The sequence below is a fragment of the Thalia democratica genome, chromosome 2 (assembly GCF_965202585.1).
Source record: "Thalia democratica chromosome 2, ktThaDemo2.hap1.1, whole genome shotgun sequence".
NCBI lineage: Eukaryota > Metazoa > Chordata > Thaliacea > Salpida > Salpidae > Thalia > Thalia democratica.
This window is the reverse complement of record NC_139166.1, coordinates 67809383-67945754: the sequence shown is the minus strand read 5'-3', so window position 1 is coordinate 67945754 and position 136372 is coordinate 67809383. Positions and strand designations below refer to the sequence as shown.

At 25.3% G+C, this 136372-nt stretch overlaps 3 protein-coding genes across 4 annotated transcripts; 2 read left to right on the top strand and 1 right to left on the bottom strand.

The window, feature by feature from the left end:
* Window positions 1-25763: 25763 nt before the first annotated feature.
* LOC145829181 (uncharacterized) lies at window positions 25764-45222 on the top strand. Of its 2 annotated transcripts, none has more exons than XM_082936907.1 (10): window positions 25764-25878; window positions 29742-30104; window positions 31070-31948; window positions 32365-32458; window positions 32689-32798; window positions 34276-34402; window positions 37302-37684; window positions 39917-40068; window positions 40912-40993; window positions 43131-45222. In XM_082936907.1, the coding sequence occupies exons 2-10, from the start codon at window positions 29802-29804 to the stop codon at window positions 43191-43193; spliced, it is 2193 nt and encodes a 730-aa protein (XP_082793033.1). In that variant the 5' UTR covers window positions 25764-25878; window positions 29742-29801; the 3' UTR covers window positions 43194-45222. The 2 variants fall into 2 exon arrangements, with proteins under 2 accessions (XP_082793033.1, XP_082793032.1); XM_082936906.1 differs by lacking the exon at window positions 25764-25878 and adding an exon at window positions 27671-27754.
* Window positions 45223-77318: 32096 nt separating this feature from the next.
* Window positions 77319-80557, top strand: LOC145829839 (DNA-directed RNA polymerase I subunit RPA12-like). Its single transcript, XM_082937708.1, has 3 exons — window positions 77319-77468; window positions 79075-79182; window positions 80059-80557. Exons 1-3 carry the CDS (start codon window positions 77326-77328, stop codon window positions 80183-80185), a joined length of 378 nt encoding a protein of 125 aa, XP_082793834.1. The 5' UTR covers window positions 77319-77325; the 3' UTR covers window positions 80186-80557.
* Window positions 80558-91550: 10993 nt separating this feature from the next.
* Window positions 91551-134163, bottom strand: LOC145849987 (splicing factor 45-like). The gene is made up of 12 exons (XM_082955115.1): window positions 134032-134163; window positions 132530-132628; window positions 129790-129947; window positions 97699-97780; window positions 97354-97423; window positions 96905-96973; window positions 96436-96493; window positions 95873-95966; window positions 93717-93899; window positions 92956-93048; window positions 92338-92438; window positions 91551-91986 (listed from the first exon to the last, which is right to left on the bottom strand). Exons 1-12 carry the CDS (start codon window positions 134122-134124, stop codon window positions 91905-91907), a joined length of 1182 nt encoding a protein of 393 aa, XP_082811241.1. The 5' UTR covers window positions 134125-134163; the 3' UTR covers window positions 91551-91904.
* Between the last annotated feature and the right edge of the window lie 2209 nt (window positions 134164-136372).

The following is a 136372-nucleotide window of genomic DNA, read 5'->3' as shown; positions in this document are numbered from 1 at the left end:
AAATGTCTAAGTGTAAAATAACTTTTGAAAGAAAAGAATAATAAGGAATTAGAGCGGGTTTATCATGCTTGAAAAAAAAAATGTTCAAATTTATAACTTTAATCTTTCTAAAAAAAAAAATGGTACATTATCAAGTTGTCGGAGGGTTGAGATGATAAATGCAAATAAATTTAAAGTACCAATAACAATTTTAACAATGTTTTTTATTTTTCTATTTTGTTTAGTTAAGAAATATTAATATTTAATGGAAAAATGTATTATTAGAAAATCAAAGATTTACTGTAGAAACAAAACAGGTTTACAATGAAAAATTTTAAACAACGAAGGAGAGAAGAAAATTGAGTTTAACTTATAACTGATTCAAATGATGTACTTGTTCAAACATTCAAAAAAAAAATTAATTCGATAAGTATACAACGTTGTCATATTAAAATTTTGTATTTCAAAAGAATTACTCAGATAGATTTCGGTAATAAAATGTGTAAAGGTAACAACTCAAATAAACGTGTTGATAATAGATTTGAATTCTAGATTGCTTAAGGTTAAAAGTGAATAGATAGAAGCAAATCAATGTTAATATTATTTAATTACCTGGAGTTATTGTAGTTTATTAGGTCAAAGGTACACACAAAAAAAATCAGAAAAACAAATAATAATAATAAAAAATAAACACACATATATAGATAAATAAGTTGTTAACAAGTTGTTTTTTTATTTTTTTATTTTTTTTTATTTTTTATATATTTTTGTTTATAAATTTTTATTTTATAATTTTTTTTTTTTTTTAATTGATTTTTATTTTATTTATTTTTTTTTTATTATTTTTTTTTATTTTTTTTTTATCGAAACAAAAATACTTGGGAAGAAACAACAAAAAAAAACATGTTAATTTTTTTATGACTATTATAATTTAAAAAAAAAATCTTTTATTTAGCATTAATGTTCACATACCTTTCCTTTAAAAGTCGCCCTCATACACTTCTTCAAAAACGTTATCTCCCAGTCTTTCGGCCTCTAACATGATGTCGATTAGGATTGTTAGAAGCTCGGGATCCAACATCCTTTCGTCATCCCTCAAACGATGCCAATTCTGTTCAATGATTGGCACTGGTGGAGCTATCAGTGGAGCTTCTCTCTCTTCGGTGTACTTATTTTCGTCGTCGCTTTCATAACCTAGGTCGCTATCCTTTTCAAACTCTTCTTCTTGTTGGATTGGCCGGAAGAAGTTTTCAACCATTTCATGATCTAATTCAGGTAGTTCTTCGTCCAACAGAAAGTCAAGGTCTTCTACTTGTAAAAGATTCATCTCTTTTTTTTTTATTTTTTAATGACTGTTGACAATTCAAATGTTTTTTTATAGTTACAGTAACAAAAAGAAAGCAAAAATAAATTATCAACGATTCATAAATGTAGTAAGGATTGGTACTAAACTTGTTTTATTGTAAAAAGAAAACAAAAGAATTTTTGGCTATCTTTTTCTTTATATCTAGACTTATGCAGAAAAATGAGAAAGAGGTCCTTCAAGTCAAGGATGGCAAAGATAGTGTTTAGAATAGAAAGATTTTTTTGTATAATTTTTTCTTTTTTTATTGATATACCAAATAAAGACAAGAAAATAGAATAAAAGTAGCGAGCTTTTACATTAATCAAAAGAATTTGAAGAAGGAGAAGAAGAGAAAGAAATTGAGTATGAGCTACAAATTATAATGTCATTAACTCTGGTTTTCATTTTTATTATTTTTGTTTTTGTTCTGGTACTCTTAATAATAGCTTTAAGTGTAAATCCACAAAAGATATACGTTATTAAGAGCGTAGTTAGAAAGGTGATTGTTAAAGATCCGAATAGAGCGATTTTTTTTATAATGTTAGAAACTTTGGGGCGGAAGAATTGTTTAATTTCTTTAATGAAGGACAGATGTTCATTTTTATTCATAGGGACAGTCAAATATTTATTTAACAGCTCCTTGTTTACCCCATTAGCTATAAGATGCTCAGAAGTGATTCCCAGTATGCTTTGCAGCATGTGGTTCATTGAACCCAAATTATTTGGGTCTGACGCAGTCGATAATTCATTTAAAAGTATTCCTTCATCATAGTCTATAGAATCAGGAATAACAGAAGTAGGATGAAGCCCTAATTTATTTATCTCAGGCAGTTCATTTAAGAGAGACCCATTTTTAAACGCTATGGCGATTCCTTCTATTACAAATATGGTTACTTGTTCAGTTAAATGAGAGGTTAAGCCTTTGAGACCCCATCTTAAATAGCCCTCCGAAGTGTATTGTGCTATTTTTGACTCGTTTGCGAAATGAATCCTAAATAGAGGCTTTGGAGACATTTCATCGCCGATACGTAGAGTTGGTACTAAGGTTGCGTTTACTTTGGTGCACGAAATTTGTGCAAGTAACTCACCTATCATGGTTGCCTTAACTTTCCTGCCCAGCATGAGACTCAAAGTCTCACTGGGTTTGCGATATTGGGTGTTGCGCAAGTTGGTTATTGAGATTTCACCCAATTTGCACAGCACACTTGAGAACTCTTGGGCGAGCTTTTCTATGGCTGAATTTGTTTTAATGGCTAAAGATTGAATAGCTTGACTTAATATATTGTCTCGTGCACTTATATTATTATATTGGTTTAGTTTTATTTTTAAGTTATCATCTACTAGCGTCGAAATATTTGAAAAACTAAGAGCAAAATTTGTGGGTGTACACCTTATTTGTTTATTTTCATCGACTTCTCTAATGCATTTGTGTACATATTCAGGGCAAGGTATTAACCTATGAAACGCAAGGTCTAGTTCAGGAACCTGATAAAGGTTTCCATTTTTCATGTTGTATTTAAGTAAAGATAACCCTTTATATGGTTTCTAAGTTTTACATTTATTCTCAAAAGGAGTGAATAAGAATGTGTCAGTCTTGGAAATACATACCCCCTTTAAAACATTACATTCTAAGTCTGACGTGGTAAAATGGCTACCTGTTAGGGTTTGTCTATTAAAGATTAGGGTTGTTTCTAAAGTTTGTGCGTTTCTAACATTCTCAGTCACTCCCTGAAGATAATAAAAAATATTTTGTTTTTTGTTCAGTGTAACATAAGTATGAGGAGTTATTGAATGTTTAAATAGATCCCCAAGAATTGGGTCAGTTCTTTGCTTAACCCACCTTACACAGCGATCGCTTGCGACTGAAAAAGACCTTTTATTTATTAATGTAGACGTTTTTGTGAAAGTCCACCACATTATGTTTTTATACGTGGACACGACCTCTCTGCACGCTATTGCGTTTATGTGTATTATCGTATCTGCAGGCGGGTATATATTAATATCTTTAATTATTTGGTAAGTTGTGTCCGGTTCAGCGCAACCTCCGATTGAAGGAGTTATAAAGTAAGTTTTTACAATATGCTTATCGAAGCATATGTCTACATTTTGAAATCTTAGGTCTAAGATTGTTTTATTAGATTGACAAAAAACGTTGTCTCCAAGAAAGAAAAGACAGGCAAACAGACTTATATTGAGAAAGAATAACTTCATAATTATTAAAAGCTAAATCTGGAAAATATTAGTTTGTTATTAGCTTTGTTAATAATGTTTTTATGCGATATGTGGCAAGGCAATTATCTGATAGTGTATTTGTATAAATGCATGTATAATCAACAAAATGTACGGCATAACGCCGAATATTAGTTCTTTTTAGTGTTTATTTAATAGTGATGATGACTGAAGATTGCTAAACTGAATTAAGCGGATAGATTACACATGCATTTTGAATGTTGTTCTGAAATGTATTGGTCAGGAATTACATAAACAAATTATTATACTTATGGTTATTTGAGTTTGGTTTGATTAACTTGGTAGTCATTTTGAGATATCGTCTGATATTACGCGTATTTTGTTTGGTTATTGTTCAAAATATTTACTACAAGGTTTTATAATTATTATTGTATATTTATAGATCTCTTTATTTTTGATAATTAATTATGTATTACTAATTTGATAATTTTTTTTTTATTTACTTAATTCCACAATTATTACTATTAAGTTTCTTTTTTAGGGTGTATAAATATATATAATTCATGTTTTAAGTCTTGTTTTTTTTTTATGAAGATGGGACAATTGATTGGTGGAAAGCGGAAAGAAAGAAAAAAAAAAAGTTGTAGAGTAAATTAAAATTCAAATAGTCAGTGGATATATTTAATGTCAATTATAATCTGTGTTTGATAAACAAAGTGAAAAGAAAAAACGAAGACAAAAAGTAATAATGCATACTTCTAATAACGAAAATTAAAATAACATACATCTGGCAACTAATTTGATTATGATTAACACAATTATTAATTCAATTTCGAAAAAAGAATAAACACAGAATTATTTTTACAAAAATAAACTTTTGTTTATTTTAAAAAAATTAACAAACTAAGAAGCAAAAACACATAATCTAAACTTACAATTTTAAGATTGAGTTACATATTCTAATGAAAGCTGTTCTAAATGAATACAAATCTGAAATAAATCTTGTTTCAGTGAATGAAAGTTATAACTCGAAAGAAAAAAAGATAAGAAACGTTTACCAATTTGTTCACAAGTGCTATTAAGTTTTAATTTTAGAATTAACGATAGTAACAAAGCGTTAAAGGGAGTCTTTAAGCCCTTCTGATTTTATTGACACGTGCATCAATGTAACGAAGCACGTGTAGCGATTCAAATTGGGAAACGTTTAATAAAATTTAAAGCGAGTTCATTCGAAAGAATTTAACCCTAATAGTTAAGTTTGTTTTGCAGGTGTGTCGTAAACATGATTCCCTTGTTTAGCTACTAAATTTATCTATAATAACACAAAAATGTCAATTTAAAATTAATTACAGGTGCACGGGAAAGATAAAAATAACAGAAGTGAAGCTAAATAGAGAAAAATAGAAAAACGATTTTTCTTACATTTAGTATGTACACACTAAGTTTACTACATTTAGTCATTCGCATTAGATGGAGTAGTACCAATATGCATTGAGAAAAAGTAAAAGCGTGTTTGTACATAAATTTTGGTGTTAGTTTAAGAATTCAGATATATTTTATATATAATAATATATTTATATTTAGATATATATATTTTTTTTTTTGTTTATTTTTGTTGTTTATTATTTTTTTATTTTTAATACTTTTTATTTAAATTATTTAGTTTTATGTTTATATATTTTTTTTAAACATAGTTTTATACATAAAGTTTTTGATTGTTAAAAAAAAATGCTATTAGTTAATTTATCGATATAATTTTAATTGTACGAAGCAAAGTGTAAATGATCGTTATGACTGTTAAGTGTGATGTTTTGGATTCCTTTATTTATTAGTTTCCAACCCGTATTGTTATATCAAGCCTTTGTTTTATCATGTCTTTCAATTAAGTTAAAAAAAACAAAAACAAAAAAAAACGAATTAATTGGTTAATAAATAATTATTATCAATTAAATAAAAGCTAATTAAAAGAATCTATTTGAATTTTAAAACGTTGATACTAGCTATTTATTATAGTTTTTTTTTTTTTTTTTTAAAACTTTTTTACGTTTGTTGTGAAAACCAACCATGATTTGCTTAATATTTCGCTGTAAAATATTGGTGAAGCGGTCCTGTTCTAGTTGAGTTCTGAGTTGAATATGGTTCCAAAAAGTTTTGCAACATGTTTTTTTTCTTATGTATTAAATCGTTGTTATTATATTTTTGGTCTCTTGGGTTAAATTTCTTTCGAACTTTCTTTGTCAAGAGGTTTTTAAGACCTTCTTGCTTACTTTGATATTTTTCCATTCTTGTAACTTCAACTGTTTCCTTTATTGATTTTTTCATTTTTGGTATTGTTATTTTGCTATCATTTTTAGAGCGATCTGTCCTAAGATCTAATGGTTTTTCTTGCATTTTTTCAATATGGTTTCTTTCTATTTCTATTCTGATTGGCGAATCGTTGCCATTGACATGAAAAATCGCGTTTGCAGCTATAGCAATAACGATATTCCATTGATTTATGAAATCTAGTCCCAGAATTGCAAAATTGTGCCCATTGGGAAAAACTGAAAATTCGTAGGAGTACAGTTTGGGAATACCGATGTTAATGTTAGCTTGAGTTATCCCTAGTGCTCTTTCAGTTTGACCAGAGAAACTCTTTATTTCATCAGTTTTGGCGCAATTTATGTAATTAGTTAGATGTGCAGGCATGATGGAAACATCTGAGCCTGAATCAATTAAATATAGTAGCCCATTAGATTTGTCTCTGATTAATGGACGTTGAATATATTTTAGTTTGTTTTCGCTCATCATGCTGAATTTTGTATTAATTTTGAGTTTGTTTCTCGCTCTCAAATTATAGTTAGTATTTTCAGATCTGTCCCTACTTGCAGTTGGATATCTAGGAAAATATGCTTTCAAATTTCCAATAGCAATGTTTTTAAATTCTGACCCTTGGTCAATTATGAAAGAATGCGGACCTCGTTCTATTACATTAAAAGGGCCTTTGTACAAATGATCTAGTGAATGTCTTGTGTGATTTTTTACTAGAACTTGTTTTGCTTCATGTAAATGTTTTTCGATATATGTTGTAGCTTCGTCTGGGTTTCTCCACTCTCTAGTAAATTCTTTCATATTTTTTATAAATATCTCTGTTTCAAATAATGAAGGAGGTTCGAATGTGTTTGTGTTCGGAAAGAATAACTTTCCAGGAATATTTAAGGGTGTTCCAAAAGTATATTGAGCAGGGCTAAATCCTTTACGACCAATGCTCTGATTGTTTAGAGCTAGAGTGATAATAGGAAGATGTTGCACCCAGTTAAGTTTATTCTTCAATGTCCTTAAGGCCGTTTTTAACTCTCTATGTTGTCTTTCTACCATTCCGTTGGTTTCAGGGTGGTATGGCGCGGTGAGATTATGTTTGATAGATAGATCCGAACACATAGTTTCGAAATGATGGTTAAAGAATTCTTTGCCATTATCTGTAACTATTGTACATGGTATTCCATAATGACCAATCCAATTTTGGAGAAATGCGTTCTTTACGGTCTCTGCCATTTTGTTGGGTAAGGGACATGATGCAAAAAGATCAGTATACCGTTCTTTAATGGTAAGTATATATTTCATGTTTTGAGATTCAACCAAAGGTCCTACCAAGTCTGCATGAACATAGTCAAATCTTCCAAGTGAATTTGGGTAACAACCTAATTTAGGTCTATTATATTTCCTTACCTTCACTTTTTGGCATGTTATACAAGTTTTTACAAAGAGTTCGACATCTTTTTTCATTTTTGGCCACCAGAAATTAGATCCTACTGCTGTTAAAGTTTTATCAATTCCTTGGTGTAAGATGTTATGATTTTGATTTAGGATATTAGATCTTAATTTGGGCGGAACCCATATACGAAAACTATGGGTTTTTGTTTCAATGATACCTTGTACTACACAATTATCTATCAATCTAGACTCAAAAATGATCTGGTTTTGTTGCTTTTGAGAGTTTGCTATGACGGTAGGTAAATGTACATTGGCTTGAATTTGCGTTTCTGAAATTATCTGAATATTTAAGGGAATAAATTGATTAGATTCTGATTCATCTTGTGTGATTTCCTGGTCTAAATCATAATTTGTGTAAGAATTTATTGTTTTATCGTTAACATCAATTTCTCCACTGTTTTCTTCCTCTTCTTCTGAGTTTTTATCGTTGTATGCAACGAGTACCGGACGGCTTAATAAGTCAGCTGTTGTATTTTGATCGCCCGGAATAAATTCCATCAAGGGGGCATATTCTTTTATTATAGCAATATATTTTTCTTCTTTTGGTGAATGATTTCCCGTAGCATTGTTAATAGCATCTACCAAGGCTCTATGGTCTGTTCTTACCCGAAGCTGTCTTCCTATGATTCTGACCTTAAAATGTTTAATACTCAGGTAAAGACCTGTGAGTTCTCTGAAAAATACGGATCTTACTGATTTAAGGACTGGTAGTTTTTTTGAAAAAAATGCCAAGGGTTTATAAATTCCTGGTTCATGCTTTTGTTCTAGGACGGCTCCAATATGAGTAGAGGATGTGTCTGTAGAAAGAACTAGTTCTTTTTTTGGGTCTTCATAAGAGAGATGAGTGGCCGAAACTAGTGTTTGTATAGCTTTTTCAAATGCTGCTTGGTGTTCAGTTTCCCAGATTAACTTTTTTCTAGAAATTTTTGGCTCTCCTGTTGTTAATTTATATAATGGTTGTAGTATTTCTGCCAGTTTCGGAGCGAATTTGTTGTAGTAGTTTAGACAGCCAAGAAAGGACCGCAAATGTTTGATGGTTTGTGGGGTTTGGAAGTTTTTGATAGCTTCAACTTTATTTTGTTGCATATAAAAACCTTTGCTACTCAGTATGTGTCCAAGGTATTGAACTTCTTCAGCGGCGAATTTACATTTTTCCCTATTGATATGCAATCCAAATTTGTTAAGATGAAACAATACTTCAAACAGATGTTGCATGTGTTCTTCCATTGATTTCGAATAAATTATAATGTCATCTATGTATGTAAAGCTGAAATTATGGCATGGAGCCATTATGTCATCCATAAGCCTTTGGAATGCCATTGGGGCATTCTTAAGGCCGAAGGTTGTTCTTAACGGCAAAAATGTGCCATATTGAGAAATCATGGCTGCTACTTTTTGTGCTCGGTAAGTTAAGGGAAGATTCAAATATGCTTCTCTCAGGTCAAGTGTTGAAAAAACTCTAGAGTTGACTGGTATAATAGAAGAAAGATCGTCAATATTTGGTAAAGGGTAGCTCATTATTTTAGTGTATTGGTTAATATATTGGTAATCCACACATACCCTTGGCTTTCCGTTCTTTTTTCTGACTACAGTTAAAGGTGAGACTATTTCAGAAATGCCTCTTATTACCGCCCCTTGTTTGAGTAATTTATCAAAATTATCTTCTATTTCCTTTGAAACAGTTTTGTTAGTTTTCCTTGCTCTTTGGTGTCGGGGTGAAAATTCTTTTTCAAGTTTTATATCTAAGACATGGTTGTGCTTGGGCTTTTCTTTGTAGTTTGGTTCTTTGTCGATTTCAGGAAAAAGATTTAGGAGATTTTCTACTTCTATTTTCGTTTTTGTTTCAGGAGTAGTTAGCTGTTTTAATTTCAGTTTAACTCCTGAATCACCTTGTACGATAGTTTTTTCTTGTGGTATTATTGTTAATTTATGTTTAATTATGAAATCTAAACCTAGAATTGCAAAAGGAATATCTGTGTCTATTACGTAGAAAGGATGTGGCAGGTCCGGTTTCAGGCCAATTTTAACGTACTTCATTGAATAACCTAATGCTTTAGATGTTTTGCCATTTATGTCGCATATATTAGGCGCTGACTTGTCCTTTTCATATGTTTCAACCATGGATTTGGGTATAATCGAAACTTCTGCACCAGTATCGAAAAGATATTGTACAGAGGTTTCATTGTCGGCAATTATTAATAGTTCAGTATTGTTTTTTAGTTTTGTTTCATAAGGCAATTTCCTTGTAATGAATTTATCATCTATTTTGTTTGTTTCTTGTTTAATTTCCTCATTATTTCTGTCGTTAGTAATGCATTCATCTACTTTATTACTGTTTGTTGGTTCGTCTTGAGTTGAATTTTCACTTTGTTCAGCATTCGAAATATCTTGTATTATTGACATGTTAACTGCTGCAGGTTTATTTTTGAGAAAGCTCAATTTTTTCTCTAAAAATTTTTGGTACATATCGCATTGTTGGCCTTCACAATTATTGGATTTTTCACCGAACCTAACGTGATAACTACACCTGTTATTATTTTTATTATCAAACTGGTTTAGATTTGGTCTATAGTTTTGTGCTTGATTGTATCTGTTCTGGTTATAATTTGAAAAGTTTTGGTTTTGTTGTTGATTGAATGCGTTGTGAAATTTGTCATTAAAATTATACTGGTTGTTTGATTTCCGATTATTGTAATTTGTTTTCAAATCAATTGGGCCTTGTTCAAGAGTCCACATAACCCGACCTTTGAATTTATCAATTTGTAATTCAAGGTCTTTTTTTAGAATGTTACTAGCCCATTTCGGGCAATAAATCAGTGCCAAATGTTTGTAAAGGTCATCTTGAGAGCATGTAAGACCTTTTGATATTAGTTGATGGATATCTTTAAAGGTTGGAGTGCTGCTCCAGATTGGTGGAGGTTTAAGTATGTCTGGCAAACATGGGGTCATACTTAAGATTTCTTGTTTAAAACAGATATAACTAGATGGTTTGCCAGCTTTTACATAAGAAAGTACGTCATTAATTGGCCAGATTCCGATAATAATCTCAAATTGTGTTTGATCATCAAAAATTCCTTGGCTTTTACATTGAACCTCGAAGAGGCTCAACTCCTCTCTTGGTCTTTCCCCTGAAATTTTTCTGAATGCTTTATCAGAAATGCTATTTGATAGCCTCGAATTAACTGTTTGCTGGAAGTGTTGATTTCTGGGTATCGGATCGTGGTTGCCAAAAATGTGGTTGGTGTTAGGTTGGGTTGTTATACGTTCGTGGACAGGATTTTGGTTTATTGTCTTTTGGAGGTTGTCAATTTGCCTTTGTAACTGTGCAATCGACTGGTTATTATCTTGTGGTTGACTTCCATTTCTTTCGTTTGACTGGTCAACGTTTAAAATTGAATTGTAATTGCTTGGTATTGTGCAAGATTTGGAAGCATGGCTTGATAATGGAATTGGTGTCTGGATTTTGTTGGTAGGTAATGTTGATACCGCCTCTGTTGTCATTGTTGGTTGTATTTTTTCAGGATCTGTTAAATTTATATGTGAGTTAAGATTATTTATTGTACTTACCTCGGTATTTGTAGGGATATTCGATGATTGAGAATTCTGTATAGAAATTGTTTTTAAAATAGTATTAAATTTATCTTCTATTAGTTTGTTACTATTTTCTACTAATTTAGTTAATTCGATAATTTTTTTAGTGTTGTCTTCTGTGGTCGGCGGATGTTCGCTTCGGAGGACGCCATTATTGTTACCCAGACTAGGAGCCTCACTGGTTTCCTTCGCAATTGCCTCGGTTTCAGTCTCAACAATCTCATCGGATTCCAGGTTAGCAGTAGTCTCGGAACAACTTATCTCGGTTCTGGACCGAGTTCTGGGTACCTTCAGGACTAATGCCTTTTTTAAGGGTTTTAAGGACATAATTATATAATTATTTGACTAAATATAATGAAACTAAATAATGTTGGTTTATTATGTACAAATACGCAATGACAGCTCACAATAAGTTTAGACACTTAATGTTAACAAATAGAAGGAAACGCGCTCCGGATTCCCCCTTTGGCGTGTCACTGGTCTCCGTTCGCTCAGCTTCTGGCACTCGACGTTGGTCCGTCTCGTTTGCAGAATCTGGCTAGACGTAGCGTGGTCTGTTTCCTTTCCTTTCCGTAAGCAGAGCGGCGATAAATACGATAATAAATAAGCACGATGATATCAATATGTATAATTATTACAATACAAATACAATAGTGAATAAATGCGGTGATATAAATATATATAAATATAACAATGCAAATACAATAGTGAGTATATATGATAATATGAATATATAAACAATACGATAGAGTCAAACAGTATGAAAACAACTTGTTCGTTGAAGTGTAGCTAAGGTTGGCGCCCAGTCTGTGTGGGTTTACTTGCTGAGATGAATGTATACTTTAACTTGATTGAACGCTGTGACTCGATCGTTGAGTCCAACTTAGAGTGTTTGATGAAGAGTACTACCAGTACTGAAATTCTCGATGCCACAGAATGTGTGGGCTTCTTCGATTAGATGGTTGTTGAAATCTTCTTGCTTGAAGATTGACGATGTTATTTCTTTTGCGGAGCAGAGTGTCGCTTCTTGCTTGTTTCGTGGTGGATTGCCCGCTTCATGCTCTGATCGGGCGTATTTATAGATTTTGAATTCTTTTTCTAGAATTTTCCATAAATCACGCGATCTCTCATTTGATTCTCTCATTTTCCTGGACTTTGGACTGTAGATCACTTGATCTCTCATTTTATTCTCTCATTTTCCCTTAGCCACACCCATGAACAGCAATTTCCAGTTTAATCAAGAAATCAAAGACAACAATCATTTTAACTAGCACTTATTTTGTTTGTGAAAAATAGTTTTTTTTTTTTTTGGAAAACAGTTTTACTATATTTATTCAATGTTTTCTTTTTTAAGGAAAAAAATATAATATCAAGTGAAAAACATTAATTCCTTTAAATTATAAAAATTTGGACACAAGGCAAAATAAGATTTTGCACAAGTGTCCTACAATATCCTCACCTTTTGTAATACTCATTTTCAATATACCCAAGTTCCTTCTAAGATCATTTAAAAAAACTCCAACATCAAACTTACTGAAATCTTGAACTGATTTTTGATAACATAATTCATTTTTATTCATTAAACATTTAATTTCACAAACCACAGGCATATGGTCAGATATATCATAATCTACAACATTAACATTTAGCTTCTCACGCCCAAAACTAGAATAAACATGGTCAATCAAAGAACTAGAGGAGCAATCAGAAGAAAGTCTAGTTGGGGAATCAACAAATTGTTTAGCACCAGCACTAGAAACACAATTCAAATAGTCACAAGTACGCTGATCTCTATTAAATAAGTTTATATTTACATCACCACCAATTATAAAATCTCTTTTCTTTTCATTTAATATATCTAAAACTTTAACAAAATTTTCTTTAAAAGTATTAAATGTAGAGCTTGGGTGTCTGTACACATTACCAAGTATAAGATGTTTATTGTTTTCAAGTTTAATAGAGATCCACAAATCATCTACATCACACTGTTTAAATGATATACCTTCTACAACCTCATAAGAGTGACAAGCTCTTACAAAAAATGCAACACCACCAGATTGATTACTATTAGACAGCTTATTTACAAAATCATACCCATGCAGTTTACCCATAAAAGGTCTCAGACTAGTCAACCAAGTTTCACAAACACAGATTATATCAGGTAGATTTTTCACTAAATTCAAAAATTCCTCAATTTTATGTAGATTTGCATTTATGCTTCTAATATTCATGTAAACAACACTAATAGTATTTTCTTTTCCAAAATTCACACAATTTAATTCTAAATATTGGTCGTCTCTTCTACTAATATTCATCTTAATAGGTTTATTAAAGCAATCATAGTCAAGATCATCAACATTCTGAAATGGAAAAACAGATTTTTCACATAGGTCACAATAAAGTCTAAAACTATTGCTTTTAAATTGGTACAGAACATTTTTACTAGTTGTACATTTAAAATGACATTTTCTATTACATAAAAAACAAGTTAAACAATTTTCTGAGTCTTTACAAGCTAAACTACATCTAAAACAAACAGACATGTTCAAATTACAATCTTTACATAAAAAAGGTAAATCATTTTTACATATCTTATTAAGACTCTTGTTTGGTATGCATTTGCAATGCACATTTGCAATGCATCTATTTAAAACAACCTTCACAATACACACATTTATCTTTAAAAGAAAATCTTTTAAAACAATTTTTACAAAAGTCTTCACTCCCAACAATGTCAACTTAAAATTATTTGTACAAATTTTACAATAAAATAAATCACTGTTATAAGAATAGAAGTTAAAATTAAGCTTAGATAGCCCGGAACAATTTAAATGTATCCATCTTTTACACCCATCACAATATAGTTAAAAGAAGACGTAATTTTTTGTGCAAGTTAACCTTTTAAGTTTAAAATTATTAGCGCAACTAGATTTGTTTTAAAAGAAGCTGTAACACAAGTTAATAACGTGAATAACTGCTTTTTTTTTTGTTTGTAACCTAGTTTATTTTTAAAATATATTGTAAATAATCTAGATATTATTCATTGTTTATTGAAAAAAAAGCGCTCAAATATTTGGTCCAAGGACCTGGTGTACGAAAAAACCTTTCGGTTATCGAGTCATACACCAGGATACAGTTTAAAGTCATGTCCAAGACAATACTTTTGCTTGTATGAAGGTTTGTTTTTACATAACTAAATTAAAACTTTTAAACATGTGTTAAAAAAATTAAACTTATTAGCTTGTTTTTCACTATTTGTTTTATGATAAATTGTTTTAAACTAATATAACAGTACAAAAATTTAGTTTCCATTTAAAAGATGTATACAACTTCTTGGTCTTTGAGAAATTGTTTACTTTAAAACAAACATCTGGAACTGTCACGGATTTTGAGTGTAATAAATATAAAACTGCTATAGGTTTTATAGGATGAAAGAAACTAAGTTTTCACTGCCAAGACATTACTGAAATAACTGCTAGTTGTAGTTAAAATGGGTAGGTGTCAGAAAAGCACAGCGTCATTTTAGCACGGGGTGACACTTTAGCACGGAGTGACACTTTAGCACGGAGTGACACTTTAGCACGGCGTCACTTTAGTACGGGGTGACACTTTAGCACGGAGTGAAACTTTAGCACGGGGTGACACTTTAGCACGGCGTGACACTTTAGCACGGGGTGACACTTTAGCACGGCGTGACACTTTAGCACGGGGTGACACTTTAGCACGGGGTGACACTTTAGCACGGCGTGACACTTTAGCACGGAGTGGCACTTTAGCACGGGGTGACACTTTAGCACGGCGTCACTTTAGCACGGAGTGTCACTTTAGCACGGGATGACACTTTAGCACGGCGTCACTTTAGCACAGGGTGACACTTTAGCACGGCGTCACTTTAGCACGGTGTGACACTTTAGCACAGGGTCACTTTAGCACGGAGTGACACTTTAGCACGCAGTGTCACTTTAGCACGGCGTCACTTTAGCACGGGGTGATACTTTAAGACGGAGTGTAACTTTATCACTGATTGAAACTTTTGCAAAAAATGATTCTTAAGCACGGAGTGACACTTAAGCGCCATCGATAGTTTTAAGTAATTTAATTAAATACGTGTAAAACTTGTATTTAATAAAACGTTTAAAATTGAATTTATATAACCAGCATGCTGTTGATTATGCAATTTCGGCACTTTAAAGTGTGATTTCAAGAAAGAGTGTGTCTTCTAAAATTATTTTTAATAAAAATATTATTTAAGTAAGGAGTAAATTGTAAGACAAAGTTTGGCAGTCTTTTCGAATAATATTTAGAAAAATCATTCGTAGGTAGCAAAACATTAGAAAAAATCTTTAGTGGCCTGTATTTTTTAAGAAAAACTATACTTAATAACAAAAATAAGTACTGAAAAACAAGAAGTTGGTAAATTAAATGGTAACTAGTTTTTAAAATCCGTAATTAATTAAATGTTCTTATACTGTATTCTTTTTTACTTCTGTTAATAAAATAATAATACTTTACTTACATTTTATTTAATTACTTTGCTTGGCTGACATGGTTAAAATAACTTTATTTATGTAAAACAATAATAAAAAATTTATGCATAGCACTAAATTTTATTATAAAAACGAACACAAACGAAATTTACAAATATATACATTTAATCTATATCAAAATTGTATTTAATACCGCGTAGGTATTTGAGTATTTTATTATTTACTTTTGTTGCAGTCTATAAATAAATCTTAAACATTAACACTTTTATTTAACGTATTTACTAATATACTAGTACTTATCAATATTTATACTTTACTTACTGAAGTTAAATTAAGCTATAATCTTATTAAATAACGTTATAAAAAACCTTGAGCTTGTATATGTTGCTAGGTATAAACAAGTAGTTTTACGTTTAAAATATGATAGTAAATATTTAAATACGTTAGTTAAAATATCATAATAAAATGATTTGATAGAATTCTTAAAATTAATTCTGTATTGTTATTATTAAGTTGAGGTTTGCAATAGAGTAACTAGTGTAATTTTATATTAAATTTGAAGTTTTAGTTGAAGCTTTAACTTGAAACATATTAAAAGCTTGTAGTATTATGTTGCATAGTTTATTTTTATATTTTTCAACATAACATATAAGCATAAACAAATGTGTCATTCCATGCCAAAATGACGCCGTGCTAAAGTGTCGCCCCGTGCTTATGTGACGCCGTGCTAAAGTGTCACCCCGTGCTTAAGTGACGCCGTGCTAAAGTGTCACTCCATGCTAAAGAGTCACCCCGTGCTAAAGTGTCACACCGTGCTAAAGTGTCACACCGTGCTAAAGTGTCATCCCGTGCTAAAGTGTCACACCGTGCTAAAGTGTCACCCGTGCTTTTCTGACCCGTTCCCAGTTAATATTGGTGTTTTATATTATTGTGATAATTACCAAGCGCTGCAGAAATTTTTTTAGATAAAAACTTTAAACTAAACTTCAAAAGTTTGTTCTCTTCAACAATAATAGGAAAACTTTTAGTTGAAAAAATATAAAACCAAGAGCGTAAAATGTGTAGTTTTACAAAGTTGTCAAAAAACTTGGAACTTTGTAAAATTTGAAAAAAGCTTGGAAATTTGAACAAATTTCACTAAAAATTCTGGAAACCCCTAAAATTTTAAACTATTTTAACATAAAAGTAATGAAATTTCGATTAGATAAAAATATCTGTCATCATTATAAAAATAATAAGTTTTTTATTTTATTTTTATTTTATAAGTTAAATTGAAATACATTTAAAGTAGCTTCTTGATATTTTAATACTTTAACTAAAGTTTGAATGTATGCAACGTAAACCAATAGAGGTGTGCAAATTAAATATTTGTTTCACCACCATGATTCGGTGACAAAAAATAGCGACTTCTGCAAGTAAAATAAACTGCAATTAACAATGTTGCTTATTAATAATGTTATTTAAAAACTTGTTCATGCGATAAAATCTAAACAAAAAACTAAAATGTTACACATTCGGAAATTCAAGCTTGTCAGTCTTTACTAAGGTGAAATAGTACTTGTTTTAAAACGAATTTATTTAATTAATTTAATTAGTCAAAAAAATAACTGAATTAAGAGGTTTTTTTAAATATTAAAGATATTTTTAAGACGTAAAAAGGTATCCGTGGTGTGCGACTCGATAACCGTAAAATTTTTTATGCACTAGGTCCTAAGACCAAAATTTTTGAGCTTTTTCTAATCGTTCAATAAACTATATATACCTTGAAATTTATCTAAATGGAATTAAAAACTATCTAAAACTGAAATTTTAAGTCAAGTATCAAAAAGACATTAAAAAATCCCAAAGTCACTGAAAATTTCAAAATATTATTTGTATTAAGTTATAGTAACAGTCAAAATTTAAACGGATTTAGGAACTATCTGAAAAAAATTATAAAAATTTATCTAAGTTGAACCAAGAACTATCTAAAAATTTTAAACTTAACTAAATATCAACAAAACTAAATGAAAAAATCAAAAAACTATTTTGTACTAGTATAATAATCTGATTTAAGTTTTGTCTGCTTTCCAATCAAATTTGTAAAATCGTGTTGACAGCATCATTCTTTTACCCGTAAATGCTTTTTTAGAAAAGGAGTTAACATAAAAAACATATTTTTCCCTTAAACAGAGATTTTTTTAAGCTAATGCTGCAAATTTAGAACCATCTTATGTGGTTAATGTGATTAAATTCTTTGTACAAGCAAAATAAGCATTTGCTATTATTGCGGTAAGAAGGTTTCACTTGTGAAATTAAAGTATTTGCTACTGTGACCAAAGAATTGTGTTGTGAGATATATATAAAGTTATAATTTAAAACTTCTTGTTAGAGTAAAATAATAAAGTTTTAGATGATGACATTTGTCTCTTAGATCACAGGATAGTTCTTTGTTTATTTAGAACATAAAGTTTTTAATAGAGTATCCTTTTTGGTATTCTTTATAAATTTAGTTGTAATAAAACAATAAAACTTTACTTTTAATCGTATGTAAGCAATAACAGAAAAATCTCATGTTTTATACCAGTGTTTCTTTAACACTTTTTTTAAACGGCTCTCTAAACAAAATTTGAAAAAGCTATGGGCCCTCCAACAAGATTACTCAAAAATTACCATTGAAACAACTCACCTATAATCTTTTTTTACTCTTCATCATCAACTCCGGAATGTCTGGTGTAAGTTTCAATTATGACTTCTAGTCCCCTCTGCGGCCTCTTTACAGCTCATGGCCCACTTTAGAAAGCCCTGGTTTTTACTTTAAGCTTTGTTAATTTTTGTGGAAAAAATGTTGGAGCACTTCTATACCCTTAAATAATTTTAAATAAAACTTTATTCAATAGCATAGCTTTTTAATTATGTTTTTTAGGGATTTCGCAGGAATCAGGAATCCAGTAAAAACATGTTTTTAGGCGAAAATGTGATATTTTTTATAAATAAAATACGTTAAATTTTTTTATTAAAATTAAAAATTAATTTTTAAAAAAGGCTAGCATATTTTTCTTCAAAATAATAATTGAAATGATAAAAAAAAAATGATATAAATCATGTAATAAGGGAAAGTAAAGTAGAAGCGCAGTGCGTTTCAGGTTAGGTAAAATTCCCTTTTTATATTGTTTACATAATTTTGATATTTATATCCATGTTTGCAAACTTATATTCAAATTGTATCTTTACCAGGGCCTAAATTTAAGATGAAAATTTAATAATGTAGTTTATCAAACGACAAAAAATAAAACGCACAAAATTTTCGGTCCTAAGACGTGTTTTACGATACAAAGAACCTTTCGATCATTGAGTCTTGCACGACAAATATTTTTTGTAATATATAATAATTATTATATAACTGTAATTATTTATTATTATATATTATAATAATATGCAAAATAAATCTAAAAAAAAAAATTGATATATTAAACATTTAATTGCATTAATATTTTTTTAAATATTGCATTGTAATGACTATAATATAACGAAAATTTAATATCTCAGTTTAATATATTTTATTTTAACTTTAGCGGCCTGCAACATTAAAACGTAAAATTAAATTAAAATATTACAATTTATATTATACAGTTTAAATTTAATTTGCTTATAATATATAATTGATATATATAAAAGAAATATACAAATTAAAGTATCTTTAAAAAATATTTAATTGACCTTTTTCTTTAATTATTAAATTTTTACCATTTTTATATAATGCGAATTAAATATATAGTTTTAGAGAAATATATTAAAACTTTAGCTACTTAATTCATTATTATATTAGATTGTATTAAAATATTTCACTTTAAATTTAATTTACTTATAATACATTACTAATATATGTAAAAGAAATATACAAACTAAAGTAGCTTTAAAATATATTTAATTGAATTTTTTTTTTAATTATTAAAATTTTACAATTTTTATATAATGCGATCTAAATTTATATTTTTAGTGAAATGTATTATAACTTTAGCGGCATAACACATTATATATTTGATTGAATTGAAATATTTCTGTTCAAATTTAATTTACTTATAATATAATATTAATATATATAAAAGAAATATACAAATTAAAGTATCTTTAAAAAAAATTTAATTGACCTTTTTTTTTAATTATTGACATTTTTATATAATGCGATTTAAATTTATAGTTTAAGAGAAATATATTAAAACTTTAGCTGCTTAATTCATTATTATATTAAATTAAATTAAAATACTTCACTTTGAATTTAATTTACTTATAATACATTACTAATATATGTAAAAGAAATATACAAACTAAAGTAGCTTTGAAATATATCTAATTGACTTTTTTTTTTTTTTTAATTATTAAAATTTTACAATTTCTATATAATGCGATTTAAATTTATCGTTTTAGAGAAATATATTAAAACTTTAGCTGCATAATACATTATATATTTCATTAAATTAAAATATTTCAGTTCAAATTTAATTTACTTATAATATAATTTTAATATATATAAAAGAAATATACAAATTAAAGTATCTATAAAAAATATTTTATTGACTATTTTTTTTAATTATTTAAATTTTACCATTTTTATATAATGCGATTTAAATTTAAAGTTTTAGACAAATATACTATAATTTTAACTGCATAATACATTATTATATAAGATAAAACTAAATTATTTAAGTTTAAATTTTATTTACTAATAATATAATATTAATAAGAGTATTATTTTTATATTTATATTTTTTATTTAAAAATACAAATAATATAAAGTAATATATCGCATATTATCATTTTATTTAAAACAAACAAAGTCAATTTCATTTAAACATATTAATAAACATAAATTTGATGTGCAACGTGAAGTTTAAACAAAACTTTGTAAGATAAACATACTTATCCATTATCATTGATCATGTATACTGTCAAGGTAAAAAATTTTAGGTTTGATTAATCATAATGTACCATTGATTAACCATTTATATTATATATGAATTCAGAGTAATTCTAAATACTTGATTACCGTAACATAAAGATTACATATTGTTTAATTAAACAATTATGTTACAAGTTTTTTTTTAAATTTTTGTGTTTCACACTATTTATATTGTGCACTTTTTACTGTGTAAATATATTGTAGTTTACACTGTGATGACCTCGTTTGATTTAGTTTATTATTATTATTATATTGTTTATTGTGCAATGTTGGACTCAGGTATCAAAACCTGAGCCATTTAAACAGGACACACAAAAAGAGAAAAAGAAAATAAACTTATATTCAAAACTTTAAGATAAATTATATATATATATATATATATATATATACAAACATAATTTAAATGAAAACACAAAGTTAAACACAATATGATAAACAAATGAACTAAATTATAAATTTAATTCAAAAAATTTAAACTTATATATTACTTAGTACACACAGTAAAGAAGTTTGTCTAAAATCATAGCTTATAAAACAAAATTCATAACTACAAAATATATAAGTAAACTAATAGTTTGTAAGGGGTAGGCGTAGGGAAACGAATATTTTTCTTTTGTTTACAATGGAAAATTAGTGAATTTTACTGGTATTTATCGTATTTAAATCAAATCTTTTTAGCTTTAAACGAAATTGTTCTACCCTCTCACAAGATACTATATCCTGAGGTAGTCTGTTCCACATAGCTTTTGCTCTGTGAAAAAATGCGCCTTGCCACTGACTGTTTTGAAAATCATGTTTACACTTTATTTTCAAATTATTTCCTCTTAGTTGATATTTATTTTGGGAAAAATTAAAAAACTGGTTAAAAAAACTTTTATATTTGCCATTGATAATTTTGTAAACAGTTAATAGATCAAATTCCCATTTTCTATTCCATCGATTTCAAGCCAAATTTAATCATTCTATCATTATATGACGTGTAAGATATGTTGAAACGACTACAAATATGACGGGTAAAACCCCTTTGCACAGATTCAATTTTATTAATATCCTTTTTTAAATGGGCTGACCAAATTTGGGTACTAAACTCAAGTTTAGGGCGAACGTATGTTTTAAATAGTTTTGTCAGAATTGAAGCAGAATTAGTTTTAAAACTTTTTAATATTTGATAACATGTAGTTTTTGCAATCTTATATAAATAGTTGATATGTTCATTCTATTTCAAATCTTTGGAAATATAAATTCCTCTAAACGAGTTAAATTTTGTTTTGTTATAAAATTTAAAAATTGTATCAATTTTTTTATTTTATTGTAATATTCAATTTAAAAAAATATGCCCTATTGTAGACATAAATTGAATATAAATTTGAAAAATTGAATATCAATATCAAAATATAATATGTAACTAGAAATTCTCCTTTGAAAAAGTTTTGATATTGAAAAAGCGTTTTTCTCTTAAGATGGCCATTAGATAGGGGTGGGGAGAAGACTAATTTCAGCTTGATATTGGTCAAAATCATTAATAATTCAGGAAATAATACCAATATTTTATATTTAATGTAACAAAATTGTTTTTAATACGCTAAATAAATAGTTTACTTCCCACATGTGATGATGTGACAAAACAGAGTGCTTGTATTCAAAAAATATTTTACACAAAAAATAAGTTATGAACACAGTGCAGCCTGAATTATCATGTAATAGTGTAATGGTAATATAACTAAATATTCCTTAGGATTAATTTTATTTTTGACTTACAAAGTATAAATTTTTATACACTCTAATTATGATTAAAAATAAATCAAATATAATTTCAGCTTAATATTAGTTCAACATCATCCTAGGTAATTACTAATATTATAGTTTATAACCAATATAATTCATTCTGGTTATGGTTAACTTGAGGTGATCTCCAATACAAAATTGAAAATATAATACATTCAATGTCTCATTGAACCATAATTTTTGGTTAAAATAATGATACTTTGTTTCAAACAATTTATATAAATACATAGAAAGAAAACTAAAATAAAATATGATAGACTTAAATATTTGACTAATTTTATTTTACAATATCATAATCAATATAAATTATATAGTGATATAATCATTTTATTTGTAAAAAATAAGCAATTAAATATTTAAGTTTATCAGTTTATGATATATAAGTTTAATTTTATTCATGTATTTCTAAAAGATTAATTTTTAGCCTAAAATTGTGACTAAATAAGACATCAAATGTATTATAACTTCAGCTTGATATTGGTGCTCAACTAAAGTTAACCATAATCTTAATTCTTCCTATGTATTTATATAGCTTGTTTAAAACAAAGTACCTTTTAATATTAAACATCTAAGTCTAAAATCTTTAATTTTTAGCTTGAAATTATGGTAAAAAGATATTGATTATTATTGAATTTCAGTTTAATTTTGGTGCAACATAGTACTAGGCTAGGTAAATACTGGAAAATTTCCTAAAAAATTGATCTGTAACCAAACACTTTGAAAATAGTTACTCTGACCTGCAACAGTGTTACAAAAGTTTCTGTGAAAATTATTATTAATGTGTGGTCTGATGGTATAGGGGTCCTAATGACAACTTTAAAACTATCTGAGTTGAAGTGGAAAATTGAAACCTAGTGGTTGACACATATACAAAAAAAAAAATTGTAGTATCTAGTCTATTCAGAGAATTAAAGTGATCTCAACTAATATCAATAAAATATATATATATATAAAATATATATAACATTTGGTTATGCTGTTCAGGTCAGCACCAATATCAAACTGAAAATACAATCCATTTGATGTGTTATTTAACCATAGTTTTAGGCTTAAAAAACAATACTTTGTTTTAAACAAATTATATAAATAAATAGAAAGAACTAGACTAATACATTATAAACTAAAATATTCAATCAATTATATTTTGCAGTATCATAATCAATATAAATTATTGAATTGATATAAATTAATTGTAATAATTAATTAATTATAATAAATTGTAAAATAAAAGCAATTAAATACTTTAGTTTATGATATATATATAGATTAATTTTATTCATGTATTTACAAAAGATAAATTTTCATCCAAAAATTATGATTATATAAGACATCAAATGTATTATAATTTCAGCTTGATATTGATAGTCTACATAAATTCTTGTATTGAAATAATCATTTAATACTTTAAATTAAAAGCAATAAAACATTTAAGTTTTATTAGTTTAAGATGAATATGTTTCATTTTGTTTATTACTTTGCCTAAAATCATGCTTGAAAACACATTGAATATAATACAATTTCAGATTGATATTGGTAAAACATCATTCTTGGTAATTACCAAACTGCAAATTAAAACTTAGTGGTTGACACATATACAAAAAAATATTTAATTGTATCTTATTTCGAATTTGAAACAATTTTGTGTATGTAAGTGATAATTTAGAACACTTATATATGACTTATAGTATTATTACTTTAATATTAGTAATAGTAAACATCACCATAACAGATAAAAAATTATTAAAAACTAAACACAATATTTAAAACTCTTGTGTATAGTTATTTGTTTCTTATTTCTGTTTTTTTTTGTTAATTTCTAATTATTTGAATTTTGAGCACCTTTCTCAGCTTGCATTTTTTCAACTGAAAGCGCAGTGTATTACTGACTAAAACTAAAAACAGACTGCGGGTACCCTTTAGTAGCCTGTAATAAGATACTTTAAGCTTAAATAAAGCGGAAAAATATTTTTTATGACTTAAGAACACAAAAACTTAGATTTAGTTTAAACTTTGTTTTAAACTTTATTAGAGCTTAAATGAGGTTTGAATAGACTAATTTTTTGTTACGTAATATTTTTACTTTTATAAATTTGGCTGAACATGTTCATTTATTTTAAATCAAATAAAAAATAAATAAAAAATTCAATTAATTAAAAGCAATACATAATTGATTTTATTTAGTTTTGTTGGTGTAGCTCAGTGTTGTAAGATTGGTCTTAAATGACGACATTGAAAAGTTTTACAGATAATTTTAAATACGTCTTAAATTATAAGCTTTCTAGTCAACAAATATAAAAAAATGGAATAAAAGTATTTTACAAGGAAAATATTAAATAAACAGTGTTTACTTTAGTGTACCAACTTTGTTTAATATACATTTTTTACTAGCACGACTTAATATGTGAAATGAAGGATTTTAAAAGAGAAATGTAGAAACGAAGACTTTTAGTTAATTTTTTTCAAACAAAATGTATTTATATAACTTACTTATTCGCAACAACAGTTTTTGATAGAAATAATGAAAAAAAATCTTTAAAACAAGAAGTTACAAATGAAACAAAGCAAAATATTTTTTTCAGTTTTCAAACAATCATTTAAATTTTAATCTCGATAGATTTTAATTTTTTCGTTTTTAATTTTATAATTTTGGATTAAAAATATAAATCTATAAGTCATGCTTTTGATTTCTACCAACTGAATAAAATTAGCTAATGTGGCTCAAAATGAATATAAATCTAAAGCTGCAGAATAAATCACAAAATAAATAAATCATCCTACCTGCCAAAAATGGTTTCTGAAACAATCTTATGAAACTTTTATTTGTTTAGGAATTGTAGAAAAGGTATTGTGGCCAAAGTTTTTTGTGCTATTTTACTAAAATTTTTTTTTTAAGTAGTCATTATGCTAGTTAAACACTAAGTCCCAAGGTATAACCATGAAAATTTTTTTTTTGGTTGTTTTGTTAAAATTTTGTTTTCAGTTCTTAATAGTTTCTTAGGAGTCTAATCAACAAGTAATGGTAAACAAAATCAACCCTTAAAATTTTCAATTGTTTAATTACTGGAATCCTGGAAAAACATATAATTTGACAATTTAGGCTAAAAAAAGGTGAAAAACTTGGAATTTGAGAAGTTTAAATAAAATACTGGAATAACCTGTAATTTTAAACTAATTTTTACATGTTGCAGGGTTGCCAAAAAACTTAGAAACCTAGAAAAATCTGAAGTTTGACAACTTAGGTTAAAAACATTAAAAAAAACTGGAAATTTAAGCAATTTTTATATTATAACTAGAAAAATTTTATTGGACACAAAATATCTATCATGTAGATAGCTGTTCTAAATTTAGGTTTAATTGTTTGCTAACAAAAGATCCTAGTGAAGTAACTTCACTGGATTATGAATAAAAACAAATTATACAGTAATCTTCCTTTATTCTACCAACATATGTTTCTGTGTGTCAACGTGTACAGAACCCAGTTGAAGTGTGTTGATTCCTTGACACACAGAAACATATGTTGGTAGAATAAAGGAAGATTACTGTATAATTTGTTTTTATCATGTAGATAGTAATTTTTTGTCACCATCAACATTTTTTACTAAAAAACAAATTTGAAGTAGCTTAACAGTATCTTATCAATGTTTTTATACTATTTAACACATTTTTTACCATAAACTTAACTCTAGACTAAAAATAAACCCAAAAATGTGTAATTTAAAAACCTGGAAAAAAATTGACAAAAGCACTTGGCAAACCTGATGTTAAGTAGCAAAATTTTGATTTGACACAAAAAATCTTTAAAATAAAAGGTAATAATTTTTGTCATCCTAATTTTTTTAAATAAAAATAAATTTAAAGTAGCTTTAGAGTATATTTTCAATTTGTTATACTATTCACAGTTTTTGGCCTTTAGCTTACCTTTAAACTAGAATTAGACCCAAAACTGTGTACTTTCAAAAACCTGGAAGAAATTTCTTAGAAATCAGTGGCAACCCTGTCAGTTATTAGAATAAGTTAGTCTGAAAAGAAGTAGAGTAATGCAATTAATGGATTTTATTAAATTAAGCTATTTTACTTGTAATTAAAACTATGATTGAAAATATTTTAATGAATTCAATTTACCATTTGTTTTTATTGATAAAAACCTTCTATCACCATACAATTATAAACATAGGTCATAAAAACAAAAAATGAGTATTATGAATGAAAAAACAAACCCTCCCACAAAACTTAAATAACATTTTAACTACAAAATCATCGATTTTTTTAAACTGTTTTTTAATAGTATTTTTATCCTTATTACTTACAGAGCTCTAACAACACACTTAAGCTACTTGTGATAAATCAGGCTTGTTTTAAATTAAAAAACTCAAGCCAACCCAATCTAGTTTAGATATTATTACAAAATGCTAATTTTACAAATTCAGAATACTAATTTTATATTTTCAATCAATGTTTTTAGTTATGATAAGGAGCCATAGTTCAAGATTTAATTAACTAGCTTGGTATTAGGTACAATATAGTAGAGAAATAAAAATTAAGGAGCTTACATTAGGAGTTGTAACTTACTTGTTGACTATATATGTATACTTTCTTAGTAGTTTTACTAATAAAAAATTTAGTCAAGATTTAAAGCAGCTAAACTTTAAAAGCCACAAAAAACTATGCAAAAGTAATGCAAAGTTATAACAACTGTCAGTCAATTGTTATAACAACAAATTCAGGGTTGCCACTTTACCTGGAAAAACCTAGAATTTGAGAAATTTGAAAAAATACTGGAATTTTGAACAAAAATCACTTAAAAACCCAGAACTTAAAAAAATGTTTACATGTTCAGTAGAAAAGTTTGGATTTGACACAAAAAAAACTACCATATAGATAAAAGTTTTTTGTCATCATCAAAATTTTTTTATTAAAAAACACATTTGAAGTAGCTCTTCAGTATTTTTTAATGTTTTTATACTATTTAACATAGTTATTTACCTTAAACTTAAGTTTATACTGAAAATAGACCCATAAACAAGTAATTTTAAAACCTGAAAGGAATTTTGAAGAAAATTTGCCAAAAGTCAGTGCCAACCCTGATTATCTAAAAGTAACCTTCTCAATATTTAATATTCATCATTTTTATAGCTAATAAGCTAGTATTATAATATGAATTGTGTTTTTTACTGAATCCTTCAATGCATTATTTTTTTTTATTACATAGTTTTGTCGTTTATTTATTATATTTTAGTATTGATAATTTCATTATTGTTGAATATTAAAAAAAACATGATACATATTATCTATTTTATATATCAAAGCTCACTTTCTTGTTGTAAAAGTTAAATTAAACTTCTTAAAATTCTGCCAAAAGTTTGTTTTATATAAATTTCTTTGATAAAATCACTTAAAATGCCTACATACAAAATTCTTTAAATTCCAAAGTTGTTATGGTAAAAGAGAGTTAAAAAAACTTTTTTTTGCTTCGAAATGTTTTGGTTTTATGAACCTTGATCATAGATTGTACAAGGTTGAAAATTATAACTAAATAGTTTCAACTTATACAGTTTAGAGTTGTTTATCAACTTTGGTACAAGCTACTTTGAAAAACTACTTTTCTATTAAATATTTAAATAATTTTCAAGTGTTTAATTAACAGTCATAATAATGCTAAAAGCTGAAAGTATCAATTGGATTAAGGTTAGAAGTTTTTAACTTTAGATTTTATATGTTAACAGCTTTATTATATTTTTTCAATAAGTATATTTTTTTAAAGTATACATTTTTATAAAGTATATTAAAATTTGTACTAGTCAGTTACGTTTTTGTATAAAGCTATGATGGAAAATATTTTTAATTAATTCAATTTACCATTTGATTTTATTAATAAAAACCTTGTATCACCATACAATTACAAAAATTAGTCAAAAAAATGAGTAATATGAATGAAAAAACAAACCCTCCCAAAAAAACTTTAATAATATTTTAACAACAAAAGAGATGTTTTTTTTTTAATAATTTTTTAATAGTATGTTTATCCTTATTACTTACAGAGCTCTAACAACACACTCAAGCTACTTGTGATAAATCAGGCTTGTTTTAAATTAAAAAACTCAAGCCAACTCAGTCTAGTTTTGACATTATTACTAAATGCTAATTTTACAAATTCAGAATACTAATTTTATATTTTCAGTCAATGTTTTTAGTTATGATAAGGGCCCATAGTACAAAATTTAATTAATTAGCTTTGTATTAGGTACAATACATTAGAGGTAATAAAAGTTAAGGAGCTTATATTAATAGTTGTAACTTACTTGTTAATTTTAAGTGTATACATTCTTAGTAGTTTTTTTAAACAAAAAAAACTTTGTAATGATTCAAAGTAGCTAATCTTTAAAGGCCACAAAAAACTATGCAAAAGTAAAGCAAATTTATAACAACTGTCAGTCAATTGTTATAACAACAAATTCAGGGTTGCCACTTTACCTGGAAAAACCTAGAGTTTGAGAAATTTGAAAAAAACTGGAATTTTGAACAAAAAATACTTAAAATCCTGGAATTTAAAACAATTTTACATGTTAATTAGAAAAGTTTGGATTTGACACAAAAAATCTACCATATAGATAAAAGTTTTTTGTCATCATTAAATTTTTTTATTGAAAAACACATTTGAAGTAGCTCTACAGTATCTTTTCAATGTTTTTATACTATTTAACACAGTTATTTACCTTAAACTTAACTTTATACTGAAAATAGACCCATAAACAAGTACTTTGAAAAACTTTAAAGGAATTTTGAAAACCTGGAAAAAATTTGTTAAAAGTCAGTGGCAACCCTGATTATCTAAAAGTAACCTTCTTAATATTTAATTTTCCTCATTTTAATAGCTAATAAGCTAGTATTATAATATGAATTAGGTTTTTTTACTGAATCCTTTAAATGTGCATTAAAAATTTATTATTGTTTTTTATTATATAGTTTTGTCATTTTATTTATTATATTTTAGTATTGATATTATCATTATTGTTAAATGTTAAAAAAACTTAATACATATTATCTATTTTATCTATCAAAGCTCACTTTCTTGTTGTAAAAGTTAAATTAAACTTCTTAAAGTTCTGCCAAAAGTTTGTTTATAAATTTCATTAATAAAATTAATCACAAACCTTACATACAAAATTCTTTAAATTCTAAAGTTGTTTTGGTAAAAGAGAGTTAAAAAAACTTTTTTTGACTTAAAAATTTTTTGGTTTTATAAACCTTGTACTAGTTAAAAAATTATAACTAAATACTTTCAACTTATACAGTTTAGAGTTGTTTATCACTTTGGTACAAGCTACTTTGAAAAAATACTTTTCTATTAAATATTAAATAAATTTTAAAGTGTTTAATTAACAGTCATAATAATGCTAAAAACCAAAAGTTTCGATTGGAGAAAGGTTGGAAGTTTATAACTTAAGATTTTATATGTTAACAACTTTATTATATTTTTACAATAAGTATACTTTTAAACTTAACATTTTTATAAAGTAGATTAAATTTATACTAGTTAGTTATGTTTTTGTATGAAGCAATTTCTTTAAATTATACAAAAGTTTAGCTCAAACATTAACTAGTAACTCTGTCGTATGTGATTTGTGAAATCAATTTGATTAACAAATTTTTTATCACAATTTGTTTTTACCAGACTTTGGGCTCTGATCCGTTGGATGTGGGTGACACGAGTCCAACTTCTCCGCAGAAACCAATGAAAAGACCTCTGGCAGCTTATGTCAAACAGACCACACTGAAACCTCCCGAATATTTCCTCCAAAACAGTGGTCCAGGTTTTGCCCACAGGCACCTTTACAATTCCAAAACAGTTTTGCCCACAAACAACTTGAGTTCTGCCGACCCCGTTTCAAACTATTCTAACAACAACAGTTGTCTTGTTAGTCCGAGCGGCAGCTTGAAGCGGCCCAGCAGCGTTATTACTTGCTCCAGCGGCTCCAGTGCCAGGATGTCCCCTTCAAGCAATGAAGAGTACTTTGAGAAAAATAGCGATACACAGGTAAAATTTGGTTTTTTATTTACAAAGTAAAGTTAAATAAAATTGTTAAGTAACAATTGATACACATATGCCAGTTATTTCTTTTTGTATTAGTATGCTAATTTATATACATGATATTTTGATTTTTTTAATCAATTGTTAAGTACAAGTTTGTAAAATCTTTAAATGACTAATCCACTTGAAGTTTATTTAAAAGACTGAGTTTTACAAGTAGTTTGTGTTGTACAAGTTTGTACAACTTTCCATACAATTTTTTAATGTTAAGTAACTAGAAATTTCTGGAACTGTTATTTAAACTTTTCAAAACATAAACTGTTATTATAAGCATTACTTATAGTATTCTACTAGTAAAAACTTTATTTTGAGTAAATTTTTTACATTATACAAAAATAATTTTGTCTAAAAAGACTAAAAGTTTTACAAACTTGCTCAACAACTTTACAAAAAGCTTAACTTCTTAACTGTTACATATATTTATATAAAACAGTGAAATGAAATCAGCTTATAAAGGTTTTACCATTCACAGTTTAACTTAAGTTTTTCTATGTGAATAAATCTAACTGTTAACTATTCAAGTAAATCTACTTGAATTTGAATACTTAAATAGTAAATTAATGTTATCTAAAAATTAATTTTAATAAGTAATTTAAGTTTTTTATAAAAGTTTAAATAAAACCATAATCTAATCAGTGTTCTTAAAGTTTCTAAATATACACATTAATAGCTAGAAAAACACTTGCTGCAAATCAAGAATTACTTTTATAGGCCACTAGATAAAAAAAAACTTATTTTACAAAAATTTTTTAGCATTAACTTGATTTTATGATTTTATTTGAAATATAGTACAGAACACCATTAATATACCTTTTTATACAAACCATTGTACATAAAAAAACAAAACTTTCAGTTTAGAGAAAAATAACTAACTGCACTTATAGCTTCTTTACTCTCAAATATTTTAACAGGCTTCTTCCTTACTCCCTTGCACAAGCAACCAATCCAGTTCTCAATCTCCAAGTAACAGTAATTCTCAATCTTCAAATAGCAGTAGTTCCCAATCTTCGAGCAACAATGACTCTCAATCTTCGAGCAACAGTTCTTCGAGCAACTCTCAATCTTCAAGTAACAGTAGTTCCAAATCTTCAAACAACAGTAGTTCCGAATCTTCAAGCAGTGAGGGCCTCCTGAGCCCTCACTCAAGAGGGCAAGAGTGCCAACAATTCAGCAGCACACCCAAGAAAACAAACAGAATAAAGACCTTGGACCAGTTTGAATTTTTCAACCACAGCAAGTCGCCAGAAAAAAAACAAGAAATCAAAAACCCTCAACAAATCAGCAACTGTTTCAACGAGTCTCTGTCCACCACAATAGTTTCAAAATCTGACGAAACAACAGTTGCGGAAGATGAAATTGTAGATTTGAATTCCTTTAACAAAATAAGCTTCACTGAAACGCTACAAAGTAACAATGAGTCTGTAAATGAATCAAAACAAGCCTACAGTAAACCAGATAACTTAACCAAAATTATTCCTGAATCTTGCTTTTTACCCATACCAAACAACAATGTTAGCAGCAGGGAGCTTTCTATTACAAGGCCAGTAAACAAAAGCTCTTCAAACCGTTCCGTTTTTGCTGATAGTCCACCCTGCCAGGAGGAAATCCAAGTGGTCGAGCTGTTTGACGACGAAGATGACTTGGAACGCAGGTCCAACAAGAACGAGCCGGTGGACTTGGCAGGCCAGCTCAAATGGACGCAGGACGAGCTTTTCAGGTGCCAGAGGGAGCTCAAGATAAAGAGCGACATCGTGCGGCACTGCAAGAAGATTGCGGACACTGTCAACTCGGTAAGCTTGATTTACATATGAAAAATCAATTAAACTAAAGTATTTGATTTAAAGTTGGTGTAGATTTGTACTAAAAAACCGTAGTTACCAATACTTTTTAAACTGTCTGTTACAATATGTACAATAAATTTAAAGTTTAAGTATTATTTGTTGAATTGTTATGTTATAGTTTATAAGAAAAAAACAGTTTAAAATCTAAAAATTAAAAGAGTATATGTTACTACAAAATAAAACATGTTATAAAGTTTTCATTAGAGTTTTCAAAATGTTTCGCTAAATTCTAAAATTTGTTTTTTATTTTGATACAATCATACCCTAAATCAAAAAACAATGTGCCACCAAGTAAACTTATCGGGAAAAACAAACTGTATTGTGACACATCAGCTGAAAACATGTATTGTAAAATACAATTTTAGATTGTGCACGTGTTCTGGGACTACGAAACCTGCCCCATGCAACCTCACCATAGCCCAACTAAAGTCATCAACAAAATAAAGCAAATTTACCAAAGTAAGTTGATGTTTTGTGCTTCAAACAAATTGCTTTTTACCACTTTGATAATTTAAAAACACGACTGGTTACCATCGAACCTCATGAAATGAATGTTACATTGAGTTTTTGCAGCTAAAATAAAAAAGTAGCCTTGTTTGTAGCAAACATTTGATAAGTGTGTTTTTTAAATGCTCTACTTAAGTGTCAAATTCGTTTTGCTCGCAAACAAGAAACTAAACTGTTTTCAGGCCAAGGAAAAACTGTTCGAAAGATTCTCGTTTTCTTTGATTACAAACATTCAGAGCCGAGAAGCCGACAGAATTTCACAGAAGTTGAGAGAGAACTCACTCAGGCTTCAGTTAGTAGATTGCTTATGTGTAAATGTAAAAATCGGTAGTTTTTATTTGATATTTTACTTGGTTTGTGTAACAAATAATACTTTATGAAGTTTAGCTGAGTAGTTTGGTGGCTAAGGGTTTTATTTCTAAAAAAAAGAGTGTGTTTATAGGTTTTTTTTTAATCTTTTTAAGCACTTACTTTCTGTTATGTACTTATTTGAACATTTGTATTTTTTTTAGCCTGTATCTTAGTGTACTTATTACTTTGTAATTTAAGTTAAGCGCTTTACACAATGCTTACTAAGCAAATATTAGTTTAGATTTTAAGTTAGTTTAAGGTACATATTTTAAACACCGATTTAAAATACCTAGGTTTTATACTAATGCCCTTAACCTTTTTATTCTAAATCGCCCCTATTTTGTGCTTATGTTTTTTTAGTTTAACGAAGTGGTTTATTAGGTAAGGAGTCATTTGCATTTAAATTATTCAGTAGTCATAAACATGTTTTATACTTCAGCCTATTTTTAATGCTCATAAATAATTATTTAAAATATCTGTCCATGTAAAGTATTTTACTAGTCATATAAAAGGCTGCAAACAAGTTTAACATAAAGCTGTGCTGTACTGTAAATTTCCAAATTAAAAAAAAAAGTTATTGTTTTTTAAGGCAAATTTATAAGAAAATTAAGGTATTTAAACTTACTCTTTTTAAACTTGATTATTACTATTAAACAGAAATTAATTAAATTCAGTTTATTATTGCTGGTAATTTGAATTACAATTTAAATTACCAACATATTGGAAGACATTAAAAAACCCAAAACACCATATTTAAATAAATAATCATATCTGTTTAGAGTTTAACAAATTCAAAAAAAAAGTCATTTTTCAACTATAGATATAAAAAATAGCTCTAGTAGTTTCCCATGTTTTACAAAATGTTTTAGAATGGTATGTCTAAAAGGTGTCTGAAGTCTTTAAGTTCGCAATAGAAGCACAGAAAACAAAATTTTTAAGTGTTTTCCCACTATAACCATTATAAAGATAAATAAAATGCTAGATGAAGGTTTTCAGTCAAACAGCAATATTTATTCTGCACGTTTAAGAGCTGTGCAGTTTTAGATTTTTGCAAATGCAGGAAGTTTAAGCATGTATGAATGCTGCTTTAAAAAAAGTTGGATTGGATTGCAAATAAATTGCGCAAACATTCTAGTAACCTTTTTTTTATTAGTCCTCTCAAACAACAAAAAGTCTTAAAAAATCTTAAAATAAAGCACAAAGATTGTTTGTATAATTTATTGTTTCCATTTATTAAAAAAAAGATAACTTGTTTTTTGAGAAAAAATAAATATACTCTAATTTTATTAGAGTTAGATTTCTAATTGTATTGTTGGATATAAATAGACTTGAAATTTCTTATATCTTTCAGGTTTGATGAAGTTAAAATTAATATGTTTTAGTTATTCATTAGATAATTTCCTTATTAAATTTTTTAGGTACGAGTAGTTCACAATTACAAGCAAAACAACCACGGTAAGATTTACTCGCATTCGACATTCAGAAAAGAAATGATGAAGTTCTATGAGGAGTACAGGCACACGGGAGAAATGTTTGTTTTGAGCGGTTAGTTTTGTTAATGGTAGTATATCACAAAGTAGTATGTTTATATATATTTTTTTTTATTTAGTGACGTAACGATCCTTAAAGTTTTTGCTTAAACTGATGTACACTTTGACATATGTTCTAAGATAACATTACAATAAACAAACTGAAGATCTGTTATGTTTAAGAGAATAGTAAAATGATTGCATTTGATTACTTAGTGTTTTATTAGTATATACAGATATATATTTATATAATTATAAATACAATAATAAAAAATACATAGAGATATATTTTTTAAGATGTTATTACAATAAACAGGGTTGCCACTTTACCTGGAATCCTGGAAAAACCTGGAATTTGACATTTTAGGCAAAAATAACTTGAAAAAACCTGAAAATTAAGAAATTTTGAAAAAAAACTTGAAAAACCTTGAATTTTGAACAAAAAACCTAGATAAACCTGGAATTTTTAAGAATTTTTAAGTTCGGTAGTAAAATTTCAGTTTGACTCAAAAAATTTATCATATAGATAAAAAAATTTTGTCATCACTAAAAATTTTTTTATAAAAAAACACGTTTTAAGTAGCTTTACAGTACCTTTTCAATCTTTTTATACTATTTAACACAGTTTCTTACCTTAAATTCAACTTTAAACTAAAAAAAGATCCAAAAATGTGTACCTTTAAGAACCTTGAAGAAATTTGAAAAACCTGGAAAACATTTTGAAAACACGAGTGGCAACCCTGAATAAACAAACTGAAGATCTGTTCTGTTTAACAAAACAGTGAAACAATTGCATTTAAAATTTTAGTGTTATGTTAATACAGGGGTCGGCAAACTGCGGCCCGCGGGCCACATTAAAATTTTTATTCATATAGTTTAATGTACTATTATTTTCGAAAACAATAAAATAAAATTTTAGTATTATATTTAAAGGATAATCTATCGCCTAAATTTTTTTTGTTCGAAAAAATTGTCTTAAAATATTTTTTTTAAAGCACATAAAAAAACGTTTATTTTTGACCTGCCGACCCCTGTGTTAATATATACATATATATTAGTAAAAGTTTGAAATATTATTCAGAACATAATAAATGGTAAGTTTGATGATATTTAGAAAGAAGTATGGTAAATATTCTATAGCTATTAATAAATGAAACTAAATTCAAGTAAACAGTACAAATGACAGGGAAAAATGTTTGTGTTAAGTGGCTAGTTTAATTATATGAAGAAAATTAATTGTATAAATAATTAAATTTTTCATGACTTTTAAACGTATTTAAAATAATTTTAAGGTTTAAAATTGTATGGTTTATAAAATAAAATGAAATGTAAAATGTATAGCTATTGTACAGTTAAATTGGTGGTATTGATATTGTTAGTATTAAAAAATACTATAATTAATATTAAATAAGGAGTCTAGGTTTGAAGTAAGTTTAAATCAGACTTAGTTGAGCTAAATTGGTTATGATGTTTATAAAATTATTTATATTTAAAAAAATTATTATTAATAATCAGTTTATTTTATGGTTTTTGTTTGTACAACTTGTGGAAATATTGAAAAAAAAAATTCTATTTAATAATACATTTTAATTTTAAGCATAGAGTTAAACTGGTGGTAATTATTAAAAATTAGTATTAAAAGTTGTTAGTAAAAATAAGCAATAATTAAGTAGTATTTGCTCAATCAGAAACTTTTAAATTAAACATTTTAAAATTGAATAAATTAATTTGGTTTGTAAGCTTATTTTTAAATTGATACTAATAAAAATTTTAGTTATTTGGGTAATTTAAATGTTATTAATTAAGTAGTTTATCGGATTCGAGAGAAATATTAAACATTGAAAAAGTTTTAAATTTAATTATGATTTGTTAACAAAATTGATATTAATTATAAAAAGTTAGTACTTAGTTGTATTTGGATTTGTAATTATAAATTTTTTATACCTTGTGAATGTTTTAAGTATTTTGTACATATAGTATAAAATGTAAAAGTTTGTGAAAATAATATTGTGCTCATTTTTGCAATAACTAAAACCAATAATGTTTACAGTAGATAATAATATAAAATAAGCAACAAGATAGTTTGTTAACATTTATTTATTTTAATGCTATTCTGTACATACAATACAAAAACTATTCATACGAGTCATTGTGAAGCTATTAAGTTCAATTATGAATCACTTGGATTATACTATAAAGTTAAAATGGCGTTTTAAAAAATAGTTTTTACGTTTATCTAAGTAATTAGTTGTAAAACTTGAGCTTTTAAAAAAAGGTGTACAAAACCTAAATTTTAGTTTTTAGGAGTATCCATGCGCAAAGATATTTTTAACTTTGTTTAATGGTACTGAAAAACAAAATTAATAAAATTATAAACATATAGTACAAGCATTTGTTATAATTTTTTTTTCAAACTAATTGTTACAAAACAATTAAGTTAAAATAAGATTTGCACAAGTTACTAAAATTGGCTGTAGCTTATTTTAAAGTAGCAAAGTTAGTTGTAAATATTGTTAAAGTTTTTTTTAGATAAAATTCTTAAGCAAAAAGCTTAAAAAGATAAGCTACCGCGTATTGCCCAATTAATTTAAAATTTCAACCACATGTTAAAAAAAGCTATTCACTGTGATTAAAACTTGAAGAAAAATTTTAAACTAAAAAATGCTGCTAGACTATAAAAATTTGATCAAAATTTAGACGGTACATTACTTATGTTTTTACACAACGAAAGCTTTCAAAATAATTTCAACAGGCCATTGAGTTCAGACCCAGGAAAATTAATTAACCTAAATTTGACCTAAAAAAAAAAAGTTGCAACTAAATTTTAATTATATTTAAAGAACTTAAACTGTGTAATATTTATGTTCTAACACAACAAAAACTAAAAAAATTATCAAAAAAAATTATTACCACAGGTCACCGAATTCAGACGCAGGACCTGCCGAAAGCCGAGTCGTTCAAATGCAAGGTGGCCCTGGTCTACCCGGAAAACAGCAAAATGGGCGAAATGACCAAAGTGCCGCACATGTGCACGTTCGAGCGCCTCTTCCATGACTGCACGAGACACAACAACGCCCTCCCCCCTCCTCCTAATAGCATGAGTAACAGTTTGGGGTATTTCCCTCCACAACTGCAAATTTGCCCTCCCGCACATCACGGTTCTAACTCGGGTGTTTACCCGCAAGCGCGACTGCCAGCCCTCAATCATACGCGAGCCAGTCTCATGATGAGTCATAACGTTTTTCCAACTTTGAACGCCAACCCTTTCGCCACCAATCCGCTGCTCTTTGCAAACCTTGTTAGTTTTTTGCTGTTTATTTTCTGTATTTCTGCTCTATTTTTTTTTTTTTTTTTTGCTGTTGAAAAAATCCGTTTGCAAGGGTTGTTGTAAGTGGTTCTGTAAGTCATTGAGTTTTATTCAAAATTTTACAGTTTTGATTAAGTTTTTGTACAAATAGGAAGCAATTAACTGAGTTATGAAGTTAAAATAACTGATTGTGTAATGATACTAAGAAAACGTTTATTGTGAAAACTGCTTTCTTAAAAAATATTCACTAAAAAAATAAAAGTTTAATTATTTTTATTGCTTATGGTTTAATTTTCTTCATGCTTAAGACATTAGCTGGTAATTTGTATCATATTCCTTGTAGTAAGTTTTAAGATAACCAATAAAAACTTTAAATTTTTTACACAAGACAAAAAGATTGAGTTGTTAAAATAAAATTTAAAATATTTTTTAAGTCATCAGAAAAAAAACATACTTTAAACTTTTTGAATTGTAATGCTTTCATAGAAATATAAAAAGTTTAAGACTGTGTATTGTATACTGTCAAAGAAAGTTTTCGTTTTTTACATTTTGGTTTTTAGAATAATATTATTACGTCGTCAGAATTTTTGACTTGTAAGTCATCGACTTGTAAGTGTTAAACGAAAATGACTGAACCTATTTCAGAGTATTTATTTATAATTATTTGTGTTGACTATACAACATTTCTCTACTTGTTACCAGATTTCAGCGGCACAAAATTCCGATGTTGTCAAATATTAATAATTTAATAAAATTATTATTTATTTAAAAAATGAGATTCAAAGAAATTGATTTCTTTCATTGAAAAAAAACAAGCAAATTAACATTATAAATTATGTTCAAATAGTTGTCCAGATTTTTGTAGTTAGAGCAGATTTTTAAATAAAAGTTATGAGAAAACATTAGCTTAAAAGTTAGTTAATGTATTAAGTATAGCGCTTGTTATGCATTCAATTTCAAATATTCACTTAAAATGAAGATAAGCAGTATTGGACTACATTTATCTGTATAATATGCATAATGGGTATTTTTGTTCTTGTTTTGGTTTGATTAAAAGTTTTAATATTAACATTAGTTTGTATATCATCTACATTGCTACAGTTGTTTCTAAAAAGCATAAAATAAATAGTTTTTGACTTTTCCAGGATTGCCATATAACCTGGAATCCTTTAAACACCTGTAATCTGACAATTTAGGAAAAAATAACTGGAGAACTGTTATTATATAAACTTTGTAGTAAAAAAACTGGAAAAAATTTTGAATTTAAAACAATTATTACATGTAAATAATTAAAATTTGATTGGGTACAAGTTGGTACAAACATAATAGTATGTGCATTTTTTGGTTTTTTAATTTAATTATATATAGTAGCTTTTTTTTAATTTACTCTTTTTCATTTTATAAAATAATATTATTTACATTTCTACAATTGTTAATAAAAAACATTGCTTGTTTTAAATAACTATGTCAGGTTTGTCATAAAACCTGGAATCCTTAAAACACCTGTAATCTGACAATAAACAATTTGGCAAAAAACTGGAACACCTGTTATCATAGAAGTTTTGTCAAAAACCAGGAGTTTCAAACAATTTTTAACATGTAGAACAATTTAATTTTGATCAGATATGAAAAATTTATCATGTAAACATTTTTTTTGTCGCTAAAAGCATTTAAAGTAGCATTACAGTACTTTTTTAACAAGAACCTTAAAAAGATTTCCAAAAACCTACACGGCATACTGCCATGCCTAATAAACCAAGCAAATGAGCCATGAGGAAGCACACGAAAAATGCAATAATTTTTCAGTGGTCTTAATAACTTTTTATTTTATATGGTTTAATGTTTGTTCATTTATTTTTTATATTGTTATTTTACAGATAACTCCTGATATAACAGATGAAGTCAAATACAAGTAAAATTTTAAACAAACCTGTGCTATAAAAAATAAAAATTAATTGTAGAACAATTCTTGTGAAATGATTTTTCATGACTTCACAGACAACTTCTGCTTTATCTTCTAGTAAACCTGCTATTGACTAATTTTGATACTAAGTATATGAAAATATAATATTTTTTTTTATATGAAACCATATCAAAAATGTAAAAAATCTATCAGTTGTAGAAAAGTTCTTAACAATTATTTCACTCAATATTAATTACTATTAAACACATTGTTTTAAACACATTGTTAAACACATTACTGTAAAATACGTTGTTTTACAGGCAAATTCCGCTTTGAATCTTCCAGCAAACCTGCTACTGACTAATTTCGACGATTTCAAGCTGTTCACTTGCACCAACGCCAAAATGATCTTCCATGACAAAGGGCGAAAAACCATCGTTGTGAGGTTTCCAGACTTCGCAACTGCCAGAAAGTTGGTTTCTTTGTTCGTTTAATTTTCAATAGTGGGAAATTTACTTGAAGGTCCGTCTGATTTGCATGTTTGCTAAATCAGCAAATTTTTAAAAACTTTTTTTGTTATTTTTTTTTATTTATACCTTTATCCCTAACCCAAATTATCTGAACATTTAAAATAAAAGTTAAAATTATTAAAGTTAAAAATAACATAAAAAAAAACTTAATTTTTGCTGACCAATCAAATATCCAAATCAGACTGACCTCTAAGTATACTAGCTGTATTTTTTATTTAGTTTACTTTTCAATATTGAAAAGTTTTTTTTTTTTTTTTAAATCACTCTACTAATTTAAAGTAAGTTTTTTTATTAATTTAAATTGAGACTTTCAATTGTATACTGAAGTAATGACTTGTTGCATTTTTGTTTTTGAAAGTAGTTTTCACCATTCTATGGACTTAAATTGATTTAGTTTTTCCCTTTTCTATGCTAAAATATTTAGATATGTAAGTAGGTAAATAAAACAAAAAATTTTGCTCACACTAAACAATAGCTTTGGTAAGAAATTTAAAAGATAAGAAAAAAAGTTTTTTTATAGTTATGTTTTTGCAAAACTTGTAAGTATTTGAATAACTGTCTAAATATATTTTTTGCTGACAAAGTTTTTTTGTTCGTTTTTAAATTTAAGTAATATGAAAGAGGTTAATTATAAGTGTTTATTGTTTTTTTTTTGTAACTCTTTGATACTTGTAACGAAAGGTACTAAAAATTACAAAATAATGGAAACACATACCTAGTGAGTCTTAAAATTGCTGATAGAATAAAAATTAAAATTGATTATTATAAATATTTTTTATTTACAGTTGGTTTGAGCTGTATCAAAATTACTTGCGTCGGAACAACATTGGACTTTTTAAAGTTTCTTTTGACTTGTCAAATATTACTGTTAGTTTGCTATATAAATTGTTTATTTACAAACTTAGTCTAAATTATCAAGAATTACAATTAGTTAAATTTGTTATATCTTGTTATTATAATACGTATTTGCATAATGATAATATTATTTAATTTATTTCCAAATTTCAAATGCCGCAGTGATTTATTTACTTGTTTTGTAAAATAAAAACTTTAACAACTTGTTTTTATTTTAAACACTCAAGTAGATTATAGTGTAAAAACACATTATGTTGTTTTAAATATTATAAAAGTGTTGTACAAAACTTAGTAGTTAAATTACTTGTTGTTATATCAAATACTTTATAGCTAATAGAAAATATCATTGCAGTGTAAACCGCCATAAAACTGTTTTTATTGGAGTATATAAGCAAATCTATTTAAATACTTAACTTAATAATAACCTAATGACAATTTTATATTAAATAAGTGTTGTGTTGTAATTTGATATTTTTTTTTGATACAGGACATTTGTATAGATTAAGCACTTAAACTTTAGTGCCCATATTTTTTTTCTTTTTCAACCAGTTAACTTGCAGTGTTCAAACGGGGGACGGGTCAAAAATGCACGAAGACACTTTTGCACAAAAAAAAAATAAAAAGAAAAGCAAGTAATTAAAAATTACCAAAGAAATAATAATAATGACAATAATAAAATAATGACTGATGGTAACGGTTGGGTTAACAGTTAGAGTAAAAAAATAAACAAGTTAATTAAAAAAATGTTTGAACCCGTGCAAAAGTTTTCCCTCCTGAATTTTTGACACCTATTCAGTCAAGCTGACCTAAAACATCACTAAAGCTAAAATCCTTTATATTTTGTTAGTTAGAAGATCTCACTTGTGTATTAGAATAAAATACTATAAAAACTTTAGAAATAAACAAGTATTAAAAGTTAAATTAAAAGTAGTTATTGGTATATAATGCCAATTAACTGTTTGATAAGGTATAATGTCCTAAAAGTACACAACTAGTATTACCTAATATGTAAATTTTGTGTTATACATTTCAATATTGACACAGCCAATATTATTGTTTGCTATGCTCATTTTTTCTGCGTTGTAAGCTCTAAAATATTTATTTTATAGTTTGGTATAAAAGTAGGTTTGGTAAAATTAAAAGCCACTCGCTAGTTTTAAAGTTTTGAAAAAACTCAAACACTTGAAATAGTTTGTAGCTTTTTTTTTTGCAAAACGCAGTCTAGTTTTAATTAGGTGGTTTATTTTCTGACTATTTAAGTTTATTTGTTGTTTTTATTGATTTTTTTTTCTAAAATTCACGTTAATTAAATCTCCCGCCTTGCTGTTTTACTAAACTAGTTAAGCTACTCATTTATTAATTATTTTAATTATTATTTTATTTATTATTAATATTTATTGATAATATCAGTATTAATTGTTTAATTCATTAACTCAAGGTAACGCAGGGTAGTTGCTTTGCTTTTATAAAAAGTAGCAGTCCTGTAATAAAAAAAAATTAATTAAAAACTAGTAATAGCAGCCTGCTGAAAACATTTTATTCTGTTAAACAGTTGTAGTTATTTTATCTATTTAGTAACAGGAATTAAAATATTAAACATGTGCAGTTCATTTATTTATTTTGCTCAATTTTTTGACTAAGCAGTGCTATTTTTTTCAAGCTGGTAAGTTTTTATATAACTTCATTTTCAAAATATTTTTAAGATCGTTCCAATAAGTTATAATATACTTAGTAGTAAAAAAAAGCCAAAATGATAGTATTTTTGTTAAGTATTCTCTAAATTAATTACTACAATTTCATTTTTGTTGATTGATTTTAAAAATTTAAGTTTAATTAAAAGAGTAATTCGAAACTAATTTTAATAGAATAAAAGCAATTTACCATAATAAGACTAGTTAATTAACAAAAAATATAAATACTAAATGACTTAGTGTGCACAAAAATGTTCCCAAAAAACACTTGTGCTAGTAATAGAGTATTATTAGGTTAAGTGGTATTAAAAAAATTCGTTACACCCTATGTACTTAGTGTTTGAATGTGCATTTAGGTTTCACCTGCATAGTTCTACCAATAATTTTTAACTTCGAGCTTTACAAAGCACACAATTTACTAGTATTTGATATTTTTACCAAATATTTTTTTTTTACAGGGCTCCATAGAAAACGTGAAAATCACAAGCTCGAATCTAGTCAACCCAACAACAAGGCTGTAAATTAACCAATCAAACTCTTCGTAATCACCTCCATTTACTAATACTGAAGTATATTCATTTCTCTTGCACTATATTTGGGAGTATATCGTATTTTGTTTATGATTAGATACTTTTGTTTTTTTTTTCGTTGCCTCCGTGTTTTCGTGCTTTTAAACATTCTAGGTTAGTCTTTTTTTTTTGTGCGCGCGTGCCTTGAAAATTTAGGATTTTTCAGGAAACTTTTGACGTAGGAGTAATGTTGTTCACTGTAACTATTAACAGATGAGTACTTTAGTGTAAGGTTTATATTGTTTAGTGTTTGAAATTGTTTTGAACAACTGATGTTTATTTTCATTAACTCTTTCGGAAGATGTGTTATTTTTTTGCGATCTTCAGAAACTAGAATGTCAGTTTCTATCATGAGTTAGTTGATTTTAAAGTTTATAAATTTTAACGTGTTCTATTATTAATGTGATTTCTAAGTATATTTGGTTTCTTTTTTTTTTTTTTGAAAGATATCTAATATGTGCTGTTTTTCTAAATTTATTAGGATTTTTTTTCAACCCAAACTTTTAAAAATTCGTAATAAAATGTTTATAAAACTGCAATTTTACATTCTTAAACTATCTGCTTAAATTTATGAATATTTTTTTTTACTTTTAGAGTTCATCATTTAACGAAAACCCTTTATAGATTTTAAACCAAGTCATCGAGCCATAAGCATGCAAGCTATATATAGCGTTCTTACTTTTTTTATTTTGATTGCTTTGTTTTGGATTAACTTGTCTTTAAGTTTTGCAAATATAAAATAAGGCGATTCAACATTTGATTATAATTTTAACGATATTTGCTTATGAATGTTAAAAAACCTTTCCCCATCCAAAGTTGATAAAATTTTAGAACTTATTATTTAAAGGAATCAAAATTTGTTAAGTTTAGACGACGATCTTTTTATTGTGCAGTAATAAAGTTAATTTTTTTCTTCGACTTAAAATTTTTGACTTCAAACAACATGTAATCAACCCGTTGAACGTCTTTTTGTGATTTTCATTACTTTCAATGCTTGCTTATTTTTTGTCCGTTTCAGTTGAAAAAAAAGTGAAATCATAAAACCTTAAAGTCGAAAATGCCAATGACGTTTTTTAAAATACACACACAAAAAACTGATAAAAATTTTCACTGTTTTCTGGGAAACATTGTGTTTTTCGTGGTTGCCACTTTCTACAGCGAATAGAAGTTTTGAAAACTCCAGATAAATTTGGGTATATACAGGAAACAAAGATCCATGCATTGGAATTTAGGAATGTTTTTAAGATGGATTATAAATGTATTTTTATCATTTTTCAACCCTTAAGTGAAAACATTTGACCCAACTTTATATGATACCAATTTTTATATTATTTATTAACCGGTTGTTTGATCCAAAAAGTGCATGTAACACCAGGCTTTTTGACGATACGCATTTTTTTATGCCAGCATTAATAAAATAATCAACTATTTCAACCGTGTTTTTTAAATGACAAAAATCTATGCTTTTAAGTTAAGACGCCAATAAAAGCTGGACCAAAAGTACTTATCAGTGAGTAATTGAAAACTTGAGCTAATTTATTTGCTTTGAAAAGTGGCAACCATGATTCTTGTATGCCATTAACCAACGTGAACTAAGACTTCTGCTATACAATGAAATGAAATAACTAAAATCTTTGTATTTCTATTGTCTTTTTTCATCATGTTTCTGATTGTTTATTAAAATTATATCGAATGAAAGTTGAAAGAAAAAAACTCTGACTAATTGCATTTTTCTTATTTATTTACTTGTTTGAAAACTTGAATAAAATATATAAATTCTTATTTGAACTCTATTGCTTATAGTACTTATGAATACATAATAATTTGTCTTGATTATTTTATAGGTTTTGCAATTATATAAAATTGGTATTACAATTATTCTGAATTTTGCCAAATTTTGTACTCCAGATAAAATAAATCTTGGTTCTCGTTTTTTATGTACGCTTAATTATTAATTTTTGAATTGTTTTTTAATGTAACATTATCATAATACGACTTGTTTTAAAACAATGTAAAATATTCGGTTCAATTAACAGTTTTGAGACGAATTGTATACCAATGTTTTACAAAGTTTTTTCCTTGAACTTTTAATATTAATGTTTTAGAACCTGAATTATTAATAAAATAGTAAAATAGTTTCTGTTTTTTCATTAAGTTTAAGATACAACAGTTTGAATTTTTACTTGAACATAAAATGTAGAATTTATGTAAAAGTGTCGTACATTTTTTTTACTTAGCCAAAACATTGACTATAGCCCTTAAAATTTTAAATCATACTTGTCCTCATTTAAAAGTACTCGTTCTGAAATAAAACTATTTCCTTTTAAAATATTAACAGTATTTTTCAATGTTTTTTTTTGTAAATGAAAAATTGCTCGCTTTGCTTTATATTTATGCAAATATTGTAAAAAGAAAAATTTGCACGAATATTAAGAGTTTGCTGTTTAAACGTTCCTTATTTTTTATTTTCTTTAAAAAGATTTTCCAACTAAACACAGTTGAACTTTGATTTAGAAGTTTGTATATATTTTATTTTTTAAGTTGGTTAAATTTATTTTGTTCCAAGTTTTCGTTTTTGTGTTTTGTTGGGTTTCAATAAAATTTACATCTAATTTTGTTTATTTTTTCAATTAACTAAATTTACGGTAAATATAATAACTTTACCCTTGTATTTATGTGTTTAACTAAAATATAAATGTATCAATTAAATTTTATGAAAGTTTTATTCAAAATTTTCATCTATTTTGATTTTTTATAATTTCTCTTGAAATTTAAAATTAGTAAAAATTAATGTTTAATGGAATTTTAGTAATAATCTAAAAGGTTTTTGTAGAATTTCAGCCCGTTTAAAAAAAGAGAGTTATAAAATAACTTCGACAATTGAAATAAAATTTACTTTCAACTCCCAAATGGTGAATTAATTTAAGGCTGGAGTTCCATTGTAAACTGTACTAAGTTTGCTTGTTAAAAACTTACCAGGCGTTTTTTTTTTTACCACCGAAAATCATAACTCCAAGTTGTAATGCTGATTTCTAAAAGTACAACTACTAGATGCGAGAATATCTAGGGTAGCTGTCTAAATTGCACGAGCGTACGAAACTGCACGAGGGGATAAAATTGCATGAAGACATTTTTGCACGGGTTGATTTTTTTTAAATTTAATTGTTATATAATTTTTTTTAATGGAGTTTTTTTTTACTATCACTGTTACCCCTAACCTTTACCCTCGGTCGGTAACTTTTTTTTTTTTTTTACTAACCCTTACCCTCGGTCAATAGCTTTTTTTTCAATTTATTTATATTTATTTTATTTTTTAATGATAGTTTTTTTATAATTTTTTATCACAGTTACCCCTTACCCTCGGTCAGTAACTTTTATTCATTATTTATTTTTTAGTTTTTTTATTCTGTTTTTTTTACTTTAGTGCAAAATTGACCCTTGGTGCAATTTTGACTCGTTCCCGAATAAAGAAGTTTCAAGGTTTTTACATGTACAACAGTCATGACAAGTTTTAAAATGTTATTTTGTTTCATGTTAAGCTTCACTCTTGAGTAAATACGTGGTCGTTTTCTGACAATCTGAGATAAACACTGTGTTAAATTTTTCATTAAAAAACCACCGCAAGTTTTTAGATGACTCAACAAAGAAGTAAAAATGTGTATTACAAACCAAATTCGTAAAAGCTATATTCTTACAATCATTAAAAAGAGTTTAATTTGAAGTTTATGAAAGTAACCCTGTTTGTATTTAATTTATTACTAAAATTGTTTGTAGTTTGTACTTTTCACACAGTTTGGTATGTAATATGACAGTTATCATGTTAATTGATTTATGTAAGTTTTTAATGAAAAAATATTTGTTTTACTGCTAAGTTACCTTCCAAAATATGGTGTGTTGCTTGATTTTTTAAATTATAAAATATAAGTAAACTAAACACACTTCGACATACTTTGAATTGATAAAATATACTTTTAAAAACTTTGATTTTTAAACTAGTTAGAATATTTTTTATTGAACGACAAAAATAGCACTCAAAAAGTCTGGTCTAAGGACCTGGTGTACAAAAAAACCTTTCGGTTAACGAGTCATACTTCAAGGGTAAAGTTTAATAGTTTTTCAAGTACTAAAGTTCTTTATTACAAGTAAAAGTTTTTAAAGTATTCTAGCTAATTTCATACCAAAACATGCCGTTTACTAAGTTTCAAAAGTAAACTAACATTTAAAGTAAATACATAGCTACTAACAACTATAACTTGCAGAACAGACATTGAAAAACTAAGAGTATTTAAAAATATTTGACTCATCAAAAAGAAAATTTTTATACAAAAAATATTAATCAATTAAAATCTATGTAATTTCAGTTCAAGTAAATCATAAAAAAGACTTAATTTAAAAGTTTTCAACATATAAAATAAAGTTATTGAGTTTGGAATTAGGTAAAAAAAATCTATTTGAAGTCGTTAAACTTATTTGTTTTAATATAGTTCAATTTTATTTTTAAGCTATTTCTAAGATTATTTTATAGAAACTTTTGAAAACTTCAAGCTAAAAAAACATCTATAGATAGACCCTTTTATGATTTCTTAGTTCTCGCAACATATTTTTATAAAAAGCATTCCATTTTATTTTCAAATGTGTAACAAAAATATCTTTATTGCCCAGTAAGATAAGAAAATTTTTTTTAAGTTTTTTTATGACAAAGTAGGAAGACCATAGTTAACCCGAAACTAAATAAAAAGCGTTTGCCCATATTTTAAAGGTATTAAGTTTACATGAAAAGCAAAAACACTGAGTAATTAAATTAATTCCCTGAAGAATAATTTAAATAAACACTAAAATAATACCAGTAATTTTTCAGACATGTTCCGAGGACTAAAATGTCTCATTTTTTCTATGAGACCATAAACCCAAACTAAAAAAAAATATTTAATTTAGCTCTATCATTTAGCTATTAAGCTCTGTAATAAAATACGTTAAAACTAGTGATGTACCGGACCCGGATCCGGACTTTTTTTCAAATTAGAATCCGGCCGGAACCGGACCCGGACTTTTTTTTCAAATTAGAATCCGGCCGGAACCGGATCCGGACTTTTTTTTCAAATTAGAATCCGGCCGGATCCGGATATCAGACAAAAATGGCAATATCCGGCCGGACCCGGACCCGGATAGTGAGTCCGCTACATCACTAGTATAAACTAGCCTGAGTCAGAAAGAGGTTTTTAAAAACTGAAAAAAAAGAACTTTAATCTAATGATAAGTAGAACAGCTAGCCACAAGGTTTCGAATTTAGCTCTTATTTACAATTAAAAATCTGAAATCAAGTTCTTGAACAAAATACACTAGAAAATTGCCAAATATTGAAAACTGGATCAGCTCAAACTCATTCAAAATTTAAAAGAAAACTAGCCTGAGTTTTTATAAAAAACTAAACTAGCCTGAGGTAGTCCAAGATTTTCTAAAATTCCCAAAAATTTTCAAACTAGCAGGGTTGCCACTGTTTAAGTCAATAAAACTAGCTAGAGTGAGTATAAACAAGCCTGAGTCAGAATGAGGTTTTTAAAAACTGAAAAAATTACTTTAATCTAATAATCAGTAGAACAGCTAGCAAAGGTTGACAATTTAGTAGTAAAGTTGTGGACTGATTGTGGTACACTTAACTTATTAGTACTACCCATCATAGACAGGATCCGACCTTAGACTCAAGGCCAAAACTAAGATCAATGAAAAGGGGATTTACCAAAGAAATTATAAATCTGTCTTCAAAATTCACATGACTTCAAATATTGAAATACAGAATCATATCAAAAAAACATTTTAACTTGAAAATAAGTATAGTTGAAATAAAAAAAAAACATGTAAGTTTTTACACTAATTAGTTTTTATAGCTTATATTGATGTATCATGTTTTAACAGTATAATTTTACTAAAACATGAGTTTAGAATAACATTTTTTTTCAATTTGATTATAAGAATTAAAAATATGTTTTAACCTTTTGTATATAAATGTTTTTTCTTAAGTTAAATTAGAATTGTTTTCAACTGACTAAAATTGTGTGTAAGAGTTTCTTTTATAGTTTTTATTATTTTAATAACAAAATCTCATTTTATTAAATACATTTGCTTAATCATCAGAAACATTACAAATTTCTTTAAATTTGTATAAAAAATTATTTACAATAAACAATTTATAATCACATAAGATAGCTTTATACTAAAATGTTAATTTTCTTCAAAGTTATGTTACCTAAAATTTATAAAAGTTAAAAAAAATGTTTGAAAGAAATATCAATACTAAAGCTTTGATTTAAGCTTAGGCATTTTCAACTTGACTACATTTACTCTAGGAGCACATAACCAGTAAATGTTATTAAATAACTTAGCAAAAGTTATAAAAAAAGAAGAAAATTATCATTTGAAAAATTTTCTTATACTATTTTATTACAAGTATAATTTAACTATTTTGTTAGGAATTTTTTACATAGTTTTGTATTAAAAATAAAACTGGACAAGTATAGGTTTTTCTTAAGGTAAAGTTCAGGTAGTCATAATATTTTTGATACATTAATTTAAAAAAAATATGCCTAATAACTCTAGATTTATCAACATGTCTGTAAAATACCAACTTTGTTTTAGAAGAAATGTACGTGTAAAAGTGCTTTTAGTAATGACCTACACTTTGTAAAAGCAAATATGTGTATTATTTTTAAATTAATCTTGGAAAGGTGTAAAATTTTTATACATTATCAGGGCAATAAAAAAATATTGACTGTAAGTATAACAACATGTCCCAAAAGTTTGAAATGTTTTTACAAAAAATTATTTGTGTTGGAGCATTGTTTAGATTTTTTTGCCATCTAATTTTGTCAAATGAAAAATAAAACATAAGCATTTATTTAAGTAATTAGACTGTAAGACTATTGTATATAAAAATACTTACTTTAACTAGTTTTTTATATTTAAGAAAGTTAATCAAAACTATGAAGCAGGTTAAAAGATACAAAGATTTCAAAGATATTGTTAAATTATTTTCATTAAGTTTCATAAAAAATAATTGATTAAGGTAATAAGAGGATATTTTTTACAATAGTTAAAGCCAAAGAGGGGTAAGAAAGTTTTTTAAGAAATAGTTGAAATTTAAGGTTTTTAATTTGACTATAAGTAAGTTTTTACAGTCACTTTGTGCTTAAATTAATTTTTAACATTGAAGGGAACAAAGTCAGAGAGTTCATTCATTTCTTATTAAAGTCAGTGGCACAAATTACAATAACTAAAGTAGGCTATTTCATTGAAAATATTTTTCCTCATAAAGTTTTTAAGCAATCATTCTTAAACATTCTCAGTTTACATTTACTTATCAATAAAAAGCCCTGTTCTAGGCTTTAAAAAAAATTGAATAAATTCACTTAAAAAAACATATGATTATTTTTTACTTGTTGGTTAAAAAATGTTTATTTTTTCAATATTTTATAATTTTTACTATTTATTTTATTTTTAATGAAAGGAATATTTCCTAAAAGTTTGCATTTATTTTTCTGAGAAATAAGATGAGAATTAATTTGTATTATATTTATTTTATCTATATTAAATTTGATTAAGTTATTTGAAAATTGGAAATACAGAACTTCTACATTGTAAGTTTGTATCAGAAACTTATTACTAAACTATACCTCAAAGTTATACTTAATTACAATTCAAGTGTTCAGTGGAAAACATTTTATAATGTATATTTTGAGTATTCATACAAGAGCTTATGTTAATTTTGTTTAAAAAGACTATTGAACCCCTTTTCTTGTCGCCAATACATAAGATGTCATATAAAATTTAAATAAAAAGTATAAGTAAGTCTTCATAAATCACTGAGTCTTTAATTAACTTTTTCTTAAACTACATCTTTCTCTAGATATCATGTCAAAGTTTTTTATTATGATTTTTTTAAGGCTTGATATACTCTTTTGTTCAGCATGTACTCTTACTAACTTTTTTTTTAGTTTCTAATGTTCTAAGGAGGCTTTTTGGTATTTAAGAAAAAATTCAAAAACTTTTGTGCATTTGATTTACATCAAAGTATATTTTAAATCTTTTGTTGTTTTAACCTAGGGGGTATTAGGTTTCAATTCACAGTAACTTTTGAAATACTAAACTTTGAAAAAAAAAATTCTTGTTATATTTCTGTGTATATATTTTTTTATTTTTTGAAAAGTTTTAGTTAAAAAATTGCTTATTGAATTTTTAAGGTGTTATTGAGTAATCACTTTTTTCAAAAGTTAGTAGTATTTTTTAAACTCACAAATAAGCTACTCTTTACTGTTTTAAAAATTCAAAGTAAGTTTTGAAATACAAGTGAATTAAACACTTTAATGACCTCTAACTATTTTTTGGCAGGTATTAATTTGCTGACCTCTGCCTTAAACAACCTTGAAACACCAAAAGTTTTGACTTTTGCTTTATAAGTTGCAATTTTATTATTCTGAAAATTACCTAATAATTTTAGTTCTTTCTAGACCTTGATTTTGTATCTCAACTTTCCCTTCTTTAAAAACAGTAAAACTTGTTTTAAAATTTTTTTATACTTCTTGTAAGTTTATAATCTACTACTTTTCATTATCAAACGCGCTACCTAGTTAGTAATATTTAACCATCTTAATATTTTTAGATTTATATCCTTATATTTTTAAGAGCATTAAATATCAAACATAATCACTGCCTCTTTTTACAAGAGTTCAAAAGCTTCAGAAAAAAGGAACGCCTAGAAGAAATAGCAAAAGTTGAGTATTTTGTTTAGTTTCAACTCTTCCTGGTTAGTTTAAATTATTTTTAACTTACAGAACATTTTTAATGTGCTTTTTATTTTTTTGAGAATTATTTTATAAGTAAAATATAATTTTATATTTTTGAATTAAAATTTTAAGTTTAACAGCTGGGTGAATGCACTATCATAAAAAAAAAGAGAAATCTTTATTGCAAATTCCATGATTATTAACAACTTTGCTCATGACTGTTTAACTTTATACATGAAATTGTAATACACTTAATGTAGTATATGAAGTAAAAGTGGAAGAAGTAAACATATTTTTTGTTAACTTAAAAGAAATATTTTTTGTTAGGTTTGCTATCTTTTTTAAATGTCAATAGCTAATAAAGAAAACTCATGTTTTAAACAGTTGTGATTTATTTTTCCTTTTATTAAATTCAAAAAAAAAAAACTAAAAATATTCAAATAAAATATAATACATAAAGTATTATACAATTTTTATAGATCACAATAAATCTGCTCATACTAACTTACAATAATTGAATTTTTTCCCCATATGACAGGATTGCAAAAAAACCTGGAATTTTACAATTTAGGCTAAAAAAATCTGGAACTTAGAACACAAACCACTAAAAAACCTTGAACTTTGAACAAAAATAACTGAAAAACAAGGAAAAACAGAATTTTTTAACAGTTTTTACATATTAAACAGTAAAGTTTATTTTGACACGAAAAATCTACCATATTGGTAAAAATTTTTGGTCATCATCATATTTTTAAATAAAAAACAGACCTTAAGTAGCTTTACAGTATCTTTTAAATGTTGTTATACAACTCAGCACAGTTTTTGATCTTAATCTTAGCTCTAAAGCAAAAATAGACCTAATAATGTGTACTTAAAAAACCTTTTAAGAAATTCAGAAAACCTGGAACAAATATCTCAAAAAAATTGGCAACCCTGATACGAAATCTTTTTTCAAACATATACAAATGTGGGATGTTGATTCTCGAACTCAGTTACAAGTATAATCACCTTTTAGTATTGAGAAAGTGAGTAATTGATATTTGATAAAATAAAAAAAACTTTTCAGCATTGTAAAGCTATTAATCTATTTGATTTAGGTAATATTTTATTGTTAATTGATCATTATAAGGTATTAACTTTAAGATATCAAGTAAAATTTTCTTTTAACTTCTTTACCAGATTAATAGAAAAACTCTCAACATTAAAAGTGAAAGTCAAAAACTTACGAAGTTTAAACTTGAATTACCTCAAAGCAAGATAAATAAAATGAGTTAAGTATTTTTGCTCTAATTTTATAAAGTATTCAGAATTTGTAAATTGCTTTGACAAATAGTCTTTTAAATATATTAAAGTTTTTTAAACTTATGTTATAAAAGACATCTTAAAACACCTTTGCTATCTAAAGCAAAGTTTCTTCTGAAAAATCATTTAAAAGATGTTTTTTTTACAAATAAAAAAGTTGTTTTTTTCCTAGTTTTCAGAAATGTACAGATAATACTGGTTGTAACTAATTTTTATATGTAAAATAATGTTTACTTAATTTTGTTTCAGTTTTTTTTATGAACGCTAAAATAAAGTTTTAAAATTTCAAAAAATTAGACTATAGCTTAAAATGGTTGGATTTTTTTGTAAAATCATCAAATCAATATTGATCAAAAATCTTTAAGTTTTTGTATATAAATTTTTATTTCAATATGGTCACCTAAAAAAATCTTTTAAAAACAGTCGAGATTGATAATACTGAAAAAAATTTACTTTTATTTTAAAATTAGCTCTAGTTTTATGTTACTTAATATAGTTTTCTGATTAATAGAACTAAGTTTTTTAATTTTTTAGACATTTTTGTACTACTCCATGAATATTGTATGGGTTAATTGAAGAATAAATTGATATTAAGAAATTATTTAATTAAACTTTTAAAGTTTAATCTTACTTTTTAAACTTTTAAATAAACTATAAGTTGCTTTTTAACTGTTCTATAGACTAAATTTTGACAGATAGATGGTTAAAGTTGGAGAACACAATAATTTTCTTATGGGAGAGGAAATATAAAATTACCAACTAAAAGAAACTCACTATCTTCATTTTTCAAGAAGCATATTCAAGTTTTCTGGAAAACTTATTTACACAAATGTTGAAAAGTTCAAGTTAAAAATAGTCAATCAAACTAGATTTTACCATTACACAAAGGTGTGAAGCAAGAAGTTTGCAGTTTCTCAATTAAAAAAGAATACTTTAAATGCTTAAGCTAAAAGTTTGGTTGTTACGAAAAATTTCATGGTTTTATACATGTCTTGTTGCCTATAAAAAATAGTTGTTATTTCCAAGTTTTTATTTTTTTTATAGTTAATGTAGTTTTAATTATAATCTTAATTGTAAAATAACATTTTTCAAAGCCAGAGTATATTTGAAGTACTATTGTAATTTTTTCTTAATGTTTTTGAAAAGAGTTTTAAAAAAGATAATTTAATAAAATGTTTTTTATACTAATATAGTTTAGTACATATTTATAATTTTATCACATAAAAGTTTTGTAACAACTATATCAAAAAAAAATAAATTTTAAAGATATTTTATTGTGATTAAAATGTTAAGAAAATGTTATTCTTTTTTATCTGGTTTTAAGAGTAATAGTTTTATCAAAAACTTAAGTGAACATATAAACTATTGTTTTTTAAATTTAAATGTATTTAAATAACCTTTATTTTTGTTTTATTAGATCGTTAAAATTTATTTTATTTTTGAACAAAGAAGTAGATTTTTGGTGTTTTTTTATGGTTATTTTTATAAAAAGATAAAACATATAAAAGTATTCTACTGCAATTGTTATTTTTTAAACTGTTTTATGTTAAAGTGGTGAAAGTCTCATTAAAAAGTTCCTTCTTTTGTTTTTTTTTCAATTTTGAAAGGTATATTTTACTTCTGAAAATAAATTAAGTGTCTTAAAAAGTGAGTAACTGTTTAAAGCAGTTTTTTTTAATTGCTTTAAAAGTTTCTTTTTATTTTAAGTCAACTTTGATATCTACAAAAAATTATTACTGATGTTTATTTTTCTTCTTAATTTTGCCAAACTATAGCTGCTTAAATTTTGTTTATTTAAAAGTTCATTGATTTCTAAATGCTTAACTTTGATTCATTTTCATAGTTATGTAGAACAAACAAATTTCCAACTAACTTTCAATTAATAAGTGCTTTTAAAATAAAAGCTTAGTTTTTAATTATTTTTTTAAAGCTGGATAGTAGTAAATTGTTTACAACATGTTATTTGATTTTTTCTGCCTCAGAAAATATACTAAAAAAAGAATTTATACATACTATATGAACAAAAATGTTGTGTAGTAAATTGAATTTGTTTTGGGTTTTAGAAACATGTATTTATTTTAGTTTGTTTGTAAAAAGTATTTTAGTCTTAACTTTTGTACAATCATACTTATTTTGTTCTTGAACTTAAGTTATGTTTATTCCTACAATTTTTTTCTAAATTTATGATATGTTTTAATTTTACAAGCTGTATGATCATAACTATGTTTAGTAGCTTAAAACAAATTTACTTTATTGAAATACATTTTTTAATGTTATGTGTATTGAAATACTTTTCAAAAAATTTAGCTTATTATTTAAAAATTGTATATAGAGTCATGAAAATTTTTTTCAATGTATTTATTTGTTTATGTTTCAAATAAAATGTATTCAATTTATTATGTTCAAGAAATTTTTGCTTAAAAGCTAAAAATTAATAACTTCTTTATTGGCTTTTCCTTTATAAAACTATTATGAGTTTCATTTTAATGTTTTAAACTAGAATATTTTTTACTTTACCATACCAATCCCCTACAAAAAGACACGCGTCGCCATTGTTTTTAATAGAACGAAACAGTTTTTTTTCAAACTAAGAGAATTAGATATAAACTGTTTATTTTCAAAACTATCCTGTTTTATGTTTTTTTTTTCATTTGAAAATCAAGCTGTATTTTAATTTTCTACTTCAGTAGTTTATACACAACAATTTTTTTCACCAATTACAACATTTAATTTTTTTTTACTTACTTTGATTAAGTTGATAATAAAATTATAGTTTAACAGTTTTTGGTTTTTTAAACTGGTTTGTTTTATGAAACCTTTTAAATTTTGTACCTTAAAAAGTTGTTCTATAGTTTAAATTTTACTTAAAAGTATTAAAAAAAGCATAAAATTTTAAAAGCTGTAGTGTACATGTTTTTCATTTATATGATAAACAAAAACACATTACAAAACTTGGCAAAAAATTAAAATAATGCTTTTATTAGGTAATTTTTTTTGGCTATCTAAATAATAGTCTGTATAAGTTTTCTTAAAAACTGAAGTTTTCAAATGTTGAATTGTTTATATTCTTTATGTTAATACAAACATTTATAACATTTCTTATCGCTATGTTTACCAAGCTTCTTTCTTTTTATAAAATTGTTTTTAAACTATTATTAATATTTGAACAAAAATTATTTAAGCTTAAAAATTTATTTTTAATTATTGCCATTATTTACATCAAATACTTTTAATATCAAATTTCACTTAATTAATAAGAATAATTTTAAATGATTTCATCTGCATCTTAAAATTTTAGTTTTTAATTAAGCTAAGCAATAAGTTTTAATTAATTTGCTAAGACTTTTGAGCTTATTTTAATATTTTTGATATTAACATTATGCTCTAAAACCTCATAAAACTGTTTACTTTAAGTAGAAATTTCTACGTGTCTATTTGTGTTGTGTTCAAAAAAAAATGTACTCAAAAATAACATATTTTTTAAATTGTTAATAAACATGTTTTACAAATCTTTTACTAAAATAATTAAAATTAATCACTATATTTGCAATAATTTTTTTATACTTTACTTTTTTTTTAAAGTTAACTGTGTCATGTAATAAAAAGAATAAGATAATTTTAGTTTTCTATTTATTAAATCACTGCTTAACACGTCAAAACTGTTTTATAAACTTTTTTTTTGTTTCCTAAAATCAGTAATTTACATGTAGATAGAACTTCTATTCTAATATTTTATTTAAGCTCATTTGACTATTTTCTCCTTACTCAATTTACTCTAGCAACTCTTGCTTTCTTCAAGCATGACGAGCTTATAGTACTTAAATTATGGCATCTCTGCTACCCATCATAATTAAATCCTACCTTATTTAAATAATATCTAACAAATACTAAATTCTAACTGAGACTACTTTCTATAATCAGACACGACAGTTTTGAGTGATGAATCTTTTATATAAAACACAACAAGAAATACTAGCATATACAAAATTATTAATTACTTTGGTAACACTTTAAAAACTGAAAGCTATTTAAATCTATATCAAAAAAATTAAAACAGTAAACTAAAAATTAAATAAAACTTTTAGTAAAAAAGAAACTGTAAAAATTTTAATAAACTATTAAACTATAAACCTGGCTTAAATATTTAAATAATTAAACACCAGTTTAAATATTCACTTTTAAAACAAAACACTACTTACAATAAGCATTAACAAAAAAGTTCAAGATATTTTGTTGCTTCAAGCTGCACACCAAACTAACTAACTGCTTACATATAAACTGCCTGTCATGTTCTGATGTTTTGTTGAATCAGTATTTAGTTTAAAACATTTCGTCATATTATTCTCATTGGCTCGTACATTCAACCGTATTAACTCTAAATATTCTCTGAGCTCAACTTTAAACAATAAATAATGCAAGTATTTATTCCAAAGCTTTCAATTTTACAAAATATGTAAAGAGTTGCATTTCTGAAATGTTTATTTCATAGTTTAAATGTAAACAAATGTAAATTAGTCACGTGTACAAAATGAGCCAATCACTCATTGTAAACAGGTGTAACAGAGATCCGGCCGGACTCGTTAATTTAAACTGACGAAAATGACTCTTATAATTTACACAGGGTTTGTTTTTGAAAAAATACTTTTCAGTATGCTCTTTTTTACTAACCAGATCCGGGTCCGGCCGGATCTCTGTTAGGATCCGGCCGGACCCGGATCCGGACTTTTTTTCAAATTAGAGTCCGGCCGGATCCGGATATCAGACAAAAATGGCAATATCCGGCCGGACCCGGACCCGGATAGTGAGTCCGGTACATCACTAGATAAAACCAAAGAACAAAGAAATTACTGTGTGTTGAAATTTTTAGTCGAGAAATTGATAAAAATTTCCACTTAAAATAAAATGACTGTCGCATCGGAATCGTTATCCCAACCTTCAAAAAACTCACCGTTGGTTGGCGCTAGAATGGCGCGAATTTTAGCCAATAATATTTCCTCGTGCTTCTTCCTTTCTTCAGTGTTGTGACTCAACCAAGCGTTTGCGGCTCTGAAAACCTTTTTTGCCGTGTCAGAGTTTGCAAGAATTTTTGCAGCCGGTCTGTCATTAAGTCGTATATGACATATGGTGGGCCTCTGTCGTTTTCTCAAAAGAAACCTCCCCGCAAGAGCGTAGTCCAGTTCCAAAAACTTACCGTGCTCGAAAACTGCGTTTTGTTCGCTCTCGAAAAACGAACGAAACGTTTTTTCCAAGTTGAAAATTCTTGCCACTTGGTGGAAAATTGCGACATTTTTAATATTTGTATTTTCGTTCAAGTAAATGTTACACTCTTCATTCTTACGCAAGATAACTTTGTTTCTCCTGAAGGAGGAGAAAAACAGATTCTCTTCCTTTGTCAATTGAGCTATAGAAAATAATTCTTTAATAGTTGTAAAGTTCAACTCCTGTTACTTCAAAAAACTGTAGTTTTTCAAAGTTAGTTGCTTTTATTAAAAATAAAATTAGTTTGTGCTACAGCATAAAACATTCTACAGGTTGCTGTGACTCGTTTTTTTTTAGTTGACATTATATTTAAATATTTATTTATTCTTCTTTAGAGAATAATCTGTAGTTGCTTTTTACATTTACCTTAAAATTTTAGCTAAAACAATTGGTGGCTTTAACACTGGTGTTAAAAGATAAAACAAATAACAAGTTTGGAACGTTTTTATGTTTTTACGTTGTTCTTGTTTACAACAAACTTAGTGACCTTTTTAAAAAAAAAACTAAATAGAGTAGAATTAGTAAATAGTCAAACAATTTAAATTGTCTACACAACTTAATAGTCTAAGCTAACTTGACTCTTTTGTTTTAAAAAACTATAAAAACAGGTTCTAATTACTGAACTATACTTTAAATTGCTGGTAAAACAATTTATTATTGTTTTAGAAAAAATTTTCAATTCAAATTAAAGTTATACTAAACAGAAAATAAGTGCCAATCATTTAAGAATAACACTTTTATAATTTTTAACTAGCGTCGTTTAACCAAACTGTGCTTAAAAAACCAGACTTTGTAAATGAAAATATAAACAAATCATGTTGCTATAAACGGCTAGTATACATAAAGGTCAGTAGGAGGTAAAAAATGCTGAGTCAGCAAAAAAAAAATTATTGATTTTTTTATAATTTTAATCATTTAAACTTAAATTTTTATTAATGTTTAATATATTAAGGTGGGTAGGGATAAAGGTATAAATTTAAAAACATTTTCTTAGTTTTAAAAAAACTTGCAGACTCATCTTTTTTATAGCCCAGACTTAACCTCAAAGTATACTTTCCTTTATAAACTGATTTTTTTGTTACAGTGTGCTACCAAGTCTCTTTTTTTGGCAACACAGATTGTAACATGCAATGCTTTAAAAGTAAAATTCATAAGCAAAAGTAAAACTAGTAAGCATTAGGAAGTTTTTATTTCAAATACTAATATGTGCACCATTCAAGTAAAAAAACATTGAAAAAAAGTCTAACTTTAATCATTGCTTACGGTTAAAACTTTATCTAAGCTAGACGCCTGCTGTACAGATTTGACAATACTGTGTTTTTGAATATATGCTTATATACACACATACATATATATATAAGATGTAAAAGGCGTTAAATCCTGGAGATCCTGGTAAGCTAAGCTTATCGGAATATATACCATCTACGGAGTCTAGATCTGTTCTTAAATTCATTTGAGAACAGTGAAACGCCGTTAGTCGGAATAAAGTTTTGACACAAAAACATCTGTGGTACATCTGTATATGTATATATATAATTATTGGAAAAGTACGATTTTAAAAATACTGGTACATATGTTTCATAAAGCTTTAATTTTATATAAAGCTTTAATCATCAGCCAGTTAAATTCAAAATAAAAAGCACTATACTAAACAAAGATGCAAAATTTATGCAAAAAAACAAAAAACAGTATGACGTAATATTGTGCATTACAAAAATTCAGTACAAAAATCGATCTTCCATCTAACTAATCAAACAACTAAAATTCACAAAGACAACAGTTAAATGATTATAAAATACTTCAAAATTTATTGTATTTTAAGAGGGGCTTTTTCATATGTCGACAAGACGATATGAATTCGCTCCTGTTATTTAAATAACCTTCCTTTTTTAACGCATACATAACGGCTGTTGATTTTTTTAAGCACAGCCAACAAACAGGGTTATAACCATCTGCTATTGGCTGCGCTCTTTTTAAGACCTCCCAAGTATATTTAAAATCAATGTTTTTGCGATTTAGGCCGCAAACATACTTCGAAAGCTCAGTCTCATTTTCGTATACACCACCTTTAAAAGATCTTTTAAAAGTCTACACTTTTAAAGACAGTGGTTAAAACAAGTTAAGTTATTATTTTTTAGCATAATTGGTGTGTATTTAACTAATTGAATTTTTTATTTAATTTATTTAACCATGAATACGTGTAAGTGTTAATAACTTGGTCAGTTTAATTAGAACTGAGTTGCAGTAGATTAATCGATAAAAGCTTGTTGAGTTATGCAAGTACAATTTTGTTGTGAAATTTTGAGTTGATTATTAACCTATAAAAACAAGTTACAACAGATAGCTTAAATTATAAAATTTACACAAAAAAAATTTCATAGAAATTAAAACTAACATAGAAGCCAAATGTAGCTGAAACGCGGAAAATTTGTTAAAAAATGAGCTATTTTCCACAATAGCTGATAGCTTAGCATAAACCTCTTTTAACCTAAATTTTGATTTTTATAGCAGAACGGCCTTAAGGGGCGTCACGTAAACGTAAAGGGGAATCTCGTTGTACAAAACATTTTGAAAAATAATTTATCAAAGTTTATAAACTGTAGTAACAATGCTTGTAACTACAAGTTGTAAGATTTAAAATAATAAGTTTAAACTGTGACAAGTTAGAAAATAATAAAAAAGTTTTAAAGGAACACTGCTCTTCAATTAAATTAAATTTGGAAATATTTAAAAAATGCTCATGCTCATAACTTTTATAAAAAAAATCATCAGTTTAAAAAGCCAATTTTTAGTATCTTTTAAAATTTCAATTAGTTGTATATATATTTATCCTTTTTTCAGGTAGAAAATAAAATAATGTATTTAAGTGTTAATTTAAACTTATTTAAATTTTTTTATACTGTTTAACGAAAATAAGACGAAATACTTTCAGCAAAACATTAAGCTTAGTAAGTTGTTTATGAAACATTGCCAAATCCTTAATTACACTGAAAATACAATTTTTTTAATTTACAAAGTGTTCAATTTAATGATAAGAAGCAAAATAGAGGGTGAAGTAAATCTGATGGTTGTCTACTATAAAAAATTAAAATATCCTAGAAATAAAATAATAAATTGTGATTAAAGTCTTAAAATACTTAAAGATTTTTATCAAAAAGTTTTCTTTAAAGTTTAATTTTTGTATTCTATTTTATATATTTGAATGTTATAATGAATTTTTTAATGACTTGATTAAATTTCATATTTTATGATTTCATTCAAGTAATATAGTTTATAACCAAGACATTACTATATTCAAATTACTATTTATTCAAACATAAATTTATCATTTTTTCACAAACAGAAATAAGGTTTAATTTTTTTAATAGTTTTTAGAAATGTCTCTTTGACTTAATTTTTGCACATTTTTGCTGGTCACTCTTTACTCAAAAAAAACAACAGATTGAGTATTAATGAAATGGGTAAATAAGATTTCTTGAAACAACCTATCTGCAAAATTTAATTTAATAATGTCTTGCATTAATAAAGTCTAGGACTGTTTGTATAGTAGCCATATACAAAGTAGCCTACAAATGTGCATAATTGTGTTAACCATTAAAATAATAAAATTGGTTAACCTGTGTTATTAAATTAGTCCAGTTTTATAAGCTAACTCTTAATAAAAATATCTTTAAAGACTCTTCTTTTGTAACAACTAAATATTTTAACTGTATACTTATTAATTATTCAAGAATTAGCTGAATGACTTTAAACTAGTAAAAAACATTTAACCTATTATTTTAGAACTTAACAGTTGTATAATGTTTTCTTTTTAATATTTATCACTTTATTTACTCTATTTAGCTCTTCTTTGATTTCTTAAATAAGTTCTTCTGTTATTTGATAAATATTTTTGTTTTGATAAATCATGTTTTTCAAGAATTCTAGAAGTTATGAGTTTATAGCTTAACTGTAGAAGTGTACAAATTTTTCTAAAAACAGCTGTGTTTAAATCAAAATCCAAACAATATCTTTTATTCACTAAAAAAAAATTAACATAGTACAATGTAAAATAATCCTAAAAAATTTAAAAATAAGTTTTGTGTAATAAGTATATTAAAATAATAGTTAAATAATTTATCTTAATCATCTAATTGTTATAAAAAAGAATCATTAAGAACAGTTTTAATAAAATATTCATTAAAAAAATTTGATGGATTTGCTTCATTAAAAAAGTTTTTAGCTCACATTTCCCATATCCTACAATATATGAGCAAAAAATAAAATTATGGCTTTTAAAGCATTCAAATAGTCAATGAAAATGTAAAGTAATTTTTTTGGTGAACTTTTGATAAAATGATTGTGCTAAGAATTAATGTTTCAGTTTTAAAATTTGTTTGTATCATGTAGAAATTTCACATCAGTAGATTAGTTTTTTTTATAGTATCATCCATAAAGTCTATACTAATTTTTTTATACAACCAAAAACAGTTTCAATTAAATTTTAAGATTACCAGTTAAAAAAAGTTTCAGATACATACTGTGTGTGGCACTTTTAGGCTAGTATGAACTTTTTTTGAAATCTCATGCTAGTGTTAATATCCTTTAAGTATCTCATACCAGTTTTTATGCCTTAATTATTTCTTACAAATATTGATTTTTAAAATTCTTCTGTAATTATTTAGGTATCTTTTTGTATTTAAACTTAATTAGTATTATTTTTATTCAAAAATTTGCTAACAATAACGTTTTGTTTCTATTTTATTATAAACTCTAACTAGTCTGAGGTACCACAGGCTGACTATTTTGCCTCAAAGAGTGGCAATTCTGATTATTATTAACTCAGCTAAATTATAATTACTTTAACTTAGTAGTTAGAATAGTTAAAACCAAAGTATACATTTGTAAGTTGTTTAAAAAGTAGGAAAAACATCTATCTAACTAACTAATGAATTTTTATTAAGTATTAAGTAAAAAAAAAATTTAATATTTATTTTAATAGCTTATTACTAACAAAACAATGTTTTACTCCTATATTTGCATATAGGAGATTCTCAGTTGTTGTTAACAAATCTGAAAAAAAAATTTGAACAAATAAATGGAAGTAACATAAAATTAAAAACAAAATATTGAAATAGGCATTTAAGTCAAGAACTTTAAATTGATTAATTTAAAAAAAAGTAACAATATAAGTAAAAAAATATCTACAATTATGATTCCCAAGATTTATTTAATCCATAATACTAAAAATTTTATTTGTTATTTTATGTTAGTTAACTTTATAACAGCCTATTTAATATAAAAGCCTAAAACATTTATTTGTCACAGCTGGTTAAAAATGATAACTGCCAAAATTGAAGCACCTTCTAGGAAGAATAAACAAAAATATACTTCTAAATGGAAATCTGTTCCTGAGTTTAAAGGTAAAGTAGTTGATTATTGCTTTACATAAATATGATTTATCTATTAAATACAGAATATGATTTTACTAATAGACTGTATTATGCCTGATGTTTCTAGTTCATACCACGTAAGATGTAGATATAGGAAGAAGAGATTAATAGCGAAATGCTTAAGTCTTAAATACCGTGCTAATACTAGCCAATATTTGAAAATAGTTAGTTTTAACTAATCATCCTACCAAAAACTTTGAATAACAATTAAAAACATGTTAAGGGCATAGGGATGTAGATCACTATTTTACAATTTAGTCTTAGAATATTGAATTTTAACTAAGCTACAAGTTGCTTTTTACAAATTAAAAAAAATCAAATTACTTTTTGAGATATATCAGGTCAAAGTGGGAGGCAACAATAGGTTCCTTTTGGGAGGGGCAAACTAAAACAACAAAAAAAGACTACTTCACTAAAAATTTATCTTCTTCTACGTTTTTCGAGATAAATGCCACAAACTTTCTTAATATGCTCCTTGCAATTTTTAAAAAAATGTGTCGGAACAAAATTTAAACAAGTAAAAATAAATAATTTGTGTCAAAAAAAACAAAAAAAAAACTGTTTGTTTTTTGTTTATTTTTTTATAATTTTATTTTTTTAACTTCAAAAACATTGTTTCTGACAAAGTTTTAAAGTACTTTAAACAACATATCCTGAAAGTTTGAGGTATTTATCTCAAAAAACGTAGGAGAAGATAGATTTTTAGTGAAGTAGTCTTTTTTTGCAATTTTAGTTTACCCCTCCCAAAAGGAACCTATTGTTGCCTCCCACTTTGACCTGATATATCTCAAAAATTGTTTTTTATTGTTAAAATCAGTAAAAACCATCTTGTAGCTTAAAAACTCAATAAAATAAGATCAAAATGTGAAAAAAGTGTTAGCCCCCCTATGCCCTTGATACTTTTATTAAAATTTGTTAGCATTTCTTGATTTTTAAAATAACAAAGTTAATTTTCATACTGCTCTACTATTTGCATTTAGTTTTTATAGATATTCATGATTAAACTTCAGTAACAGTTTAATTCATTAATTTTTTTTATAAATGGGCCTAATTAAGCATGCTTGTTTTCAAAAACCTTATCATTTTGTATAAACTTTACCTGAACACTGTAAGCTGAAAACCGGTTAAAGCGTCCATTAGGTATGATAAAATAATCTTGCTGAAATATAATTGTACAATGAGTTAAACATAGTTTAACAAAGTTTGATTTATTTGTTTTAAAATTGGTTTTGTTGTTTTTCTGCTTTAAGTATTTAAGAAATTATGTAAGTTTAAATCCAACTAGTTTTTGCCTATACAGTTTAAAAACTACTCCAAATTCTTCATAGTTTTGACAAAATTTTCTTGCAGAATGTTAGAGAAAAATTTCTGTAAGACTAATTTAGAGAAACTTTTTTAGCATTTTTCTTAAACTTTGTTGAAATGGTATAGGTAAATACAATAAATTATTCAAAAACTTAAAATTTTTAACTTAATTTTTTTATTTGATATTTTAAAAAATAGTGCAAATAGGCATCAGGATGTTGCTTGTATAAACCTTAAATTAGTTAATTTCCTAATGATTGTTTTTTTTTGTAAAATTGTATATAGAATTCTTAGCATATATGCTAAAACATAAAAAAATGAAGATATTTCAGCACCAAGCAGTTAAAATATTCTCTTTTAGAAATATTTTGTAGTATATTACCATAAATACATCAATGAAATTTTCAAAAGAATATCAATTTTTTTAATGAAAAAATATACCTTTTTTTCAAATTTTCAAAGAATTCAGACATTTTTTAACACTAAACCAAAGAAAACAAAAATCTAAAAAAAAAATTCTATATAAAAGCTTCTAAGGTATTTTTTAGTAGTTGCTGTTGGCCTTAATTTTGACAAAAATTTGAGTTTTTTTTTTAACTTATTTTTCTATTTTAATAAAGTAAAAATTTGCTACATTTAAACTTACAAAACTTTTATTAAACTTCAAGCAGAATAGAATCAATGCAAATTTAAAAAAAGGAAGCCTAGCTATAAATAACTAACTAAATCTCTGGGTTTGGTTTTAAAGTTACTAAAATGTTCAATAGCCATTTGCCAGCCCATGTACTGAATTTCTTTATAATTCTAAAAATAGTATTATCAGTGAATACACAATTATTTCTAGTAGACTTTTAAGTTGATAAAATGTATTTTGTATTTGTATCAAAGTTGTTTTTCATTTTTTGTTTAACTTTTTAATTAAGGTATTTGTACAAAATGATCAATTTTTAATGTTTTATACTTGAATAAATTCTATAGCTTTCTACTTTTAATGATATTTTTTATTTAGTATTAAATGTGTTTGTTCTAGTTCAACTTAATCTATCTTAAAAACCTTTTTGAATTAACAGGAATTCAAATCACTTAAAGCGCTGATTTCAGTTAAGCCAACCGCAAAAAGTTAGTTAAGATTTCGTGATAATGTTCCAGTTTGATAGTGCCTGTCAAAGTTGCAAAACAAATAGGATTTTATTGTCCCAGGAGCACTCATCTCTTCTAGTTAGTTTTTGTTTTAATATTTCAGTTATTCTAAGTAACTCAGCAATGTTTGTAAATTATCTATTTATTTATTTATTTTTAGACCATCTTTCCTAAATAAATAGATACTTTGGTTTTTAAGTTAGTTAAAAAAAAGTGTTTTACCTTTCAAGACTTCTTATTTATTTTACAACTTAAATACAAGTAGGATTCCAATTTTTCCACTTCATAATATTTCTATTGTTTTTCCAACTCTTCGTTTTAAAATGTTTAATAATATTATATTTAACCACAATGGATTTTCAAATATTATAAAAATTATTTTTGAGTGATAAACAAGTTTTTGAAATTCAACGCTTTCTGTAAAAGTTTCAAATACAAAAATATGTAAAACAAAGCTTTTGTAGTAATATTTTAAAAGTTTTAACTAATTTACACAACTTATCTTATGTTCTTAAGCAAAGAACCTTGAATTAAAAAAAATTACGAAAAAAAAACATAATATATATCAATTAAATTTAGATATATTTTTACTAAAATGCAAAAGAAAATCAACAAATTTTATAATTTTTATATAAAGATTTTTATTTTTATTAGAATGCTAATCCAAGTTTAAGTAAACATTAGAGATTGAAAATACCCAAAATACTCTATTTTCTGTTATAATTTGCTCTTGCTTTGTGGCATGTAATACAACTTTCTGATCAAAAGAACTGTAATTTTTATTTTCAGTTAACTTTAGTATTACTTCATGAATACTGTATCGGTTGAATTGAAGTTTAATAGATGCTAATGAATTTTGAAATAATGTATAGCTTGATCTTACTTTGTAGATTGTAAACTAAATTATATGTTGTTTATTTATATTATTTAACAAATTATGAAATATAGCTGTTTAAAGTTGAGAGGAAATTTAATTTTTAAAATATTTAACAAATTTTAAATTTAAAATGATAGAAAATAAAATGATTTAGATAATTATTTGAACTAGAAGAAAAAAAATTAAATTGGTTTTATATATGTTTTGTAATTATAAATAAATGAATCTTAGTTATATACCAAGTATTTCATTTCCTAATTGTTTGCAATTTTATTATAATACATTAAAAATAACATACTTCACTGCTAGGGTAACTTGAAGTAATTTGTTCTAAATGTTTTTCAGATAAACTTTAAAAAATATTGTTTTTAACCTTTATAATTTTTAATTAGTCAGTACATATTTATTATTTTATTACTAACAGTTTTATGTAACAAATTTTGCACTTAAGTAAATTTAGTTGTGTTCAAAATTTTCACAAATGTTGTTCTTGTGTTTTTTGAAGTTATAGAACTAATAGTTTTATTACTAAATGTTTTGTAAAACAACTTAAGTAATTATATAGACTACTTCTTTTTTAATTAAAGTGTTTTCAAAAAAATATTTTTTTGTTTTATTAGATCTTTTAAATTTATTTAGTTTTGAAGTAAAAAATAAATTTCTGGTTATTATTTATAGTCATGTTTATTAAAAGATCAAGCATTTTAAAAATAATATACTGTAGCAGTCTTTTTAAAGTGTTATATGTTAATAGATTAATAGTTTCAATAAAAAATTCCTCCTTGTTTGTTTTTTTACATTTTGGTGTTATTTTTTTGACAGAAAAGTTAATTAAGTGGCTTAAAAATAAAAAACAGTTACTGTTTAAAGCAATTTGTTTTAATTGCTTTGGAGTTTCTTTATGTTTTAAGCCAACTTTACAATCTACATATTTATTACTGATGTTTTTTCTACTTATTTTTATTAGTTAAAAGTTTATTTAGTTTTAGTCTATTTAAACTATTGTTTACATTAAATGTAAAATTTAACTTACTTAGTATACAAACTTTTTAAAAAAATTTAGAAATAGTAAACAGTTTTTTATTCAGTGTTTCAACTTATAAATTGTTGGTTTTGTTTAAACTTATTTGTCTTGTTGATTTCTAATTTACTAGTTTTTTAGAAATGCTTAAACAAATCAGTTGTATAAACCAAGCTTATGTAACATTTTATAATGTTTTTAAGTATATATTGTATTTTTATTAAACCTCTATTTTCGTTCAGATGTTTGAAAATAATTGAATGCTTAAAACTAAGTTAAATTTTTACCTCGTACCTTGGAAGTTTTGTTTTTAATAGAACATTTTGATATTTAGTATTTTTGATCTTAAAATGCACTTTAAGCTATCTTTCTATCAATTTTCTTCATACTTAATTTAAAATTAATCATAATTTTTTTATCACAAAAGCTTTTATAGAAATGAAATTTTGAAACTACAAATGTAAGCTCTACTTTTTATGTGAAAACTACCTTTTAGAAAAAAATAGTGTAGAAATTTTTTAAAATCTATTTGATCAGTCTTTTTAATTAGTTATTTTATTAGTAGATTATTTGATGTTTTTTGACCTTTTTCTTATTAATTTTTCAAATTAATACCTAAAATAATGACATAAAACATTTAGTTATGAAGCTTAAATAGTATTACTTATTATTTTTATGGTTTAGTTTTAAGAAGTACCAATAGAAGCAATTTAATTCTAATAGCTTTAATCCATTTGTTTTTCATTATTATGATGAACAAAAAAGATTAAAAGACCAGCTTAAAATTTAAAATAAATTCTTCTAGGTGTTTTATATTGTAAAATAAGTTTTACTGTTATAAGATGTGTTTTTTAGTTATGTAAATAGTTTTGCAGAATTTTAGAAAGTAAACTATTACAATTTCTGCAATTAATATTTCTGCAATTACTTTGATTTGTTTTTATTATTTGTATTTTTTATATTTAAGTTATGATAAAACTTTAGTTTTTAATATATTCTTTTTAGCTAGTTTATCGCAAATTTTTTCAACAAATTACTAAATATATTTTAAGTATTGGAAAAAAATACTTAAATTAGCTACAAAAATTAAACTCTAAGCTAATGAATTTTTTACATTTAAAAGTTTTCTGTATCCTAAAGGTAAATGTACTGAATTTGTATACGTCCAATTATTAAAAAAGATATCTTTTTTTTTTAAGTGTATCCGAAAATTCTGTTCACTGTAGGAATATGTACAAACTAAATAAACTAAAGAGTTTTTTATTTATAAAATTTATTATAAAACTGATAAATAACCTTTTTATTAAATACACTTACTAAACTTCACTTTGTGTTCAAAATAAAAGTCTAAAACTATATAAATATTACAGTTCAATACTAAATTAATGTAGTTTTTAAATTACTCTATTAATTTAAAAAAAAAGCTTTTATCAAATATTATCGTTAAAAATTAAACCAACATTTATTACAAAAAAGTTACATACTTTGAAGTTACTGTAAATTATAAAAAAAATCATAGTCTAAACATTAAGTACAATTTCATTTACAGATTTTTAAAAGAATTGTCTTTTAATAAATAGAAAAACAATCTTATGATTTACTTTTTTTCAAAAAAAAAGTGTTTATTACTGCTATTTTGAGACTGAATTTACAGAAAAATAAAATTAAAGTTCTCAATTAAGAAATGATTTCTTTGATTAGAACATTTAGTACATTTAAAAATTTTTCTTTAATTTTCTAATGTTTTTATATATTTATTTAAATAAATTAGATAAAATTACTCATTTAATAATAATATTTTGAAGCAAATATTAAAACTAAATTCACTTAACTTAAAAATGTAAAAGTTACATATTTAGCAATCTTTTTTAATTTTAAATCCAAACTCAAACAGCAGTGCGAACTCAATATTTGCAAATTTAACCGACTGTGCGAACTCAAAAAACGCGAACCTAACTGATAGACTTCTGCATTTGAAAATGTTAAGTATGAACAATAAACTGCAAGCAACATTTAAATCAGCTAAAAATGATACCGGAATTTGTACTTTTAGTTTGCAAGAATTATTCTTTTAGTATTTTAGTATAAAGAAGTTAATTTCAGTAAACTGAAAGTTAATAAGATTAGCACTATAGTTTAGTGTTTTATTTGTTGACTAATTTATTTGCTGAAATTCAAAGAAAGCCAAACTTAGCTCTTTGGCGATACTTAACGGTTAAAAATTTATATATGTTAATTTTCCTGTAGAAGTTGAATGAGGGCAAAAATAGCAGAAAAATTCTGGCAACTGTGAACTAACCAATACTAACTACGTATGAAAATATAAGCAGTTTTGTATGCCAGCAGCGAAGTTACGTTTAATTTAGAAAAGTTAAAACTATTAAATAGTAACCTTTGTATAAAACAGCATTTAATGCTTTTTCAGTTATATTTTTAATCTTTACCAATAAGTTGTTCCTGGCAAAACTGACAAAATTTCTGGTTTCTGAACTTTTACATGTTCCTTCTAGTATTTTCACATTTTGCATATACTCTGTAGTATCTGATTTTTTCTTCTATTTAATTTGTAAGGAACTAAAGATGTTAGATCTTTTGCATCTGAACTTTGCTTTGTTGTAGACATTTTTGTGAATATCTGTAAAGTGTGTTTGAATTTGTGTTAATTTGAAAAATTTCGGAGCTAAAAAATTAAAGTGACAGATGGTTTTGAAAAAGTCTTGCTTACTACAGTTTTAAAAAACAATCGTAATTTTAATTGACTAAGCTAAATAAATATTTTCATTAGAGATAGATAAATTTGTTTGGTTAATGATGGTCGCTTTTGTTTCTAAAATGGTAGAATAATAATTCTTTACAAGAACAAAACTTTCTACAACTAAAATTTTGGAAACAAAAACGACCATCATTAACCAAACAAAGTTATCTTTCTCTAAACAAATAAAAAGATACATATAGATAAGATAACTGAATTTAAAAAACCTAGAAAGCTGCATGTTAGTATTTTTCGGTTTATACTTTGTTTGCTTAAAGTTTCTTAATTTAATTTTTTTGTAATTCTTGTAATTGTTGTTATAAATCTTGTACAAAAAAGTGGTTATTAGTGATTTTAAAAACTGTGCACCATAAACTGTTGTTAAATAGATTTTTAGAGTATAAATTCACTTAAAAAACACTGTATTTTATATGCCTTGAGTACCTTAAATATAAGTAATATTAAGAACTTTTTTCTAATTATCAAAGACAAAACAAACTACAACAGGGCTACCAAAGGTTTTATGAAACCTTTATACAGGTTTTCTGATTTTTTTCCAGGTTAAAAAATAAAATTGTTACTTTTTAGTAAAGTTAAATTTAAGGTTAAAAGTTGTCTTTAACTTTATTAAATTATGTAGAATATTCTGTAAAGCTACTTTAAATATGTTTTAAATATAAAAAATCTAAGTTGTACAAAAGTTTTGTTGTTTAATCTAATAAATATTTTATAAGCTACTTAAAATTTTAAATTCCAGGGTTTTCCAGGTTACTTTTTCCCTAAATTGTCACAATCCAGTAACTTCCAAGTTTTTGAAAACCCTGCTAAAATTAACAAACATTTTTCCACTTAATGAAATATCTGTGGACAAGAAATTAATTTAAAACAATTACATCTATACTACTGTGCAGTGCACACCTACATACTACAACTTTTTAAAAATAAATAGAAAATTGAAAAAATCCTTTAAAGAATATTGATAACATTTGGTTTTTAAATTTCAAGTTTTCATTCATATGTTTCACTGGAAACGGGTTATATTATTTTGACTATCAACAATTTACAGTCTCTAGAAACATTTCAACCCTTTTTTAACTTAAAAATTTTAGTTTTTTTTTAGAATTACATATCTTGATATAATAAAATATGTGTTAATTTTAAATTAAAGTGTCTTAAATAATAAAAATTAAAATTTAACAGTAGTAATAGATGATGATACAGCCCTGATAAGATTTAACTATCTTAAAGTACAAAAAATATTGAATTTTCAGAAGTCTAGTTGAAATTTTACTGAAGTAATGTTGTCGTCAAACAGTTGAAATCATTTGGTCAGTTTAAAATGAACTAAAACAATCAAAACTAGATAAAATCAAATAGAGTTATAATGGTAAAAGTTGTGCAGGAATCTTCTTAAGTAAAATTCAATTTCAAATTCTCTTTTTATACAATAAATAACAAACAAAAACAAATTTACAAGCATGGCCTGGACAAGACGTTAAAAGATATTAGTAGTATATGACTCGATAAAAGATTTTTTTTTTGCATCAGGTTCTAGGATCAAATAAGTTGAGCACTTTTTTTGTAGTTCAATAAACTTGTAGTAACCTCTCGCATCTTTAAGCACTCGTGACGTTACGCACTCTCGTTTAGTTACGCATTTTAGAATTATAAAAACTCAAAATATAAAAATTTATTTTCATTTCAATATTGCAAAAATTAGGTTTATTGTATATTTTAAATTTAAAATATGTTTTTAAATGTTAATTCCCCTCTCTATATTTTTAGACTTTGTTAACTTAAGTTCCTTGACTAATTGATAAACATTTAGTATACCTCAGTATATCAGATATTTTACTAACAATAAGATATTAAATTAAATTTTGGAAAGTAGTATGACTGTGTTAAATAATGAAAGTAAAATAAAATAATGAGATTTTAAAATGTTAACATAGACACATATAGAGTAGACACTATTTTTAATTGTAAACAACTGTTTAGTTATAAATTGAGTTTGCTAAGTAGAATAGAATACAAATGTTAATTATCAAATAAGTCACATATAAATAAAGATAAAAATAAAATCTACTTACTGTTAAGATTAGTAAAACTTTTCTACAAGTATTATTATTTTATATATATTTAAATCTTTTATTTTAAAATATGTAGAGTTTTATGATTTGATTTCATATTTATAAATAAAGTAAACAAATTGTTAAAAGTGGGAAAGTCTTAAGTCTGCTTTTAATTAGAAGCAATATCAAAAAACAGCCATTATAGTAAGTATATTTAGAACCTCTCGTATCTTTACGATCTCTCATATCTTTACGTAATTTTTCTGTGGACACAATGTGCGTAAATAAGCGAGAGGTTACTGTAATTAGTAAGTTAGTCACATTTAACTAAAAAAAATTAGCAAAACGTTGGTTGTGTACGCTGAGTCAAAAAATTTTGTGGTATGTTTTTCAGTTTTAACGTTTAAACAAAAATTGCCTTTTCGCAGTAATGAAAAAGAGCCATTTTTGAATTAGAGTTGTTAAAAAATTAAAGAAACAAAAAACTGAAAAAAAAACAATGTATTTTCTTTTAATATGTTATAAAATAAACGAACAGTACTATTAAAAACTTACACAACTCATGTTTGTGTCCTAACAAAAATATTGTAAAAGTTAATTTTATAAGGCTAATTTTTTAATTTAAATGTATTAAACTAAAAACTAGACTTTATAAAAACATGACTGTTTGAGTAATTTATAGTTAGGGTATAGCAGACAGTCATTGTTCTAAACATTTTTTTTTCTAAGTTGTTTGATGGTTATCTAAGGTTTAAAAAAATCGTAAATGTTAACAAGGGGAGATTTTAGTTTTTGTTAAGAAATTTGTCTTTCAGAATTACAGATTTTTGAATTGAAATAATTATAATTAATATATCTATCATTTAACCTTTAGCTTGAGTATGCCTATCATATTTATATATTTAGTAATAATAACTCTAGTTGGCAAACCTGCCATTAAGTAGCTTCAAAGAAATATTTACAATAAATAAACATTTTATAAATTAAAAAATGTACAGAACAGAAAATTAGATTAATAAAACTTCAACAATAATGTGAAACTTTTTTCCTTTAAAAAGTTTATTGATCAATTTAAAAGTTTAGCCTCTATTTTAAGGTAATGAGTGTTTTATTTAAAATAGTTATCCTCTCATTAAAAGCTTAATTTATGTAAAAATCCAGTCTAGAGTTGTGCACTCAAGCGTGTCGTTTTCTACTGCTCTAACAAATCTTAATAATAAATAAGTAAAAAGTAAATATATAAATAATATTATTATTTCAAAAAACAGATTAATTAATCACATGAACTTATTTCTTTTCCTAAATTTGCACAAAAAATTTGTGTTTCTTCCTAATCCTAAAAAAAGTAGTTATTTTCATTTTTTTAAATTGGTAATAAACATTAATCAAATTTTAGCCAAAAAGCCTTTTTTTTTGTATATAAGTCAACCACTGGGTTTCATCTTGCTTTACCAATTTTGTTTTCCACTAGAGTGTTTTAATTAGGTTTTGGGAGAACCTTGTAAATGACTCATACAATGCATAGTTTTCCAATTTTTGCTCTTTCCCCATCATTTTCTTAACTATTATGATCATTTTTAAAATATATAAAGTAATTTACACATAAGAGTAATCTGAATCTGTTAATTAATTTATTAACACTTTTTAAATATTTCTATGAAACAATTTAATTATGAGTAAGCTGAATTAAGTGTACATATATTGTTGCTTGACTTTTAAATCTTTTTTAAGATCTATATTGATTATGTTTTCTGGTTATTGTTATATTAATTATTTTGGTTGTTAGCTAATCAAATAGTATGTATTTTTTATTTTGAATTAACTTATAGCTTTTAATTGTTTTGATATAATTTAAAAAAACTTGAAGTTGATCTCTGAAAAGTTTAAGTTATAAATTGATTAAAACAGAATTGTCAAAAAGCACAGAAGCCAGGAATCTGTCAGTTAAAACAAAAAATGAGGAAAGCTTTAAATTTGAAAAAACTTTTAAAAATTCTGGATTAAAAAAAAATTATATCAAAAATAATAAAAAATAAAGAAAGTATTTATTCAAAAAATAATTTGCTTAACCTTAGTCCCTTTTTAAAAGTTCTTCATTACCAACCAAATATTCAACATCTAAGAGACATAAATGATTAGTTTTAATATTTTATTGACAAAGATACTTGTCACTCACTCAGGTAACTCCAACTTGTATATTTTTGAAAAAATCAGGCTAATTTGTTTTTTTTTTTCTAAGTCCTGGGTTCTCTTTTTTAATTTAAAATATTAGTCTTAAAAATATGTATTTTTCAAAATATTAATTTCTTTAAAAATTTATCTAATAATTTTCAAGTAAAGTAACTAAATTATGATTAAACCAATATTTCAGTTTTTGGCCATTCAGTAAATTTTTTGGTTCATAAAGCAAAATCTTGTTAGTTTGAAATCTTATTGCTTTTAAAACTTTTCTTGGTTGTTGTCATGGGAAGAATTTAAAAATAAGATTTACTTGATAAACATATCTTCGTAAGTTATAAATAAATAATGTAATATTAAACTATATCTGTAATAATAAATTTAATTTTTGTACACCATACAGTATATAAAAGCTAATGTCTAACAGAATAAGTGTTGTGAAATTAGATATTAAAATTGTTGTTAGTTAAAGGGTTACCACCCACTTAAGCATCTCAGACCACTTAAAACAAGTCAGGCTATTTTTAAGTTTTTGGAGATTGTTTGATAAACTCTGGTATGTATGAAGTCTTTTACAAAACTCAATAAAGTTTTAGTTTTTCTTAAATCTTAAGTTGGTTTATATATATATATATATACTTTTTAAATTGTGATATTTTCTAAGATATTAAGTGATTTTTTCCAAACTTTATCCAATTTTGGTTAACATTGAAGTTTTAATTTTTTGTATTTTTTTCCAATTTTATAGTAATCTCAGGGTGAACCTAGCTAGTTTGAACAAATCAGACTTTTGAATTTAGTAGGTTAGATTTTTACTTCAGAGAGTTGTAACCTTTTAGTTAGTTTACTAAAATAAGATTTAGTACATAGCATTAAATATTTTATTTTTTTGTATTTGATTGCTATTTTTTTATTATAAACAAATAAAAAGTAAGTAATCAAATAATTTTAAAATGAAGTATGGCAGTAATAATTTTGAAAAATACAGTAATATACAATTTTAATTGCACTTACAATATAATAAAAACTGATGTAAATGTTAATAAATATTGTTAGTTACTAAATATTTACTATGTAGTGAAATAAAAAGCAACTAGTTAATTTATAAACTGTAATAAAACTGTGTCAGCCACACCATATTGTAGTATAAAAATATTTAAGTTTCTATTGAATATAAAAAGTTGATATGTTTTTCAACCTATAAATTTAAATAAACTTTTTTTTATTTTAAACCCCATATTTTACATTAAATATAGTTATTTAATTATTAGTTGTTTAAATATTAAATGTTAGTTTTCATACACATTTTTTTTACTTGCATTAAATATATAATAAATCTTATGACAGTATTTAAGGGCATAGGGGGGGTAAACACCCTTTTTTGGTTTTTGATCTTATTTTATATAGTTTTTACTAAGCTACAAGATGCTTTTTACAGATTTTAAAAATTCAAAATAGTTTTTGAGATATAGCAGGTCAAAGTTGGAGGCAACAATAGGATCCTTATGGGAGGCGCAAACTAAAACGGCAAATAACTAGAAATCACTAAAAATCTATCTCCTCCTACGTTTTTTGAGATATCTACCTCAAATTTTCAGGAAATGTTCCTTGCAGTATTTAAAAAATTCTGTTGGAAAGAATTTCAAAATAATTATTTAAAAAAAAATTATAATAAAAAAACAAAAAAAAAACTGTTTTTTTTGTTTATTTTTTATATAATTTTTTTTTTTTTTTTTTTTCAAAATTCCTTGCGACAGAATTTTCTAAATATATCAAGGAACACTTCCTGAAAATTTGAGGTAGTTATCTCAAAAAACGTAGGAGAAGATAGATTTTTAGTGAAATAGTCTATTTTTAAGCCCTTAAGTTAAATATGTTAGAAAAAAACCTTAACTTTCAAAATGTTAAATCTTTTTTTTACATTTAATTAACTACATATTTTGAACATCTTCTTCAGCTTTATTTAAATATGCCAGAAAAGGTAACTTATTTCAAGACTAAAGAAGGATTTTGCCCATACTGCGGCAGAATTTTGCCACTGAGGAGAGCAAATATCCATTATATTAAGTGTGTTGATGATGATTGCTCGTACAAACTTGACTTGAAACCACTGTAAGTTACATTAGCTCTTTGTATATGTTTGCCTTTTTGATATTATTGATAAATTGTACATTATGTTGTTGTTGTGGTTTTGTTAAAGTTTTATTTCTTTTTAATACACATTTTTCTTTGTAAGTTTGTGTATTTATAGCAATTACAAACTTGATTTGGATTAATTTAGTTATATTAATGAGTTATATTAGTACAAATAAGTTTCTTTGATTTTTTCCCCTTATAATAACTACTACTTATATTTATTTATTTCTAATACCCACTACATCAAGTGTTGATTACGATTGTTCCTACAAACTATCTTAGAAGCCTTTGTGATTTTTATTGTTTTATGTGTTTCAATAATCAAAATTATCTCAAACACTTTATTAAAGTTTTTATTTTATTTTTGAGACACTGTTTTTTACGCATTTAATTTTTATTTTAACAAATGTGTCTTGTTTCAAAATATATGATTTATTTGTAAATAATGAACAATTTATAAGGAAACACAATAATCAAATGTGTACAAAATACATATTAATAAGCTACATAATCTTACAAAATAAGCATACATAGGTATCTTTTAGTAGAGTTTAAAAAATTTTTATTCCTACTAAAAAACTTAAATAAATTTTTAAAAATTCAATTTATTTTTTATCTTTAAACTATTTATGTTTACAAACAATATTCTACTGTTTTTGTTAAAAGATAATTAAAATATCCGTTTATTTTAAGAGATATAAATGAATTTAAACTTGCTGAAAAAGTAAAATGTTTTTTATTCATTGATTTTTATCTTTAAATATATAAATATACTTATAAGTTTATAATTCTTTCTTTTCAAAAGTAGATTAGCTTTAATGCTGAAGCTAGCATGAAAGTTTAAATAAAACTAGTTAAAAATGTTAAAGATATGAGTTGATAAATTTTTTCTTTGAAGGTAAAAGGTGTTAATTATTATTTACAAATATAACATTTCCTATTATATGAAAGCTTAAGTTTAACAGTTCAGTTACTCTATATTATTAATAAAATTAAAATAAAACTGTTGTTCTATTTTTAAATATGGATAAGTGCCTATAGGGGTTTAGAAAAATATAGAATGAAAAGTTGGAAAAAAAATTGAGAAAAAAAGCCCTCCGAACTCGCCCGCGGTATTTTTTATTAGAAATAAGATTGGCTCTTTTATCAGGGTTCCCATTAACTCAGGATAACTCCAGCTAGTTTGAAATTTAAAAATATCAAGATGACTCAGACCAGTTTGGCTTTTTTATAAAAAACCAAAGATAAATTAAAGATTATTTTAAATCTCAGTACTGGATTTTGTCTAGATATTTAATAAGATTTAGTTGTTTCAGTTTTAATATTACTTATAACCAATTTTTTTGAAAAACTTTATATTTTATTGATTAATAAAAAAGATAATTAATTGTATTTTAAGTCTACTTGAAATTTTTTAAAGTGTTTTAAAGATTCATGATGGACAGTATAATCTCTTTCTGGATAATTTCTCTGGAAAATCACTAAACGAGTGGAAACCCTTTTATATGAAAGCTTAGAGTTTGAACTATCATTCAGATATTATTGTATGAATAATAATTAATAAAGATGAATATGTACAAAGGTACGGAAAAGTGACAAAAACTTGGTCTGTAAAATACAATGAGGACAAGACTGGAAAGAAGAAGAAGAAAAAACAAGAAGAAGATATGGAAGCTCCTACTATTGATAGGTAAATACTTAATAATATTATAAATAATATTTAAGTTTTTTACTTTGTGTTATGTAATATTTATTTATTCTCATAATAATAAAAACAAGATGATGATATGGTAGCTCCTACTTTTGATAGTTAAATTAATTATAAATTTAAAGTTATAGTTAATATGTTTATGTAATAGTATTTGTATATAATTTTAAGTTTATTAGTAAAATATTTATTTATAACTAATATTATTATAATAAGAACCTAACTATTTATAATCATATTAGATAAAATCATTATTGCAATATTAAGAACAAGATAATGAATGCTATTGAAGTTTCTGCTACTGGTAGCTAGTTTAATTTATAAATAAATATTTTCTAATAAACTTAAAATTATTTACAAATATTATTGACCTACCTAATAAATAAGATCTAAAATAAAAATTGTTTCTTGTAATATAAATTGTGTTAACATAAAAAAGTATTAGAATACATTGGTATGGTTAAGTTAGACAACCATACCTTCCATCAGAAATATCTGTTTTTTAGCTTAAAAACATCTTGTTCAAATCAAATGAAGTTAGTCTTATTAATTAAAAAATTTTAAATGTATTCTTAGTAAGATTTTTTTTACACAGTAGTCCTTAACAAGTAATTATAACTTTGCGTTTTTGTTTTAAACAGTTTTTTTAACCTTTTGAATATAATTTTAAAAATTAGGGGCTGGTGCATGACTTTTTCTAGCAAATCAACTAGAATTTTTTTTTCCACTTGAACCCTATAGCCTAACTTTTAATTGAAATAACAGAGAATTTACAGAGAATGCCAAGAATGCCGCAACCCTTAAGATGATATCAAATAAGTACTTTAATAATATAAACAATTATATTAAAATCCACAGAGAGTGCCAAGAATGCGGAAACCCAAGGATGATGTTCAAAGCACTGCAACTTCGCTCAGCCGATGAAGGGCAAACTTGCTTCTATACTTGTCCCAAGTGCGGCTTCGGTGAAACGGAAAATTCTTAAATTTGGGATTTGCAAGAAATGATGAAGAGTTTTTCTTGCTTTGAGTTTTTGTTGTACATATAGAAAATAAGTTTCGATAAATTAATTAAGATTTTTTTTGTTTTTTTTTTAAAACAATTATCTTATAGTTATTTATAGTTACTGATCTATAAAATCTAAATATTTTGAGCTACTTTAATTTACATTTAACTTATCTTAAACTAAATTTGTAATTATGAAGTTAAATATTTTTCTGTGTGCTATTTTTATTTAAATTGGTAAATATTAAATATAATTGAAGATATTAGTTTTTCCTTTCCAATTTTCCGTTTTTTTTTCCAATTTTATTTACTTTACAGTTTGTTGAATATAAAGAAACATTTTTTAGGTGAATGGCCATTAGTTAATTTATCTGAATATTTGATTAATTTATTATTTAAGTTGTAAATAAAAAAGTTTTATCAACATAATGATAATAAGAAATAAACTTTGTTATTTATCTAATTATCAATTTTACCTAACGTTTAATAATTTAGTGTCTAGATATTTTGAGATTTTTAAAGTTAATTGTTTTAGAAGTATGTTTATTAAAATGAAAATTTTTTTTTTACTCAAAATTTGTTTATTTAAATAAAAATAAAGTGTTTTTAAATAAAAATTTACACTATTTAAAAATTTGAACAAGACAAGTATTTGTCGTAAATAGCGTATAAATACTTAATGTATTATAAACATATTTAAACTTTAAAAAAAAAACGTAAAAATTGTTTTAACATTATTAATCAGAGTTGCCACACACTCAGAAAATTCAGGGAAACTCAGGGAATTTTGATTCTTTTTTTAACTCAGGAAAATTCAGGGCAGTTTTGGTATTTTCTAAAAATTTCAGGGAAATTTTAAGATTTTTTAGAAATTCTCAGGGAAAAATTTTCTAGATCTACAATGAGATTTAGTTATTCCAGTTTCAATGTTTTGTTCAAAGAAGTTAATTTTATTTATTTTAAGTTGTTTAGAATTTTTTTAGCTTTGCGGCTAGTTCTTCAACATTCTTAGTATTAGCATTGTAATTTTTAATAAGTAATAAAATTTTTGAGGATTTGAAAAAAACTCAGGGAAGTTTAAGGTCATTCAGGGAAAATTATTGTCACACAGGGAAGATTTTTTAACTCAAAGAGCGGAAACCCTGATTAATTTTCAGTCTGGGTTAAAACAAAAAGTGTTTTCTAAATGGAAAACAAACTGTTTTAACAGGTCAAATTTTGAATAAAGACTTTTTTAGTAGAAAATAATGTTGTTTTGAAAGAAATCTGGTTTGATTTAAAATATTTGTCTTACATAATCTGTATAAAAGAGTGCATTAAAGAGGTTTGCTATAAAACCTTTAGTTATAAACAAACATCGCTAAAAGTCCTGGAATTTTTAAACAGTCTTACATTCTAAATGATAATTTATATTTGATAGAGCACTCTATCTATGTAACAATTCATTTTGATCTGACACAAATAATCTGTCATATAGATAACAAGGTTTTACCATCGTAAAAAAGGATTATTTAAAAAATCACTTAGAGTAGCTTTACAGTATCTTTTCAATGTTATTATACTATTAAAAACAGTTTTTAACCTTGAACTTGATTTTAAATTAAAAACAGACCCATAAACGTGTACTTTCAAAAACCTCGTAGAAACTGGGAAAACCTGGAAGAAATATACAAAAACTTTTGGCAACCCTGAAATAGTTAAATGTTTTTCTAAATTTTCAAATTTTATTGATGATAAATATTTTTTAATCTATAGTTCATCAAGTATATAAAGAACAAATAGTAAATTTATGATGAAAACTTGTTACCACTCAGGGTTATTATATACTGATATACTGTGTGTTTTGAAAAAAAATTGACCACTGCTTAAAAGTATATATTTTAACTTGTATACAATCTATAGTCTGTGAATACATGGTCAAACTTGTGAATTTATTTTAGCTGCATTTTTACGTTTTGTGTAATATATACAAATTTAAAAATTAAATCTTGAAGTAAATACAGGCAAATTTTATAATCGACAGGCCAGATTTACCAGAAAAAGTCTTTCATTTATTAAAAACTTATACTATAATGAACAAAAAAATCTCTATAAGTGTTATTTGATAAAATGGTCGTTTGATTATAACTACTGTGTAATAAACAAACAACTTTAACAATTATTTTCAAACATTAATTAATATATAGTTATTCTTCAAATTAGATATAAAATATTTTTTAATTTGTTGTAATGTAAAGAATTTATTTAACTAATAATGTTAAGGCAAAATAAATATTTTATTCAAAACATTAGTTTAAAAAAACTAGATTTTGTTAGTTGTGCACAAGTTGTTTTTATTTTAGAAGTACATGGAAAGAAGTTTCTGTATCTATTTATTTTTAAAAAGCGCAACATATTAGTTAAAGGGTTTATGGAAATAAATCTTAATTTAAAATAGAAAAGTTGATTCTTCTTACATACTTAGCTCATAGAAAAATTATAATGAACTGTAGAAGTTTACTAAAATACATTGTTGTAATGGCTATTTCATAAATTCGTTAGTGCAAAAGGAAGTGTTTATAATTTTTAATAATATATACAACTACTATCTGTATAATAAAGATAAGTACATAAAGACCCTTAATAAGGACTTTTAATGCTTATGATAGCGTTGCCAAAAACCTGGAATTTTGAACCAAAATTTCATTGAGTTTGGAATTTTAGACTATATTTACATATAAAGTTACAAAATTTCGGTTAGATACGAAAAGTTTACCTAAAAAATTTTATGATTAAGATTTTAGAATAACTTTAATTAAAAAACATACTTACAGTATCTTTTCAATGTTATTTTACTTTTTAAGACGTTTCTTACCTAAAGTTTAATTTTATACAATAATTGAGCCAATTTTTTTCAACTGAAAGAAATTCAAAAGCTTGGAAAAATTTACAAAAAACTTTTGACAACCGTGTTATAAACTACTAATATTTTATATAACTTCCCTATAAAGTACAAGTTTAGTACTGTAAATTAGAAAATTACCAGAAGAACTTAATAATTTTAATTTGAAATTGCTCTTAAAGTTATTAAAGTGATTGAAATTGGTAACAAATGTTTAAGTAAACACTAAAATTACTAGTTGTCTGACCAGAGGTCGGCAGCTTTATGTAATAGGCTAATTTTTACAGGGGCAAACTTTGCAAAATAAAAAGTTTTCCGTTGGCTGAGGTACTTTAACCAAGTTTTAAATATTAGTATAAACTATTACAAACAAAAAAGTTTATAAAGCAGCAAAAAAGCAATCACTTATTACAAAATAAAATCTTGTTAGTAGTTTCTTTACTACAATAGTTTTCTGTTTAAAAATAACTTTTCAGCCAAAAAGTACCTAGCTGGCTGCAGATTTTTGCTTTTAATAATATTTTTTTGCTAAGTATAAACATGTAAAACATTAACAAAAGTTTTATGTTGTGTCAATAAATAAAAGTAAATAAATAAAATTTCTTAGTTTCTCAAATAAAGTTATTTGAAAAAAAAGAATTAACTCAGTTTGTTCTATAATTGTAAGAAGAAGTACCATTTTTTTGCCTTACTAAGTTATTTATCTATTAATATTTTGAATAAAATAATAATTAGAACGGAAGCTTTTACTATCTATTAAGTTTGTTACAACTGTAGGATATTACAAAGAAATAAAAATGATAGGTAACTTTTACTGAGTTATTGTAGAAAAGTTGCTAGTTTGTTTTAAGGGTTTTAGTTAACCATAATTTTTTTTTTGTATAAATATTTTTGTATAAAAAGAAAATTTGTTACAAAAAACAAAATCGTGTTAATTTCAAAAATTTGATAGTTTAATAATTTTAAGTTCATGACAACATAAATATGAACTCACTTGCTTAATTTTAATTAATTAAAGCTTATAATAATTTCTTAATGCTTGAAAACTAATTCTAACCATAAAAATATCAGATTTTATCAGCACTATCAGAAAAATATTAAGTTTAAGTCTATAAAGGTATATTTTTATTTAAATTTTCTTGCAAATATTCAAGTAAGAAGTGCCAATTTTTTTTTCAGTTAGACTAATGTTGCTACTAAATAGATGTTTATTTAAATTAATAGTTAGTGTTTTTATATTTAAGCTTTACTTAATTGTTTATTTACATTATTTTTTTTGCGTATAAACATTTCTTTATGTACAGTATTTTATGACTTTATGACAGATCTAAGCTCTTCTTAAAACTAATTTAGTGTAAGTAAACACAATGTAAAATATTGTTACTCCTTTAAACTTTCTTTTTATATTTAAGATAAACTTTTCAAAGCAATAGTTTATACTGAAAAAGAAATCATAGTGTACCGAAGTTACATTTGTCTGATAAACTTGTAAACAGTCTAATATCTAGTCTATAAGCGGGTTCTAATTAGATTATTACAGTGGTCATGACATGTTTGCTTCTGCTGTGTTATATTAGTTAGGGCTGTCAAAGTAGATACTGTACACTACATACTATATTATTAAAAAAAAATTCGAGGGATGCTTTTCAAGCAATATGTTTCAATTTTTCTTAAAAAATATAATACTTTTTTAGATACATACAAGTTTTAATGTTTTTAACAAACTACTTATCAACTATTATTTTTTGCTCATGTTTAAAACCATTTAAAAGGTTCGCTACGTTCAATTTTAAAACTTATTTGTAAACTTTTTAAATTTCTTTTTAGCTATAAGTTTCTTCAGTTAATAATATTCAAATTAGTTTAACTTTTCTTTTCTATTCTATTATGAGACTAACTTTAAATGTTTTGCATTTAAAACTATTCAAAACTGAAAACTGCAGTATTTAATGTTTTCTTTTAATTCGTTAGATGTTTTAAAAATAAAATAGTGACTTAAATTAAGTATAAAAAAATAATAATAGCTTTAGTACTGAAAAAATTTAGTCATAATACCAGCTACCAGAACCTTACTACCAGAAAACTTTAAAACCTACCAGAAAAACTTAAGAGTTATCAGCTTGTACAAAAAAAAGCTGAAACACTTTATTTAGACTACTTTTTAAAATTAAATTCAATGTGTGATTTATTATCGAACTATAAAAAACTTAAGGCAATAAAAATACGAAAACAAAACTTTTTTGCAAGCTTACAGAAGCCATAGAAATTAAGGATTTTGGAAATATTTTTTGTTTCGAAAGTTTGGCTCGATGTTTCAAAGCTATTTTTTCAATTTAAAATCTCAGATAAATTAGTAGAACAATTAAGCTTTGAAAATTTAATACTAAAGCGACTTTTTTTTTTCGTTTTTTACATTGATGGACAATAACCTAATTAACACAATATAAAAATCTATAGACTTCTAATTATTATTAACGCTACAACAGTTAGTTAATAATTTTTTATAATTTATAAGTTTTTATACTCAATAGCTTTAATTTTGAAATTTTTCTAACTTCTTTGTAATTAGCTCGTATTGCCATGATGTTAGAATGAAAACTATAAGTTCTAAACTTGTTACTAAACATTTGACAAAGTTTGATTAAATTACAACTAAAAAGTGATAGATACCAGGTAGTGTTGTCTGATTAACAAAACTTAAAAAAAACTACAGATATTTTCTTTAATGCTTAGGTGTCAGCTTAGTAAATGATCCCTTTACACTTTTGTTGAACAATAAACCATTTTTTTAAGCAATGTGAAAACACAAAAAAAAAAAAAACTTTGATAATGTTATTAAATTTATTTTAGTCTAAATTAAAGTAGTTTTTTTTAACGGCGTTAGCTTATCAGATACAAAAAAGATGAGAAACAAATACAGAGCGGTGAAATAAATCTTCACCTATAAATAAAACATAGGTGAACGTTAATGTTTTTTAGAAGTTAATTATAGTTTTTGTAAGTGGGAGATGATAATACACATAGTTTATAACAACTTTCAAGTAGGAGAAAAAAGAGTAAGTTGCAAAATTTTAAACAATTATACTACAAATGACAAGTTTTAATATGTATGTATCTAATACTGGGCTTTCGAAGATATGAATATTAGGAACTGGAATTTATTTATAAAACAGCTTATTTATTTTTAGCCTTAAATATATGAAATGGTCTTATTTATGAGCTTCATAGAAATCTAAATAAGATAGTTTTACTGAAGTTAAGTTTGAACTTAAGTATAAACTGTAATTTTGAGATGAAAAAATTAAATTTATTTTATTACAGTTTGAAAAATTTTAAATAAACAAATTTTGATCACGAATTCTTTATTTCACAGTGATTAAAAGGTTTAAGTTTTGATTCTAAAAACTACTACCGAGTTTACTCAGAAATTTCTTAACTCCAATTTTAAAACCAAGATGCAAATATCAATACAACCTTTCTTATGATAATTTTATAACATCTTAATTTATAAGTACTCTTAGTTAGCAAAGTCAGCCTAGCCTTACGAGGTTATAGAACCAATTTTAGTAAATTGTTTTCGAGTTCTTTGCTTCAAACATTGAGTTTGAAAATAGTTGAGTTTAATAATAATACAATAAGACTAAAAGATATGGGAGCTATTTTGTTTTGTATTAGCAAAGAAGGACAACAAGTACTGAGTTCGCATCCGCACTTTACCGAACAGTCTGGAAACTTTAAAACTTTTCCAAAAAATTGAATTTTTTTGACAAATATTTTGTTTTTAAAGTATATTTTTTGCTAAGTTAAAGCAAAAAAGATTTTTTTAATAATTGACAAAAGTAGTCTTACTTAACCTTTTTTTATTATTAGGTCTTATTTAAAAAATATACAATAGCTTTAAGATAATCATCTTTACTTAAAATTTCTCTGACACAAAACATGCTATGTTTTGTTATTTCAGGAAGTTCTTGAGATTTAAACTAATTGTTTCAGAAAAATTAAAAGCTAATGGTTTACTTTTTAGTTTTACAAACTAAGTTTTTAGAAAGAAAATAAATATGTTTAAATTTTAAAGTGTTCTTGTAAAACTAGTCAACTTGTAAAAACAGTGCAGGCTTTGAAATTACTCTAAAAACATAACTGATTTTCAAGAACTATACTAGGAGAAATTCGGTTATTAAGAACTTAAGACTTGTTTGGCTAACTATAAAAGAAAACTTTTATAACTTTTATAAAAGAAAAAAATTTAAAATACTACTGCATGTTGAAAATATATTTAAAAACTTTCAATGTATAAAAGAACACTTGCATAAAAGTATTTTAGTTGAAAAACAGTAAACTTATACATAAAAAAGGTATAGATTACACACATCAAAAGTATTACTAAAATTTTTATATTTGTCTTCACTTGTTTTATGTCATAAAAAAGAAAGAAGAATTTACTTCAATCTTAATTTTCAGTTTCAATATATTATACTAACATTTTTAGGAATATAACACCTGTTCTGCATAAAATGTAAAGAAAAAGACGCTTTTAGTTTAAGATTGCTAATTCACGGTATTAAACGGAGCTTATAAAGATGATATTGACTTAAATGTGTAAAAGCTTACTTAATTTGTAGTTTTGTTATAGAATTCAACTGAAATTCATATTACTTGCTATTCATATTTACAATAATATTGATAAATTTGAATTTTCAGTAAAATCTGCTAATATACAATTTTTAACAAATTCCTAGTTCAACTGGAAACTAATATCCAAAGTCTTATAAACTAATAAAATTTCTAATTTATGTTGTAAGTTTTTATCTGAAAAAGGGCATTATTTTTTTAAACATAGTAAAACAGTAACTAATACAAATTGAATAAATCTAAAGATTTTTTTGGTTTAAACAGTTTTAAATCAGTATGGGCTACATGAAAGCTTAATTGATTGGTTTGATAACTTTTTAAATAATAGATCACAAAGAGTACTCATCAATAATACGCTTTCTGACTCTTTAACAATCTACAGTGGAGTACCACAAGGTGGTGTTGTTGGTCCCCTTCTCTTTTAATTTATATTAATGATATTTGTTCAAACATTGATATTAAAAGTGAGTTAAGCTTATTTGCAGATGATGCCAAAATCTTTAGTCAGTCAAATACTTCATTACAACTATCTTTAGATAATATTTACATATGGTTAAAAACAAGAAAACTAAACTTAAATCCTAGCAAATGTAAAACTCTAACCATTAACAAAAAAGAATCTTCTCCAACTGACCTCTTAATCAATAACACCAAGTTACCAGAAATTAAAGTTTTTAAAGATTTAGGAATTTATATTTCCAAAGATTTGAAATGGAATGAACATATCAACTATTTATATAAGATTGCAAAAAATACATGTTATCAAATATTAAAAAGTTTTAAAACTAATTCTGCTTCAATTCTGACAAAACTATTTAAAACATACGTTCGCCCTAAACTTGAGTTTAGTACCCAAATTTGGTCACCCCATTTAAAAAAGGATATTAACAAAATTGAATCTGTGCAAAGGAGTTTTACCCGTCATATTTGTAGTCGTTGCAACATATCTTACACGTCATATAATGATAGAATGATAAAATTTGGCTTGAAATCACTGGAATATAGAAGATGGGAATTTGATTTATTAACTCTTTACAAAATTATCAATGGCAAATATAAAAGTTTTTTTAACCAGTTTTTTAATTTTTCCAAAAATAAACATCAACTAAGAGGAAATAATTTGAAAATAAAATGTAAACATGATTTTCAAAACAGTCAGTGGTAAGGCGCATTTTTTCACAGAGCAAAAGCTATGTGGAACAGACTACCTCAGGATATAGTATCTTGTGAGAGGGTAGAACAATTTCGTTTAAAGCTAAAAAGATTTGATTTAAGTACGATAAATACCAGTAAAATTCACTAATTTTCCACTGTAAACAAAAGAAAAAATATTCGTTTCCCTACGCCTCCCCACTACAAACTATTAGTTTACTTATATATTTTGTAGTTAAGAATTTTGTTTTATAAGCCATGATTTTAGACAAACTTCTTTACTGTGTGTACTAAGTAATATATAAATTTGAATTTTTTGAATTGAATTTTCAATTCAGTTCATTTGTTTATCATATTGTGTTTAACTGTGTGTTTTCATTTAAATTATGTTTGTATATATATATATATATAATTTATCTTAAAGTTTTTAATATAAGTTTATTTTCTTTTTCTCTTTTTGTGTGTCCTGTTTAAGTGGCTCAGGTTTTGATGCCTGAGTCCAACATTGCACAATAAACAATATAATAATAATAAAACTGATGAATTTTAAAAATTTCAACCTTTTGTTTAAACTTTTCTAAAAAACAAGTAATTTTGTTTTAAAGTATTAATGCAATTCACTGTTTATCTTACGAAACAATTTATTTTAAAATTTTTTTGCTTATAGAATTATTAACAATTGTTATTTAAGATCATTTTCATGATCTTAAATATCAATCATTTTCATGATGTACAAAAGTAAAGTTTCTTAACTTACTTATAATAATCCTAAAAAAATAAGTTTTTATTATAGCTCACAAAAAGGTATGTTAAAGTAAAAATATCTTTAACTTAACCAAAATTTTAACTATTTTACACAGTTAACAAGTAGATTTAAAAACATTTCAACGTGTTTTATTAAGTTTCACGGCCATTACAAAAAGTATTTACTAACAAAATTTCAAGATATAAATACGTGTAAAACTCATTAGTAAAATTTTATAAAAGTAAACAAGCTTCAATAAAAAAAGTAAGAACAGCATATAATTTCAGCCATATTTATGTCGACTTTAAAAATCGTCATTGTAAACTTCAATCATTTACAAAGTTACTTTTCAATTATAACAATACCAGTTATTATTCTTATTGATACTTGCTCAGTTAGATTAGTTTTATCTTGTTACTGTTAGATACAAAATAGAAAACTTGTACAAATGATTAAAAATTGTTCAAACAAAACTGGGTAGTGACAGAGCTAATAACAACTTATAGTTGCACACAAGAAATAATATGTAATTTTTTAGTAGTTAATTAAAATTAGTTTATTGTACTCTTGGTTACCTATGCTTAACATACAACAATTTTTTTAAAAGATGAAACTTATAACAAGAAAACAAAATTCTCTAGTCAAATAAAACAAGAGGTTTTTATTTTATATACACCACTAAATTTTATAGTTTGTAAAGAAACATGTAGTGTATGTTTTAAAACTACCCTTAAACACGCCTAAAAATACGCTTTTTTTAATTTAAGTATTCATGCATCCCATACAGACCACTGCTCTCGAATTATCTTACCAATGTAATGATAATTAGGAGCTAAAAAGATTAAAGTAAATTCAGTGATCTACCAGATCCATAACACTAGGATCCAGATATTATTTCTTTATTAGGGTCCGGTAGATCACTAGTGTACATCCAAAAATCTCCAGATTTTATATATTTTAGCAAACTTTTTTTTCAAATACAGGAAAAATGCTTAAAACTAAATTTCACTTTCTAGTCGAGGTTTTCTTCAAAAATCCCTATAGTAAACCTATGTACTAAAACCTAAAAATCCTATGCACTTTTTTGATATCAAAAACTTTAAGAGTAAAACTCGCCTCATTTTAATTTAAAAATAAACTTATTTTTTTCGTAGAAATATAAAACAAAAAATAAGCTACTATACTTAAAGCCTGAATAGCTTTTGTTCTATTAGGATTTTATTTGGCTTAAAAACTCAAAAAATTTATTTGGATAATATTAAGCTTTAATATTTAAATTGATGTACAAATCACCAACCTTTTTTCAAGTTTAACGCGACCAGGTTCTAATGCAGGTTGTTACTTATAAAATAAGGCTGAATTATACTTAAGACTTATTTAGGTATAACTAACAATGGTTTAATTTTCGTTTTCCAGTTAACCAACTGTAAGCACCTAATTTATTTTGTTAATTCGACTTAGTAAAATTAGTTATTTGTAGCGTGAATAATAATTACCTTTTTTTCTGGCACAGAAACTAAATAGATCCTTTAAAAGACTAATAACTAGTTTGTAGTTATAAAACTTTACAATCAAGATTTAAAGACAACTGTCGATGAAATTTCAACTTTTTATAAACAAATTTTTAAAGAAGCTGTTGTACATTTTACAAACTCTAATTAAATATAATATATATATATATAAATAAAAGTGTTGTAATGCTGCTGAAAAAACGAAGCTTCTTCCACTCAAGCTTTTTAAATGGTGTATTACAAGTGATAAAAGCTTTGAATTTAGAATTTATGCATTGAAGTTTATTGTGTAGCAATAGAAAGTAAAATATTAATTATTAAAATATTTGAATAAAAACTCTTTTATTTTACAACATTTATTTATTTAGGTAAAAATTTACAAAACCAAGTTTTTAAAATAGGTTAAAATTTTGAACCTTTTAAAACAAAATAAACAAGTAAAAATATTTTTTAAAAGCTTTAATTCAACTAAAAAATACACAATTTAGCAACCAAAAACTTTATAACATGAACTTAAATGTTTAGAAAAGTTGTTCATACAATTGTAGAGAATAAGAGTTCTTTAGAAAGTAAAATAAATACTGCTGTATAATTAATAATACATATATTATTAACCGGGGCTTTAAATTTAACTTTAAGCTTTAATTAAATTTAAATTTTACGTCCACTGAGTTGAAGTTAAAATATCATTATCTAAAAGCTACACATTTAATTTCCTTAAAAACCTTATTTTACATTCGATTTCTATCTATATCAAACCATGTATGGTAACTTTTACTTAAATATTTTCTCCTAACTGGAAACTTTTGAACTTGTCCTCATCGTAATAATTGGCCTTCACTTTTCTACCTCCGAAAAATCTGAATTATAGTTGTTGTTTACATTTAATCATGTACATAATTTAATCTGAGAAAGGCAAAAGGAATACAACGATACGTTATTAACCAAAAACTAGTTATGCATTACTAAGGACAAGAAAAAAATTGAACAAGATTTAGTACTGTTTTTGTTTAGTTCAAACAGCGTACAAGTATCAGATTCAAAACACATGATGTTATGATTTAAGTTAAATTCCATTCAAATTTATCACAGCAGACCAGTACTCTTTTAAATTCAATAAATACTTAAACAAATTAACTATTATTTTTATACAAACCTCCAATTAAGATTAATAAATAATAAGATAAGTTAACAAATATTTTTACACAAACCTTCCATTCAAATCAATCATAGCTCTGACTGCTGATGGTACTCTTTCAAATTCAATAAATATTCTGATTGCTTCTTCATCGGGAACTTGAATACCTCGCATCTGTGATAAGATTTTATTTAATTGAAAGTTTATTTACGAATACTTTAGTTATTTTTTTGATTATAATACCTCCTCATTTAGAGCCCTTATTTTCAAAACTATAATTTACTTAGTTATTACTAAATTAGTAACTTGACTGTTATATTTTCTTATGATTTCCACTGTATAGTTTAGTTTTTGCTCACTGTTTTAACGATTTTCTAAATTATCAATTAACTTTCAATGACTTATAAATATATTTTGTCAAAACTTTAAAGTTTACTTTAAGCACTGAGGAAGTCTTCAAGCAAACTTAGTTTACCGAATAAACTTTTTAGAAAATAAATAGTTCATTTGTTCTCCTTTTACAAAGTATAGACCTTTAATTGTTGCTTCAACAATGAAACGGATAATAATACTAACCATTACATATAATGATGAAAAACAAAACTCATACATCAATCACTTTACTACAGCTCCATATTTTCCACATTCATCAATACAATATAATAATAAATTCTTACACAAATATAATTACCTCATAAATCAAACATTTCACTACAGCTCCATATTTTCCACATTCTTCAGCTGTTTCTTGCTGAAGTTCATCATCTACCTCGCCTTTGCCCACCTGAAAAAATGATTTATGTATTTTTCACAAGTGTTTTAATAATCTTTAAAAATAAAGAAATTTCAACAAATTGTTTTAATACCTTATGAAATAAAAAACTGTTTAGCAATTTTAGTTACAAAAAAGGATTAATACAGCATTTTACAGAAGAAAGAGATTTAAATTCTAATAAAACTTTATGTATAAACAATATATAACAACTCGACTCATTAAGATGGTTGATCAATAATTGGTATTTTATATAAAAATGATTGTTTTAAGTAAACATATAACAAAATAAAATAGACCGACCATGTATACCAAGTACACAATCTTAGTTGGTTCAGCTAAAATATCTAATAATGAATTTAATAACCAAACAAGTATACCAAGTTCCTTAAGCGAACAATTTTGGTTTGGATCAGCCAATTTAAAAACAACAATATAAAAACTCGTCATATTTCTCAGCAAACTGATTAAGTAGGTTCAGCCGATAATTTACTTCTAATAATAAAAACATACCAAACATATTCCTAAAACAAAAAATTTCAGTAGGTTGAGCCAATGTAAAAACTTTTTCAATAAATAATAGCTTATACTAAAAGTAAATAACCAACCATATTTCTCAAACAAACAACTTTAGTGGGTTCAGCTAATAATTTATATATAAACAAAAAATGTAAACTAACCATATTCCTCAAACACACAACTTTAGTAGGTTCAGCCAAGGGATCGTTCTGCAAGCTGGCAGGAGGTGGCATGGCGTTGAAACTAGGTGGAGGCATATCAGGTTTCACGAATTGTTGCTGGTTCCTCGCTTCCTGCTCGTTGGATGATATTATCTTACCACCGCGCTTCGATGTTTTCTCAACCTGGGGGATTTTTTTATTAGATAATATTACAAAAAGTAAAATTTAAATACATAATAAGATATATAATCATATTGAAAAAGCCGTTTATCACTTGAAGATGTTTTAAATAAACAAAAATACTCATGAAACAAAAACGTTTTTTGTTAATTTTTTCAAAGACAGTACAGTAGACTACCGCTTAAGTACGCAAATTGAACCCGACCATAAAGTGCGTACTTAGCACGGGTAGTGCGTACTTTTTGACGACATAGTATAATATGAAATTTAGTTGTTTGTTTTCTTTCTCACAACTAGCCACCAAATAATTAAGCCAAATTAACAAGTCTTTTTATTTTAAACAAAACATTTAATAACATTTGTTACGAATTCTAATCTGCAAAATTTTTTAACAGATTTTAAAATGATTTATTTTTTCTATAAAAAAAGTTTCTACATAATTAATACATACATTTAATATAGAAAGTCAAAGTCAGTCAATGAATAGACCTAGTTTTGATTTTATAGCTGAGATTTTTATTAAAGATTTAAATTAGAAAATGTAATACATTTATCATAATTTTCCATTAGCTAAAAAGTGTTTGATTTTTTTTATTTGAAATAAAAACGTTTCAGGACTGTTTTTGTAAGAAAGTTTATATCGGTAGAAACATTTATAGTATAAGTGCACAATGATAAGATGCTCATTAATTTTTTTCTTAACTTAGTTTTTTGTTGTTGTTTCGTTTTATATGTTTTTTTTTTGACTTTATAAAATTTGTAACTAGTTTTATATTATGTCACATTAAAATTAGCCTTTTTTTTTGCAGATATTCTGAAAGTTTTTGAAAAAAAAAAAATTAGAGTTTTTTTTTTGTCTTTCTGGATAAGTGCGTACTTAAGGCGGGGTGCGTACCAAAAAAAGTGCGTACTTAAGCGGTAGTCTACTGTAGTAACAAAATTGTATTTTTTACAATAATTTTGTTGTTACTATATATTTTATACTATTACGATTACATAGCTTTCTTATTGTTATATAACTATGTTCTAACTTTTAAGAATTTTTAACTTATAAAACTGTTAATTAGACTTAAATGTAAATACTGCTCAAAATGTTTATTGGGTAAGAATGTCAAGTTAAAAAGGTTACATGTGCTGTTAATTAAGAGCACTTAGGTTAAAATAAAAATTAGACCAAAAGCCCAAACTTGATTAAATCTTTATATTTTTAGTCTGCTTTCTATTAAATCCTTGATAGAACAAAATAATGGTGGCATATAAGGTCAAACAAGAAAGTCCATTGGCTTTTTAATCGTTTAACTTTTTAGTTTTCAAATTGTATATATTAAAATATATCATCTCATTTTGATGTTTTCTTTTTAAGTAATTAGTTTTGCAAGTTTTAAAACAGTATTTTGTGCTTATGATTTTCTTTTAATTTTAAAAAGTGTCAAGATTTTGTCAATTAGATCAGGTAACTTTACCTCCCAACATTAGAACTTCTGTACCAAAGGGAGAAAAATCTTTCTATTTGATATTAGGTATAGTAAGATAACGATTAAAAATTAAAGCATGACCCATTCTAGTGTTATTTTCATCGAAAATATTATTATTAACATAATATTACGTACATTAAACTAACAATTAAAGCATGTAACATTCCTGTATTATATTTTACCAACATAAATAAACACATAAATAGCAAATTACTTACAATCAAATCCAAACAAATAAACACATAAATAAATAATTAGTTACAATCAAAGCCAAAATAATGAGCTAAATAAAAAAAACTAACAATTAGTGCATGACTTGTACCAATATATTCATTTAGAGATTAAATTTAATTAACAATTAGTGCACTTAGCATTCGTGTATCATTTTTACTAAATTTGAAAAAAAATAAAATACTAATAAAAAAATAACAATAAAACATTTGATATTTCAGTAATTTTTTTTACTGATATATTTCAAAATAAAACAATTAAAAAACTAACAATAAGTGCATGACTCATTCCAGTATTATCTTTTCCCAATCCTTTACCCTCTTTGAACCCATACTTTGACATAATTTTGTGAGCTACAGATCCCCTGAAAACATGTAAGTTTATTTTATAAATATAAACAAAAATTAATAATTTATTTTTTTATAATAGATTTTATTGTAACATACTTTGTTAAAATCCAGTAGAGCTACTGTAAAACTACAGACATATTTTATAAATGTAGGCTTAATAAACAGTTTTACAATTAACTTTTTCTTTAAAGAACAGTTTTTTTTTTTTTGTTAAGACTCTAAACAAATTTTTAATAGTTTAGTTATTATATTATTTTTAACAAACTTGAGATCTTTTGCAAATTGATTATTGTAAATTGAACTACTTTTATTTTCTAATAATTTTTGACTAAATCTAAATATCTTATAAATATCTAAATGAATTGATATGAATTATTAATGATTATTTTCAATTTATTTTAAAAATATTTCAATCAATTTTAATACATATTTCCAAACTATAGATCTTAACAATTTAAAAGATTTTATTTATTTTTTACTTACTTAAGATCTTTAGCAAATTGAAATCCTCCCTTGCCCATCACTGGTGCAGGTGTTGCAGCTAAAAAACAGATTAAATAAATATGTAGTAATATTTTGAAATTAAATGTTAATGTAACTTAATTTTGAAAAAAAAATGAGTGCTGTAAAAAAAATCATATCATGCAATTTTGGAAATTATTACTTTATATAGTCAAATTTCGTCACTTTATTAAAAACAGAATTGTAATTTATTTGTTTAAATTAATAACATATGCAAACTGAATGCAAGTAAATTAGAAACAAGCAAGCTATTGTATTTCAAGTACATGAAACAATTTTTTCTAGTAAAATGTAAAAATGAATAAAAAGTAAGAAATTTTCCTAATAACTTAATATGCAAATATACAAAAAAATACAGGTAATTTGGTTAGGTTTTAAACTATTTATATAATAGATAAATAATAATAATTTATATAATAGATAGACAAACGTTGCGATAGTAGCTTGCTGTCAGATTCCATCAATACGCTTGGTGGCGCAATTGCAGCTTTGGTGGCCGCTGTAAGTAAAATTAATTAAATATAAAAACAATAAAATTAATAAAACTATATATTTATTAATTGAAAATCAAAACGCTAGGTGGTGCTATTGCAGCTTTGGTGGCCGCTGTAAATAAATTTAATTAAAAAAAAAACTTTAAGATAAATAATGCTAATCTTTACTTTTTTACATTAAATATCAAACATCAAAGCACTTGGAGGGGCTATTTCTGCTTTGGTTTAATCAAAATTAAACTAAAAAATACAAATATATAAAAGGTATTGATTTTTCATACTAACTTAAATACAATTTTTAAATTTTGTTATTTAGTACACATGTTATCTATTGATTAATACCTCTAACAAATTTAGTTTTAGAAAAAATTAACTATTTTAAAACCTCTAGCAGATTTAGCTTTTTCATATTCCATGTCTTCTGTTTCGTAATCTCTTGATACCAGACTTGTTACCTGAAAATAAACAAATTAAAAATAAACATATAAAACAATGTAAAAAAAATTGTAAACTTTAAATTATGACATTTTGAATAATTGATTCTAACGGTTACCGAAATAGTAGTATCCTGCTTTAGCACGTGTTTGATTTTATTAACTTGATTATACAATATAGTCAATTCGTTATATTTAGTGATTATATTAATTCAAATAAATACCGGATTGGGAGAATTACATATTTTAAAAATATAAAAAAATTCAAAATTATTTACAATAATTCAAATAAATACCGGATTTGGAGAATTGGGATCGTATCCTGTCCTTGCGTGTCTTTGAGCTCTGCGCTTCCTCCGTTCTTCCAACTCTCTTACTCTGCAATAAATAACCTTTTAATAAAGTTTTTTTTATTTTGTTTAGTAAAACTATTCAAACCTAAGATTACAGATTAAGAAAAAAGTTTGTAGCTACATTAAATACAATAAAGAGTCTTAAAAAACATTAAGTTTCAATTGTTTTTTATTAAAGTTTTTTATTTTGTTTAGGAAATACAACAAAAATATTACTAAAAATATCAAACTTTTCAATCCTAACGTTTACAGTAGAATAAGATTAAGAAAAAAACGTTTGTAGCTAAATTAAATACAATAAAGAGTTTTTAAAAACATTAAGTTTTAATTGTTTTTTTGATAAAACAGGGTTACCACTATTTTAAGAAAAAATTCAGTCTGCATGACCAAAAAGTAACCTAAAAATTAAGAAAAAAAACATACAAAATAAAAATTTACATAAACGAAAAACTATTTAAAGAAAAACTGCTACCGAGTTTACACACAAGAAAATACCAGAATATCAACAAATTGACCTTGTATAATCATTTTTTTTTTAGTATGAAGATTTATAATTAGAAAAAATATCCTGAGATTAAGAAAAAGGTATCCAAATTAGCCGGAGTTTAGCGAAAGAATTCAAAAAGTCTCCGGGTGTGTACCCCATTTAAAACAGTGTGAATTGTTTTTTCAGCTGTATTAAAACAGCTATTAAATTGTATTTATCAACGAAGTCATTGTCAGTTGCCGGATGCTTTGCTTCTTTTAACAAGTCTTAATTACAGAGTTTGTGGTTTTACATTGATTGCGTCACGAAAAATGAGAAAAGTATAACTAAAAGGAACCAGAACATGCATACTAATTGTAAATAGTAATATAAATCTGTTTAATTCAAGACTTTTGCACGTTTTTATGGATCTTTTACTCAAAGCACTGAGCAAAATTTCGTATGCTTTAAAAAAATCAGAGAATACAAAAACATGGAATACAATTAAAAAGAGTAATCGACTGAAACATATACTTAAACCAGTGGTCTTCAACCGTTGTTAAAGTTCCGCGCACTAAAGTACTGAAAAATAAATTCCGTGCACATTTTAAAAGTATAAATAAGATTTTATGTTGTGCGTGTCTTAATAAATAACTAACGTGATAGGATGTAAAAAAACGACAAAACAAACAGAATTAAAAAAAATTTGCTTAGTTTTCAGTGAAATCATTACAATGCACTGAACAGGTGTGTACACAGTGAAAACGACTGAAATAAACTTTTATTTTTATGTTAAGTATTTGGAAATAAACCAAAGTTTTAGTATTTTAAATCTAACTAACATTAGTTCTAATTCTATTACAAATAATCATCTTGGTTAAGATTTTATTTATGTTTTAAATTAAAGTCATACTATTTACACGGTAAAATTAATTACTTCTACTTCATACTAGTTTTAAATTTATTGATAACCTGATAAAATTTATCTTCATTTAATTTGAGTGTATTTTAGCTAAAATATTTAGCTTTAAAATTTATGGTATTGTGATATAAAATTTCCAAATATTTAAAGTTGTAATTTGATTATATAACAAGTTTACAACACAACGTTTGTGATTTTACATTGAAAATCACCAACAGAGAGAAAATTGTAATTTGAAAAAGTAAAATCTGAAACATAAAATTAATTGAACACTTTACTGTCAGGTATTTGTAACAAAAGTTTGATAATTGAAAGTTTTAAAGCTTTCTAACTTTATTTCTAGCTTTGTAGTGGGTATGCTTCAAAATTTATAAATTTAACTTCTTTAATCGAAATAAAAGACAGTTATGTATTAGTCTTAAGTTATAAATTTGAACAATGTAAAGATATTACAAATTTGATCAAAAATGTTATAGATTGTACTACAGATAACTTTTGTTGTAGTAAAACTAAGAAAATAAGAAAAATGTAATCATATTTAATACAATTTTTAGTTCTATTATACTACATTTATATCTAAACAACTTATAATTCAGGTTTCATATAACCAGAGTTTTCCAAAAACTTTCAACAGGCTTGAACTTGTCTAAATAAATCAAATCAATCTAATTTACGAATATCCTACACAGAAACCATACTTAACAGTATTTGCAAAAAAAAAGATTATTTTCTCAGGCCACAATTTAAAAAAAAATTGTTTCAATAATACCTGTTAAGTGCGTTTTATACATCATTTCAACAACAGTAAACTTGTCACGCAACTTTGCACGTTCATATTTTAATGAGTGCGAAGATAGAGTATGCTAAAACCAAGGCAGAATTAATATTGATTTTTTTTAATTCCACAGTTGTAAATGTTCAAAGTTAAACTGTGTTTAAATACACTCAATTGAAAACACTTTAGTCCTGATGGAATCATCACCTTGAAAGTGCGAATGTCAAAAAAGGGCATACTTTTCAAGATTTTTTAAGATTGCAAAATTACGAGGCAGGTTGGTGTACTTAATACAAGTTCAACCATTGGTCTTATTTATACTAACTATGAATGAAAGTTTTCTAGCTGTATAACCACAGCTTTCAAATTAAATTTAACTTGTTTGTTATAATGTTAGCTATGCCATCATTTTAAAGTACTAGAACTGAATTCAAGCGTTTGCGATTTTATATGAGTTCGTTACAAAACTCGATACTTCCAATGCATTACAAATTGTTTTCAGAGTAAATAATTTTGTAATGTAATTTTTTGTTACGCTTACAAGTAGTCTGCAACAAAAAAATGTAATTTACACTGAAACAAAGATTTTATTTGGCAACAATTTCGTAAGCAATAATAAACTTGTTAGTAAGCAGAGTCTTTCAATGAATTTACTTTCAACAAATATCAAATTTGATACTAATTCGTCTAGACTAGGCACATGTCAATGTTAGTTAAAGAAAAAAGCTAAATTTAACAATCTTTAAAAAAATACTTTATTTGTAACGAATTTGTAAATAATATATATTATTGGTATTTAAATTTAACTTGCTTCAGTTCTAATTTGATACTTGATGATCTTATTTAAGTTTTTATTTATGTTTGGAAATATCAACACATATTTAACAAATTAAAAGCAAAATGTTTAAACGTCAACATTGTTTATTTGTATTTATTTTATAAGCAACAAAAAATTTTTTAAAGAAATTCAAAACTAAATGTTACTAAATATTTACACGAAGCTTGTCTTCTTATTGTTTATGGTTTTCTTTTGGCCGAAATGCTTCAGCTTTAACATTAAGAAAATGATACTTCAAACATAGTTTTCAATTTTGATTAAGTATTATATAAAAAGTTTTCAACCCAGCGTTTGTGAATTTACATTGAAAATCACGAATAGAGAAAAAAATTGTAGATTAAAAAATCACATTAATTAAAAATTTAACAAACTGAAACAATCAATTTAAAAAACTATGCTTTTTTGTAAAATATTTGTAACAATCTTTAAAGTTACAGAATTTGAAATTTGGACTTTTTAAAACTTTTAATTTTATTTGTTGTTTGATTCACTATTTAAGAAATCAAACTTCTTTAACCAAAATAAAAAACTATAATGTATTTTTTTTTATTTTTAGACCCATAATCCACAGGTTTTAAGTATCTGATCCAAAATGTTCTGAATGTTTAATACTACAGATAACTTTTGTTTTGGCTAAAACTAGTAAACTTATTATTGTTTTAATCAAATTAAAAAAAAGTTATTAGTTAAAACTTGAAAAAAAAAAGAGTTTTCCAGAAACTTAAACATACTTGTATTTATTAACTCATACTTTGATTGTTTGTGTCAAATCGAAATTTTACTACTTAACATGTAAAAACCCTAGGTTTTTTAGCCTAAATTGTCAAATTCAAGGTTTCCAGATTTTTTTGGCAATTCTGGCAACTTAAAAAATATCAACAAAAAAAACAGCAAACACATATACTTAAATCAAATCATTGCAATAATTCCTTAATAAAGATGTTTAAATATTATGCTGCATAAACTTGCATTTTTAAAATTTCAAGTGTAAACAAAGTGCAAAAAAGATAGGCGATAAAAGTTGCATTTTCAACTTATGCATAAAATAATTTTTTTTTTAAGTGCACAGTAGCAAGTGTGCGAAGTAACGCAGAATTTTTAAATACATTAGTATAAAGTAATTTAATCGTAGTGAAATTAGCGAATACAGATTTAATTTTAAAATGTTTATACCAGTAAGAAATAACGTTGCAAAAATTACTATGATTGTTTCACCAGATGGTATTGGCAATACTTAAATTATGAATTAAAGTTTTAACTGCTGTACTTAGGCAGTTTACAAAATGTTTAAAAATACAAAAGGCATATTACAATTTAATTTAGGCCTTTTCATAAAAATTTTATGTTTGTTAGCGTTTGCGGTTTTAAATGAGTTTCATCACAAAAAGCATCAGGCGAAATCAAACAAATGTTATCTGAAATGAAAAATACAATGCAATAGTTTCAAATAATACTACAAAGCAACTTTAATGTTACAAAAACCTGCATAAAATAATTCTATACGTACAATGCAATTTAACTTATTTACATGATTATAAATAAGTTTATAATGTAATATACTTACAGTAGTTTGCAACAAAAGTTTAAATTTACACAGAAACAAAAAATCTATTTGGCTACTATCTTGTAACAAAGCACAAATTTGTTTGTAAGCAGTTTTCTAATAAAACTACTATAAACTGATTTTATACTTAAATTTTCAATCTAAGCATAAGATAAAAAATCTAGATCTACAACGTTTTTAAAAGAAAAAATATGAAAACTAAGTACGGAATAAAGTAAATTTTTAAGCAAAAAAACTGAAAAATGTAACCATATAGAAAAAAAAATTTTCCAATTAAAAATACTTAGAACAACTACTTTCACTAGATAGCTTTAGCTCTTATAACAGTTATAACAACTTTTATTGTATAATTTAAAACAAAAAACAAGACTTGCAATCACATACTAGAGTAGAACTATTTGATAATTAATTATTAACAAAACTTGAACTAAATTACAGATTTCATATGTTACATACTGGTTTCTTATAGCACAAACTAAGTAAAAAAAAGGATTGTGGAAAATAAAACTTTAATGGTTCGACTAGCTTTAACTGCAACAAAGCCGTCCAAAATATTCCAGTTAATCCTTGTGTAATCAACAAAGCGTGTTGAATTTAAGATGCTTACAACAAAAAGCAAAAAAACTTAAAGCAAAAAAAAACTCTGAGTTTCTGAGTTACTAAAAACACTCGGAATCAGCATAAACTAAAAAGAGAGAAAAAAACAAAAGTAGTTAGAATGTTAAACAGAAAATTTTATTTAGGAATTCAGCCTTCTTGCCATTCTTTAAACATAAAACAGCCTGAGCAACCAATAACTTGTATCAGCATAAATTACAAGAAAACTTAAAAAAAGTTGAGTGAGATTTGAACGCAAAAAGTAAATTATGGATTTAAAAAAATCAGGATACTCACTAAGAATAAAAATTAAGAAGCTCTCGGGTGAGACATAACAACTTCTCTTGAATAGAAGTTTTTTTTTTTTCTTTTTAAACCTGCGTTCGTACAATTTAAGTGTTAATAAAATTACTTAATTATTGTTAGTACTGTTACTAATTAATTATTATAACTAAATTAAATCAGTACTATAATTATATTGCTGTATTCTAACAGTTACAAATTACTTTTACACGGAACCAATCCTTCCTAGAGCAATGCTTCAACCTTTATTTAGAATGAAAATAGTTTTCTAACGTTTGTGGTTTCAAATTAATTTTTTCACAAAAAGCATCAGACGCAATGATTTTATTAACCGAAAAAAGAACTTCAATAAATAATCTAGCATCACTCACTTTTGATATATCTAAACTAAAATAAAATTTAATAGTTTCAAACTATACTACAAAGCAACTTTAATATGACAAATTAGCATGGGAATGTCTGATTCTTCCAGTGCAATTTAAATTATTTACATAATCTTAATTAAGTTTATAATGTAATACACTTACAGTAGTTTGCAAAAAAAAGTTTTAATTTACTCAGAAACAATAATTTTATTTGGCTACAACTTTGTAAGAAAGCATGGGTTTGCTTGTTAGCAGAGTTTTATCACAAAACTATAAGATTTTAAGCAAGTAATTTTCTAGTAAGCAGAGTCTTCTAATAAAACTACTTTAAACTGATTTTAAATCTTTTACTTAGTTTGTCAAGAAGCAGTCTAAGCATAAGAGAAAAATACATAAGTTTGTTTGTAAGCAATTATACTTAAAACATTGTTTGTAAGTCCTATAACAATTGATTTTAAATCGTATACTTAATTTGTCAAGAGGCAATCTAAGAAGAAAAAAATATATCTACAACGTTTCTAGAAGAAAAGTTATGAAAACTATGTACAGAATAAAATAAGTTTAAAAGTAGAAAGACTAACAAAATGTGACTGTATAAAAAAATACTTATTTCCATTTGAAAAACACTTAAATTATTTTCACAAGACAGCTTTAGTTCTTTTAACAGTTCAAACTACTTTGTCACCTTAAAAAACGAATGATATTAATCTTTTTCAATAAACTGTTTCAAAAAAAAAAACCATTTATAGAAAACAATAATTTCAAATAAGTAAAAAATTCAGTCAACATTATTGTATACATTAAAACAAAAACAAGTGCAATCACATACTAGAGAAAATTTATGTGATACACAATTATAATTCAAAATTTAATTAAGTAAATTTTAAATTTCATATGTTACATACTAGTTTCTTATAGCAAAAACTAAGGAACAAAAAGGATTGTGGAAAATAAAACTTTAATGGTTCGACTAGCTTTAAATTATTCATCTTTATTGAGATTTTATATTTGTTTTAAATTAAAATCATACTAACTATACGGTAACATTCATTACTTGATTTATAAACAATTATAAGTTATAAAAGTAGATCTAAATTAATTGCAAGTAATTAAAACAATCTTGTTACTTTTTTCTGAATATAATTTAGCTAAGTATTTTAGCTTAAAATTATAACATTCTCCGATTACACACAATTTAAAAGCAGTTGTTTGAATATATAACAAGTTTTCAACCCAGCGTTTGAGATTTTACATTGAAAATCACGAACAGCGAGAAAATATCTTAATCTAAAAAGGTAACACTTCATTAAAAAAATGAACATATAGCTAAAAAAAACAATGCTTTGTTGTAAAGTATTTGTGACAAAAAATTATTATTTTTACTTTTTTAAGCTTCCTTACTTAATTTCTAATTTTATAGTGTGTATGATTCAAAATTTATAATAAAACTTCTTTAATCAAAATAAAAGACAGTAATGAACTTATTTCTAAGTTCGAACTCCAAAATCTACAGATATTAACAATCTGATCCAATATGTTATGAATATTTAACACAACAGATAACTTTTGTCGGGGTTAAGACTAGTAAAACTTGTAGATGATTTACTCATATTTAATACATACCTTTTTAAGGTTCAAAATAAACCGATTTTCTAACCTTTAACAGGTTTGTATGATTTAAATAAAGCATTATAATTTGTAAACAGCCATCTAATTCTCGAACTCTAAAACTTTAAAGTACTCTCAAAATAAAATTAAATTTACTCAGGCCTAAGTTTTCAGAAATCCTGTATAGCGTGTTATACACATTACTTTGAGTAATCTAGAAATGTAACTTTGCATGTTTATCTATAAATAATAATACAGCGCGAAAATACACGGCAGGCACTAAAACCAACTCAGTTTCAACTCATGCTAGGAATGATTTTTTTTTATATATGCAAATTTACGCTAAATGTAATATTTAAGTTATTATTATGTACAAACCAAAATTTTGCTGTATTCCGACAGCTTACAAAACGCTAAATAAATAGAAATAAGTATTAATAAATAATAAACGTGATAGGAATTTTTTAAATAAAGAGACGAAACAAACGTGATTAATAAAATATTGCTAAATTTTATGTGTAATGTAAAATTATTTCAATGCACAGGTATGTACATTGTGAATACTACTGAACTGGAATAATTTTTTTTTGTATGTGAAGTATTTGGAAATAAAATTGTGTTTTGGTATTTTAAATCTAACTAAAATTAGTTTTAATTCTATTAAGAATAATTATTTTAATTGAGATTTTATTTTTGTATTAAATTAAAGTCATACTATTTACACGGTAACATTAATTACTTTCACTTTATTTATAAAAAGTAAAAAAATTTAAGAGTAGATTTAAATTAAATGTTACCAAAAAGTAACTTTCATATTAATTCTGATATGTATTGTAGCCGAAATATTTCAGCTTTAAATTGAAAGTATTGTGACATAAAGTTTTTAATATTTTAAATTGTAATTTGATTATACAACAATTTTTCAACAAAGCGACTTAACATTGAAAATCACGAACAGAGAGAAAAAATCTTAATTTAAAAAAGTAACATTTAAAAAAAAGTAACAATCTGAGACTTTTATAAAAGTTGTGTGAGATTTGAACGCAAAAAGTAAATTATGGATTTAAAAAAATCAGACACTAATCAATAATAAAACTAAAGAAGCTCTCGGGTAAGACATAACAACTTCTCTCAAATAGAAGTGAAATTTCTTTTAAAACCTGCGTTCGCACAATTAAGTGTTAATTAACTTAATTGATTTCTATTGCTGTATTCAAACAGCTTACAAATTACTTTTACCAAAGCTTCAACCTATATTTATGAAGAAAATTGTTTTTGAACGTTTGTGGTTTCAAATTATTTTTTTTCACAAAAAGCATCAGACGCAATGATTTTATTAACAAAAAAAAAGAACTTCAATAAATAATCTAGCATCACTCAATTTTGATATATCTAAACTAAAAAAAAGATAAAAACTTAAAATATGTTGAGCGCGGGTTAAAGTCAATTAGTTACAATTCCATAGCCAAATTAAATTAGTTACAATTTCGTATCCGAAAGTAATTTGTTTCAAGCAAAAAAATATAAATTTTAAATTTAAATAACTAAATGAAGCTTTTTTTTAATCTATCGATTTTTAATCTTATACCACTTGACAAGAAAAACAGACATGGCAACCTAAATGTATATGGAAATATCATTTAAAATAACTAGATTTACAAAAAAAAAAACAATTTATGGCAGTTAGGTTCGGAATAGTAGTATTTATTATTTATAAAATCTCAAATTTCATTCACAAAACTGTTTTAAATTGTAGACAAAAATAAAATTTTATTTCCACATATATTTATTAATATAATTTGATTTTGCTAACAGATTCTATTGGTATGCTTTTTAATTAACTTATTTCACTAGATTATTAAAAAAGACTTTACAAGTATATTGAAAATGCAGTTTATATTGCTTAGATGTAAAATAAAAACAAAGCGTTTAATCACGTATTATATCCTACAGTAGAATTCCGTGATAAATAACAACTCAATAAAACGAAAAAGTTACATCAATCTTCAAACGAAAAAATAAATATTATGGAACTAGAAAAAACATCAGGACACTAATTAATGATAAAACTAAAGAAATTTCCGGGTAATACATAACAATTTCTTTTAAATGGAAGTAACTTTTTTTTTAACTTTCGACATTCAGGTGTTATTTACCTATGTTTTACAAAGTATAATTTCATTGCTGTATTCCAACAGCTTACAAATTAATGCTTTTTCATGGCACTTGTCATTGAGTACGTTACATCGCTTCAAAGTTTATTTATTAAAAGAATTCTAACGTTTGTGGTTTTAAGTTAAATTCTAACAATGACGCAATATTTTTTTTTAGTTAAAAATAAAATACTTCAAACAAAATTTTAAATCACACTTTTTTGATATTTTAAAACTAAAATTAAAGAAACTTAGAATACCTTACAAAGGTTTTTTTTTAACAAAGTTGTCAGTTGGTTACAATTTAGTAGCCAAAAGTTATTTGTTTTCAAGCAAAACCTAACTAAATGAGGGTTTTTTTTAACTTATACTTTTGATAAGAAAAAAGACACGACAATCTGACTGTATTAGAAAATATCATCTAAAACCACTAGATTTACAAAAAAAAAATCCATTCATGGCAACTAGGTTCGTAAAAGTAATAATTTTCAATTATAAAAACTTTAATTTAAAAAAAAAAATTTTTCAATTGTAGACAAAAGTAAAATTTCATTTTTGACACGAAAAACCTTTAACATATATCTAAATACTTTCAACTAATTTATGGTAACAAATGCTATGGTAGACTTTTAACAAAACTGTTTCACTTTTAATTAAAAAAAAGACTTTACAAATATACAGAAATTCAGTTTATATTTTTTGTGATGTAAAACGAAAACCAAGCGTTCAATCACATACTATAGCCAATAGTAGAATCTAGTCATAATGAACAACTTACTTAAACATAATGTTTCGTTTGAAAAAAATCATTCAACAAAAAAAATTGATAAACACTACATGTTTTGACTTTTAACTGCAAGAAAGCTCGGTCAGTCTGTCAGTACAATTTTCAAACGCAAAAAGTAAATTATGGATTTTAAAAAAATCAGGACACTTAATAATAATAATAATTAAGCTCTCGTGTAATACATATCAACTACTCTTAATAAATAGAAAAGTTTATTTTTCGAAACTATCGACATTAAAGTTTTTTTGTATTGCTGTATTCCAACAGCTTACAAATTACTTCTACTACACGGTACTAATGGTTCCACATACATCGCTTCAACATTTATTTATAAAAAGAATTCTAACGTTTGTGGTTTTAAATTAGTATCACAACAAAAATAATACATAACAACTTCTCTCAAATAGAAGTAATTTTTTTGAAACTATTGACATTAAAATGTTAATTGATTAACTATTCAGTATTATAATTTTACTGCTGTATTCCAACAGCTTTTAAATCGATGACATTCCACGGTACATCTGCTTCTATTTACATCGCTACAAAATTTGTTTATAAAAAGAATTCTAACGTTTGTGGTTTTAAATTAGTATCACCACAAAAAGCATCAGACGTAATAATATTTTAATCAAAAAATAAACTTTATAAGATATTCTAAAATCAATCACTTTTGATATATATATAATCTAAAATAGTTGAATAAAACCTTGGAATATGTTGAGCGCAGGTTATATTAAATTAGTCACAATTTCGTGTCCAAAGGTAGTTTGTTTCAAGCAAAAAATATATATATGTTTTAAATTTAAATAACTAAATGAAGCTTATTTTAATCTAGCGGTTTTAAATCTTACAAGATTACAAAAAAAAAATTTTAACTTAACTATACTAAACAAATGTAAAAATTTTTACAGCAACCTGTATAAAAAAAAATATGGATAGATTACTTATAAAAGATAAAAAGTTATATTTACAGTATATAAAAATATATAGAAATTTTAGATTTTTATTTCAGACAAAATAAGACATTTCCTATTTTCTATCAATGATAGTTGTTTATTGCTGCGTTACGACAGCTTACAAATTTTTTTTCTGCAGTTACATGATGAAAATACAAAAAATATTAGCATTCAAGTACTAAAAGTGTTTTTCAGCGGTTGTGATTTTATTTTACTTATGACAATACGGTCTTTATATAAAAACAAGCATAGTATGGATTTAAAAAAACATCAGAGCTATCAAACTTTCAAATTAAAATAACATCTATTGAGTCTAATTTAACAGAGTTTTGCGACAGAATCTTGATCAGTCAAACAATTTTCCTTATAATTTAATAATTATAGCATACAAACTTCATATAGAAAAATGCTATGGATTTTGAATAAATGTTAAACACTGACTACAAAGCAAAAGAAAATTTTTATATACCATTAGTAACTTATTATTAACAGATCACTCATTTTGTTTTATATTTTATTTCATATATAAATACGTTGAAAAACCTTCCTATAATAGTACAAAAGAAAATTAGTTGAGTAAGTTTCAACAATTTTGCATGAAAATCGTAAACTATTTGATGATAAGGTTTTAATTAGAACGATATATTGATTTATTTCACAGCTTCAAAACAAGGGCAACTACTTTGAGTGCTGCCAAACAAAATTAAAAGTTTTTGTGATAACTGAATCACTCTTGGTTTTAAGCAAAAACTAAAAAAATTTAATTACAGTTTAATTATTAAAACACGACAGATTAATTATTAGAGATTTAAAAAATATTTATAAGAATTCGTTGGTAAGATTTAAAAGTTTTACTCAAAAACATTAAAGAAGTTTTCCACACGTTTTAAACTATGTGCAATATAAATTACTTATATACAAAAATATACCAAATAACGTCTAAAATAGTCAGATACCCACTGGTGTGTATTTTAAGATTAAATATGGTTACATGAAAATACAAATAAGAACATTTTAAAATCCGAATACATAAATAAATATAAAACTACTTCAAGGAGCTACATAACAAAAAAGTAACTTAAAATACAAAAAATAAAAGTCTGAGCAACCCTATTTTATTATTCTAAAAAAAATTGATTAGGTGATTCAAAAGCAATGATAACCTAGATGGGGTGTTTTACTGTTTTTTTTTTTTTTACAAACTAAGTGTTATTTTATCACATACCCGCAACCTTTTATTTCATAAAAATTTCTTTTATATCTGTCTAATTTTTTTCCAACTAATTAGATACATTTCAAAATGTCACGCAACAAAATCTGCAAAACTTGATATTACTTTAAAATGACTAATTTAAAAACCACTATTTATTCTGCAGAATTTTTTTTATGATATTATTTGAACAAAAACTATTCACTTATACTTAAAACAATGAATGACCACTTAATCTGATTCTTTTTCGATCTTATTTTGAAAACTAGCTACTGCATTATAAATTTAATATTGATTATAGTTATTTATAGCTGTATTACAACAGCTTACAAATTTCACCAGTTGCTAATGGTGCAGAAGGTACATCAGCTAGTATTCTGGAAACGTTAGCATTTTAAATATTTAAATTGTATTTCAGTGTTTGTGGTTTATTCTAGTTACGTCACTACAATTTCCAAACGTAACAAAATGAATTATGGATTTCGAAAAAAAACATCACAAAAAACAAGAATAGTTGGGTTTATTCTAACACCTTTTCATGACAGAATCTTGACTTACATGAACAAATTTCTTTTAATTAGTAACAAAGACAATACGATACTTGATTAAAAACGCAATAAAATAAGTCATGGTTTTTGAACTAAATTTGATAAACAACAAAGAAGTCATCAAAATAAAATTAAGCAAAGAAGAGTTATTGTATTTATTTAAACAACTTCTCACGAGAGAAGTGAACTATTAATTAGAACGATTTTTTGAACTACTTAAACAGTTTTTATTTGCAATTCAACTAAAAATACAATTACTTTGACAACTGAAAAAAAAAATCCTTTAGCTAATTTAATGATATCCATATTTTTCAAATAAAAACTTAAACTAACGACTAGAAGAAAAAAAAAAACTTATAATTACGGTTTACAACATGCAAATAAGCAACCATTAGAATTTGATTAATAAGTACAGGTGGGAAAAAAATTAACAACATTTTAAAACACTAGAATTTTTTTTTTAGAAGAAATCAAGTTTTAATTATTTTAAATGTAAAAAAAAAAATTAATTTAAGCTTTTTTGCAAAATTTTTCGAATTGCACACGTTTTTCGTTTTTGCCTGAAATGTTAAATTCTAGGTATTTCTAGGATTCCGTGTTTTTGGCAACCCTGTTTGGAGGCAATCTCTACACTAAAGTTTTTGATTTTTTTTTAGAACCAGCCAGATTTTAAAAAGTCAGTTTTTAAGAATATATATTGGCAATGTGATTGAGTCTCAGTGGATAAGATTAGAAGTTGCAAGAATTAAATTTTTTTGTTTTGTTTATGATTGAGAGAGAAAAAAAAAACTAGAGTTTCTAGTATCTGTTAAATAATTTGCAATTATACCATCTGTTAATCTTAAATACGAAGTTATATAACTAGAAATAACGAAATATATTGAAACTAATCAAGCATATTTAACTGAAAATATTACAAAACTATTGAAATAAAATACAAAAATATCATATCACACATAAAACACCTCGAATACAGTCTGCAGTTTGTCTATCATGTGTAAGTCATAAAGTGAAGCCTGACTTATTTTGAACAGATAAACTTATTACTAGCCTGAGTTTTTCAAAATTAAAGTTGTTTAGTGCTATATTGTGACAACTAACTAATTAAATTTCGAAATGGCCTTCAATTAGGTAAAAATGCAGAAACTGTTTGTCTTTTGTAATCTTCATGTATATTTAAATGTTCGCGAAGCTTATTAGTTATGTCACTATGATCTTAAAACTAATGAAAGTAAGTTATGGATTTTGAAAAAAAAATAACACTAATCAATAATGAAACTAAAGAAGCTATCGGGTAATACATATCAACTTTTCTTAAATAGAAGTGAACATTATTTTGAGCTATCGACATTTAAGTGTTAATAGACTAAATATTAAGAACTATAATTTTATTGCTGTACTCCAACAGCTTCTAAATTACTATAACTCAATGGAACATCTGGTGCCTTATAAATAGCTTCAAAATTTGTTTAAAAAAAGAATTCTAACGTTTGTGGTTTCAAATTAGTATCAGCACAAAAAAGCATCTAACAATGACGCAATAACATTTTGTCAAATCAAAAACAAAACTTAAATGAAAGCAATTAAATCACTCACTTATGATACAACAGAATTAAAAAAGCTTAGAACATGTTAACATTAACAAAAAAAAAAAATTATGGCAACTACGCTCGGAATAGTAGCAATTTTCAATTATCAAAATGAAAAGGACACTAGTTAATAATAAAACTAAAGAAGCTCTCTGGTGAGACACAACAACTTATATAAGATGGAAGTAAAATTTTTCTTTGAAACCTGCATTCGCACAATTCAATTAACTTAATTGATTTCTATTGCTGTATTCAAAGAGCTTACAAATTACTTTTACTTCAAGGAACAAATGCTCCCTTGAGCAATGCTTCAACCTTTAATTAAAATGAAAATTGTTTTCTAACGTTTGTGGTTTCAAATTAAATTTTGCACAAAAAGCATCAGGCGCAATGATTTTAATCGAAAAAAGAACTTCAATAAATAATCTAGCATCACTCACTTTTGATACATCTAAACTAAAAATAAATAAACAAACTTAGAATATGTTGAGCGCGGTTTAAAGTCAATTAGTAACAATTCCATAGCCAAAAGTAATTTGATTTTAAACAAAAAGATATATAAATCTTAAATTTAAATAACTAAATGAAGCTTATTTTAATCTAGCGATTTTTAATTTTATACCACTGGACAAGAAAAACAGACATGGCAACCTAAATGTATATGGAAATATTATTAAAATAAGTAGATTTACAAAAAAAAACAATTTATGGCAGTTAGGTGCGGAATAGTACTAATTAATATTTATAAAATCTCAAATTTTATTAAAAAAACTGTTTTAAATTGTAGACAAAAAAAATTGTCATAGAATATCTTCAACATATGTTTAACTAATATAAATTGATTTTGCTAACAAATGCTATTGGTACGCTTTTTAATAAATTCATTTCTTTTTAAATAAAAAAGACTTTACAAATATATTGAAAACGCAGTTTATATTGCTTAGATGTAAAATAAAAACAAAGCGTTTACTCACGTATTATACCCTACAGTAGAACTCCGTGATAAATAACAACTTACTAAAACAAAAAAGTTACATCACTACAATCTTCAAACGAGAAAATAAATATTATGGAACTAGAAAAAACATCAGGACACTAATTAATGATAAAACTAAAGAAATTTTCGGGTAACACATAACAACTTCTCTGAAATAAAAGTGATTTTTTTTGAAACTGTTGACATTAAAATTTTTATTGCTTAAATATTAAGAATTATAATTTAATTGCTGTATTCTAACAGCTTTTAAATTGATGATATTCCACGGTACTTCTAATTCCATATACATCGCTTCAACATTTATTTATAAGAAGAATTCTAACGTTTGTGGTTTCAAATTAGAATCAGCATAAAAAGCATCTAACAATGACGCAATAATATTTTTTCAAATCAAACTCAAAGCCGATTAAATCACTCACTTATGATACAACAAAATTTAAAAAACTTAGAATATGTTCAGATTTACAAAAAAAATTATGGCAACTATGCTCGGAATAGTAGCAATTTTCAATTATCAAAGCTCAATTTCCATAAAAAAAATAAAAAGGACACTAATTAATAATAAAACTAAAGAAGCTCTCGGGTAAGACATAAAAACTTCTCTTAAATAGAAGTAAAATTTCGGACAATTTAAGTCTTAATTAAATTACTTAATTATTGTTAGTACTGTTACTAAATAATTATTATAACTAAATTAAATAAGAATTATAATTTTATTGCTGTATTCCATCAGTTTACAAATTACTTTTACATGGGACCAAAGCTTACATGAGCAATGCTTCAACCTTTATTTAAGAAGAAAATTGTATTCTAACGTTTGTGGTTTCAAATTAAATTTTGCACAAAAAGCATCAGACGCAATGATTTTATTGATCGAAAAAAGAACTTCAATAAATAATCTAGCATCGCTCACTTTTGATATATCTAAACTAAAAAAAAAAAAAAACTTAGAATATGTTGAGCGCGGTTTAAAGTCAATTAGTTACAATTCCATAGCCGTAATTTGATTTTACAATTTCGTATCCAAAAGTAATTTGTTTCAAGCAAAAAAAATATAAATTTTAAATTTAAATAACTAAATGAAGCTTTTTTTTAATCTAGCGATTTTTATTCTTATACCAATGGACAAGAAAAACAGACATGGCAATCTAAATGTATATGGAAATATCATTTAAAATAACTATATTTACAAAAAAAAATCAATTTATGGCAGTTAGGTTCGAAATAGTAGTAATTATTATTTTTAAAATCTCAAATTTTATTAAAAAAACTGTTTTAAATTGTTGACAAAAAAAAATTGTCATAGAATATCTTCAACAAATATTTAACTAATATAAATTAATTTTGCTAACAAATGCTATTGGTACGCTTCTTAATAAATTGATTTATTTATAAACAAAAAGATACTTTACAAACATATGGAAAATGCACTTTATATTTTTTTAATGTAAAAAAAAAACAAAGCGTTTACTCACATACTACAGAAGAATTCCGTGATAAATAACAACTTACTAAAACGATAAAGTTACATCACTACAATCTTAAAATAAGAAAATAAGTATTATGGAGTTTGAAAAAAAAATCAGGACACTAACTAATGATAAAACTAAAGAAATTTCTGAGTAACACATAACAACTTCTCTTATATAGAGCGATTTGTTTTTTGAAACTATCAACATTAATATGTTAATGAACTAAATATTAAGAAAATTTTATTGCTGTATTCCAACAGCTTACTAAATAATGCAGTTTCACGGCCTTTGTCATTACAATTGCATCGCTTCAAAATTTATATATAAAAAGAATTCTAACGTTTGTGGTTTTAAACTAGTATCTAGCAATGACGCAATACTTTTTTTTAATCAAAAATAAACTTCAAATAGAATTTTAAATTATTTTTTTTTGATATGTTAAAATTAAAACTAATGAAACCTAGAATATCTTTACAAAGGTTTTTTTTTAACAAAAGTTGTCAGTTGGTTAAAATTTAGTTTCCAAAACTTATTTGTTTTCAAGCAAAACCTAGCTAAATGAGGGTTTTTTTTTAAACTTATACTTTTGATAAGAAAAAAGACACGACAATCTGACTGTATTAGGAAATATTATCTAAAACTACTAAATTAACAAAAAATTCATTAATGGCAACTAGGTTCGTACAAGTATTAATTTTCAATTATAAAAACTCAAATTTTAATAAAAAGTTATATTGAATTGTAGACAAAAGTAAAATTTCATTTTTGATATAGCACATCTTCAACATATATCTGAATACTTTCAACTGATTTATGGTAACAAATGCTATGGAAGCTTTTAACAAAACTATTTCACTTTAAATTAAAAAACACTTTACAAATATGTAAAATGCAGTTTCTATTGTTTAGATGTAAAATAAAAACAAAGTGTTTAATCACATACTATAGCCAACAGTAGAATCTAGTGATAATGAAGAACTTACTAAAACATTATGCTTCATTAAAAAATCATCCAACAAAAAAAATTGATAAATATTATATGTTTTGACTTTTAACTGCAAGAAAGGTCAGTCTGTCTGTCAGTACGATTTTCAAACGCAAAAGTAAATTGTGGAATATAAAAAATCAGGATACTCATCAGTAATAAAACTAAAGAAGCTTTCGGGTAATACATATCAATTTCTCTTAAATATAAGTGTTTTTTTTTAATATCGACATAAAGTGTTAATATAGTAATCATTCAAATGTTTATCTTTATTGCTGTATTCTAAAAGCTTACAAATTAATGTTAATCCATGGAAACTCTAGTTCTGTTTACAACGCTACAAAATTTTATTATAAAAAAAAATAACGTTTGTGGTTTTAAATTAGTTTCGTCACAACATCATACAGCATAGCATTTTTTCAAGTCAAAAAAAAAATTCAAAAAACCCTTAAATCACTCATTTTTGATATGTCAAAATTAAAATTAAATAAACTTGGGGTATGTCAACAACCGTTAAAATCATTTCTTAAACAATAGTTGTCAATTGGTTACAATTTCGAAGTCAAAAGTTATTTGTTTTTATCCAAAACCTAACTAAATGAAGTTTTTATTAATCTAGTGGTTTTTAATTTTATACTTTTTGACAAGAAAAAAGACATGGCAATTAAGTTCAGAATAGTAGCAGTTTTTAATTATAAAAACTCTATTTTTATTATAAAAACTTCAACTATATGTAAAGGTTTTTTGATTAACATGTTTTTATTTGCAAAAAAGCTCAGTAAATAAACGAGTTAAATCACTTGTAATCAAGAATTTAATTTTTCCCAGTTATAATTTGATCCTGTTCCCACATTTTAGAACAAAAAACAGACTCAGTGACTGAAAATAGCTGCAGTCAGCATAAATGAAAGAGAGAAATATAAAGAAAGTAGTTATCAGGATAAGATAAAAAAAAATTACTGCTATTCGAATTCAAATATTAGGAAAATTTATTTAAATAATAACTGAACTAGCTGAAATTAACTAAAACTTTAAAAAAATGAATCAAAGGAAGGGGACAGGAAGTATATAAACGTACTTACTTAATATTCTCAAAACATCTTACTTTTAACCAAATATTGTAAAAAATATACAAATAAATTAGTATTAAAAGGTAAGACTATAAAAATAGACAATAATATTCAAAAAATATATATATCTTAATGCAATCAGCTGTTTGCCGACCTCTAGTTGAGTTATAAAATTTTCCCTGGTTTTTAGAAAAGATATAATTCGAAAGAACCTGAGCTTTCAAAACCTTAAACTTTGATCCGAGAATTTCGAATACAGTTTTAAATAACAGCGCAATTTTGGATGAACATTAAATGTCTGATGGAAAACAGGCCTGAATATAGTGATTGAGTATAAAACATATTTAAGGCAGTGAATGACTACCTAAATGGGGTGTTTAAGTGATTTGAGCTTAAAACATACTTAAAGTAATAAATGGCAATCTTAAGAAGACGTTTTTTGTTTGAATCTTATTTGTTGCTCTGGCTAAATCTTTTCAAAATTACGTTTAAACAAAGTTGTTCATAGCTGTCTTGCGACAGCTTACAAATTTCACCAGATGCTAATGACAATATAATTACTCAATTGTTAGTATTTTAAATATTTAAATTGAATTTCAGTGTTTGCGATTTATTCCAGTTACGTCACTACAGTTTTCAAACGTAACAAAAATTATAATGAATTTTGAAAAAAAAATAATAAATAAAATACAAGATCCGTTAGGTTTAATTCATTGACTTTACAGTACAAACTATTGATTTACTTGAGCAATTTTCTTTGTAATTGAATAATAATTACAATAAGATCTTAATACAAAACGCAAAAAACAGTTATGGATTTAAGAAATATGAAAAAAGAAATAGAACTTGTTGGTCAAAATAAACAGCTTTTTATAAAATAGGTAAACAATTCAATGATAAAAATTTTGATACGAACAATATGTTGGTTTACGTTAACAAATGTTCATCAAAAAGTTGAATAATTATATAACTTTTCAACTTTAACAATTTGCATGCGACTTGTTGATAATGAAAACTACTTTAACAGCTGCTAAATTGATACTAATATTTTTTTGAGAGTTGAACGATTCCTGGTTTAAATTAAAAACTAAAGTTTTGAATGACAGCTAATAAAAAAAATAACAGAACAACCATCAAAGGTTTTTAAAAAAGTGGATAAGTATTCGTAGGTAAGATTTAACAACTTTACTCAAAAACATTGATTAGTATTGAAATTTTTCCATACTTTTTAAAAGTTACGCAGTATAATTGTAATATACTAAACAAAATTTTGATAAATAACGACTAAGCTAGTAAGATTTGTGCATTTTAAAATAAAATATGGTAATATGGTTAAATGAAAATACAAACAACAACAATTTGTTTCTGCGTTTAATCCCAATAAGTAACTTTAAATCAATTAAAAAAGTCTGAGTAGCAACCCTATGTTCTAAAAAAACAATTAAGTAATTCAAAAGCAATGAACACCTAAACGGGGTATTTTACTGTTTTTTTTTTGGTATTTTTACAAAATTAGTGTTATTTCATTACATACCCGCAACTTTTAATTTTATTAAAATTTCTTTTAAATTTATCTAGTTTTTCCAACTAATTACATACATTCAAAATATCACGCAACAAAATCTACAAATCTATATTACTTCAAAATGCTGCTATTCAAAATTATAATTACTTTTGCTGAAACATTTTTTATAAAATTATTTGAACAAAAACTATTCACATATATTGATTTGAGCTTAATATATACTTAAAGCAATGAATGACCCACCTAATTTTTTTTTTGAAAACTAGCTAATGCATTATAAATTTATTATTGATCATAGTTATTTATAGCTGTATTACTACAGCTTACAAATTTCGATTGCCAATGGTGCAGAAGGTGCATCAGCTATTTTCTACAGTTGTTAACATTTTAAATATATAAATTGTATTTCAGTGTTTGTGGTTTATTCCATTTACGTCACTACAATTTCCAAACGTAACATAATGAATTATGGATTTCGAAAAAAATCATCATAAAAAATTAGATAAATTTTCCAAACGTGAGAAAAAATAGTAGATTTCAAAAAAAATCATTATAAAAAACAAGATCAGTTGGGTTTATTTCAACATTTTTTATTGACACAACATTTATTTATATGAACAATTTTATTAGTAATTTAGTAATAAAAACAATACGATCTTAACACTAAAAGCAATAAAGAAGTCATGGTTTTTGAACTAAATTTGATACAACAAAGAACATAGATAAACAACAAAGAAACTAAATAAAATTAAACAAAAAAAGTTATTGTATTCATTTGAACAATTCCTCATGACGGAGGTGAACTATTAATTAATTAGAACGATTTGTTGAATTACTTAAACAGTTTTTACTTGCAATTCAACTAAATGACAATTAATTTGACAACTGAAAAAGAAATTCTTAGAGGATTTAATAATAGCCATATATTTCAAATGAAAACTTAAATTATTAACTAGAACAAAAACAAAAAAGCTTATAATTACGGTTAACAGAAAACAACTAAGCAACCACCAATATTCGACAAAAATCCAAAAAAGAATAAAGAAATTTAACAACTTCATTAAAACGCTGTAGAATTTTTTTCTCAGGCTTTCCACACGATATTTTTTTAATATTCGCGGCAGAAACCAGCAAGATTTTAACGAGTCACATAAAATAAACATTGAATGTAAGCGTTGTGATTCAGTCTCATTGGATAGAATGACAAGTTGGAAGTATAGGTCAAAAAGTTTGGTATTTCGTTAATATTTTGTATAAGTATTATAAAGTTATTGTAAATTATTATGTTTTAGATTGAGGAATAAAAGCTAGAGTTTACATTTATCCATTAAACCTGTTAATCTTAAATACAGTAGACGACCGCTTAAGTACGCAAATTGAACCCGACCAAAAAGTGCGTACTTAGCACGGTAGTGCGTACTTTTTGACCATAGTATAATATGAAAATTAGTTTTTTGTTTTCTTTCTTACAACTAGCCACCAAATAATTAAGCCAAATAAACAAGTTTTTTTTATTTTAAATAACATTTAATACAGAGTTCTAATCTGCAAAGTTTCAATTAATTTTAAAATGATTTATTTTTTCTATTATAAGTTTCAACATAATTAATAAATACATTTAATATAGAAAGTCAATGTCAGTCATTGATATAAAAAAGAATATTAAGCCATATTTTCCATATTATGTTTTGTTAGAGGGAAAGTACCAAACTACATTGTGTTTACCAAACATTTTCAAAACATCAATGTGTGTACATTTAAATAAAATTATGACTTAACTATGTTGTATTTGAAGGTTTTTTTAACTTTGTCATCTATATTTATTTATTCTATAGCATTACATTTCAAATATCATTATTCTTTTCACTTTTCTGCAACCACTACATAAGTATTTAGTTTATTAACATTTAATAACAGGACTGTCACAATCTCAGGCCACTTAGACTACTCAGGATTACTCACCCTAGTTTTAAAGTTGTGAAAGTCTCAAACTAACTCAGCAGGTTGGCCATTCTACCTGGAAACATAAAATAATCTGGAAAAACTTGATGATTGAAAATTTCTGGATAAGTGCGTACTTAAGACAGGGTGCGTACCAAAAAAAGTGCGTACTTAAGTGGTAGTCTACTGTAGTAAGTTTTGTAACTAAATGTGATAAAAAGCAATAAATGTAGTCAAGCAAATTCATCTGAAATTTAACAAGAGTTTTAATCAAAGATAAAAATAATTTTGAAATATTCTTTCATTTTTGATTGAACTAAGCAGCAGAGTATATAACATTTAAATTCTTTTTTTTTCTTTTTGGTTTTCATTGTTTTTAGACATAACATGATGGTCACAATATTTATAAGTAAAATTACTAATTCTAAGTTTAAAAAGTTAATAAACAATTTTCAAGTGCAACTAATAACTAATATGGTCAAAAAAGTAACACAGTATACTAATAAAAATACCTATCAGTAAAAATTTAGCCCGTTTTAAGTTACAATATTTTTAAATTTAAAGTATTACAACCTGCCGTTTAAGTTCGCATTTTTTTCAAATTTTGAACAAAGCATAAATGTCTTTGCTAAACGAGAAAAAACTAGTTAAAATGACAAATAAACATTAAAATATAACAGCTCTTTAATTTTGATCACTGCAATCATGTGAGTATTTCAACTAACCAAGTATAAATCAAATTCATTTTGCAACACGAAATGCAAAAGTTTAGTCTAAAAATTCATAAACTGAATAATACAGGGTTGCCAAATTTTTTTTGAGAAATTTCATCCAGGTTTTCTGAAACTCTTCCAGATTTTAAAAGGAAACAATTTTGGGTTTGTTCTAGTTTGAAGCTATGTTTAAAGTTAAAAACTGTGCTAAGTGTACAACAAAAATGAAAAGATACTGTAAATGTGTATTTTTATTTAAAAAACTTTTGATGAAGACAAGAAATTTTTGTTTATATGGTAGATTTTTCGTGTCAAATTAATACTTTACTACTTAACATGTAAAAATTGTTCGAATTCCAGGTTTTTTAGTGATTTTTATTCAAAATTCCAGGCTTTTTTGGCAACCCTGATAACATGCCCAAATTTAAACTTTGAATATTTACAATAGTCTTCATAATTCTCAGACTTAAGTTTTGCCTTTACAGAGTAAAATTTACAAAAGTTGAATAACAGCAACTACGTCTTTGAACAATATAGTACACCACAAAAACTTAGAATTCACAGCTTTTGTCTGCCTTTACTAAAATTAGCAACTAGTACAAAAGCTGTTAATTACAGCAAGTGACACTAATTAACGTGGTGATAAGCTGCAAATTGTAATATGTTATTAGCCGTTTGACTGACGGCTTTAAAAATAATACGCATACTTTGATATCATTACAGGTTTTTAATTACATTGAAATTATACCAAACGCGTTAGTGAGCGTTCACGAATTAATGGTCGTTACGTCACAAAGCAGTTTAAACGAAACTTTTATAATTTGTAACATGATCTAATTTAGTTTTAGTCACTAGCTGTAATTGATTACAAGCTATACAAAATGTTTTGATTTGTATCGGCGTAAACAAAATTAATAAAAACATAATTTTGACTGACCTAATTTAACTTAAAGTAAGTTAAAAATTACTCTCTACAAAAGCTGACTCGAAAACCTGATTCTTAAAACTTGATAAAATTATTTTTAACCAGTTGTTATCCTCACTAAGTTTCTTGGTTTTCTGACATGCTAAGGGAATCCTGGACTAAATGCTGAACTAAACTTCAACCTCATACTTTCTCTACTTTTTTATCTTTGTTCTTGCAATAAAAGGAACTTATCTTATTCTTAAAATATTTTTAAATTTTATTTTGTAAACTAACTATGGCTTTTTGAAACTATTCTAATCTAAACTATTTATAGCTGTCTTACGAAAGCTTACAAGTTTAACCAATTGCTCAAGGCGTAGCAGGTGCGCACTTGCAATCGTTAATATTATTATTAAAATTGTATTTAAGTGTTTGTGATTTATTCCAGTAGTCATTACAATTTTTGAACGTAAAAAATTAATTATGGATTTCAAAAAAATCATCATATAAAAAAAGATTCGTTGGGTTTATTCTAAGAACTTTTCATGACAGAATCTTGATTTACATGAACATATTTCTTAGTAATTAAGTAATAATGAAAACACGAGGTTAAAAGCAATGAAACAAGTTATGAATTTTGAACTAAATACGATAAAAAACAAAGCAACCATCAATATATATTAAAGAAGAGTTATTGTATTTATCTCAATTATTTCTCATTACAGAGTTTTATTTAATTTTAAGGTTTTTATTAGAACAATATATCAATTTACTACAACAGTTTTAATTTGCAAACCTATTTGTAATGACAACTAGTTTAGCAGTTCACATGTGTAACCTCCTTTAGAGGATTTAATAATTTCCTGAATTTAAATGACAACTTAAATTAATAACTAGAACAAAAACAAATAAAAACTTTTAATTACGATTAACAATAAAAATAAAGCAACCACCAATATTTGACAAAAATCCAAAAAAGAACAAATTTAACAATTTCTTTAAAACACAGTAGAATTTTTTTCTTAGGTTTTCTACACGATAACTTTTTAAATGTTCGCAGCAGAAACCAACAAGATTTTAACGAATCAGTTTTCAAGTACAAACATTGAATGTAAGCGTTATGATTTAGTCTCAATGGATAGAATTACAAGTTGAGATTATACCAAAACAGGTTGGTATTTTATTTAAAATTAATAACTGGTAAATCTAGAGTTTACATTAGTCTATTAAATAATTTGAAATTATAACACCTACTAATTTTAAATATCATGTTTGACAATTGGAAATAATAAACAACAATTACCAACCAATTCAACTAAAATTTAATGAAAATTTTTTTGAAGCTGTTTTAAAACTGTTTTTATTTTAAAGTTAGATTAAACTAAGCAGCAGTTAATTTTGGTTACAATTTTGTTTACATGCTTCGACTAAGAGACAAAAAATGACAATCATAACAACTAATAGTGAAATTATTCAAGCTGAGTATAAAACAATTAAAAGGCAATATTCAAGTGAAACTAATAATAAATCCCGAAAAAGTAACACAATTTATAACAAAAGTATCCAACAGTAAAGTTACGGCTGCTTAACAGGCTTACTACCTATTTAAAATTAGAATATTTTGCAAATAAATTTTTATAAGCTACCGTGTAGTTGTGATTTTTTTAATCTGAAATTAAGCAAAAATCATAGCACTTTGCTAAGCGGGAAAAACTAGTTGAATTGACAAATAAACAGTCAGATATTACAATTTTCTATTTTGAGATTATTGCAAGTCATTGAATATCTCCTGTATTATTTACAAAATTATATTCACTTTGCTACATTGAACGCCAGCATAAGTTTTGTCTAAAAATTCATAAACGGAACAATACGCCCAAATTTAAACTTTAATAATTTACAATAGCTTTCATTGTTCTCAGATTTACTATTTGCCTTTACGTGAGTAAAATTTACAAAATTTGTGATTTTCAGCAGCTATGTCTGTGAATAATATAGTACACCGCATAAACTTAGAACTCACAGCTATTGCCTGCCTGTACTAAAATGAGCAATAAATACAAAAGCTGTCAACTATCGCAAGTACGCTAGTGAATGTAGTGGTAAGTTGCTTTTAAGTATTAAATTATTAGCCGTTTATACTGAAGGCTTTAAATATTGTTCAAGTTCTTCAACACACTCCGGAGTGTTAATCACAATAATTATTTTGTATTTATACCGAACGCGTGAGCAAAAGATCGCGATTCGACGCTCGTTACGTCACAAAGCAGTTTAAATGCAACTTTTGTAATTTGAAACATAACCTACAACTAATGTAACTTATTACAAGCTAAGAAACAAAAATAAGTTGTATTGCATCACCAAATTAATCAAAACTTAATTTTCACTGACCTAATATTACTTAATATCAATTGAAAATACTCTCTACAAAGCTGATTTTGTTAGACTTGGTAAAGAATACTCGAAAACCTGATTTTTAAAACTTTATAAAATTGGTTTTAAACAGTGATTGTCCTCGCTAATTTTCTTGATTTTCTGACATGCGAAGTGAATTCCTGACTAAATGCTGAACTTAACTTATATTTCCTTTACTTTTTTTATCTTTGTTTTTGCAATAAAGGGCACTTATCTTATTCTCAAAATATTTTTGGATCTTATTTTGTAAACTAGATAAGCCTTTTAAAAACTATTTTTATTCTAAACCATTTATAGCCGCCTTACGACAACCTAAAAATTTTAACAGTAGCCATTGAAGATATATGTAATCAATCGTTAGCATTTTAAGTATTAAAATTGTATTTTAGCGTTTGCGATTTATTCTATTTACGTCTTACAACTTTCTACGTAACAAAATTAATTATCAACTTCGAAAAAAAAAATCATCATAACAAACTATACAATGTTCTAACAATTTTTCATGACAGAATCTGGTTTAACTTAAATAATTCAAATTGTAATTTAGTAATAATGACAATACGATCTTTAAACGCAAAAATTTAGTTATTAATTTTAAACCAATACAAAAGATAAGATTCTATCAAAACAAAAGATGATTTGTTGGGTGAAATTGAACAGCTTTTTAAAACAAAAAGTGGGTTTTTCAAAGACAAGGTTTTAGTCTGAACTACATGTTTGTTCGCTTCAACAACTTATCTTTGAAACTTAAAGATAAAGACAACTGCTTTGAAATCTACCAAGTTTTTATAAGAATTGGATAGTTCCAGGTTTCACACAAATACTGAATTTATAATTACAGTCAATAAAAACAACAAAATAATTATCAACAATTGAAAAAAAAAGGGTAGTTAGGTAAAACTTTATAATTTTTCTCAAAAAAATTTGAGAAATTTTCCTTAGAAATTCTTATGCTCCTTTTAAATGTTCCGCAGTATAATTTTACCATTATATGCAATAATATATTAGATAACGACTAAATCCGACAGACTTCTACGGGTGCCTTTTATAAGATTAAATACTAAATATAGTTACATAAAAGCACAGACAAAAACTGTTTAAAATGCGACAACACAAACAAATATTAAAAATTTCTCAAAAAGCATTTTAAAATTATAATAAAAAGCTTGAGTAGTCAGCTTGTATTATTTTAAATTTAAAAGTCGATGACAACCTAAACTGGGTTTTTATAGTTTGCTTTGGTACTTTTACAAACTGAGTATTTTTATATCAGGGGTCTATGGCTTCTCAATCGAATTTATAGCTATATAGTTTAATCACTTAAACTCAAAACTAAAACTAGCAAATAAAATTATCAAGTTCAAGTTAATTTTTGTGTTTAAAAACCTTCCCTTCAATTTTATAGATAGCAATTTTTGCTGTATTCCAACAGTTTACAAATTGCTGAAAGTCAACACTGTTGTGATTATTGGCTGAATAAGTTTTTAACTATTTTAAATATCAAAAGTTTATGAGTGTTTGCTGTTTTACTTTACTTACATCAGCACGATTTCGAACGTTAAAAACAATTTATGTCTCTCGAAAAACAAACATTTAAGCAATCAACAAAATATTACCAAAACAAAAAAAGATCGTTTTGGTATACAAACTTAACTACTTTGTATTACAAAATCCTTATTTAATTTAGCAATTTTATTAAGTGTTGTTATACCAGCATTTAATAACACTTGATCTTCGGCGCAACAAAAATAAATGAAATTAAATTAGTTCTAAAAAAAATTAAAATAAGATCCGTTTCGTACATAAACTCAACAGAAGTAATTATTAGTGATTAGGTTTTTGTCGAACAACATTTTTCCTAATTGAAAATTCAGTGATAAAAACGATATAAATCTTAAATAAGTATAAAAATAAAATAAGGAAAACGTTAAAAAAAAAAAAATAAGGAAAACTTAAGGAAAAAGGTTTTAATTAGAACGATATCAGGGTTCGTGCGCGATTTTTTTTTTTCATTTAGCCTGACTGAGACCATTTTAGCCTGACATTTTTTCAAAGTAAGTAAATCCCTTTTATAAGTCATTTTAGGTATTGGGGGTCTGGATTAGTACTATTGTAGTCTCCGACTTCAACAAGCTTAATCTCAAAAATATTTTGAGCTTTAAAATATGCAAAAAGCAACTCATAGCTTAGTTACAACTCAATAAAATAGGACTAAATTGTGAAAAAGGTGATTGACCCCCCTCCCCCTTTGCCCTTAACATAACAAATTCAGTGATAAGTTTTGAAATAAGTGTTACATCTAATCTATTATTAGTGTAAAAATTTAATATATATTACAAAACACAATGGTTCAATTTAATTAAGCATCAAGTAAAAACATTATTACCAGAAGATTTATAATAAAACGACGCGCATTGTCTTGTACTATTAAAATAAACATTAAAATTCAAACAAATAGCTAAGTTGTTGAACTAAACTGTAATGTTTAAACTGTATTTTTTTATGAATTTTCATAATTATGACGTATACAATGTACTCAAAACAAAATAACGAAGATTTTTAAAAATTTTTTAGAGATTCAACAAAAGGTTTTAAGCATTCATTTTTACAAATACTGACTGATTTTGTCTTTGGAAACTAAATCTTTATTTAGAAACAAATTCACATTTCAATTTGATCTTAAAGAGATTTCTCAATTTTTTTTTATCAAAAATTTTCAAGCATTTGAACTGAGAAAAACTGAGATTCTCAAACTTTTAAATAAAAAACTGATTTAGCCTGACGTTTTTCAACTTTTTTCAAAAAAACTGATTTAGACTGACTTAGCCTGATTTAGCCTGACGCGCACGAACCCTGCGATATGTTGATTTACGTTAACAAGTTTAATTGGAATTTATTTCAAAGACAATTGTTTTGGCAGCTGACAAATAAAATTTATTTAAGAGTTTTTAATAATTTCCTGATTTCGAACAAAAACCCAGCTTATAATTTCGATTTTCAATAAACAAAAAGCAACTATCAAAGTTTGACAAAAAGAGACTATAAGAAACAATGGGTAAAATATAAGAATTTCTTTTAAATGCTGGAAAACTTTTCTTTATTTGAAGGCTTTCTGCACGACCATTATCCAGTCGGATTTTAGTGAATTATCTTTTAGTAATAAATATTAAACATAAGCATTGGGTTTAGTTTCAGAGCAGAAATGCAAAAAGTTTTTTTCAAATTCATACCATATTTTGCAAATAAGTTTTTGTTAAAAACTATTTTATATGATAGATTTTTTGTATTTAATCTTAATTTTGTTATTTTCCAAGTAACAATTGTTTAAAATTTCTTTTTTTTTAGTTTCTCAAGTTCCAGAATTTTTGTGCTTAAATTGTCAAGTTCAAAATTATTCCAGGCTTCTGGCAACCATGGTAGAGTTACAATTTGGGATAATACAAAAAAGGTTGATATTTCCTTAAAAATTAAAAGGATAAAAGCTTATGTCTACACCAGCGGTTCTTAACCTTTTTTCATGTTAAAACCCTATTTAGGAAGAGTATTACTAAATTTACCCAATATACAAAAAAATGTTTAATTTTGAGAAAAAAAATAATCTTTTTAAACTTTAAGTTTATAAAACATAAAAAATCGTAAAATTCAAAGTGATTATAAAACTTATAAAAAACTACAGTTAAATACTAAATCATAAACAAAAAAAAAACAATTAAGTGCATAGGGGGTTCTAACATTTCTTTTTATTGAAACTAACATTGGATCTTATATGAAAGCTTGAAGTACAAACGACAAGCCACTTTTTATAGAATAAAAAAATCTCATTTAACTTTTGATATATTGTAACTTTTATAAAAAGTTTTCGATACAAAAGTATGGACGACAAACTTTTAGGATTCAATTTTGTTGGAAAATTAGAAAATCACTAAAAAACTATCTTCTCCTTCATTTTTTGAGCTAAAGACCTCAAACTTTTGGGAAACGTTCCTTTTATAGTTTAAAAACTTTTGAATGTGGCGATTTAAAAAAATATTAAAAAATATATATTTTAGATAAAAAAACAAAAAAATAAGCGATTTTTTTTCAAAAATAAAAGGTTTCATGCATTCAATATTTTAGAATTTAATAATGGACTTTTTGCAAAAAATTGATTAAGATTGCTTAGGAAATGAAGAAGGATATAGATTTTTAGTGAAATGATATTTTTTCGCGCCTTTTTTAGTTTTTAGTTTGCGCCTTCCATTTGAAACCAATTGAGGTCATTGACTTTGATCGCTTTTATATAAAAAATTACTTTGATTTTTTTTAAGCAACTAAAAATGTTTCATAGCTCAGATAAAACTCTTTAAATAAGATCAACTTGTAAGAATCAAGGTGTACCCCCTATGCCCTTAATAAACATTAATTTACATAACTTGTAATAAAGAAAATCCACCCCCAGGGGTAAATTTATCCCAGGTTGAGAATCGTTGGTGTACACTTTACAAAAGTTGCGATTACAGCTATGTTTATGAATATTGTGGTACGTTGCATACAGTAACATATTATTAGCTGTTTAAACTGACAGCTTTAAAAACTATTTAGGTTCTTCAAGAACATTCCTGATAATTAACTAGTATGTAAGATAGATTGAATATAAGACGCATGAGCGATCGTTCACGATTTAAAGTTTGTTACGTCACAAAGCCGTTTAAATGCAAGTTTTTACTAATGCTGTAATAGGATCTAATTTTAGTTTTAGCTGCAAGCTGTGATTAATTACAAGCTATAAAAAAGTTGAATTGTACAGACGTAAAAAAAATAATAAAAACGTAATTTCACTGACATTTACTTATTTTAACTCGAAAAAAATATTCTCTACAATCAACTTGATTAAGAAACCTCCAAAAATCTGATTTACGAAAACCTGATATAATTAGTTTTAAACTGTCGTTACCCCAAAGTTTTTAAATTTTGTTGGCTTTTTGAGTGTGGCAATCCTGAACTAAGTAGGAAACAAAATTTCAACCTCACATTACATATTTTGCTTAAAGTTAATAGAAATACATACTAACTTATATACAAATAAATAACGTTAAAACCAACACAAAGTATAATATTAATACCATAATAACTCTAAACTACTTTTCTGCACCTTATATGTATTATTACAGTATAAAGTTTGTAAAAATAAAATAATACTTATGATTTCAACATGGTAACAGAATAACATGAGCACTAACAGAAATATGATATAAAAATAGCCCACTAACATCCATTTTTAAGTTTTTTGAAGAATTAAGCTTTTTCCTATTTTTAATGATGTTATTGGAAATAATAACAATCACAAACCTGTTTTTCTCCTCATCAACCCTCTTCTGCTCCTTATCCCTGTTCTTGCAGATCTTCTCGTAATCGTTGGGATGCGATGGATCGTACTCGTCAGTGAACTTCTCCAAACTCTCACCTCCCAGGAACACACTGTTCGTTTGCGGTGGTTCGTCGTGCGTCTGTTGAAATAAGTAGATTAATAATTGTTGTAATTACATGTCTTAATTACTAGCTTGTCGTGTGTCTGTATGGGGATGGTATTATACTTACTTTTTTTTGCGGTTGTTTGCCATGTGCCTGTTAATCAATACATGAATTAATGTTCTTTTTTAATAATATTTTGTATGTTAAAAAATATGGTGTTTTGTTTTAGTATTTTGAATGTTCTAATTAATTTCAAAGTTTTTCTGCTCCCAAAAACACTGAGTTTGATTGTGGTGGCTCGTCGTGCGTTTGTTTGGGAAAGTGAATAATGTAAACAGGGTTTTCCAAAGTGGGCCGAGTGGCCCCGTTGGGGGCCATGACAGATACTTAGAGTTAGAGGGGGGCATGAAGTCATAATTTTAAACTTACACTAAATATTCTCGAGTTGCAGATGAAGAGCAAAAAAAAGATTTTAGGCAGTTTTAATCAATAAATGAATGTTTTTTTAATAACATTTTTTATGTTAAAAAATATGGTGATTAGTTTTGGTATTTTGTATGTTCTAATTAAATGCTCCCAAAAACACGGAGTTTAAATGTGGTGGCTCGTCGTGCGTTTGTTTGGAAAAAAGAATAATGTAAACAAGGTTTCCCAAATTGGGCTAGATACTTAGGGCGCCGCAAGCAGCAAAGGGGTGATAGGGGGGAATAAAGTCATAATTTGAAGCTTACACTAGATATTCTTGAGTTGCAGATGAACAGCAAAAAAAAAATATTTTAGGCTTATTTAATGGTAACTTTTGAAAAATCTTGTTAAAGGGGGCCATGGTTTTTTTTAATTTTTGAGGCCATTTGCGAAAAAGTTTAACAAAACCTTATGTAAAAGATGTTGTTATGTAATGAAAACAGTGCAAAAGTTTGAAATTGTACATATTAGGAGTTAATGAACAAATAAAAACTTTAGGGAGATAAATAAGCATCAATTGGGAAGAGTTTTACTCTCTTATAGGTGCATTATGCAACTCCTAAATCTTAACCTCTGATTATTGGACTCTTAATATCTATTCAAGGCCAATAATGTATATGTATACGCATTAAACTTGACTTCAACTTATTTCAGTAAAAAACACACCCTGCTAAAAATTGAAAATTGGATTATTGCAAGCCCATGTTGAATTATTTAATATATATCTTGAAAACTCTCAATATTTTACAAAACTGTGCTGAATAAATCACACAATAACAAGTGCAATTTAATTTTGTTACATGAATTACTACTGTTATGTACTTTTTACTCAAAACTTATAAACATTGACAAAAATATTCTATTTAATGCAGCGCTAAGATGAAATATTTACTTTAAAATTTTTTTTTTTAATTATTGGTCAAAATAAATGTTCAAAATGAATTATTCAGGTGCACAAGTTGAGAAACACTGGATCAATTTAAAAACATTCATAATATTTCTAATAACTCAAAACATTGCAATAGAAAATTTCAAAAAGATTTAACTTTTTAAGTAAAATAATTTCATAGTAAGGAAATAAAATAAAAAATGTCAACACAGTAAGTTTCAAAGTACTAAGTTTACTTATGATTAATACTTTCTTATTTTTACTGAAGTTATATCATTAAAACATGGTAAACACATACAAATGCTTATTAACTTAACTGGAAATTATTAACTTGAACAAACTATCGCTATTACAACCAGAAAACATGTGTAACATAAACTCAAAATTTATACCCACTAAATTCAAAGTAAAAGCAAATCAACTTTAAGTAGGAAGATATGTGTTTAATTTAAAAGTTATAATATATTCATTGTAAAAGTAAATACCTGTTTGATTTCAATTAATTTTTTAGTGGTCTTAAACTTTAATTTTATTGAAAAAAAAGCACTACAAAAACTATTACATAATAAATTAGAATAATTTAAACAATTATTTATGTTACACATTGCCAATATTATTATTTAAAAAGTTTGAAGTACAAAAACTATTACAGAAATAATATAAAGTTACTGTTTTAAAAAACCCTAAAATCTAAAACTCATTTTTCATGAAAATATATTTTAAAAGCATTATATCAAGTATGAAATTTTATATTTCTTAACTTTCTAAAAATACTTTTTGCTTTGAAACTCAAAACTTTAAAAAGTCAAAAGTAAATTTAAAAAATGTTTTATTTAATAAACTTTCTTCAAGGAGCTTATTATTATATTTGTTTATTTCACAATAGCTAAAAATAAAGTGTATGAAAAACATTAATATATATAATAAAACAATTATGATGAAAATGTATTAAAATCGTATTATAAAAATTTTAAATTCAGCAAAGGCATTTATTCTCAATGAAAACTGAAAATCATTAAAAAATATGTTATGTTTAAAAACATAACTAAAATAACTGTTATGTATACTAAAAATGCATCAAATTAAATAAAAAGTATTTAATTGTAAACTTACTTATAAAATTCCAACAATTGAAACAAACAAAACAGATTAAATGCCTGTATTTACCATTATAAAACAACTATCATACTTCAAATACACATAACAAAACTATATATATCTACAAACAAATATAAAAAGTTAGTAGTAATAACTTTAACTCACAATAATCTCCTGCCTGGATTTACCAAAGTCCATCACGGGTGCCACTGTTGAAACTCTTGCCCGTTCAGCTTTTGCTTTCGTCAGTGTGGCTTTCTTTGCCTAAAAATATATAAAATTAAATACAATGAGGTATTTTTGAGAACTTAACTAAAAAATTTGGTTACAGTTTACACTACTTTTTGGTAAATACTCAAGAAAAGTTTTTAAGCCTCTTAGCTTTTGATTTGTTAAAGTTGTATTCTCTGCAAACAACTTAAAATTATAACAAAAAGTAATAATTTTATTATGATTATATTGAAACTATTGTAAAGCTTTAAGATTAAAAAAAAAACAGAACTAAAGAATATGTTTAACAAAATTTATTTTTACTTGTTTTAACATTTTTTATGTAAAATATGAAAAATCAATCAAAAAAGTAATTTTTAAAAGCTACTTAGTTCTAGTACTTCAAAGTAAGTGTATTGCTAAGCCTTAAATACTTTTACAAGTTGAACAGTTTTCTAGGCTGATTACAAAATAAAAGTACTATTGTTTATTTTGATAATTTTAAGCAGGACTTTTGCTGCTTAAAATGACTTTATGCAAAGAAATTTAAATAAAAAGTGTAAAAAAATTTGTTTGTTTAAAAGTAATGATGTCCTGAAAACATAAAAATATCATTGACATTTATGTAGGTCATCATACATATTAAATAACTTCTGTTAACAATTAGTATTTACTCAATTTTAGTCCTTAATTTTATATCTTCATCGGCTGGCTTTAAAAAAAAAACTTAGCTTAAGCTAAAAGATAATAACAAACTAATTGATCAAAATCACATGCTAACTTTTTGCTAAAATTTTATACATCAAGATCAAATATTGACATTACACTATAAACACTCCAGTACTTACTTTTATTTAAGTATATTTTTGAAAAAAAGTTTTTGGAAAAAAGTGAATAAATACATCAGAATTCAAAATTATTTTGTGTTTTACTGCACATCTAAAACTTTGAAGTCATAGAAAGACATTAAAAATCACTACAACTAATTTATTGAAAGGTTTTTTTTTAATACTTGTTGTCTATTAATAGAAAATAAACTTAAAAGAAATTAAACTAATAACAATTGAACTGGGACAATATTTTACTTATATTCATATAATATTATTCTAGCTTTTTAAAATATTTATACCTTAGTATGAAAACTGTTTCTAAATTTTATTTTTTAAGTATTAAATAACACTAAAACTTAAATAAATGTAAACTTTAAGTTTCATACAAGACAGCTGTTATGTTTTTATTTGTTTTAGCATAGAAAAAAGCAGCCTAAAACAATTAAACTACACAAAAAGTAACTGAAATGGTTTTAGTATTAAAATCTATTTGTGCTTTTTCTACTACTCTTAGTAAAATATATTTTAAACAACAAAAACTTAAAAAAATCTAAAGCTTCATCTTATATTGGGAGTACAACAATGATTATTTTAATAATTTAGTCTGAAGCTAGTTAAAAATCAAACCTGTAACTGAGTTTTGAGCATTTGAAAGCTTGGAGTCCAGCTATTCACTTTGTTTTGGTTGTTGTCCACACCAAGTCCATCGTAAAGAGACATATTTATTTCTTATATTATTTCAACTTTTAAATAAGTACTGTGAAAAATATAAGCATGTAAGTCATTAAAAACTTTGTACATTTAAAAAATTTTAAATACTTCTGTTTAGAAGTAAAAGTTTATTAAACACAGTTTTAAAAAATGTCTGATAACTATGTAAATATTAAAAATTTTTGTCAAGTGTTATAAAAATACATTTATAGATAAAAAAAGCTTTTGATTAAAAAATTTAGATAAAACCTCTAACTTAAAGGTAAAAATCAATAAAAACTGTATCTTATAAAGTTGTAACTAATGCTTTCCATAAAACTATGTTATAGAAAAGTAGAATGAATCATAATATTTTGCAAAATGTAAATTTTGTATTATAAGCTCTTTATATTTTTAGATTTTAAAATACAACTTCAGTTTGTCTTATATTATACAGAAAAGTGAAAAGTTAAAATATATACATAAATTATCTTGATACTAGCTAGGCTTTTGAGTAGCTTTTGTTAAATATATCATGGTCACAGGGAGTCTCAGTTAATTTTTTAAATTGGTTTTATTGCTTATATATTTCTATCACAACTACCAAATATTTTTACAAAAGTCTAAGTAACTTTCAAAATTTAAGAATCATGATGAGTGAGTTTAAAAAAATCCATACTGATGTACAAACTGTAAAGGTGAAAATAGACCATTATATAAAAATTATTTTCTCCTAAATTTCTATCAACAGTCTTCGAGGTTTTACAGCAAGTTTTTTTTTAATAATTTGAAAACAAAATCATGTGAAGTTTTTTTATTTGTTTTGTCACTCTAAAACTTATAAAGTATTATTTTCTGAAAATTAACTACATAGATAAAAAACAAGTAAGAAAACTTTTAACAAATTTATCATATTTTTAAAAACTTCAGTAAAATTTTAGTTTTTATGTTTGTGTGCAAAACTTTTCATACTGACTATTTATATAAATTAAATATATATATTGTATATGGTGAATTACAGTTTATTTAAACTTATTATTCAGATTTTAGTCAAGCCAAACTCAAGATTGCCACTAATCATAAAATAAATTTTTATTTATGAACTTAATTTTCTAAAAATAAGTCTACTTTTGACACTAAGAACTTATAATAAGAACAGGTCAAAATTGCACGAAGCAAAATTGCACAAGGTTACTAAAAAGCACAAGGGTACTTGATTGCACATAGAAAATTTTGAACCAAGGGTAATTTTTTACGGAAGTAAAAAAAGACATTAAAAAAAATTTTTTAACAGAAATAAAATAAATAACAAAAAAGAAAAATAAAAGATAAACTAAAAAGAAAAAAAAAAAGTTACTGACCGGGTGTAAGGGTTAGGGGTAACAGTGAAAGTAAAAATAAAAAACTAACTAATAAAAATTATTTTCAATAAAACAAGAAAAATGAACAAATAAAAATTAATTAATTTAAACATAAAAAGCTACTGACCAAGAGTAAGGGTTAGGGGTAACAGTAGTTGTTTAAAATAAATAAAAATATAAAATTAATTAAAAAAAAATTCGACTTGAGCAAAAATGTCTCCGTGCTAAATTGTCTGCTCATTTTGTACAATTTTACCACCAGAAGTGTCTTTATGCAAGAATATGTTTGTGCAATTTTGTGTTCTTGTGCAATTTTGTGTTCTTGTGCAAATTTGACAGCTACCCACTTGTAATACTTGATGAATTTTAAGTTTCAATCAACAATACTAACAAGAGCTTTAAAAACATACCATATCAATTCAGGTATGATAGCTGAAACATACTCACATAGACTTTTTTTATTTTTTAAATGTTCATAAAAAGTATCAACTTATGTACAGAAATAACTAGAACTTTGTAGTTAGTACAGGTAGTTTAGGATTTATAAAGTTCATTTTTGAGTTTTCAAGATAAGTAAATTGAAAAACCCTAAAGCTTTAAACATTTTGTAAATTAAAAAAGCAAGTTTTTTAAAGATAATCCCTTAAGAACAGGGCTTCTCAAAGTGGGCTAAGTGGCCCCAATGGGGACCATGAGCAGTAAAGGAGCCACAAGGGACCATAAGGTCATACTTTGAAACTTACAATAGATATTCTGGAGTTGCTGACGGAGAGCAAAAAAAAAGATACAAATTTTTGAATAATTTTGTTGGAGGGGCCATAGCATTTTTAATTTCTTTAAAGGGGGTCTTTTGAAAAAAAGTTTGGGAAACTCTGCTTTAGAAGAACTTAAGTTTTTAAATTGAATTTACTTTTTTT

Bases quoted from the DNA above. Each gene is read 5' to 3' on its own strand.
- LOC145829181 (XM_082936906.1), top strand. From the start codon at position 27,722: ATGCTAAAAGCTGAAAGTATCAATTGGATTAAG. The intron at 31,949-32,364 runs GTAAGCTTGATT...ATACAATTTTAG, and splicing joins TTGCGGACACTGTCAACTCG to ATTGTGCACGTGTTCTGGGA. The intron at 34,403-37,301 runs GTTAGTTTTGTT...TTATTACCACAG, and splicing joins AGAAATGTTTGTTTTGAGCG to GTCACCGAATTCAGACGCAG.
- LOC145829839 (XM_082937708.1), top strand. From the start codon at position 77,326: ATGCCAGAAAAGGTAACTTATTTCAAGACTAAAGAAGGATTTTGCCCA. The intron at 77,469-79,074 runs GTAAGTTACATT...ATATGTACAAAG, and splicing joins AAACTTGACTTGAAACCACT to GTACGGAAAAGTGACAAAAA. The intron at 79,183-80,058 runs GTAAATACTTAA...TAAAATCCACAG, and splicing joins GAAGCTCCTACTATTGATAG to AGAGTGCCAAGAATGCGGAA.
- LOC145849987 (XM_082955115.1), bottom strand. From the start codon at position 134,124: ATGTCTCTTTACGATGGACTTGGTGTGGACAACAACCAAAACAAAGTG. The intron at 129,948-132,529 runs GTGAGTTAAAGT...TTATTTCAACAG, and splicing joins AATCCAGGCAGGAGATTATT to ACGCACGACGAACCACCGCA. The intron at 91,987-92,337 runs GTTTGTGTAAAA...ACTATAATTCAG, and splicing joins ATGATTGATTTGAATGGAAG to ATTTTTCGGAGGTAGAAAAG.